Below are 144,179 nucleotides of genomic sequence, written 5' to 3'. Positions count from 1 at the left end.
TAAACATTTCAACTAGTGCAATGAGTTCACTAGCATGCTACCCCCAAGGTATAACAACCTAGTCACATATGCCATAAGCTCTATGAGTTTGCACTTCAACATAGAGCAAAAGTTCCACCAAAGAAATACCTATTTTTCCCGTGAAATAGGTAAATAAAAAATACTAGTCTATATACATGTATTCTTATCTAGGATGTTTGTTTTCTACACTCATAGGGAATTCTAGATACATATCTGAAGAATGATTTATACAGAGATAGAATGTATGTGAGTTACAAGCACAAAAAAAAAAAAAAAAGAAATAAATCACAAAGATAAAGATGGATAATGTAATATAAATTTTTGTAACAACAATATGAGTTAATGGGTTATAATGTTCCTGTGGGGAGTAAAAGGACCCCAGCGGGCATTTGGGCCTTTAGGCTCTAGCAAGGAAGGCCGATTTGTTCTTGAGCTAAGAATTTGTTAGTACTGCGAATCGGCCCATACGCCGAGGGTCCGAGGACACATCTGAGGGTCAGTTTCTCCTCGGACAGACCCAAGAGAACACGGAGATTCACTACGAAGGTCAAGGCAGAATTCCGGAAAGACTGTTGGTTAAGAGGGGGAAACCCTGAACCTTCTAGATACACCGGTGTTAGAAAAATATCATGAACAAAGGCTGCCACCTCCACATTAAAGACTCTGCACATACCTCCCTGGCCGCATTAATGGGGAAGTGACCCCTGAACAGTAGAACTGAAACTTCTGGTCACTATTCAAAGGCACTAAAAGAAGAAATATCTTTAGGGGAGGGAGTTTGAGCAACACGTGGATAAAGCATCAGGAAAAGAAGTATTTAAGGGGGGTGAAGGCCAAAGAAAAAGGGGGGGAATCAGTGAGTAACCAAGAAAGAAATTAAGAATTGTAATCTTTAAGAAAGAAAGAGAAATAATACAGAAGTAGTCCTCGGCTCACGTCCGAGGAAGTCCATCTGCAATTATCATTCATTATTTACAAGTGTTTGCACACCATAGCCTGTTATTAAGTTCTCAGTACTTCTAATCTAGATTTCAAGCCCACATTCTACAAATTTCATTATTTAAGGCTCATTGGGCCTGAGCCCATAATAGTCTTTGGGTCCAGGTGCAATTGTGCACTTACAATTGGTGCTGTCTGTGGGAATCTAGTCAAAAAGGAGCTGGGATACTATGGCAGGCCTAGGTTCTCACCATGTAGAATCACAAGGATCACAACCGGAGGATCTTTTCGAGCGTCTTGAGCGTCGAATGGATCGAGAGGGAAGTGTCCATACAGAATACCCTAGGGCTAGCCATACTCATGGCGGGGGCAGCACCACTCACGAGGATGGTGCTAGAGCCATGCAGAAGGAGATTAATCGTTTGAAAAGAAAAATGCGCCGCGCTAGACGTAAGCCTTCACTGTCCTCATCTAATCCTTCTTCAGTGGAGGTCTGGGGAGGTAGTTACAGCTCGAGGTCATGCTCACCCCCCAGCGCAATGTCCTCTTGTGAGGAGGATGACCCACCAGCTCGCAGACACAAGAAACTTCCTTCCAGGGGCTTGGGGAACAATGCTATGAGTCGGGCGTTGCACCAACTCTCCAAATCTCCATTCTCACGGAGGATTGAGAAGGGGAGGCTCCCCAGGAGGTTCACCCAGCCCACCTTTACCATCTACAATGGCCGGACTGATCCGGTGGAGCACGTGAGTCACTTTAACCAGAGGATGGCGGTGCACTCTCACAAAGAGACCCTGATGTGTAAAGTTTTCCCCTCTAGCTTGGGACCTGTTGCTATGAGGTGGTTCAACGGCCTTAAATCGGGGTCTGTAGGTTCATTTGGGGAGCTTACTAGAGCATTCGCTTCGCGGTTTATTACGTATAGCAGAGTGCCTTGGCCATTGGACTCGCTGTTATCCATGACCATGAGGGAAGGGGAGACGTTGAAAGCATACTCCGACCGGTACTGGGAGATGTTTAACGAGATAAATGGTGATTTTGATGAGGTGGAGCTCAATACCTTTAAGGTAGACCTTCCTACTGATCACGACTTGAGGAAGTCCTTGACCAAAAAGCCCGTCCGTAGCATACGTCGCCTCATGGATCGTATTGATGAATACAAAAGGGTAGAGGAAGACCAACAGCAAAGAAAGGGTAAGGAGAAGGTTATCCCGCAAGAGAAAAGGGATTTCAGGTCGGACAGATACCACAACAACAATCCAAGGAGGGATTACGTCGGTCAATCCGGCTCGGCAGCACCTCAGACCGTGAACACTGTGTTCCGAGAACTAGTACACCAATTACTAGAGAAAGTTCGTAAGGAGCCCTTCTTCAGGTGGCCTAGTAAGATGGCAGGACACCCCGCAAAGAGGAATCAGAACCTCTTTTGTCAGTACCATCAGGACGTGGGCCACACTACCGAGAATTGTCAGACCCTTTGGAACCATTTGGAGCAGCTTGTCAGTAAAGGAAAACTAAAGCAGCACCTGTGTCAACCTAATGGGCAGGGCAGTCAATCCGGCTCAAACAATTAGAAGAATAATCCATCTCGGCCGGCATTGGGAACAATTAACGTTATCTTTGCTGCACCTGGCAGGACCGGCTCAGGTCCCACTAGGGTGATGGTGGTTTCCCATTCTCAGGCCGAAGAGGCAGGCTGCAGGCCGAAGAGATTGAAGGTGAATTTTCTCGTCTTAGGATTTTCAGAGGAGGATAAGGTTGGTACCATTCAACCCCATGACGATGCTCTTGTGGTCACTCTCAGGATAGGGAATTATGACGTGAAGAGGGTGATGATTGATCAGGGCAGTGGTGCAGATATCATGTACCCTGATTTATTTAAGGGGCTAAGGTTGAAGCTGGAAGATCTTACTCCTTATGACTCACCACTCATAAGCTTTGAAGGAAAGGCCGTTGTGCCGAAGGGATAGATTCGTTTGCCCGTTCAATCCGGCTCAGAAACAGTTGAGGTGGATTTCATTGTGGTTGACGCGTACTCCCCATATACAGCCATCCTCGCCAGGCCATGGCTGCACGCTCTGAGAGCCGTCTCCTCTACCTTGCATGTTAAGGTTAAGTTCCCCTCTGGGAAATACGTTGAAGAGATCCTCGGCAGCCAATCGGTGGCCAGGCAATGCATATCGGCTGCAGTGCTTCATCAGACAGGAGCCAAGTCATCGGCTTTGCTTATCAAAGACTCATAGCAATTAACAGCTCCGGATGCACCTGGAGCGGTGACAGGAGAGGAGGCTCTTTGTGAAGAGTTAGAGAAGTTTTTGATAGCGGATGACCCAGAGAGGTTCTTCCAAGTCGGCATACGTTTGCCACATCAGGAGAAGATGGAGTTGTTGGAATTTTTGAAAGGCAATATTGATGTTTTTGCGTGGGATCCTTATGAGGCTCCAGGCGTAGATCCGAGCTTTATTTGTCATCATTTAAATGTCAACCCCGCCATTGTTCCGAGAAGGCAACCACATCGGCGTTCTTCCAAGGAACATTCCGAGGCTGTCAAGGAGGAGGTGCTCAAACTCAAGAGGGCTGGGGCTATTGAAGAAGTTTTCTACCCCGAATGGTTGGCACATACGGTGGTGGTCAAAAAGAAGAATGGAACATGGAGAGTATGTGTGGACTTCACAGATTTGAACAAGGCTTGCCCCAAGGATTCATTCCCAATGCCGCGTATTGATCAGCTTATGGACGCCACTGTTGGACATCCTCGTATGAGTTTTTTGGACGCCTTCCAGGGTTACCATCAAATCCCATTGGCATTGGAGGATCAAGAGAAGACTGCTTTCATTACTCCAACATGAAACTACCACTATAAGGTCATGCCGTTTGGATTGAAGAATGTTGGGGCTACCTATCAAAGAATGATGACCAGAATGTTCGAACAGCAACTTGAGAAGACCATTGAGGTATATGTGGATGATATGGTAGTGAAGAGTAAAACAATATCTTCACACGTTAAAGATTTGACCGACATCTTCCAAGTGCTAAGAAAGTACAGGTTGCTCCTTAACGCCTCAAAGTGCTCTTTTGGCGTGGGATCTGGAAAGTTCTTGGGATATATGATTACTCATAGAGGCATAGAGGTAAACCCGGTGCAGGTCAAGGCTATTCAGGATTTGCAGCCACCTCGGAACCCAAAAGAAATCCAGAAATTGACCGGAATGATTGCCGCACTAAGCAGATTTATCTCTCGGTCAGCTGACCGGTGCCGTCCTTTCTTCCAATTGTTGAATAAATGGAAGGGGTTTCAATGGACCGAGGATTGCGTTTTAGCCTTCCAACAGCTTAAACAATATCTTTCTCGACCACCCATTTTGTCTCAACCCGAGGCGGACGAGGTCTTGTTTGCTTATCTGGCAGTGGCCGTCCACGCGGTCAGCCTGGTCCTCATAAGGGATGAAAGCGGGGTGTAAAGACCTGTCTACTACGTTAGTAAGTCTTTGAATGAGGCCGAGGTGCGCTATCTACTCTTGGAGAAAGCACTTCTGGCCATAGTTCATGCCACGCGGAAGCTTCCTCATTATTTCCAGTCCCACACTGTGGTGGTTCTTACCCAATTGCCTCTCAAGGCGGTGTTGCGCAGCGCCGATTACTCTGGCAGGGTGGCAAATTAGGGAACCATTTTGGGAGCCTTTGACGTTAAATACAGGCCTCGCACCTCGGTGAAGGGCCAGGTCCTTGCTGACTTGGTGGCAGAGTTTACCGAACCATTGCTAGAAGAAACTCTGAAAGAAGCACACATGGATGAAAAATCAGTTGGTGTGATCACAGCCGTAGCACCTCTGACTTGGAAAGTGTATGTGGATGAGGCAGCTAATCAGAGACGGTCTGGTATAGGACTTGTCCTGATATCCCCTGAGGGAATTGTCTTCGAAAAATCTCTAAGGCTGTTGTTCTCGGCTACTAATAATGTGGCCGAGTACGAAGCAGTCTTGGTGGGCATGAACATGGTACATAGGATGGGTGGAAAGGAGGTCCATGCGTTCTTGGACTCCCAGTTAGTGGTCGGCCAGGTCATGGGAACCATGGAGGCTAGGGACCCATGAATGCAAAAATACTTGGCCTAGGTCAAATGTCAGCAAGCTAAATTTGATTCCTTTGTCTTGTCTCACATCTCTAGGAGTGGAAACACCCATGGAGATTCTTTGGCCACGTTAGCAACGTCTTCGGCTCAGGGTTTGCCCAGGATTATCCTCATGGAGGATTTGCTAGAGCCAACTCTTATCGCCGTCAACGCAGCTCGCATCCATCTGATAAGGCTTGGACCTAGTTGGATTGACCCGGTCATATCTTTTCTTGAGAACGACATCCTTCCTAAGGACAAGTCTGAAGCAGATAAGATACGTCGAAAGGCGCCACATTTCTGGTTGTCCGAGGACCAGAAACTGTATAAGCGATCCTTCTCAAGACCATACTTGTTATGTGTGCACCCTGAATCAACGGAAGCACTTCTAGAAGAACTGCATGAAGGGATTTGTGGGAGCCACACCGGGGGAAGATCCTTAGCCCACAGAGCTCTGACTCAGGGTTATTGGTGGCCCAATATGCAGAGAGAGGCTCAGGACTATGCCCGAAAATGTGATCAATGCCAGAGGTTTGCCCCTAATATTCATCAACCTGGAGGGGCTCTCAACCCTCTCTCCAGTCCTTGGCCTTTCGTACAATGGGGATTGGACATAGTGGGGCCATTTTCGAGGGCCGCAGGAAACAAAAGATGGCTTCTCGTGGGGACAGACTACTTCACTAAATGGGTTGAGGCCGAGCCCTTAGCAAATATCAGAGACGTTGATTCCAAGAAGTTTATCTGAAAAAACATCGTCACTAGATTCGGTATACCACACACACTTATCTCGGACAATGACGTTCAATTTGATAGCAAGGCTTTTAGAAAATATTGTGGTGATATGAGCATCATAAATAGATACTCCACCCTAGCTTATCCTCAGGAAAATGGGCAAGCCGAGGCCGTTAACAAGGTCATAGTCAGTGGGCTCAAGAAAAGGTTGGACGATGCGAAAGGTAGATGGGTAGAAGAACTCCCACATGTTTTGTGGACGTATCGGACTACACCGCGCAGGTCCACGGGGGAAACGCCATTCTCTATGACTTATGGAGCTGAGGCGGTGATACCTCTGGAATCTGGTTTTCCCACCCTAAAGACGAGTTCTTTTAGCCCGGAGAATAACGATGGCCTCCTGGAGAAAGGCCTAGATTTAGTTGAGGAACGGCGCGAGGCAGCTATGGTCCAAATGGCTTATTATCAACAGAAGCTTAAACGGGGATATGATACCCACGTGAAGCTAAGGCCACTCGCACCTAGGGATCTTGTACTAAGAAAAGTTGTGGGCGCTTCTAAGAACCCAGCTTGAGGTAAGCTAGGACCAAACTGGGAAGGCCCCTATCACATTGTTTCAGTAGCAGACATAGGGTCTTATCGGCTAGCTGACCTAGATGAAAGAATTATACCACGCCCATGGAATGTAAATAACCTTCGAAGGTATTATTATTAATAAAATATGCTTTTGTTAGTTAACAGTTCAAAGTTATAAATACATCTGGGGCTTACAGTTACTATTCTTAAGTGTCAAACAGAAACTTGGTTAAGTATGGTCCTCGGACCACAGACCTTGTGGAAATTGATATCTTATCATTTGTTAAACAGAACCTTAGTTATTCCGGGTCCTCGGATCTCCTACTTTGGGGAAATTAACATTTGAAGTTACTATTCTTAAGTGTCAAACAAAAACTTGGTTAAGTATGGTCCTCGGACCACAGACCTTTTGGAAATTGATATCTTATCATTTGTTAAACAGAACCTTAGTTATGCCGGGTCCTCAGACCTCCTACTTTGGGGAAATTAACATTTGAAGTTACTATTCTTAAGTGTCAAACAGAAACTTGGTTAAGTATGGTCCTTGGACCACAGACCTTGTGGAAATTGATATCTTATCATTTGTTAAACAGAACCTTAGTTATGCCGGGTCCTCGGACCTCCTACTTTGGAGAAATTAACATTTGAAGTTACTATTCTTAAGTGTCAAACAGAAACCTGGTTAAGTATGGTCCTCGGACCACAAACCTTGTGGAAATTGATATCTTATCACTTGTTAAAACAGAACCTTTATGTCTTATTATTCAGACATTGTTCTTATTCTTATCGCATACATTGTGGAAGTCAAATGCCTTACCATCTGTTAAATTGGATCTTAATGTAAGCAGCTGTAAATATCGAAACAAAGATTCTGTAAGGTATGATCTTCGAACCTTACACTCTACTAAAATTGATATCTCGGATTACAAAGTTTAACTATCATGTGGGCTTTCTAAGTAAGGCACTGCATACCATCCAAGCTAAGTTAGTTTTGGCCAGATTCTTGAATGATATACTTTGCAAAGCAAGTGTGCATATGGTTGTTTAGAAGTTATAATTTCTTGACTGTGGGAGTTAAGCTTATTTATTCTGTTCTTCCTATAACTATGTGTTAGTGAGAACTTTTATGACAAAGCACAAAAAGAGTAAAGTAAACTACAAACTGCAAACTTCATTAGTTATAAGCAGAGTACATCATTACGTGAAGAAAACTGCAAAGTACAGAAAAAATCCTATGCTAGGCCCTAAGCTTTGGGAGGGGGGTCTTGGAGGGAGCTGCTGCTAGCCTCTGTGCTCTTCAGCTCTAACTCAAAGGTAGACAAGACTTGTTTCCCTTTGTCTGTTAGAGGAAGGATGGGCTCCACATTCTGGCTTTGCTCCTGCTCGGCAGCTTCACACCCGTCCTTCTCTTTATGGGAACCTTCAGGTTCTGTAGGATCAGGGACGAGTTCTAGCGCTACAGGAGGAAGGGAGGAGAGGCAACTACAGGAGGGTCTTCTATCTCCCGTATGTCTAGGGGAAGCCAAACGTTCTCGGGCTTCCTCAGCTCGGAAGCTTCAGGAACCCCTGCCGCGTTTAAGGCCTCTCCCCAGACCTGTTGACAGTACTCTCGGCACAAGGCCGCGAAGGCTTCTGTCAACGTTTCCTGCGTTGCAGTCACTCCCTTCTGATAGCTGGCCTGTTTGGCGGCCTCTAGTGAGCGCTTGTGGGTGCGAGCCTCCTCCTTCATCCGCGTAAGCTCCTTCTCCAAGTCAGAGCGTGCCCGTTGGGCTTGGGAGATCTCGTCGTCCTTTTGGCGAAGAAGCTTACGTTGCCCCTCCACCTGATTCTCCATCGTCCTTAAACTGGCCTCGGCACCATCTTTCTCTCTTTTTAGATCGGCCAGCTGCGATGTGATCTTCCCATTTTCTGCTAGGGCCTGGTGTAGGGACCTTTCTGTCTCTTGCCGTAGCTCTTGCTCCATTCCAGCTCGCTTCCGAGAATCCTCCACGAACTTCTCGGCCGTGAAAACTTCTTGGATGGCCTGCAAAAAAAAAATGTTAGGGGGTTAAATGTGATAAAGTGTTTACAAATGAACCTAGAGTATAAGTGTGAGGTGGAACTTACCAGAGCTAAATCCCTTTTCAATGAAAGGAACAGCTGCGATTGGCTCATCTTCTCCAAGGTTTCCATGTCCTTGGGCAGTAGAAGAGGACGCTCCAACGCCTCGGCCAGGTGGAGGGCATGGCCTTGTTGGAACAGCCTGATGTTGGACTGAAGGGGAATTGGCACTCCATCCAGTCTTAGTTCGGGAGACCACATAGCTGGTGCTCGGCGCACCTCGGCCACGTCTCTGATCTCGCCGCTTTCAACCCAATGGGCGCGCCCTTTGCCCTTGTCCAGCTTCTGCAGCTGAGCCGGCGGTGGCTGTTGTTTCAGCTTCTTTGGCTTCTCGCCACCGGCCCCTCGGCCTCCACCTTCCTTTTCTTCTTCGGATCGTCGGCAGGAGGCTTGGGGTCGGCTGGAGGAGGGGGTGGTGGCAAAGCAGGGGGAGCTTGGGATGCCCTCGTCCCCTTTTTGGCAACTTTCTCCCCTCTCGCGGTCAGGAGGTCCTTAAGCACGTCCATGTCCTCTTCAATGGAGCTGTCGTCCGGACGTGCTACCACTAGACCGGCTATCCCAGAGGTCTCGGCAGCTTCCTCTTCCTCGTCGGAGAGGACGACAAACGAGCTTCCACGAGGCCTTTGGACGTTCTCAAGTTGAAAGTTATTTATCTCCTCGTCCAACGTGTTCGACGAAGACACTTGCTCCTTTGGGACAACTGTTTCCTGAGAGTGCGTGGCGAGGGGGAATGCTGCAATGGTCTATGTGTACAATATAGTGTGGGGGTCGTCAAGAATGTCGTGGTCGGCTAAGAAGTGCGGTCTGGCTACGTGAATCCTTCTTCGCCTTCGGTCACCCGCAACGATGGCGTTCTCAATCTCCTGGAAGTCCGAGGAGATAGGTTCGTACCCCAATATCAAATGAGCCGCTCTCAGTTGCAAATCTTCACTCACGAATACCTCGGAGCGTAGCACTCGGTTCAAATCGGCAACGTTGCAATGGCTCAGGCGCGGGCGGACGTATTGTTTATCTGCAAAGAAAGACACCAGGACAGATAAACCTGGTCATATTTGTAGGAAATGTAATAAACTAAAGTTAAAATGCTTAGTAAACATAAATGGATGTTTAAACATGTTTAGATGGAGCTATGGGTCGGGAAGTTAGATCCTAAGGAGTCACACCTGGATCTCCCCACTCGACTGGGTAGTGGGGGCCGTCGTGCCAGTTGCCTGAGGCGATGAGGTAGTCGTCCTTCATGCCTTTATTGGACTTAGGCAGACAAGAAATCAACCTAACTACGCTAGAGCGGGATTTGATGTAATAGCTTACCCCAGTAAGTTTATGGCACTCGTACATAAAGGCGACGTCATGCCAGGTAAGGTTCAGACCCATCTGCTCGTTTAGAGCGTCAACGCTTCTTAAGACTCTAAAGACATTGGGAGCACACTGGTCGGGGCACAACCGGTGGCTGTGGAGGTATTCCCTGGTCACGCTTCTCATAGGGAGGGTCATCCTACCTTCTATGAAGGCAATCATGGGAATGATAACCTCTCCCATTTTCCTAGACCCAGCTACGGCCCCCGCCGGATAGTATCTTAAACCTACGTCGCTGGGAATGTGGTATTTGGCTCTGAAACCTTCCATCCCAGCGGCGGTGTCGACTAAACACTTAAATCTACCCATCAGAAAGGAACGAAATACTAAGTTTTAAGGGAAAGAATGGTTAAGATGGGAGCCGAGGACAGGATCCGAGGAGAATGGGTTAAAGAAAAAGAATCGGAACTTACAAGTTTGAAGTTGTACGAGTTTCCACGGATTTCTGCAGAGAAAAGGTGATTACTGATGTTTTGATGGGATTAGCCTCTGAAGAAATAAATGAAGGCGCAGGTTCCCAAAGCGTCACGACGTGCGGGAAGCGGCCTCGAAATTGCATTCGTCCCGCCCAAATTTTCAGGGGGTAACAAGGGCCGTTAGATGCTCATCTCACCGTCAAACGTGGGGGACAAGGTGTAACTTACGGTAATAAATGCGCGCGTTTTTGAAATTAAAACCGCCAAGTGGCATCCTCTGGAACACGAAACGAACTCCACACGCGTAGTTATTTACAAAACCCGTGGGGTAAGTTCTCGTTGAATCAAAACCCTATTTTTCTCCTCGGATGCTGAAAAATAAAATTTTGAGGGGCTATTGTAGGGAGTAAAAGGACCCCAGCGGGCGTTTGGGCCTTTGGGCTTTATCAAGAAGGGCCGATCTATTCTTGAGCTAAGAATTTGTTAGTACTGCGAATCGGCCCATACGCCAAGGGTCCGAGGACACATCCGAGGGTCAGTTTCTCCTCGGACAGACCCAAGAGAACACGGAGATTCACTACGAAGGTCAAGGCAGAATTCCAGAAAGACTGTTGGTTAAGAGGGGGAAACCCTGAACCTTCTAGATACACCAGTGTTAGAAAAATATCATGAACAAAGGCTGCCACCTCCACATTAAAGACTCTGCACCTACCTCCCTGGCCGCATTAATGGGGAAGTGACCCCTGAACAGTAGAACTGAAACTTCTGGTCACTATTCAAAGGCACTAAGAGAAGAAATATCTTGAGGGGAGGGAGTTTGAGCAACACGTGAATAAAGCATCAGGAAAAGAAGTATTTAAGGGGGTGAAGGCCAAAGAAAAAGGGGGGGAATCAGTGAGTAACCAAGAAAGAAATTAAGAATTGTAATCTTTAAGAAAGAAAGAGAAATAATACAGAAGTAGTCCTCGGCTCACGTCCGAGGAAGTCCATCTGCAATTATCATTCATTATTTACAAGTGTTTGCACACCATAGCCTGTTATTAAGTTCTCAGTACTTCCAATCTAGATTTCAAGCCCACACTCTACAAATTTCATTGTTTAAGGCTCATTGGGCCTGAGCCCATAATAGTCTTTGGGTCCAGGTGCAATTGTGCACTTACAGTTCCATAATAATTTTTGTAACAACAAAATTATAAATAGAATTTTTATTTATTTATTAAAATATACCAACATTCCCTAAAACTATTGTAAATGTATTCATTATGTGAAATGCGTGAAAGTAAATAATCTAGGTAAAGTTTCTTGTAATCGAATAAGAGATTTAACCCTATAAAACCACAACTTCTAAGAACTTCTTAGAAAAACAATGAGATTAAACGAAAAGATTGACACTTTAAAAGGGTTTCAATAAATAAGAGTTTTTGAAAAATTGTGATAGGTTTGAAAAATGGTTTTATAAGCATAGGACTAAAGGAGATTAGGAAAAACCAAAGTTTTTGAAAGATAAAAGGAGAGTTTCAATTAAGTGAAAAGTTTTTATAACTTTCAAAAATAGAGAGTTATTTAAGATGAATTAGTCATGTACAAGAGATTGACTAATGAAAAATAGTGAGTTGGTTTTGAATAATAAACAAAAGAATACATGTGCCTAGTTATAAAAAGAGGCATTAAAGAGATCAATTGTCACGAGTTGCACTTAGATGAATGCAACCAATCCCATTTTCAAGGTATGTGAGAAATATTGAGTTTGTAGGTACCTACACTCTACTCAATTCATTTTAGTTTTAAGAAATTTCTTGATTTAAGCATAAAAGACTTTTGAATTGGTACACACTAATGCCCTCTGATAATTAATTATCATTTTTTTGTAGGCCTTTCAACTTTATGCGGTTGGATTTCCAAAAAAATAAAGAAAAAACTCTATGTGGTTGGACAAGTACCCTACTGAAAATTATTACATTATCGTATATAAAACTACAAATATTTGATTTTTTGTTGATCTCATAATATTTTATAACATGAACTTTTTTTTTTTTTTGATGGGAAATACTTGACTTTATTGAAAACAAATCAACGAGTTACATTCCTGTCTTGCACACAAGCATGCTCTATTAGACTAGGGCATTCCTCTAGCCATGCAACATAATATTCAACATTCCTATCGTGTTGAGCTAGTAAATGAGCAGGGACATTTCCCTGTCTTTAATGTGAGTAAACTTCCATTGCCTAAAGTATGAGACTTGGTTCATTATCCCAACAAGCACATTCACTACTGAAGAGGGTGGCGACACCAGTACTTGCAGGGCATTGCAAATCAGCAATGAGTCACTCTCAAACTCTGTTTCTCTAATTCCAACATCTCTTGCAAAATTGACCTTGGCTTCCAAGGCTTTTGCTTCAGCTTCTATTGCACCCAATGGACACTTCCACTTCTTGCTCAGGGCTGCGATCACTTCCCCCGCACCATCCCTAATGATCACTCCGGCTCCTGCCTGCTTTCTGTTCGTGAAGACCATGCCATCTATATTCACTTAATAGTACCCTTGACTTGGGGGTTGCCAAGAGACCAAAGGTACAAGTTCAGCTTGGTACTTTGTTTTTTCTTCATTTGCAAGCCAAAATTCCTCCACCAGGTGCATGGCATTCCGCAAAATTGTCCTTCCCGTCTTTCCTTTGCCTCCCATCCGAAGATCATTCCTATCTTCCCATATACCCCAGCAGACGGAAATAAATTTCTCCATTTGTCCAGGACGAGGTTGATCGCACTTTTGTAGTTTCACAACCACATCCAAGAAATTCCATTGCGTCGAAATTTGAAATGGCAATGCGAATTTACTATTCTTCCACACTTCTTTGGCATGATCAAAACTCCACAACAGGTGACAGACCGTTTCCTCATTATGTCCACATAGATTGCACATTCCATTTGGTATGATTCTCCACTTAGCCAAATTAGATTTTGTGGCTAAAATATCTCGACTTGCCTTCCATGCAAAGTGTTTTATTTTTTGTGGGATTTTCAGTTGCCATATGGTCTTCCATATTTTCCTCCTTATTGATTCGTCCGAGCAGTTTGCCCTAGTGTTGTGCGTCTTCTCTTCCAACGCTAGCGCATAAGCACTTTTGATAGTAAACTTCCCACTTCTATTCTCGGCCCAAATTAGTCTATCATGAGTGCTGCTTGAGCTCAGGGGGATACCCAGAATAGCATCCCTATCTTCGAGTAACAACCAACTATTTAGTTTGTCAATATTCCACTCACTTATTCCTCTGTTTATGAGCTCACAAACTAGATTATTAGTGGAGTTTGGCTTTTCCGTTGAAATCACCTTGTATGTGCATGGTCTGGGGATCCATTTGTCGTGCCACACCCTTATCTTGTTGTCATTCCCTTCTTGCCACCTCATATCCCTTTGGACTATGCTCTGTGCCGCCATTAAGCTTCTCCACGCATAGGACGGATTCCGGCCCATTGTCGCCTCTGCAAAGTTGCAATGTGGGAAGTATTTTGCTTTATAAACTCGGCTAAATAAAGAATTGGAGTTAGTTTGAAGCCGCCACCCCTATTTGGCTAAGAGAGCCAAATTGAAGCTTCTCAAGTCTTGGAAACCCAAACCTCCTCTGTCCTTCGGCATGCACATCGCCTCCCAGCTTAACCATGCGGTTTTCTTCTCATTCCTAGTCTATCCCCACCAAAATTGTCTGATCACAATAGTAAGCTCTTCGCATAAATTCTTGGGCAGTAGAAAACAACTCATGGTGTATGAGGGCACAACTTAGGCCATCGATTTAATCAAAATTTCCTTCCCAGCAGGCGTTAAAATCTTTTCCTTCCAACCCGAAACTTTATTAGGTACTTTCTGTTTGAGTTGAGCAAAAGTGTTCTTCTTGGATCTTCCTACAAGTGATGGTAAACCCAGATAGGCTTCATGAGGTTTAATAACTTGTGCACCAAACATCGTTTTCACCCTCTCTTTTACTCCAATGTCAATATTTGGTTTGAAAAACAGGGAGGTTCTGTGGCAATTTAATTGTTGACCAGAGGGGATTTCATAGACTTTGAGAATCCATTGAATTTTCGTGGTTTCATTCACTGTTGCTCTTCCAAACACCAAGTTGTCATCGGCGAAAAATAAATGAGATACTCTAGGACCATTAACTGAGGTAGCCACCCCTTCAATTGCTTTTCTTTGTGCCGCATGATGTAACAAGGCAGACAAGCCTTTGGTGCAAATAAGGAAGAGATAGGGCGACAATGGGTCACCCTGTCTTAGCCTTCGGGTTGGCTGGATTAAGCCATATGGTTGCCCATTAATCCGTACCGCATATTTCACCGAGGATACACATCACATCACAGTGCTAATCCACTTCTCATGAAATCCAAGCTTCTTTATAATCTACTTCAAACATTCACATTCAACCCGATCGTACGCTTTGCTCATGTCCAACTTTACAACCATCTCGCCTCATTTACCTTTCTTCTTCTTGCTAATATGGCTCATCATCTTATGTGCCACCAAGACATTGTCCGTGATGAGACGTTCCGCCACAAAAGCACTTTGATTCTCTCCTATGATTTCCTGCAACACCAATTTCATCCTGTTGGCCACAACTTTTGAAGCTATTTTGTAAGCCACATTACATAAGGAAATCGGTCTATAATCAGTCACTTTTTCCGAATTCTTTGTTTTAGGAATAAGCACAATGTGGGTGTCATGGAATTTTGGAGGGGGGGGGGGGGATACACCATGGTTTAGAAAATCAAGTGCAGTGAGAATGACAGTAGATTTAACAATAGGCCAAAAGTGATGATAAAATAAAGGTGGCATATCGTTTGGTCCAGGGCTGTTAAAGGGTGCATTTGTTTTAGTGCCTTCTCCACCTCCATAGCATGAAAGTCTTGGGTAAGAGTAGAGTTCATTATTTCGGTAACCTTGGGATGGACTGCATCAATCGTCTCTTGTTCCACCTTTGGACTTGAAGTAGTGAAGAGCTCCTTAAAAAAGCTCACAAACGCCTGCCCTATCTGATCTCCATCCTCTATCCACCCATTATTTGCATTCATAATTCTGCTAACAGTATTCCGCTGGTATTAGTTCAAGGCCTTTGTGTGGAAAAAAGTAGTGCTTCTATCCCTTGCCTTCAGCCAATTATTCCTACTTCTTTGACACCACATCTCCTTGTCAATGCTGAGCCACCTATTAAGTTCGACTTTCGTTGCATGGATGGCTTCCATATCCGTAGCATTACACTTCATGGCTTCAAGCACTTGGAGCTTTTTTTGTAAGTCAGCAACTTGCTTTCCCACGTGGCCAAAGGTATTTTTATTCCAAGCCCTTAATGATGTTTGACACTCCTCTAGACAAGCTTCTAATGGCCATTGTGAGTGGCTGGTGCATGCCCTTTCCCATGCCACCATTACCACATTTTTACATCTCTCATTTGCAAGCCACATAGATTCGAATTGGAACAACCTTGATTGCTGTCGTTGTTGTCTCGGAAAGCTAGTTTACTTAAGCACTAAAATGCTATGATAAAAAACCGAATTGGACAAGTGGTGTAGCTTCACAAATGGAAAAGCAACTGCCCAATCTGTGAACACCAAAGCTCTATCTAGTCTTTCTCGCACCCACCCTTGCCTTCCTAGTTGTCTACTCCAAGTGTAATCCGAGCCCACATATCCCAAGTCTCTTAATCTACATCTATTAATTGTCTCACGAAAGCACCTCATCTACCCTTTTGGCCGAACCCCACCCCCAACTTTTTCATTGGCATGCATTATTTCATTGAAGTCCCCTATGCATACCTACGACAAGTTACTTCGACGGCTAAGATTCTCCAACACTGTCCATGATTCACCTCTTTTCCTTGTCTTTGGGTGGCCATAAAAGCCGGTGAACCTCCATTTTTTCATTCCCTGCTCTTCAGACACAATTGCATCAATATGCCCTGGAGAGTATGCCAATTTATCAACCTGCAATGAGTTCTTCCACAAGAGAGCCAAACCTCCTGCCCTTTGTATACTCGGAACCACCGGTCCTTGCTACCTTTCTATTTTTCGTTTAATTCCAACCATCTCCGTAACATCAAACTTAGTCTCCAATAGAAAGACTAAGGTGGAATCTTTCTCCAGCACCACCTTTTGGAGAGCATTAACTGTTAGGGGGTTCCCAAGCCCCCTACAGTTCTAATTGATGGCACTCATTATGCTCGGCGGGGTTGCGCAGTAGCCATTGTCTATCCCAACTGTTGTACGAAGAGTTTACCGAGCTATTTTATCTCACCATCCACTTTAACCCACTTCTCATTGTTTATTTTCTAACTCAGCCAATGGTACCCTTGCTCTTCTTTTTAATCCTATGTCAGCCATCTCAATCTCCATGGTCTAGTCTACGTTGTTATTATCTTCTTGGGGTTGTGTTTCCTCCCTGTCTGATTCCTTCTTCGTTCCAAGTACCTCTCTGTCGATCCCAACTATTATGTGAAGAGTTTACTGAGCTCCTTTATCTCACCATCCACTTTAACCCACTTCTCATTGTTTATTTTCTAATTCAGCCAGTGGTACCCTTGCTCTTCTTTTTAATCCTATGTCAGCCATCTCAATCTCCATGGTCCAATCTACGTTGTTATTATCTTCTTGGGGTTGTGTTTCCTCCTTGTCTGATTCCTTCTCCGTTCCAAGTACCTCTCTATTTTCTTTGTTTTTCCTTTGGCTACCACCTCTAGTCTTCTTCATACCTTGAGCCTTTTTCTGTTTTGGAAAGGATGGCCCTAAACTAAAATTAATCCCAGGTTAAACCAAGCCCAAGTTCTCCTTTTGTTCTTGCATGGGCTTAAGAACAATGCCCTGAGGCCCAAACTTGGAGGATTAGACTTGGGTTGCTGCATTCGGCCTAATTGCATGAATCCTTTCGTTCTGCTCCAGTGTGGCTACATCCAAGACTTGCATATTATTCTCCCTTCCCAAAAATACTTCCTGACTTGTTGCTAAATCCATACTAGATACGTTTCCGTTGATGGCGGCATCTAATTCCCATATCTGCTGTTCAAAATTCGAAACATGCGTAGTATCCGGGTTTTGATGTAGACGTGACCTGGTGTATCGATTTCCTTCTCCACGTTAGCCCTAGAGGTCGCCACCCTCACCGTCTCGTCTGGGTGGTTATCGCAGCCACTTGCCTTTACCCGCGTTGAAACCACCACTCCATCCGCTCTTCACTCCATATCCTCCTTTACATCTACCCCAGACCTATTCTCTCCATGTTTCTTTGCCGTAACTAGCTGGAGCTTTTGGTTTTTGTCTTGCGATGCACGTAACCATGGATCGAATTGTTTCTCTTCTGGCCTTAGAGTGTCCTTGCTTCGTATCCATGGCAGGCAGTCCCTTTCATCATGGTTAATCTTCTCGCATAAATAGCAGAATATTGGAAGCCTCTTGTATCTGAAATCCACCCATTTTAGCCCGTATTCACCAAGTTGCACCGTACGGCCTCTACATAGTGGCAAGGAGACATCAAGAAGAACCCTTATGCATAGAAAATTCCCCAAGCAAAATCCTTTCCCGTTGGCATCCACCTTCTCCACCTCCCCCAAGGTTGCTCTGATACTCATTCCCACTTCCTTAGTTTATCAAAAGACCACAAATTGAGCAACAACATTCTCTCCATATCCTCCTTCGTTTGGAATAGGAACATTACCTTGTTCTCACCCATATCGCTAACCTCGAAATTGTGTTCCGCCCTCCAAACCGATCTCAACACTCTGACCACTGACTCCAGGTTGATTCTTCGCTTAGTACAAAACTTCTTGATGAGGACAGGACCATCCTCTGTCAATGGTGCATGGATTGCTACTTCAACATCTTCTCTCAACAACAGTTTCAACCTTGCACATCTATCCGTAATTTCCTCCATGTTATCCTTTGAAAGAAACTGTGTCTATTGTTTGCACGGAGAGAAATTTTGCCTATTGGCAACCCTTATGCTAATACTAGCCCCTTTTTTTCACCGCTAGGGTTTCCATAGAAAACCTAGAGAGAAAGCCGCTATTCTTAATGTATATAACATGAGCTTTTGAGACATCACAATTTAACAAGTCATTATATGTATATGTGTTTGTATATATAATTGTTTTTAAATTCTACTTATATATTCAAACCCCCTACTTATATTTAACAAGTCATTATAATTGTATTTTTTTTTTAAATGACGAAATAGATAATATTATGTACAAACATAATCATATAAAAGAGACAATTGAAATATATTCTTATATAAATTATAAAATTTTGTAATTTTTTTTGTGAGAATCAATCTTTTTTTTAATTAATATCTTAATTATGTATTATTATAGCTATTAATAATTTAATATGAAAATTTACATAATTTTTTGGATGATGGAATAAGTAATAACATTACAACTAAATTTTCAATAAAAAAAGAAAAATTTTGAAGTAGATTTTTTAACACTTGACGCCAATTACGGTACGAGACCTAGGTAGCTATACAAAAAAACTAAAGTACTTTAACCGAAACATTTCATTTTACTCTTCTTCCGTCTTTTCTCACAAACCCCAACAATTCAACATCCCCCAAAAAAACCAAACCCATAGCTATGGCTCAGTCAACCTTGATCTGGGCTGCGTTGGCTCTACTGCTCGTTTCGTCAACGCTGGGCAGCTCCGACGTGCCCTTCATCGTGGCCCACAAGAAGGCCTCCCTCACCAGACTCAAGTCCGGCGCCGAACGCGTCTCCGTCTCCATCCATATCTACAACCAAGGATCCTCGTACGTTTCCATTTCTTCTTATTGTTGTTGTTGTTGTTGTTTTTTTTTCTTTTCCGTTTTAGATCTATAGGTTTTGTTTTTGATGTGTCGTGTGGTAGATCTGATATGGGTTTGTTGTTTGCATCTGCGTGCGTTGTTTTATTTTTTGGTTAATTCTATGATTCGCAATTTGCGATCTGATTGTTTGTTCGGTTTTTGTGTCGGGTTGACTTACTTGGTCAATTTTCCAAATTGAATTGAGGTCCTATGCCATTTCTAGATAGCTCTGAGGAATATTTTGGTCCTTGAAAATTAACGATATTTGAAATAAATAAGTAAATAATTTGATTGTTTGGTTACTGAGAAAATTCGAAGAAGGATGTGAAAAACATGATTCTAGGCCTCTCATGGTTTTCTTAATGTGTTGATTTTCTCAATTTTCCAACATGCAGAGAGATTGAATCGATTTTAGGACTGAGGAATTTTTAATGTAGATTCTTAAGAATTTCAGCTGGAGAGAGATGTGCATGATATTTTGTGTTGATATATAAGGTGCATGTGCTCTAGTTTTCAACATTGAAACGGATTTCTTACAAGTTTGGGTTATCTCTCACTGTCCCGGGGGTTGGGGGTTGGATTACAATGGTATCCAAGTCGTATCATGTGTGTATCCTAGATGTATTGCCACTTAAAATAAATATGACTGGTATGTATCTTAGAGGTATCTGGTATGATACTGGTACGATATGTATCGGATGCGGGTACGTTAGCAAAAAAGGAGTATCTGTGCATCCTAGGTGCCATAGTGGCCTTTGTTAATAGATTAATGATCTATGAATATCCCAATTTTCCCTTATTATGTGATGGGATGTAGCAGTTAATGGAAATTAAAAATGGTGATTTTGTGGGGAACCAAACTAGAAAAAAGTGGCTTTGTGGACTGGGAAATAGGGGCTGATTTTTTGGTGTTTGAGCCAATATGATGTTAAATTTGTGCATTTTGTGTCAAATTGTGCGTGTTGAGTGGAGTACTCCACTTTTTACGGGTAGTGGATTCCGCCGGGAAGAAATGAGTAACAAAGTCAGCAGGTTTCCTCTTATTTTTGATGACTTTCATATTGTATTTGTATCTCTCCATCAATATGAATATTTTTTCTTGTCAGCTTCTATCTGTGAAGTGTGTACTAGCAGCCAATTGATAATGTGTTGTGTAGTTGTAGAATTGTCCTATGCTTTATATATTGTGTGCTAATATTACCTTATTCGGCCATAAATTGTTGTGTTTTTCTTCCACTTGTTTTCCAGGACTGCATATGATGTGAGTCTTACTGATGATTCATGGTCTCAAGACGTATTTGATATTGTCAGCGGTAACACGTCAAACTCATGGGAAAGGCTTGATGGGTAAGTAATGCCTCTGGTAATGATATTTGCTGGCTCAATAGACTGTTTATACCACACATTTTCCTATTTATTCATTTCCAATGATGTGGTTTGCAGTGGTGGTCTTCTAACCCACTCATTTGAATTGGAGGGCAAAACAAAAGGATTGTTCTATGGTGCTCCAGCTGTCATCACATTCCGTATCCCCACTAAGGCTGCCCTACAGGTTTGGCATTTGCAGCAATATTCATGCTTTTCCTATTTGCACGATTAGTTTTTAACCTTTGATTGCTGCTACTGCCTTTAGGAGGCATATTCAACGCCAATACTGCCTTTAGATGTCCTTGCAGATAGACCTCCTGAGAAGAAGTTTGAGGGGGTAAGTTCTAAAAAAAGTAGTTATATTTAGCTTTCTGATTTTGGAAACTTCCATGAGTGTTTTCTAACACATATATTGTTGTTTTGGGTTTTTACATGGATTACCTTCACTTGGGGCCACATTTTCACAGGCTAAGGTACAAATCATTCTTTTTGTCCTCTCAAGTGTGTAGATTTTGTTACTTGTATATTGGGTCTGCCTTGTGCTTCCATATCTTAGAGCACTGTGTCCTACTTGATTAATGGTTGATGCAAACACTTGTGAATATCTGGGAAATTATAGAATCTAATGTTTCAGTGTGTTGATCTCCCATGCGGGTGATCAATACAGTGTTTCCTTGACGAGCATGCTTCGGGTGCATGTTCAGTAGAAAAAGTACTGGCTTTACCTATGTCTTGTGAATTACTCTTATGGGGGGACCTGCAACACTTGCAAGATTCCTCTCTTTTTTCACTTTTGATATGGTTTTTGAACCCATAATCTTATTTTCTTCCTCTCTGTTTTAAGGGAAGAAGGTATCATTTGAGTTAGAGCTCATTGGCAAATCTATGTTCCTATTTTTGTCTCTTACAAATTTCGATATTGTCTACTTGCAGAGATTGCTGGCAAAATATGGCTCTCTAATTACTGTGATCTCCTTTATGGTCCTGTTTGTGTACCTGATCGTCACCCCATCAAAATCCAATGCCGGCAAAGGAAGCAAGAAGAAGCGCTAAACATCAAGAGATTAGATTTTAATGGATAGTTGTTGAGGCAAGTGCATGCCCATCAGTTGCCATTTTGTCTTTTGGTTTTGCCTCCCCACTTCTCTCTCTTTTCTTTTACTTCTTTTTGCCCCTCGTTTAGGACCTTTGTTGGGAATTTTAATTGAACTTTAGAATGTGCAACGAATAGCCATGCAGACGACAGGTTAATTTTTTTTTTTTTTTTGAGGGCTAACTTTATTAGAATCTGGCAACTATAGTCGGGCCTAGGATTGCGTTCAAAGTTTTAAACTTTATGTTGGTTATTGTCAGAATTGAATATTTTGATGTTAGTACATTTTGGCATCCCGTTTCAAGTTTCACACACTATTCTTTAAAAACCCAAATGTTAGAGAATAATTCTAAAATCGTTAAAAAAAAAATTACTTTTACATCTGCTAGTGTTCGTTTCAGCTGGATGTTTTGTTTGGAGTAGTCACAATTTGTATCACACGATATTTTAATTGGTACAAAAATCCTTGTTTGAGTTTGGAGAAATGCTATTTCCACTACACTTCCAAAGTGGGGGAAGTGCTAGTAATAATTCGTAACAAATTCTAATTGACAGATTTCTATTGGCAGTTATTGGTAGACAAATAATTTTAGTTATGAGTTTAAATTATAACTAGTAACAATTTGTCACTTAGATTTGTTCTAAAAATGTTGTGGATGAAACATTCTTATGGAGTTGGCAAACTAAAATGGGTTGGGTTTGCAGTTTATGTTTGTCAACATTCGGGTTAGAAACTTATTGAGTTAAAATGGTTTGTCCATATGACCTTTTTCGGTCTTTGACGGACTGAGTCACCTTGAAATGGGTTGTAATTTTTCTTTACGCATTATTTTAGGTATTTCTGTTAATTTAAATAAAACAAATTTAAAAAAAAAAAAGATTGAATAATATGTATATTCTTAAGTTTATAATTTGATAATTTGATAATTGATTTTAATATTTTATTAGAATAATAATTCTACAAAAGAAAAAAAAGAATAGTGTATACATTACTTGAAATAAAGTGAAATCTCTTATAACTTAATGCGCATTTGGATTAGTTTTTTTGGTTTTTTTTCAAAGCTTATTTGTTTATTTGCTACTAAGTAAAATTATCATTGTACCAAAAAAAAAAAAAAAATTAAGACATTTAAAAAGTTGTATATAAGCAAATAAGCTAACAAGTTAGGGAAAAAAAACAAGACCCTATGAAGCCATACTGTTTCCTGCGATTAGCTGATTAGCTTTGGACCTTTGTCGTGGATATCTTAACAGGACAAACCACCCCTATCAGCACTCATATAATATAAACAACTTTTTTTATAAAAAAAAAAACTTAGAAAGTACATAATTATCATGTTTTCAAAAAAAGGAAGTTTTGAAAACTCTTCTAACAAGAATATGATGTTACTTGCCATTGAAGCTTTATTTTAGTCATCATTGATACTTATTTGCTCCAAAGGTCATTCTTTTTAGGCTAGAAGGTCCTAGATATTACAGGGAAGACATATAAGTTAAAGGGTAAATACTATTTTAGTTCTTAAACTTTAAAAAGTTCTTTTTTCATCCCTAAACTTTGTAAATAATTTTTTGAATAGTATAGAGACAAAAATAAGGATAAAAAAAGAACTTTTTCAATAGTTTAGGGATGAAAAACAAACTTTTAGTAAAATTTAAAGATATAAATAAAACATTTTTAATAGTTTAGGGACGACATATGAACTTTTCAATAGTTTAGGAACGAAAAAAAATTTTCTTAAAATTTAGGGATGAAAAACAAACTTTGGTAAAATTTAGGGACCAAAATAGAATTTTACCCTAAATTAAAATAGGGTAAGGATTTGCTATAACATAGTTGCAACAATTGCATACATGATTAAGTGGTAGCTAGTGGGAGTGACAAGTGTCCCTAAGTCATGTGCAAGCACATGAGCAATTAAGATAACGAACAATGTTAGTGTTTGCTTAAAATAGTTTGCTCTCTCTCTCTCTCTCTCTCTCTCTCTCTCTCAAATGTTCTCTCTCTTTGTCCAGGATTTTTTTTCCAAAATAACATCATTTTTCTAACAATTTTGTTAGTTAGCATCGTTTGGAAACTATTTAAGGAACTAACATCTCGAGTTTGTAAGAGTCGAATTCATTGTAGCAATTTGAGTGTAAGAATCTCGAGGTCAATAGAACTCGAGTTCCTTGCTCTTTTTCCTTGGTTCCTTTTCCTTCGTTCTTCATTCTCCAGAGGCCAAACCCTTTCTCCAACCCAAATCAAGAACAAACCCACAAAGATCAAATCAAGAACAGCCTTAAGAACCCAGAAATAAACCCAAAAACACTCACCCACGGCAAAAACCACATCCACTTTAGAAACAAACCCACAAATCCCAGAAATGGTTTTGGTTTGGGTTGAGAGAGATGAGTTGGAGATTGGATCACTGTCGATGGTGGCGATTGTGGTTAGAGGAAGAGCCAAGGAGCTCAACCACGGAAGTTCAGAGAGCAAAAGAGTGGATTCGTTGTTTTGATTGATCTGGGTTTGTTGTTTCTTTCTTCTTTGTTGATTTGCCTTCTTCTTTGTGATCTTTGCCTCCTTCTTCTTAGTGAATTTGTGGAACTCGAGTCTTAGAGACTTGATTTCCACATTGATTTTCATAGAAATCGAGTCTTTGATACTTGAGTTGCTATAGTGAACTCGAGTCTAAGACACTCAAGATGTTAGTTTCCTAAATAGTTTGAAAACTATGCTAACTAACGAAATTGTTTGAAAATGAGTGTTATTTTGAAAAGAAAAAAAAAATCCCTTTGTCCAAGGCCTTTCCGACTCATCCTTCATGCCCAACCCCGCCACATCCCTCCCACTGACTTCACTCCACAACGTTTCAACCTTTACTCACCTTTTTCCGCTAAGAACCACCACTCCCAAGCTAAACCCATTTCAAGTGGTGGTGATTTTATTGAGGCTGCTGGTGGCTAGGTAATAATGTGTGCAAGTATCTTAGACTAAAATGGATTTTGCTAGAGTGGTGCTTTTTGGTTGCAAAAAGGTAGGTGAAGGTGGAAAGGCAACTAAGTGAGGCCGGGGTGGGCATAAAGCAGTGGCAATTCCAGGAATTATTTTTTGGATGGTCATTAGCAAACTTAAATTATACAAAATTTAATAAAAAAGAAAACTTCATATATGGACCCAAAAAAAAAAAAACACGCAAATACATAAAGTTTTGCAATTTCTTTTTATGAATTTTCTTATTTTAAAATTGTTGCATGATCGTCTCATTATCAAACAACTACAAGCTACATATCTTTCACAATTTTAGTTGTATAAAATTTTTCTTGGATATTTTCTTTTTGTTTATGAGGATCTAATATATTGTTAAGAGGCCAAAATTTAAGGACAGAGTTAGGCTACAAACTTAGTTGTAGCCTATGGCAATAACTCTCACTAAACAAATTAACATGACCTCATATTTTGAAAATCTAATTGTTGAATTGTATGTTTTTTATATTCTTAAAGCATAGAAATTAGATATTATTTACTATTTAATCCATAAGCTTATTTTTTATGTATAATTTTAGACTACAAAAACTCGAAATTTAAAATTTTGATTGATAACATCGTTATTGATCTTTCATTTTTTTTTTTAAATTTTTTTTGCAAATATAGATGATATAAAAAGAAAATGTAATTCAGTGGTATATTTGTCAAAATTGACATTTAATAAAAAAAAATAGACTGAAGTTGTAGCCTTAGTCTACAATCATGTTTATTGTCAAACTTTGTCCAAAGTGTAATTATGTTAGGACTAAAAGAACTTAGGATGGTCGCAATTTTTTTTTTAAAGATAAAAAATCATAATTTTTTAAAAGTTTATATATAATTGTTATTATTTTTTCTAGGTTGGGGTGGTCTTGTGACCACCCTAAAACCAATGTGGAGCCGCCCCTGGCATAAAGGATGAGAGAAAGGGCTTGGACGAAGAGAGACAGAATGTCTAATTTAGAGAAAGCAAAAGATTCTTAAGCAAACACTAATACCGTTAGTCATCTTAACTGGTCATGTGCATTGCACATGACCTAGGGACACTTGTTACTCTCACTAGTTGCTACTTAATCTGTATGCAGTAATTGCTGCAAGTTGCAACCATGTTTGCAGCAAATCTTTACCCATTTAAATATAAACCATTTAGAAGCATTCTATACTTATCATTTTTGAGTGAGGATATATGATATATCTTGAACCAAATAATTTTTTTTTAATAACAAATCTCTAGTATAAATCGAATTGAACAATTTTATGAACCCCATCTTATTGAACCGGCCATAACAACTCATTCAAATCTGAAAAATTTTCACTTGACATGTTTTTGAGATATTTTAAGTTTTAAAAATTGTTCCCTTAGAGCTTCTTTATTAGACCAAAAAAAAAAAAAATTTTAAGAAAAGTCTACAACACATTTATTTATTCTTTGAAAATAAATAAGAACTTTATGGTCTTTTTAAGTCAATTTGTTATCTCCTAGTCTCTCAAAGAGGAGATTAGAGGTCCAAGGTTTGATCCCCCTTCCCCAATATAATATAACAAACAAATAAAAACTTTGAAAAAAAATGCAAAGGTTAAGGCTTTAAGAGTTTGAATGTTTGTATATTTTATTTTATTTTATTTTTGAAGATGCACATACACATGTAGTGTGTGTAATAACAATAGTCATTTATTATTGAGAGATGCACAATATCTAGCATCCACTCAAAATTCTTGGTGCATATTTGGTGATTGTTTTATTGACCCGCTCATTTTTTAAAAAACAGACAAACTTACAGAACCCTAACAACTCATCATATGTTGGAAACAAGATTGGTAATTTTATTTTCCAAAGAAATTCTTTACCATCACTTATATAATTTCATACATATCCTTGAAAAATCATTGAATTAAGTTTTACAGATGCTTTATTTCAAAAAGAACAAAAAAGTTTTACCTATGCTAATTTGGACTAAGTAGTTTTAAAGGAAACATGTAGTTGTTTTTTGGCCACTCATCCGAATCTACAATCCTACTACTTAAGCTAAGACTTACATGAATGTTTTACTAGTTTTCGGAGAGTAAAAGCCTGTTTGGTAATATTGTTCTAGTAATGTTGTTTATATTTTTTAGAAATACACGTGGGTAAAAAAATTTGTAAAAATACATGTAATTTTTATTTAAAATATACTACCAAACAGCCCCTAATTCTCTTATAAAAATTAGATGTTATGTTACTTATTTTACTATACCAAAATTTCAAAAATCATTCGTAATAAATATTTGTTTACTGAAACAGGAATACTCATTATATTGATTTAACAAAACTTTCAAATTCAATACATTAAAATAACAAGGACAATAAAGTGAATTCCAAACATGGCAAGGGTTGTTTTTCACTAGAAAAATACATTACTTGCCAAACATTTTGTGTTGAGGCTGGTCAGGTTGACATGAGATAACTATCACATAATAAGACTGTAACCTCAGGTTTTATTCGCAGTAGGAAGCTCCCTGAGTTCACTCACTCACAAATAGACCAGCCAACTCGACTTGGTGCTAAATTTCATTCTATAAATACGGTTTCTTCTTATAGGTTTTGCGTGTAGTACTCAGCTCTAATATCTCTCTCTCTCTCTATCTCTCTCTCTCTCTCTCTCTCTCTCTCTCTCAGTTTCAGCCTTCTTTCTCAAACTTTTTTGAAATCACTAACACCATGGTTTATGCACTTTTGGCCTTCCTTCTCGGCTGCCCTGAACATTCCGTTCCCTACCCTTGGGAACGTTGTTATAATGTTATGGTTTGTCTCTCTCTCTCTCTCTCTCACACACACACACACCCACACATAAACAAACAAGCACAAATGTATCGAGAAATGAAAAAGCTTTTTGAGCTATTCTTGCTTGTGCTTGATTTAAGATATCCTAATTGATAGATTAGTATATAACCGATAATAAAGTTTTGGAATTAAATTTTATTGTTTATGTAATTCATAGACTATTACTTATACAATTTTCTCATTTTGTTTGGCTGATAAATGCAGACTAAGGTACTTTACTACAAGAACATAGATGATGGGACCATGGTGATCGATCTAAGGCCATGGGTTAACCTAGGAGGTGATCTCCACCATGAGAACTCGATGTGGAACCAACTCACTGGACAATCCTCGGGTCGTCAACCTCCCTTCTGCGACCATCAATATGATCATAACTCTCCGGTTATTTTTTATACCAACTGCTTGGGTTGCCTAATTTATATTATTATGCCCGATCTGGTGCAATTCTGCCCACTTTGTGGACAGTTTGTTAGCTAAATTTTGAGTGGATCATTAGACCATGGCCTCCTCTTCAATAATAATTATCTTATGTATCTGGTGGATGAATTATCTCTCATAATATGTGGATCTCACATAATTGAGGAATTCATATGTTGTATGAGAAATGATACTTGTGTTCGATACATAAGATATCTCTTCGTAGTTTCGAGGGGTTTTTTTTTTCTTTCTCTCTCTCTCTCTCTTTACTTTGATGAGTTGTTTGGATCATTGAGGAGGCCTACAGAGAAAAACAAATGGAAGGACTTACAATATTCGAAGTTGTCTTAGTATATTGTAATGCGATTTCTTGGTTCCATTCTTATTTCCATATGTTTTCCATGCAAATTTCATAATTTCATGATATTTAGTATAGAGTTTTACATAAGGTGTTTTCAACAAGAGACTAACAAGTGATGATTATTACTATGGTTTTAAAGACTAGACTGGACCGGCCGGTCGAGTCACCAATCAGGTCCGATAAACCCCTAAAACAAGCTTAAACCGACCAGAATCAAGAGCAAAAATGGTTCATTGACTGTATGGATTTTTAAAACCATGATTATTACTTATTAGTATGAACATTGTTTCCCTTTGATTATTATTTAATTAAAATTTTGTGTATTAGGTATCATTTATTAATAGACAATTTAAACTCACAAGAGTGTTTGAAAAATAATCAAATCCATACTTCACTTTTAGAGATAAGTGATGATTTGTCATCTGCAATGAGTGTTATTTTAAGGATAAATATATGACCATTAACTGCGCCATTATATTGAATGAGAGGATCTATTTAATGGTTCTAATTTAATTTTTCATAAATTTAAGAGTTCATATTGTGGCATGACTTAAAAATTATTTTTGTAAGTATTTTTTTATTTTTTTTTTAGAAATAATTACTCTCTAATCCCGTAAACACTGTGCATGAGGACGTGTCAATTTAACCATTTCTCTCTTGACCCTTGACAGTATTTTCAATTGAGCATAGATAATTTCACAAGATGAAAATAAATGGCAATGATGTAAGATTATAATCATAATTAAAATTGTTTGGATATTTTAATAATGTAATTTCTTAGCTCAATTCTAATTTTAATTTTTTTTTTGCAATTTTTTTTATCATTATTTTTGTACAGTTTTACATAATGGCTCCTTTACGACGGATAATTTTTATTATTATTTAGTTTATATATAAGATAGGATTTAAAATCTATAACATTCACTTCATGATAATTATTTTTTACCCCATCATGTCAAGTCAAGAGTCAAGACATTAATGAGTTTTTATGTGTTGTAGGCAAGATTTGAATTCATGAAATCACTTAGTTGAATTTAATACCTTGTGAAGTTGGTTTTATTGGTTTGACTGAATCTTACATATTAGATTTTTTTTTGGGTGCCGCGGGGGGGCGGTGTGTTGCAAGGGTTGTTTAAACTTTAAAATTAATAGCCGTGAATCCCATCTTGGTTAAGGATTTTGAATCTTCCCCTACAGTTGGACTTTGGAAGTATTGTGTAAATATGTAGTTAGACCTTTTATTGTCAATTTGTCATCCTAAACTACCCTTTGTTAAGAGTTTTTTTTTTTTTTTTTTTTTATATGTATATCTATATATATATATATATTACATTTATTTTATGATAACTCTTCCTTTCCCCTTCATTTATCTCTACATCTGTTACATTTTCTCCATTCTCATCTGTCATTATATTTCCTCTTTTCTAGAACTATTGTGGTTGTAAGTTTCTTTTATCACTCCTGTTTAAAAACTTTCTGTCATTAGTTTATGTTAACCAGTAATCTCCTAGTTATCTGCTTCTTCTAGTTTGTGTGTTTAGCCCCATAGTTTGTTTTAGGGAAGTATGAGCTTGACTTGTAAGTCTTGGAATTCTAAGCGAGTGGCCATTTAGCCGGAAATAGGCGTTTGAGGCTTAAAGTTAGGAATGGCAATTAGTCATGGAATGCATCCCCTGTAATAAATTGAAGGCCAGGTACAGTAATGTGAAGATAAAGGTGATTAGGTTTTAATTATTTAACCTAGATTCTTGATCTAGAACTATGAACAGGTTGTTTAGAAGTAGCTCTTCCACCAGCTCTAGATCATCCGTCCTTGAGATTCCAGAAGACATTGGAATCCTCAATTCAGAATCTCATGAGGTACTAGACTTGGATTTAAACTTATGAGATTGGAATATCCCTAAAGTCCCCACCAATCAGATTTATAAGTCTTCCTGGTCTGGCACACCATGCTACACAGCCAAACAAGAGTCAGTTGTTGATGAGGATGAAAATCATAGTCAATCCTCTCCAACTCAGCTTTGAGCAAATTGAACCCCCAGAAGGTCACCAGCTCAATGCCATAAAAAAGGACTTCACCCCAGATCATAAGTCTTTAGGTGATGATTTTGACTCCGAAACAAACAAATCCTAAAGAGAAACCTATAAGGCAAATCATACCAAGGAACAAAAGATAGAAGTGTACACCAAATGGCAAGAGTTCATAAAAGAGATATCAGTAAATGTCCCTTTCTTTGAATATTTTGAGAACCATTTTGAATGGCACAGAAATCTTGTGTTATCACCAATGCTAATTGGACCAAAGAGAACAAGGAAGTAGTCCGATCTAGTCACCCTCCCCTAGAAAATATAACCATCAAATACCAAGGTTTTGAAGTAGTGGCAACTCCTTTTAGGAGACCTTCTAGTGAAGATAAACCAATAAAAAGGGTCATGAAGAAAAACAACTACACCAACCAGTGTTTAGATGTCATAGGAAAACAACTAGACAGAATAGAAGATAAGATAGAAGCCAAGGTCATTCCCCAGTCAGAAAACCTTGTTAGACCTATCCCATCCTTAGAAAAACCTTTAGTCAAGCTGCCGGTAACCCGACAAACTAGTCTCAGGTCTAAAGACAAAATGACATTAGAAATAGTCAACTAGAAGTTAGAAGAACTAGTAACCAATTACCTCTTCGACCAGTAGAGACCCCAGATTAGCCACCCTAGACATCCATACAGCCTCTAGCAGTTCCAGTAAAACCTCTTCAAAATCTGAAAAGGAATTAGAACAATTAGAAATAGAAAACCAATTTCAAGGTTTATAGGTAAATAAACTTCACCATCCTAGAATAACACCAACCAGTCTTACCAAAAATTGGTATCCCAAACCAACACCCCCTGACCTCCAGTTTAAGAAAAAGAATATTAGCAACCAGTTCTCAGTATCTTCTGATAGACTCTATGAATGGAATATAGATGGATTATTAGAGCAAGAAATCATAAATAAGATTCAGCACATGATTAGGGTAGCCAAGAACTACCTTAATGAACATCGCCCTCATACCAAAGTAGTCGAACTTCTAGTCTTAGGTTTCACAAGAAAACTTCTATCATGGTGGAACCAATACTTAACAGAAGAATCAAAGGAACATATCAAAAGTGCAGTCCAGAAAGATGAGAAGGGACATCTAATCTTTGATGAAACCATAGGCCAAGGTGTCCCAGATGGAGTAAACACCCTAATTTATACCATTACGAGGCACTTCATAGGAACCCCAAGCAACATCATAACTAGGATACACGACCAATTAAGCAACCTTAGGTGTCCTACCCTTAGTGACTACATGTGGTACGAAGATGTCTTTAGCACCAGAGTCATGCATAGAAGCGATTGTAACTCTCCATTTTCGAAGGAGAAGTTTATCAATGACTTACCTAGTCTTTTTGCCCATAAGATTAGGGAAACCCTCAGTAACTCCTCAGGTGTTATAGATTATGATGACCTAATCTATGGAGACATATCTAGTGTCATTTGCAAAGAAGGCCTGAAGATGTGCATAGATATGAAAACCCAAAATCAGGCCAATAAGGACAAAAGAAAAGCTAAGTACGAAGTAGGAAGCTTCTGTACTTAATATGGCCTACCTTCCATAGCTCCATCCAAGAGGAAACCTAGGGAAAAAGAATACCCTGGGAAAAGAACGGCCTCTAAATATTATAGAAGTCATAAGAAACCCAGCAACTTCGGCAGAAATGATTTCTATAAGAAAAGCAAGAAATCCAGAGATTACCATAAGGTCAAAGGTAAAAGAAAAGATTCAGCACAAAAAACATTCAATAAAAAGCGTAGCGAATGTTACAAGTGTGATAAAAAATGTCACTTTAGGTCAGAGTGTAGATCCAAAACTAAAGCTTTAATCAACACCCTCCAAGGTGACCAAACTAGTAAAGATAAGATTTTCAAGCTTCTAGAACTTAACCACACAAACAGTGAGTCCTCCAGTAGTTCTAGTGACCATGAGATCTTCCAGATAAACCAATCATCATCCTCTAGAGAGTCATCCAGCATCTCTAGTAGTCCAAACATCAGGATAGGATGTAAAGACAGTCGTTGTAGGAACAAATCTGTCAACGTTCTTAGCCAACAAGTAGAGCTTCTCCTCGACCTAATAGAAAAGGTAGAAGACCCAGTTGTTAAGGCCCAATACCTTAGCAAGCTTCAAAAAACTTTAGTCATAGAAACCAAGGAAACCAAACCTAAGCCCTTTGAATCTCCAATTAACCTAGAAAAAATCCTCAATAGGTTTGCCAAGGCAAAGAAGGAAATCACAGTTAATGACTTCCAACATGAAATCAAGGAAACCAAATCTGAGATTAGAACCCTTGGAGAAGAAGTTAGGAAGCTTGACCAAACCCTAACCATTCTTAGGATTGATCACAATTTCCTTAATCAGAAAATTAAGCATCAAGATGATACCTCTCATCAAGGTAATGATGAGGTAGGCCCTTCATACCAAAACCCTTCAAATGATGAAATAGAAAACGTTGATTATGCGCTAGTCGATCCTACTGCAAACATGGCCTTAGAAGAACCGACCTAGAAATACATAGATACAATCAGTAGGATTGATTTCCAAAAATGGCATTCTAAAGTCAAAATTGTCAATAGCAAAGATTTTGAATTTGAGGTTATAGCCCTTATAGATTCAGGCGCAGATCTTAACTGTATACAAGAAGGAATCATTCCCTCCAAGTATTTTCAGCAGACCGGGGAACGATTATTCTCAGCATATGGTAGCAAGATGCAGATTAAATACAAAATCCCAAAAGCCCATGTGTAGAGACAGACCCAGAATTTCAAGTGGGGGGGAGGGGGCCCAAAGATAAGCGATTTTTTTTTTTCAAATACGCATCAATATAGTATTAATAAATTATCAACCAAGACAAATACCCAAAAATCATTGTTTTTTAATATATTAAGATACAATCATCTACCAACAAAAACAAAATACACGAAACATTGTTGTTTCTTAATACAATCATCTATGAAAATGGAACTTGACGCTCTTTCAAATCTTCAAAATCATCTACGATTGAATCCAAACTAAATGTCGAAGCTATATCCTTTTCAAGCTATATCCTATTCCCTCCAAGTATTTTCAGCAGACCGGGGAACGATTATTCTCAGCATATGGTAGCAAGATGCAGATTAAATACAAAATCCCAAAAGCCCATGTGTAGAGACAGACCCAGGATTTCAAGTGGGGGGGAGGGGGCCCAAAGATAAGCGAATTTTTTTTTTCAAATACGCATCAATATAGTATTAATAAATTATCAACCAAGACAAATACCCAAAAATCATTGTTTTTTAATATATTAAGATACAATCATCTACCAACAAAAACAAAATACACGAAACATTGTTGTTTCTTAATACAATCATCTATGAAAATGGAACTTGACGCTCTTTCAAATCTTCAAAATCATCTACGATTGAATCCAAACTAAATGTCGAAGCTATATCCTTTTCAATGTATAACATCAAAAAGTTTGTCAAAAAATCATTTTCCATTTTGCTTCGAAGGTTAGTTTTGACAACTTTCATAGCTGAAAATGCTCGCTCTGTAGTAGTAGTAGAAACTGGAAGAGTAAGCACAAGTGTCACCAATCTATAAAAAAGTTTGTAGTGTTCTGAATTTCTAGTTCTCACTAACCATTGACACAACTCAGATAAACTTTTCAATTTTTTGAACTCTGGATCTTGGACTACATTATGCTCAAAATGATAAAGCTCCTTCTCCAACGCTTGTTTGTCATAATCTGTAAAATCTTGTGGATAGAAATTCTTTACCAACAAACAAAGATCACTACTTCTGAAAGATTTTAATGCCTCTCGAGGTTCTAAAGCTGAGCTAAGCCTAAGTAACTCCATTGCATCTTCATTAAACCAATAATTTAGTTCCTGTAGTTGAGAATCTATTGCAGCATAAAAATAATTTACTCGATAATGATGCTCAATTGTAATGTTATCTTGCTGATTACGAGCTCGACCTCGCCTCACAACATAACGAGCATTCATATCTGGAACATCAATGGAATGCTTCTCACAAAATGATATCAAAGTGGTGAGTAAGTCATCCCATCCATCATCTCTAAATTTTTGGATAAGTGCTTTAGTAGATGAAACTAAATGCATGGCATTTAAAATGTCTTGAGATTGACTTTGCAAAGCTTGACAAAGTTTATTAGTAATCTCCATAGTTTCTTTCTCAAGATTCCAGATGAAGACAAATTCAAATGAAGTTAAACTATCATAAGCTGACTCTGCTTCTGCCTGATGTTCTCCATCAATTGCATCGTCAATTATATTTTGTACGACTTCAAGAGTTGGAGTAAACATCCTTAATAAGCTAGAAACTGATCTAAAATGTGAACTTCAACGTGTTTCTACAGGTCGTTGTAAAGTGCCAATTTGATTAAGTCCACTTCCAGTCTCAAGCTCTTCAAGATCAATCAAACATGCTATTTCATTAGCATTGGCAACTTTCAATTTCTCATTACGCTTGCATGAAGCATTAACAATTTTGATCAGAAAAAGCAAAGTAAGAAAAAACCCACTAATGGGGTTAACTTGTTTTGATACTGTTACTAATGCCAATTCTAAGCGATGTGCAAAACAATGAATGAAGTAAGCATATGGGCAATCATTCAAAATCAATGCTTGTAATCCATTCCACATACCTCGCATGTTGCTTGCTCCATCATATCCTTGCCCTCGAATATTTTGTATATTTAAGCAATGTTGAGATAACAAAGAATATATCACCTTCTTTAAAGTCAAAGCCACAGTGTCAACAACATGAATAAGCCCAAAAAAACGTTCTTTCACAAAGCCTTCTGCATCAACATATCTTTTGCTCTTTCACAGACTCATCACGAGCTTCATCAACCATTAGGCAAAACTTTGCATCACCAATTTCTTCCTGAATGGCCTTCTTCACTTTGGCTGAGAATACATGTAGAATTTCCTTTTGAATCCTAGGTGATGTGTAGGTTGCATTTTTGGGAGCTTTTTCTATTATTTCAGCAACCTCCATATTCCAAAAAGTCACAATGCCCAATGATTCAAAAAAGTTCCCACGATTTAATGAACTAAAACTTTCATCTCGACCTCTAAAAGCTATAGCTTGAAAGGCAAGATATCGGACAATAAAAATTGAGGCCTTTAGTTACAACCGATTATTTGCAATTTGTTCAGTAGTGAAATGATTAACCACCCTTTGTAAATGCTGCAATTGGTTCATCAAATCCTTACACATTTGCTCAGCAACTCTATGAGTTGAATTAGGATCTTTTCCTATATGACCTTGAAAATAACAATCTTTGCCCCCAACTTTTTACCAATTTCTAAATCCACCAACAGTGAATGTATTTTGTCCCACAACCCCATTTGGACTATGAAAAACAAACCAAGGTAGACAATAAGCTGCATCTATCGTAGGAGAATATTCAAGCCATGATTTATTATATTCAAACCAAGAAACTTGAAAGCTACGATTGTGTTTTCCACTTTTTTGTTTTTTTTAGAGGAGGTTGGTGCAGATCTTTTGTAATGTAAGCCCGTCGAATTTCATCACGTTGATTAACATGATATTCCCATATTTGTTTGCGTGTTCCAGGATCATAATCCAAAGAATCAAGATCAACTCTTTGAAATTGTGTTTGAGAGATTGGAATATTGACATTTTTCGGAATTGAAGAATGCACATTTTCTAGAATTGAAACATCCACATTTTCTAGAATTGGAATAGCAACATTAGTTGTTGGCAATCCCATGTTGACTTCAGAAGAACGTGAATCTTTTCTTTTGAAAAAATCAAGCATTGTAGTTGATTTTTTCATGATCTACAAATAAAATAAGAATTATATATGTAATACCCCAATTTGATTTTATGATCATCACTGTCATCGTCATTATTAATATAGAGTTGAGGTACTTTATGTGTGTGCATAGTAAGATGGAAGTAGACAATTTTGTGGTGTTACAAAATAAGTGAGAAGATTAAAGTTTTAATGCATACAATTTAGTGCGGTAGTTCAAATAAATAAATAAATAAATAAAAGAGGAAGATGTTTTATGGGCCTCTTGGAGACTAAAGAGATAAGTTTAAGTGGGTTTTAAACTACAGCCCACGACCCCACTAAGCCCATGGCTCTGATGTGTTAAATATAAGGTGGAGGAAAAGTTAAATTAGGGTTTTAATAAGAAGGTTTCATCACCAAAGAGGCTAATAGGTTTTTCCTTGGAGTTAGAGCACGTACAATTGAAAAGGCAATCAGATTGTTTAAGGTATGATTTCTCACAATTAGAAACAAAGAATTAAAAGTTTATAAGGTTATTTAGAAGTTTGATTTAGATCCTAAAATTCTACTTATATTTTACGATTAGAATTGCCGTTGTGTATCCATGTTAGATGTTAGATTGTTCATTAGGATATATATATATATATATATATAAAAGTCTAGAATGAGCCACGATATTTCAAAAAAAAAGAAAAAAAAAGAAGAAATCCGTGATGTTGGCTGAAGCCTTCCTTCGGATTTGTACCTATAATATATATATATATATATATATATATATATATATATATATATATATATATATATATATATATATATATATAATCCTAGATTGAGCCACAGATTACGAAATTCATTTCATTTATATAGATTTACGTCTTCATTGGTTTATATCTCCATGTTAACTACCTTAATATTTGCTAACAACTACTAGCTAGTTATTACAGTAGATGTATATCAATGAGTATTGTATCTCTAAATGCAGAAGCACTTAATTGATGCAGCCTTAATGCAGCAGTAGCTCTTGAACAATGCAGTTGAGTATGACCAGCTTGTTACCAGATATTTTTCCTTCTTGGCCTCCTGCTTGACATTATGTTCAGCCTCCTCTTCCACAAGCTTCTCCCCAATGAGCTTTTTGTGTGCCAACAACACCAAAACCTACAAAGCAAGAAAACATTTTTATACAAATCCCAGATATCAAAACCTTTAAAAAAAAATTACAAATTCAACATCTATAAAAATTCCACGAGAAAAATATTGACACGTCTTTTTGGATCTGAAATAATAAAAATTTAAAATACGACCCTATGTACTCGTCCATTCATTTACAACAAAAGTACCAAAAGTTACAAAGAACAATATGTCAAGCACAAATTATTCTCATATTGAGTCATCTACAGAAACCTTAAGCTAAGAAATCACTCTGCACATACCCATCTTTTGTAAGCCCATACACAACCTCCTTCACTCTTCAGAGCATAAGGAACCATATCATTGAACTACATAAACTAATAAGGACAATAGTCTGATATCCACCATAACAATGTGCAACTTAAGGCTGCACTACTTTCTCTACCACTTCTACACCTTCTAAAACACCAAAAATACCCTACTTATTAAGATGAAGTTGTTTAATGATATATCTTTTAAATTAAATCATTAAAAAAAAATAAAAAAAATGATTGAAAAAGATAATGACTATGTGATAATAAAAAAATAAAAAAAGTCAAACATTTAAAAAACTCGAACTTTTGTACTCACCAGGGGCTATCAAATCGTTATGTTTCGACTTAGCGTGTAACATCTTCACCGAGCATTGTCTTTGTGAAAAAGCTCAAATCAGGAGTCCAAGGTAGAGGTCAATATGATAATAGCCTAAATAAACCGCCTTGTGAACCTAAAAACACCAAACAAAGAAACAAACTCAACCATTATCAGGACAATTAAACAACCAAAAAGAGGCAACAATTTCATTCAAATGAATAAACAATCTTTTGAAATTATAGTAGATGAAGAGGAATAGTTCTAAATCAAAACCTTAATAAAAACAAAATCTAACCCAATCACCTAAATCAAAACCAACTGATCAAAATAACAAAAACTAAATCCTATTAGACCCCCAATTTCAAAATAAAATTTTACTTTTTAAGCCTCTATATGTTTTGATGAAGATTCAGTCTTTCAAAGATGGAAAACTCATAGCTTGTGTATAATTATCTTATGGGTAACATCTAATATAACAAAACAGTAACTAATTGACATTGACACCCAAAAATCTTTTTTGTATTTAGAACCTTATTCAAAAGTTTTTAATTAAAAGAACACAATTTAAAAATATTAGTAAACCAAAGTGCCAAATTGGTGACTCTATTCAAATATTATGTGGTACTGTGCTAATTATTTAAAGGTTGGTGACTCTATACCTGAAAGTTACTGTGATGAAATTTGAGACCCTAATGTCAAATAGCAGAAGGAACATTCAATTGTGTTCAGGTTGTTTGGTGAGAGAACTGCGAGGAAAAAAAAACTAAATTAAACATTCCCAAGAAACAAACAAAGGCTTACAAAAAAACATAGCCGGCTTACGAAGAAATCAAAAATTAATGGCTCATAAAGAGCAGGGTCCAATTTTTCCAAGCTTTCTCATTCTGCGAATTAATGAGAAAACACAAATTAAGAGAAATCTTATCTAAAAATAAAATTGAGTTAAAACATAGTAAAAACAAAATTTAAGAACAAATTGTTCAAACTCAAAACTAACTATGATTTCTTTAAAATGCAACATAGAAAGTAACTACGGCTCTTCTGAATGCCATTTTTTCACAAATGATTTGCCACAATGTCGTACATTATTTTGTGCCTTTTAAGATTCCTAACTCTTATGAGTAGTTTGTCTCCATTTGATACATTTTATTTCGTAATGCTGAAAATTTCTTCCACTTATAGTTCTCACCACTTTAAATATTTGTATTACTTGGCTAGAGGTTCATTTTGGTAAACAGAATGTGTCAAAATATTGTAGATCATTCCATGTTTTCAGATTATACTTGTTTCATTGGCCACTCCAAGATCTATAACAACTATTTAATAACAAATTTCAAAATTTAGCAGAGAAAACAAAGTAATTGGGATTTTCTTCCTAGATAAATTGAAGTAGATCATGAATGCAACCCTAAAAATCAATATCATGGTTGCAACTCTGGGGCGAAGCAAAATTTTGACTTTAATATTTAAATGTATGCTTAATAAATTAATGATTTGCTATAAAAACACTATTTTTGGCAATAAATCACAGCAAAAAAATTTACAAACTCGTTAAGAAGAAAAAATTACAAAAAAAAAAAAAAAAAAAACTGAAAATTTTGACCAAAAATAAAATTCCTAACCTGGTATTGCTAAGAATGGGAGGAAATCCCCTCTGCCACAGTATACAGTATGCATGTGTCTCATGATAGTTCTTGTAATTAAGTTCATATGGATGCTTTAAAGTACTGTTATGCATATAGGAAAAAGAGTTGCAATTTGAAAAGCAAAAAAAAAAAAAAAAATCATTACAAACTTGTTTTGTTATTGAAACAACTACACTAAGATAAAAAATAATAATAATAAATAAATTATAAAAATAAAAAAAAACGTTTGCAAACAGCTTAGGTTTCATAGGGTGGCTGAAAAGTCCAAGAATCAACAGACCAGATCTGAAGATTTTTTTTCCTCAATAATATTGGTGTTATGAAGCATCTGCCTAAGTGAAGAACAATTTTGTCCCCTTCCCAGTTCCCAGATATCAATATAATGAGATAAAACTAAATAAAAATTTGTAGTTACATTGTAGAGAACAACATGATTTTTATTACTCATTTTTTGATTCGTATGATTACAGAAACTAAAGCCACAAACTGAGAATCATGGTCAACCTATTTTAATAAAGAAATAAATATAATGAATTTAAAAAATTACCTATGTAGGTTTGAAAATTTTCAATAACTTCACTAAAAGAGCGTCAAATATCCAAGGAATTAGCTGCGCGCATAATGAAGCCATTCTTGAAAGATGCACAATAGTCATTTATTATTGAGAGATGCACAATATCTAGAATTCACTCAAAATCCTTGGTGCAAATTTAGTGACTACTTTATTGACTCACCTATTTTTTGAGAAACTGACGAATATTATAGAACCTTAATAATTCATCGTACGTTACAAATAATATTGATAATTATATTTTCCAAAAAAAAAATTTATTATCACTAATATAATTTCATAAATCTTCTTGAAAAATATTGTATAAAGTTTTACCTATGCTTTATTTCAACCAAAAAAAAAAGTTTTACCTTTGCTATTTTGGACTAAGTAGTTTTAAAGGAAGTGTGCACATGTTTTTTGCCATTCATGATTCAACCAAATCTACAATCCTATTGTTTAAGCTTCACTCATATGAATGTTTTACTAGTTTTTATAGACATTAGATGTTATGTTAAGTTTAGATTACTGTACCAAAATTTTCAAAACCATTCCTAATAAATATTTGTTTACTGAACCGAGAATACATATTATATTTCTTTAATAAAACTTTCAAATTCAATATATTAAAAGAAAAGGATAATAAAGTCTCTTCCAAACATGGCAAGGGTTGGTTTTCATAAGAAAATTACATCACTTGCCAAATATTTTGTGTTGAGGAAGGTTAGGATGTGACATAACTATTACGCAACAAGACTGTAACCTCAGGGTTTATTCGTAGTAGGAAGCCCGTTGAGTTGACGTACTAGAACTCACTCACTCACAGATAGACTAGCCACCAGCTCGACTTTGTGCTAAATTTCATTCTATAAATACATCCTCTTCTTATATGTTTTGTGTGCAGTACTTAGCTCCAATATCCCTCTCAGTTTCAGTCTTCTTTCTTATACTTTATTGACTACACCATGGTTTATACACTTTTGACCTTCCTTCTTTGCTGCCCTGAACATTCTGTTTCCTACCCTTGGGAAGGTTGCTATAATCTCGCGGCCTCTCTCTCTCTCTCTCATACACTCAAACAAACACAGAAGTATTGAGAAATGAATAAGCTTTTTGAACTATTCTTAATTGTGCTTGATTTAAGATATCTTAATTGATAATTAGTACTCAACCGACAATAAAGTTTTGGAATTAAGTTTTGTTGTTGTTGTTGTAATTCATACACTATTATTTGTACAATTCTCTCATTTTGTTTGGCTGATAAATGCAGACTAAGGTACTTTACTACAAGAACTTAGATGATGGGACCATGGTGATCGATCTAAGGCCATGGGTTAACCTAGGAGGTGGTCTATACCTTGAGAACTCGATGTGGTATCAACTCACTGGCCAATCCTTGGACTGTCAACATGATCCAAACCCTCTAGTTATTCTTTATACTAATTGCTTGGGTTGTCTAATTTATATTATTATGCCCGAACTGGTGCAACTGTGCCCACTTTGTGCACAGTTTGTTGACTAATTTTTGAGTCGATCATTTGATCATGGCCTCCTATAATAATAATAGTCATCTTATGTTTCCGGTATAAGAACTATCTTTTTCATAATATGCGGATCCCATACAAATGAGAAATTCGAATGTGGTAAGAGAAATTATATATATGTTGGATACACAAGATACCTTCTTGTTCGAGGGTCTTTTTTTTTTTTTCTTATGCTTTTTCTATTTCCCTTTTTCTTTGATGTGTTGTTTGGGTAATTGAGGAACCTCTGAAGACAAACAAATAGCAACGCTTTACAATTATAAACCTTGATCGAAGTTTTCTTATTTTTTTGTAATGTAATTTTCTGGTTAATTCTTTTTTCCATTCGTTTTCCATGCAAATTTTTTACTTATACATGATATTTGGTATAGAGTTTTACATAACGAGTTTCCGCTGATAAACTACCAACCAACGGCCATGAGTATGAGCTTTGTTTCCATTTTATTATTTAATTAAAATTTTGTATTTTGGCTATCACTTAGTAACAAACAATTTGAACTCACATTTGAGTAAGAGTGCTGAAAAATTAATTAGATAATTAAATTCACCCTTCAATTTTAGAAATAAGTAACGAATAATCATATGCAACAAGTGTTATTTTAAGGATAAATACGCGTCCGTTAAGTTGAACGCTTAATTGAAGATGAAGTCTCCAGGGGAAACCATAAATATTATAATTATTTTGACTAGGATATATATATGCGATTTCACCAATCACCACTTCCACCACTTTCAATTGGGTCTCAAACATATTTAAACTCAAATCCTAAGAAAATCTCTTTATATTTCACCACTTTCACACTTGAATTTCACATCTAAATCAATTCAATAACTTTTCACACAAAATCAAAAATTACTCCAAACTTTAAGAATGATTTGTAGTTTAGTTTTTTTTTTTTGGTGGGGGTAAACTAACCATACTATAATTTTTTAATGTATATAATATATCAAATATAAAAAATATATATTTAATATCAAATTGATTGACTATTGCGGTTTTGGTCGGTTTTTATAACTCCAAACTACAAGCTAAGTTGACCTTGTCAAAATTTTCAATAATTTATTTCAACTGTAATGTCTGTTGAGGGCCAAAATGTGACAAGGAAGTCCATTCTATGAAAAATAAAGAAAGACCATGGGCCTTGACCAAATAATGCCTAGTTCATGAAGTTAAGATGGACTATGAGGGCCTAATGGCCCAAAAAATGGAAAGTGAAAGAAAAAAGTAAAAAGAAGAGGACTCAAACTTCGGTCACGAACGGGATCTCCATCCTCCAAGAAGCAGATCCTTTGAGAGAAAAGCTTGAAGATCCTGAGAAGGACGTGGACAGCCTAGAAGATCCTGAGAAGGACGTGGGTGACCTAGAAGATAGAACAAGTCACTCACATGTATCCTTGAAAGAAGGAAAAGAAGAAAAGATTTGTTAGATGCCCTGTCAAAATCAAGAGGTAGAGAGAAGCGAAAGGGACAAGTGATCTCCTCAAATTCAGTACCTGACGAAGGAACCGAAGGATCTCGATCAGGCATAACACATGTAGCAGAGGGGAGAATGGTCAAAGGCTTGCCAAGCTTACCCATTTCAAGGGGAATCTATGCCATTTATAGGAAAACGCCAAACAAACAAGAGTCAACATCAAGGCCGTAGGACCTTGATGTGTCCTTGAAAGAAAGAAAATAAGAAAATAGTCGTTAGATGTCCTGTCGAAATCAAGAGGTAGAGAGAAGCGAAAGGGACAAGTGATGTCCTCAAATTCAGTACTTGACAAAGGAACCAAGGGATCTCGGTCAGGTAGAACACATGCAGCAGAGGGGGGGGGGGTCAGAGGCTTGCCAAGCTTACCTATTGCAAGGGAGAATCTATGCCATTTATAGGAAAAGGCCAAACCAAGAAGAGTCAACATCAAGGCCCTAGGACCTTGATGTGTCCTTTTAAAGCCTTGAGAAGAGCACCTTGGCTAACATATGGGAAAACCAAGGTATATGTTCAAATTCCCAGCAAAAGTCATTAAATATCCAGACTAGGTATCATCTTTGTAACCCATGTTCCAAGCCCACGGGATCTCGAATTGGTAGTAAGGGAGAAGTAGTTTGGCTGGTAGGGGAGTGATTTCTGGTGAAAGGAGAATCTTGAAGTTTTTCCTTGGTTAATGTATTTGTTTGGAATGCATGAACCAAAGGCCTAACTCAATTCCTCCATGTGAATGGCATCTCCCAACAACTTCCTCTTAATTGTCCTTATCAATCAAAGGTGTCACCCATTACATTTAATATCCTACCTATTCCTTTGACTTTTCTAGGAAGACATCTTCTATTTATAATTAAAGCCAAATACCCTTTTGAGTTATAATTTCCAAACTAAGGTAAAACTTTGCTCAAGGAACTCCTTCAGATTCTGTCAGAGAACATGGTTTTACCCAGCAAAACAAGGAGATCCTTACCTAGGGTATCAGACCATGTCCACTATAAAAGGAACACCAAAGCATAGCAGAGAAGGGGGGGGGGGGGAAGGAAAGAGTTCCAAGGGGGCAAAGGTTCAAAAGGATAATTCTTAGAGTTTTAAGAGTTTAGCAAGGGAGAGAAGAGAAAAAAAGAACAAAACAAGAGAGCCAAGGAGGAGGACTTCGTCCCATATTCTTAAGATCATTCAAAATATCACTTAGACTCCAAAGAAACATATAAAAAAAAACATGCACACATCAGATATCACTCTTTCTCACAAAATCCTCCTCACCTGACTATCTTGGAAGGAAATGTCCAAGCAAAGCTACTTGGACTTAAGTTCTAAATCCCACAAGTCTTGTGCCAAAGCACTAAGTTTGTGAGAATTAGGGCCAAGATCCTCGTAGCTGACTCATTTATATGAAGTTCATTTACATATATGTATATGCTTTAGATTGTATATCCTAACCTAAGGAACAAAGAATTATTTGAGGATATTTGTATTGTATAGTTCTTATGTAAAACCTACAAAGGTAAAAGGAGAGAACAAAATTCAGTCAACATGGAGGAAAATCTTGTGGCTAGGGAAATAGCATTTCAAGTTCCCAAATTAAAGGTCCCATGGTTCAAGGAACCAACGTTTTGGGTTCCATGGATTAAATACCTAGTATCCCTGGGAACCACAACATCATGCTAGGGGAACCACGAACCCATGTCTTGGGAACCACTGGTGGAGGAACCACTGCAACATCTTTCCCAAGGAACCATCATGGGAGAACTAAGTGAAGGAACTCTTTTAAATGTTCACAAAATGAAAGATAAATCTTAAATATTCTATTTTAATCTTCATCTCATTGTGAATATTATAAATGATTATTTTACTTATTTTGTAAGAATAAAAGATCATTTTACAACATAAAAACACTTACAATGATATTTTATTACTTAGGAGAAAATCGCATTTTTGCCTTATGGAGCTCTATGTGACTTACACACAAACTGGTTCATATAACGACCCCAATAGGCCGCGGAGAATTGGACCCAGTCCAACCAACAATCAATCATCCATCTTTGGAGGCACAGGATCCTTTGTCATCATTGGGCCTGGGTACCATCCAAAACAAAAACCCACAATGTCCAATGTTGTTTGCAACCGCATTTGATGATTAATTCCAAACCAATTTGATTGGTTTTTTGGTTTGACGAAACCTCCTAACTGAGGAGGTTAATAACAAGCTTGTGATTGTTAGTGGTGGTGTTGGTAGTGAAAACAATGGTATATGGTGATGGTGACAAATGGTGGATTTGGAGGTGGAACTAAAGGCCAAACGATGTAAATGACAAAAAATTGGTGTGGCTGGTAAAACATGAATAATAGAGTAAATGCTTCATTGTGGACCATTCATGGTTTTCAATTGGCTCAACTATTAAAATATTGTGCATTCTAGAAAAAGTCGCAAACTAGATGGAAGTCATAATTTTCTATTAAGACAATTGTCAGATATTGCAGAATTGCAAGGGATATACCCTGAAGATTTTTGTGGTCTTTTTTTGAGAAATTATTCCTTAAACATAATGTATTGTACCTTTCTCTCATAAAAAATGCAGTCCCCTATATAAGACCCACATGTAGGGTCTAGCTTTATATGAGAAGATAGCTTAGTACATCAAAATGCATTGAATAATTTCACAAGTTTTTTAGGTAAATATATTATATTGTAAATTAAGTTTTTCCATGTCACTGACATTTAAACAAATATTAATAATCATTTTTTGGTATGTAATTTTTAATTATTATCCTACCATAACTTTCAACTACTCGTATAATAATGAATATTGATAGATCAAAAACGTATTGACCCCTTTGGTAAATTAATCAATTAATTAGCCAAGTTAATTAATTAGATTCAATTACATGCAATAAGCGTGGTAGCATAAACAAATCACTAACTAAGTTAAATGCAGCAAAAAATAAATTTGACACATGTGATTTATTTACAAATAGAGAAAACCACCGAGGTAGAACCCTACCGAGTGAATTTAAGGACACCATTCTTGAGAATCCATTATTATCAAAACAAGCGGTTATAAGTAAAGGAATCCAAATACCTTATACCAACCTACAATTGAACCCTTACCCTAATACCCAATTGGACTTGTAATGTAGTGACAATCTCTCCTTTCAATGCGTAACTCACAATACGTGACTAACCAATGGATGCACGAATCCAAGTACGTGACTGACACACCAACTTGAGAAAGATGTTGGCTGCAAAGTTCTTCAGTTCATCCAAACAATGAAGATCAAGAAGCTCCTTGGATACAAAACCCTCGACACAAAGACGCAGTAGCTTCTTCAAAGAATATGATGCATTAGGTCAACTTTTGTCTCCGGTCACACAATGCATGAAGGGATGCTCTGATTCCTTGTGTGACGGCCTTTAAAATAATCTTTATATATATCTAGGGTTGTGAGAAAAGAAACCCTACACAAATACACTTGGACATGCGTGAAAACAGATCTAGAAATCTGAATTTCGTAATTCTTGATAGATATTGTTTCTGTCAAGCAGCTGTCGAGATTCGTCATTAAATCTCGATAGATATCTATCTATTGAGTTTTAATGAACAACACTTCTTCATTTGTTTCTTGGATAGTTTTGCATGGTTTCAATACTAGATTTGAATTCTTGTTCCTTGAAGTACTAAACACATCCTAGATCTACCCAATTTACATAACATATATTCTAACAAGTTCCACATATGTCCTAACAATCTCCCCCTTTAGAAATCCGTGACAAAACCACAACAAACAAATGAAGCACGAAAGAAGCCATAAATCACTAAACTCATAATCACTTGTTGAATACAATAAAATCTAATCCTAACACAAACCCTTGAAAAACTTTGTAAGAAAAGAGTTCATGGCATGATAGATTTTAACAACCTGTCTTTTTGAAACACTTTAAACAAAACTCATCAAAGCATCTTAGTGTGAAACAAAAATAAAAGATTGCATACATAAAGAAACATGTGTATAAAGATAGAAAATAAACAACACATGGAGAGATGGGTAAAAAAGAAACATACATCATATATATATATCAATAAGAGTACAATGTATGTAACTGAAAGGTCACAAGACCAGTATACATGAGGTAAAAGTAAAAGAAAGAAAAGAATATACTTAATAACCTCACTACATCCCTCATAAATGTAAACACTCCCCCTAACAAGAAAAACTTATGCTAACACTCCCCCTAAATACATGACTACTCTCATCCCAAAACTACTCCCCCATTTTTGTCATGAGTGACAAAGGGTAAGTCATCACTGAGAAGTCGTCTCATCATCACTGAAAGAACTAGCATCCTCATCCTCATCATCATCACCAGTACCATCATCAGCATCCTCATCTGCCAAAGCCTCGGGTGAAGGAGAGAGAGAAGCAACGAAACCACCCACTTGATCCTATCATCGAGCGATACGGCCAACACAAGTGTTCACCTAGCACAACTCATCATTGAGAGTGTCAAGGCAACCATTCACGTGCTCAAGCTCAGCCATGATGGCCTCAAGAGTCACACCAACAGCAAAAGAAGAAAGAGTGGAGGTGGATGGAGTGGTAGAAGCTGGAGCATCCGTCATCTCGGTCCGTGGCTGCGGTCGAAGCTGGGCCTCACTCTGTCGAACAGACGTTACACTGATGGCTCCCATGATAGGATAGAAGGGAGAGTCAGGAAAAGGGATAGAAAGATGGCGAAGAATCCGTGAGATAGCCAAAGGAAAAATAAGCTTATCACGGGTCACCATATCTCTATAGACATCGATGCGAGAAAGCATAAAGTGAGAAGAAAAGTCTATAGAGAGGTCCTCAAGGAGGGATAACAAAAACCAAGCACGAGGCTCTGTAATGGAGTTATAGTGAGACAATGGATAAAGAAAAAAATGTCATCACTATGTTTAGGAATCTCAGACCTTTTGCAAAGTCTGAGCATGGGGTGTTTTGACAACCACCTCATATGGAAGGTCTCTCACAAAAGTGAGATATGAGCTCGTCTTTGGACATAGTCCTCAGTGCTGATGAGCGGGGTAGTTAGGATGCGCTACCCGTGGAACGCGTAGTATCACAGATACAAGATCCAAAGTGACTACGATACGTGTACCTCTGATATGCGTAGCAAATCAAGGCATAGAGGTATCGATACTGTGTATATTGGAGTAAAACTCTTGTATGATCACGATAGGACAACTCACGGGTATCTCACAGAGAGATTCCCATTCCCGACTGTGAATGACAATGGGTAGAGCAAGATCAGAAAAATTCGATAGAACCATGTGGCGTTCAGGATGAATGCCACATTTAGAAAAGTTCTCCAAGAAGTCCTTATGGGCCTTCTCATCACAAAAGCAAATGTAAGAGGGGGCAGAATCAGAAGAAGATGTCCTGGAACAAAGAAGGTTCCGAGACGGAGTAGATTTGCTCTTGGGTGCCATGTGCAGTCCATCCGAAAGAGAGGGAGAAACAAAAAAAACACAAAGAGATGAATGCAAACAAGCAAGCTACTCAACCAAAGATCCAATTAACATGTTAAGCTTTCAAAAACATCTCTCAACAAGAAAATGAAAAGCATTCATAGATCCAAAACACACACACACACACACACACTAAATAAGTCTAACCAATTTTATATTTCAAAAATAAGTCAAGACGTGAGCATACATTAACACGTCTATCCCTTGTGATGGTCAAATCACATTGTATCTGCACACGTATCAAAAGTAGCAAAGAATTTGCGTGTTGTGTGTGAAAACATCACAAAAGTGCATAAGTGTCTCATATTATGACGATTTGAGATATGCGAAAATCAATTTAACTCACACACAATCATAACTGCTTGATGAAGACTATCACCTTTGAGGTACATCCTATAACTCTCATATCTCCTAAAAACACTCTTGCAACCATATTTAAAAGCATTTTTATTCTTTTTTCTTTTGATTTACTTTGCATATTTTTTCTTTTGAGTATATCATGCATGTGCATATAAGAGAGAGAAAATAAATACCCAATTATGTTAAGCCAAAACATCACAATTTTGCTATACTGAAGCATACAGATGTTATATATGATTGTCGGGCTTTAGTGGTGAGATGGTTATTTATATCTTTCTCTTAGGATTTTCTAGTTCTTCCCATAAAAAGAGTGATATGAGTGTTAAATATAAGAGATTACTTAATCGTACTCATCACAAACACGAGCCACAAAACTCACTTGCTTAGTTGTGCATTAAAATGCTCATCTAAGCTACAGAAGATACAAAGTTTAGAAAACTTTGTTTTAATGGCCATCCAAGGTGCACAAGTACCAATGTACACAAAACACGCACTATTTTTGTATTTTTCTGATTTTTTCAATTATTTTTATTTTTATTTTTATTTTTATGAAAACCAAAATAAAGTAAAAACTGAAAACAAACAAACAAAAACATGTTAAACAAAATACAACATAAAACTAGACTGACTCAAACACAGGAAAGCAGAACACACAAGTAATGCATAACCATAAGAAGGGGGGGAGAGAGAAAGTGATTGAATCACTTAGAATATTTTTCCTTCCAAACCTTAGTTTTGGAGGAAGAACCTTTCCTCTATGCGAACCCTTAAACCGGAGGTGAGGGAGAAGAATTGAAACCGTTCAAATTTGAAAGGAATGAGAGCCTTTAGAAGATCTCCAAGAGGGGCAAAAGAGGATGGAAACTGATTCTGGTTTCCAAATGAGATCATACTGTTGCTTTGTTGAGTGGCTAACCACTTGCAGCAATTTGGACGAGTATGCCCTAAAGCTCCACAATAATGACAGAGATGCAGATTCTTTGGTTGAGACTTTTTGTTGTTAACCTTCTTAGTCCTAGGGTTTCTAGTCTCTTTCTTCTCTATCTTAGAGGGTGCTCCTAGAATATATTTTCCATTGTCTAAGTTCTCATTAGTTAGTTCAGTTTTACATTCAATGTTCTCAGAATTAACATTATTAGCAAGTGAGACAAAAATAGTTCTACTGGAAGAAGCAACATTAGGAAAAGAGAAATTATACCCCAAACCAGTTCTATCAGAAGCATATTTTTGGGAACTCAACATCTCATCGAGTTTTGCACTGGAAGTCCTCTCCAATTGAGCTCTAACCTGGAACAGTTCCTCTTCAAGCTTCTTTATCTTTTTAGCCAAGAAATTGTTCTCAAACCGCAGTGCTCCAATGGTTTGGTTTGCTTCATCAATCTTTGTAGAAAGCTTTTCTCGATCCAGTTCCACATCGCTGAGTTTCTTGGTGGTCAGCCTGTATAATTTCTCATGCTTTTCGGAGATCTTGTACAACTTTACATAGGCTGTATGGATGTCATCCTGCTCATCCATCTTCTCAAATTTAGATTCCACCAAGTCCTTTTCTTCTATCACCTCTTCAAAAATCCCCTTAGTAGGATTTACTGTGGCAGTGAAGGCATTTAAGATTCCCTCGTCATCATTGTCTTCTGACTCACCATCAGGCTCGGTGTCACTTAAGGTAGCAGCAAGGGCCTTGCTTTTCCCAATAGTCTTGAGATAAGTTGGACATTCTTGTTTCATATGTCTAAAACCTTGACATCTGAAGCACTTTGGTTCGGAGGGAACAATGTATTGACCGCCATGCTTAGCATCCTTCTTTCCTCTATCTTGACTCTTGAATTGAAAGGAACTAGATTGCCTATGGTCCTTGTCGAAGCCTTTCACATTGGCATTCTTCATTAACTTCTTGAACTTCCTTGTGATGTAGGACTTCATCATGGAATCTTCATTATCAGAGGACTCATCTGTGTCACTACTTTTGGCCTTCAATGTCATACTCTTGCTCGATTTCCTAATCCTGGTAAACCCAATTCATAGGTTTGCAAGTTGCCAACTAACTCTGTTAAAGGAATTTTGTCAATGTCCTTTGATTTCTCAATAGCGGTGATCTTGGCATGAAATTTCTCAGGCAAAGATCTGAGCACCTTTCTTATAACCTTGGGTTCGGGAATAGTTTCCCCAAAATTAAAGGTAGAGTTAACTATGTCCTTCAGCTTGGCATAGAACTCATTAAGCGACTCATCCTCCTCCATCTTAGTTTCTTCAAAACTCGTAGTAAGCCTTTGAAACTTTGAATCCTTGACAGCGTTCGTTCCTTCATAGGTTGTCTAGAGGATGGTCCATGCTTCCTTAGCAGTTTTAGTAGAGGATATCTTCTTGAACTCCTTATTGGTGACTGCACTAAACAAGGCATTCAATGCTCTGCTGTTGAAGTTTGCCTCTTTGATCTTGGCATCATCCCAATCATTCAGCGCTTCTTTTGGCTTAGTCCAGCCAATCTCCACAGCTTCCTTTAAGAGCACCACTCTCGAGATTCCACTATTATCAAAACAAGCAGTTACAAGTAAAAGAATCTCAATACCTTATACCAACCTACAATTGAACCCTTACCCTAATACCCAATTGGACTTGTAATGTAGTGACAATCTCTCCTTTCAATGCACGGCTCCCAGTACGTGACTAACCAATCGATGCACGGATCCAAGTACGTGACTGACACACCAACTTGAGAAAGATGTTGGCTGCAAAGTTTTTCAGTTCATCCAAACGACGAAGATTAAGAAGATCCTTAGTTACAAAACCCTTAGTGCAAAGACACAATAGCTTCTTTGAAGAATATTATGAACTAGGTAAACTTTTGTCTTCGATCACACAATGCATGAAAGGATGCTTTGATTCCTTGTGACACGGCCTTTAAAATGATCCTTATATATGTCTAGGGTTGTGAGAAAAGAAACTTTACACAAATACACTTGGACATGAGTGAAAACAAATCTGAAAATCTGAATTTTGAATTCTCGATAAATACTGTTTCTGTCGAGCAGCTGTTGAGATTCGTCATTAAATCTCGGTAGATATCTATCTGTTGAGATATTTGTCGAGTTTTAATGAATAATACTTCTTCACTTGCTTCTAGGACAATTTTGCATGGTTTCAATACTAGACTTAAACTCTTGTTCCTTGAAGTACTAAACTCATCCTAAATCTACCCAATTACAAGTAAAGTGTGTTTTGTCAAAGGTTTAGCCAATTTACATAACATATGTTTTAACAAATTCCACATATGTCCTAATAAATATTAGGACTTTAGTAATTTTATAGTGTCTTCTCCAAAAAAAAAAAAAGAGTAATTTTATAGTGGAGTTATGCAAAGAATATAAACGCATCAAATGCATTCTTGATATACTACTAAAATAATCTTATAAAATTTTAAACAAATTTTCAATATTTTTTTTTTTTTGCATATTAGACCTTTTTTTAATACACACACACACATATATATATATATATATACATATACATATACATATATATAATTTGAAATTAAGACATCAATTGATTTTTTATATAGGTAGGATTTGAACTTAAGTCGCTTGCTAAAATTTTTAGTAATTCTAATGCGACATCATATTGTTTATTCCTTTTCTTAATGAAATATTTAGATATGTCATAAATTAAAAAATTTACACAATGTTTAAAGTTCTTACCAATGGCAAATGGAGGGGTGGGGGTTGGCCCTAGGCTCTTGAAAAATACCGTATCTATGTATGTACTTCTCTCTCTCTCTCTCTCTCTCTCTCTCTCTCTCTCTATATATATATATATATATAATATTATATGAATTTTTAATGCATCATTTTTCTTCTTATGACTTTTATACCATATTATATGTAAATCTCTTTAATAGGAGTCTATATATTTTCCAAAAAAAAATTTTATTTTTTTGCATTTATAAGGTAACCGATATGGACACTACATTTTTATTTTTATTTTTTGAAGAAATGACTATTTATGGATTTCATTGTTAGGAGTTATTTATCCTTATTGTATTTGTCATCTTTAAAAAAAAAAAAAGTTTTTCTTAAGTTTTTATTATTTTATATTTTTCTTATATTGACTTGTATATGTTTAGACATGTAAAGAGTCATATATTGACATCTCTTTGAGAGATTTTAAGTTTAAAAATTGGTCTGCTAGAGCTTCTTTATTAGACAAATCAAAATTATAAGAAAAATTCTAGAGCACAATTATTTATTCTTTGAAAAGAAATTAAGAACTTAATGACCATTAGGTCAATTGGTATCTTTTGGTCTCTCCAATGAGGAGGTCGGAGGCCCGGGGTTCAATTCCCTTCCCCAACATAATATAGCAAAAAACAAAAACAACACAAAACCAAAAAAATAATGAACTTCTATAAATGTAAAGGCTTACAGTTTTAAGAATTTCAACATTTATATATTTTGTTGAGTTATAGATTGACCCCAGTAACCAATTACCCAAACTAAGTTAAGTGCAGCAATAAATAAGTTTGACATAACAATTTAATCACAATATGGAAACCTCTTGCAGACAAAACCCTATCAAGTGAATTTCAGGTCATCATTTTTGAAGAAGTCACTAACAAGAATAGAGATTACAAGGACAAAGAATTTTACCATATCCCAAAGTACCTACCTACAGTAGAATCTATTGATCTATAAGGAAGTTTAGCTCCGATCTCCAATTGGACTACTTCTTGCAGAATACATCTCTTTTGCACAAATCTCTTATCCGTGACTAACACCACATGACAACAACTTGATTGATATAGCTTTTGCAATGTTCTCCAATAGTAGCTTGGTATAGAACCCTAGGCACATAGAACGTTGTAGCAACTCTTAGTTTGCGTGTGTTTCTCTATCTGTATGATGATGATCATAAAATAACCCTTTTATATGTTTTGGAATGCTAGTGCACAAATTCCAAGATAGGACTAGTTATTGTGGGCTGAAACAGAAATTATTATTCAATTTTCCCCAAGCTCAAAATCGAGAGATATTGAGTATCGAAATTTATTTATTCTCAATAGACCAACAAGTATTGAGAGGTATCAAAGTTGCTTTTCAACTTTTCTTAAGCAATCTTTTGTCTTCAATTAATACCACTTGTTAATATTCTTGAATACAGACTTAAGATACATGAAAAGTGCATTTTGACTCGGATATGCCAATACATAAAAATATAATCCTTACATACTTTATTTTAAAAAATTCATGAATACAAGCATTTGCGTGTATCGCGTGTAATGAGACTAGTCATTTATGGTAGTGAGATGCAAAATATCTAGCACTCACTATAAATCCCTAGTACAGATTTAGTGACTGTTTTATTGACTTTTGTGTTTCAAAAACTGACAATTCTTACCTAACCCTAACAACTCATCATGTGTTAAGAATACTATTCATAATTCTATTTTCTAAATAAAGTGTTCCTCATGACTTATATAATTTCATAAATCTCCTTGGCAAATATTTGAATTAAGTTTTACCTATATTATTTTGGACTAACTAGTTTAAAAGGAAGTATGCAATTGTTTTAGGCATTCAACCAAATCTATAATCTTGTTGTTCAAGCTAGACTTTTATGAATGTTTTAATAGTTTCAAAAGAGTAATCTCTTTTAGAAATTAGATGTTGTGCTATTGTTTAATTAATTATACCAAATTTTGCGACCAATCGTTCCCTTCTTCTTCTTCTTCTTCTTCTTTTTTTTTTTTTTTTTTTTCTAGTAATAGAATAGATTTTAATCCCACAAATCTTACATCAATGATGCGTTGAACTCTAGAGTCCAGCCCTCCACCATTTACTTTAGAAAGAAAAAAAGTACATTAGATAATTAAAAAACTATTACTTATTATATTGCTTTGATAAAACTTTTAAATTCATTTTATTAAAATAAAAGGATAATAAAGTAAATTTCGAACATGGCAAGGGTTCGTTTCACAAAGAGACCATTCAACCCGACCGAGTGCTAAATCTCATGTTATAAATGCATCCTCTTCTTAAAGGTTTTGCGTGCAATACTCAACCAACCCGACTGAGTGCTAAATCTCATGTTATAAATGCATCCTCTTCTTAAAGGTTTTGCGTGCAATACTCAGCTCTCTCTCTCTCTCTCTCATACTTGGTTGATATCACTAACACCATAATTTATACTCTTGTGGCCCTCCTTCTTGTCTACCCTGAACATCCGGTTCCTTACCCCTGGCAACGATGCTATATATGATACTGTGGTTTGTCTCTCTCTCTCTCTCTCTCTCTCTCTCTCTCTCTCTCACACACACATACACACACACAAATGTATTAAGAAATGAATAGACTTTTTAAGATATTCTAGCTTTTTATCATAAAAAAAAAGAAGATATTCTAGCTTTTGCTTGATTTAAGATATCCTAATTGAAAGATTATTATATAAACCAATTAAAAAATTTTAAGATTAATTTGTTGCAATCGATCGGTACTAGTTGATACTTGTATACCGTTAAATTACATATTATATATGTTCTTAACATTCATACCAATTTTCATGTCAATTGGATGTTATTTACCATTCGATCCATAAACTCATCTTTTATGCATTGTTTTAAACTACAAAAACTTGAAATTTAACAATTAATTAATGACATGGCTATTAATCCTTGATCATCTTGAAATTTTGCAAGCATGGAGAATATACGAAAATAATGTAATCTGACAATAAATTTGTCAAAATTCGCATCCAATAAAAAAATATTGAGTGATGTAACATTGTATGCGCTTTTTTTTTTTTAATGTAAAACTGCACGTCAATATCACACCTTACCGATGGGGATGAAATAAAGGAATACACTCACACGCCAACACCAAAACTGCATACGGCAATTAGTGTTGCGAAGCAAGTGATAAACCCTTCTCAATATCACACCTTACTGATGTGAGATGACTTGACAACATTGAGTATCTTTTCTTATTTGATAAACACACACATGCACATAATTTAAAATTGACATATTTTATAGACCTAAATATTAGTCTAAGTACATTAACTCAACATATTAGCTTAAATAATATGTCTTGTTTAAAATATTTTTTATTGTAACAGCTGAGACACTAAAAAAAAATCCGGATAAACCTGGCATTTTTATCCAGTACATTTTAGAGGAGATACATTTTGATACTGTATATACTGCTGGTACCAGTTTGATTTTGAATTCCTGTAATTAATAGACTATTATTTTATGATTTTCTCAGTTTGTTTGGCTAATAAATGTTGCAGACTGAGGTACTATTTTACAAGAACTTAGATGATGGGACCATAGTGATCGATCTAAGGCCAGGAGGTGGTCTACAACTCACTGGCCAATCCTCGGACCGTCACCCTCTCTTTGGAGACAATCAAGATGATCAAAACTCTCTATTTCTTTTTTTTACCAACTGCTTGGGCTCTCTGATTTATGTCATTGTGCCCGAACGGGTGCAACTGTGCCCATTTTGTGGACGGTTCATTAGCTAATCTCTGAGTCAATCATTTAAACATGGCCTCCTACATAATAAATACATAAGATACCTTCTTGTATTTTTTAGGGGTTTTTAATTCTCTCTCTTTTTTCCCCTTTGTCTTTGATAAGTAGTTTTGGTAATGGAAGAGGCCTTACAATTATGAACCATGATCGAAGTTGTCTAAAGTATTTTGTTATGCAATTTCTTGGTTATATTCTCATTTTCATATGTTTTCCATGCAAATTTCGTACTCTTATGATATTTAGTATTTAATTTTAAATGGCAAGGATGTAAGATTAGAAATGATGACTAAACTTATTTGGATATTTTGGTAATGTAATTCGATAGATCAATTCTAATTTTCATATGTTTTCGACCCAAATATCATAATTTTTTTAATAATTTCTTGTGATGATCTCCTCTACTATTGTTTTTATTTTTTTAATTTTATTTTTACATACTATAGGATTCAAAATCTACAGCGTTCGCTACAAGATGAAGTTGGAAAAATTTGGGATTAATCAATGGAATGAACAAATAAATGATGGATAAACAAAGGCTTATAGGCATGAATCTCCATTGTCGTCAGACAAGATATGCCTTCGTTGAAAAAAAGAGATTACTGGCACGTCAAAATGGAGTTGGACCAAATTTGCACTGCAATAAATAATTTATGACTAATAATGACCCATTTGTGTTCCTCTCTTTGTCGTGGTTCGAATTCAAAGCATTGCTTTGTGACACCAAAAGGTGTGTAATGGGATTAGCATGGTAGTGAATGGTTTGTGTGTTTTGGTCTTTGCAGCCTCTTCTGATGACTTTACCAATTATCTGAATTTAGATTTACCAGCATTACCAGCAGTCCAAACATAAGATTTTGAATGAAAAAGAAAAATAAGCATGACAATAGAGGCAAATCCTTATTCGAAAAAGTTTACAATCTATGAACCAATGCTTATTATTAAAATGAAAATTTAAAAAAAAAATTACTGAAATGAGTATCGGTACTCTTTCACGCTAGAGAAGACACAAAGGTACACAAGTGAGAAATTCCTCATGGAAAGTGAAGAATTCAGCAATGAGTCACTGTTCTGTCATTCATCCACTGGTTTTACTGCTATCCCAGATACTACAAAATTGGAGATACCTTCTGAGAGATTCTTAATTGCTTTATCATAATTAACGAAACCCATAAACCAAAAATCATGCCCATCAACTGTAACAATCTGGATGTACTTTTCGGATGGATTATCCTTCATGGTTACGGGGTTGACGGTGCCAATCTTGCCCAAAGGTACCATAACCTGCTCCAGACAACATCATCAATATAATTGCAAGGAAATTACATGTTTTGTTTATGTTAACAAAATCAATTTTTTACCTTGTAGTAGCTCCATGTTTCCTGGCCAGATGGTGCAGTGAATGACAAGGGTCGGTCACTGCAGAAAGCAACATGAATATTGGAAAGATACAGAGTTCCAGCAACTGGTCCAGTTGAGGTTGAAAGATAAGAGGCAAACGACTTCTTCAGCTTCTCATTTGGATAGGTAGTGAATATCTGCTTGTAGATGGCTTCAAACCCACCTCCTGTGATTGCTTTAGCAGTAAGGTTCATCTTTCCCCACGCAGCCTCATGTACAGATGAGTTGGTTCTAACTGTTAAACATCAACATCAATGTTAATAGAAATAGATGATATATTAGGCATACAGCCTACTGTTATGCAAAATCAAGAGGTGTCAAAACTTATTCAAGCATAAACGAATGTGTTATGTTCACAACGTTAGCCTTATCACGTAATAATTATTTTCGATAAGTCTATAGCAGAGATCTATTTTTTTTTATATAGCTAAAAATAATAATATAAAAAAAAAAAAAACAAGCATAAAATTTGATCATACGGTTGTGCCAGATGTTGTGGGCCATGGTTTCAGCCTTGTGGCTCCAAGAGTTGAACTTATGGAGAATGGATTCCATTGGACTGTTGCTTGACTTCTCAATGGGATCGAACTTGAGGTAAGGGTGATGGAGGTTGTGAGCTTCATCACCAGCACCCCATAAAGCTGCTTTCTTGTTGTCTGGATGACATGTGGGAATAGCAGGTTGCCCCATGACATGAGTACCCCATTTCTCTGCATTTTCATGATCACGCGGTTGTGGAGATGAGGATGATGGAGCTAATTCATGAGGCTGTGCATCTTGTTTTTTTGGAGATGAGAATGATGATGGATCTAATTCATGAGGCTGTGTCGTATCTTGCTTTTTTGGAGATGGGGCTGATGATTCTTCTTCGTAAAAAGGATTTGTTTCAGGTACTGTGGATAAGGTGGGGTATAGAGGTCGTGATTCGGTGGTGGTGTTGTTGTTGTTGTTCATTTTTATCAAAGCTAAAGAATAGTAATACAAGCTAATCCAATTTGTGGGGATTTCTGGTGTGAGTATTTGGAAGTGATATATTGCTGATTGCTATACATAGCATTTGGATCTGACCGCCATTTATAGCAGACGAAAAAGGATTCCAGGGGTGTGTTGTGTCATGACTCATGACACATGGGGTTCCACCTTTTCTAGAAGAAGTACAATTAACTTAACAACGGGATTGGGATACCAAGAATGACTTTGGGGCGTTTGAATGCGAGAAGTTTGACTTAATAATGGAACTACACGGTTGCTTAACCGTGTCTTTCCATGATTATTTAATTCTATTTATTTCTTTTCTTTTCTTTACTCTTGTTAGATCAGATGCGAGACTTGCCTAAAATTCTTGATTTCCCTTCTATGGGAATTCAATTTCAGCCAGCGAGGCTTATGGCGCTCTCTGTTTCTCTTTAACTTAACATTCTCTTATTTTATCCCACCAAAAACAAAACAAAAAAAACATTCTTAAGAAAAATGGGTCTTTTTTATAAATATTTTTGAACAAATTATCTTATTTTTCTATATTTGATATAAACCTTAGAAATTAGTTGGGAAACTATCTTTTTGACTTTCTTTATATAGTTTGATGTGAGATAAAGTTGTTTTTCAAGAAATTTTAGCGAAAAACTCTTTCTAAAAAATAAATCATTCTTTTAATAGGGTTTTTCATTGGCCATAAATTTTTTTTTACCCATTTTTTCTGATATTACTAAATATAGAAATATGAGAAGGATATATTTACATCAAAGTTTTCATTAAAACAAACGGGGAGTGATCCTCCTAAGTCCGTGGTGCCTTTTACAACCATAAGGGGCAGCCAGCAGGCTTGACTAAATAGTCAATGGGCCACTAACTTTGGGTTCTTCAAGCCTAGAAGAAGGCCCAAGGCCTTAATCGCCTATCTAGTGGTCAATACTCAATAGGCCACTAGTTTTGGATTAGTTTTTTTTTTTTTTTTTTCCTCTCTTACAAGTTAGAAGGTTTGCTTTTTCTTTTTCAAATATAAGGACAATACTTTTATTTTTAGAAGTTTATATCCTTATTTATTGAAAATTGACAAAATTATAATTACAATTTACAAATATAATAAAAATTAAGGTTTTGAATAACTATACTTACACAGATAATATTAAGAGACCAAATTTAAAAAGGGTAATTCAAAATTCAAATACAAGCTCACACACCCAAAAAAAAAAAAATCACATCGAATAAATTTGTGAAGAACGGAGATAAATTAGGGTTATGGTTGTTAACCCATAAAATAAAAGGCACTTAAGGGAATGACACTTGGCTTTGTGACATACATGTGGACAAGCATATGTATATCACACATGCTCATAAATTATTGGTTTGAAAGGATTTTTATATAATGATGTATTTTGGGGAATGTGAATATTCTCAAATGATTTTTCACAATAGTTAAGTTGGTAAATTTTTTTTTTATTTTTATCTTAACTCACTACTGACATCATTTTTTTATTTACTATCAACAATTTGCCACATCAATGGATTTGAAATTTTTTATCTATAAACTCTCTTCCCGAATAGTCCTTGGACACAACTTTTGATTGATGGATATTTTTTCCAACTTCTTCTTGCCTTTCAGTTTTCTCTCGCCAAATCGTATCTAGAAAGCTATTTTGATGGGAATAAATTTTCTTGAGGAATAGGTGACATAATTCATTTCTGAATGGATAATTGGCTGCCTAGAGGACCATTAAGAAATAACTTTATAAGCACATTGACCAAACGAGAGCTCAACTTAAAATTATCAGGTATTTCTAATGGGACAAATTGGGATTTTTCTTCTATATCGTTCTCCAATCCTCCTGCAATATCAAAGAATTGATTTGGGCCCTTCCTACATCTACTAGTAACCACAAATGTGATGCTCAAATTTGGCCATGATGGAAAGTGCTCTGTCGAAGATGCTAATAGTTTCCTTTATCAATTAATTGATCCCCCTAATCATAATGTCCTTGGGTGGAACTGGATTTGGAAACTCAACATTCTTAATAAGTACTAATAACACCAAACTTGTCTTTTGGAAATGCTATCAAAATCTACTTCTAACCCAATTTGCATCATTTGCCAATTCGAATGTCCCATGAATCATTATCAGCTGTGCCCCAGAGGTCAACAACCGAACACCACTCTTCATTCATATCACCTTTGGAAAATGCTACCTATCCCACTTCTACTTTGTTTCTTTCACCACTTCAATTCAAGATTGGTTAGCCTCGTCCCACATTAGCTAAGTAAAATGTCATTATAGCCTTTACGATCGATATGGCATATGTGGCTTTCTAGGAACGCGTTTATTTTTCAACAAGAAATCATTGTCCAAGGACTGTACCCATAAGATAATCCGACGATCAATCAAATGAATTTTCTTCTTTATAGAAAATGATGATATGGAAGCAATCCCTCATGTGAACCGATATGACAATCTGTCTTGGCTACATGAATACTGATGGGACCGACGAACTTTCTTGCCCAAACGACCTCATCAAGAACATTCGTCCACATTGCCACGACATGGACGAAGGCAAGCGAATCATAAATAAGAGATTTCAATGCCTTGGTTAGTTACCAATTAGTTATCAAACCATTGGAAGCTCATCAATACTTGCAGTAATAAGCCCTAAAGCGTTACAAAATGAGCACTAAAGCCACAATTAAAACCCCCAACGTTTAGAAACCGTGGAGCTATATATACTAGTCCATCAGAACCAAACCAGGTACATACACACAACTGAAATACCACTCTAGCACACGTAATTCTGATATTCTGAGCTCTCTTACTTCCTAAAAAGCTTCAATTTACTAACTTTATTATTGGAGGCTCTGTGGCAGGTATCACACCGGTGACCATCTGAGGAGAGCTTTACATCCTGTTTGCAGGTACAGTGACGAGGATTCAACTCTGTCTAGACGAACCTACATTATTGACGATTTTCGCATCATCAGTTTGGCGCCGTCTGTGGGAACGACATTTTCGCATTAAGGTTCGAAAGCATTGTCCCAATCAATTTCCAAGTTCCGATGGAGTCCAACCAAGATCCTGCGGCATTGACCCTGCAAATCCAGACACTTACAGGTAGTGTGGAGGAGCTTTCCAGACAAAACCAAGAAATGAGGCTGCAACTCCAGTAAGAAGACAATCGTTCCAGGACCAACCGGGATGACAAGGGAGACAGCCAAAGAAGAAGTGACCGCCGGCGAGCAATTACTCCAGAAGGACCAAGCTCGGATCTTCTCCAGGAAATGAGAAAGGAGATTGACGAGCTAAGGAATGCTATAAAGGGGAAGACAGATTAGAGTTTGGATAGAATGGTCAGGACAATGGATTCACCCTTCACAGAGGCAGTCCTAGAATGCCTAGTGTCGTCGAAATTCCACCTACCTCAACTTGAGCCATTTGACGAACTGAAAGACCCCCCAGACCACCTCAACACTTTCAATACAACCCTAGGCCTTCAACAGCCTCCTGACGAGATACTGTGCCGTTCCTTCCCCACCATTCTCAAGGGAGGTGCAAGGGAGTGGTTCACGAAGTTACCAGCATCGTCCATCGATAGCTTTAAGTAGTTGGGCAATTCCATCCTATGTCACTTCGTCGGGGGACAGCGCCCGAGGAGGCCAGCAGATCACTTACTTACCATCAGACAAGGAGAAAATGAGACCCTGAGGTCGTATATGAAACATTTCACTCGAGAAACTTTAGAGGTCGACGAGGCTAATGACAAGGTGCAGCTAATAACCTTTAAAACTGGGTTAAAATCCAGGGAGTTCATGGTCTTACTCGCGAAGAATCCCCCAAAGACGATGGCAGAGATGCTCCTGAAGGCGCAGAAGTACATGAACGCCGAAGATGCCTTAACGGTGATAAAAGACGTGGAGAAGTCCAACGACAAGGGGAGAAAGGAAGACGATCAGAGAGGACAAAAAAGGGAGCATTCAAATCATCAGAATAACGACGGGGGTAAAAGGAAAGACGATAAAGCTCCTCGGACGGTAAAATTCACTCCTTTAATTATGCCAGTTGACAAAATTTTGGCACAGATTAAAGATGTGCACTACCTCAAGTGGCCAAGGCTGTTACATTCATTTCTTAACGTACGTGGCAAGAAAAAATATTGTCATTTCCACAAGGATCACGGCCATTACACAGAAGATTGCAATGACTTGAAGGAACAGATAAAGGAACTCATACAAAAAGGGAAGTTACAGAGGTTTGTAAAGAAGGGAGAACCAAGTAGGTCTAGGGACGAAGATAAGCATAAACGTGAAGCCTCTCCAAGAGACGAAGATCACGCGTCTCAATAAACACCAAGTGTGATCGAGGAGATAAAGACGATCACAGGAGAACCGTCAACAGGAAGATCGATCAGGTCTCTCAAGAAATCATATCAGAGGCAGGTGAACAGCATCCATAGGACACCACCCTTGAAACAAAGACAGACAGACAGGGATATGTTCTTCTCGAAAGAAGACGCCAGAGAAGTGAAGCAGCCACACAATGACCCCCTAATCATAATGCTTACCATAGAATGGTTCAATACTAGGAGAGTCCTCATAGATAATGGCAGCTCCATAGACATCATCTATCTCTCCGCTTTTCAACAATTAAAATTATATCCAGGAAGGTTGCACCCTTTTAAGTCCCCTCTCGTCAGCTTCAGTAGGGACAGGGTGTATCTCATAGGCATAGTGACGTTGACGATCACAGTGGGGTCTTATCCGCGACAATTGACTTGTCAGTTGGATTTTTTAATGGTAGATTGCCCCTCCTTATACAATGTGATCATTGGGAGGCCTACATTCAATTGCTAGAAGGCGACCACGTCTACCTATTACCTGAAGGTAAAGTTTCCGACAGAAAATGGTGTAGGTGAAGTAAAAGGAGATCAAGTATTGGCTAGGGAGTGCTACCAAGCAGTTTTGGCTGTAAAGGAAAACCATACGTGGATGATCGAGGAGAAAGTGGAAGCCCTAGAGACCGTGGAGCTAGTAGACGGAGAACCAATGAAGACCATGAGAGTAGGGATGACCATGAGTATGGACATGAAGAAGAAACTAGTCCAATTCCTTAAGGAGAACCTGGATATCTTCACTTGCAATCACGAGGACATGTCAAGCATATCCACAGAGGTCATCAAGCACAAGTTAAATGTTGACCTCGAGAAAAAACCCATGCAGCAGAGACGACAAGTGTTCATTCCAAAACAGAACCAGGCTATCATGGACGAGGTAAATAAACTACTAACAGCAGGCTTCATCTGCTAGGTCTACTACCTAGACTAGCTAGCCAATGTCGTCCTTATAATGAAAGCAAATGGGAAATGGAGGATGTGCGTGGACTTCACGGACCTGAACAAGGCCTGCCCAAAAGACAGCTTCCCCCTGCCAAGAATAGACCAACTGGTGGATTCTACAGCAGGACATAAGCTCCTAACCTTTATGGACGCATTCTCAGGGTATAATCAGATAAAAATGGCGAAAGAAGATGAAGAAAAAACTGTGTTCATCACAAGCCAGAGGCTCTACTACTATAAGGTGATGCCCTTCGAGCTGAAAAATACAAGAGCAACCTACCAAAGGTTAGTGAACAAAATGTTCAGTCAGCAGATCGAGAGAAACATGGAAGTGTACGTGGACGACATGCTCATCAAGAGCAAAGAAGAGTCTGCTCACTAGATGATCTCCAAGAGACATTCACAACACTCAGGCAGTATCAGATGAAGTTAAACCCCAGCAAGTGCACCTTTAGGGTGGCATCAAGGAAGTTCTTAGGGTTCATGGTATCCTAGAGTGGAATAGAGGTGAACCCAGAGAAGGTGCGAGCCATACTAGAGATGACGTCCCCCAAGACCGTAAAGGAATTCCAAAAGCTCTCAGGAAGGATATCAACACTCAAAAAATTCGTCTCAAAAGCAACGGAAAAATGCCTGCCCTTCTTCAAAACTCTAAAGCAAGCCTTCACTTGGACGGACGAGTGTAAGGCAGCTTTCCAAGAACTCAAGCGCTACCTGAGCAATCCACCCTTCTTGAGCCCATCCAAAGAGGGAGAAATCCTATATTTGTACTTATCAGTGTCAGCTACTACTGTGAGCGCTGCCTTGATTCGAGAAGAAGACGGAAGACAGCTCCCAGTTTACTATGTCAACCAGGCTTTCCAAGGGGCAAAAGCCAAGTACCCACGCATAGAGAAGATTGCATTCGCTTTTATTGTAGCCTCACGCAAGTTGCACCCCTACTTCCAGGCGAATCCTATCTTGGTGATGACGGACCAACCTATAAAGAAGTCGATGAACAAGCCCGAGACTACAAGAAGGATGATCTAGTGGGCTATCGAGCCCAGCCGATTCGACATTGAATACCACCCCATGACAGCTATTAAGGTGTAAGCATTGGCGAATTTCATTGCTGAATTTACAATCCTAGACGAGGAGGGAGCTACGGACGAAGTGGAAAGATGAACAATCCAAACCAACGGTTTCTTCAGTCTGAAAGAAGGGCGGAGTAGGAGTCACTATCATCACCCCAGAGGGAAATATGCTTTAGCTAAAATTCCTGGCCACCAACAATGAAGCTGAATACGAAGGAGTACTGACGGGACTAAGGGTTGGGAAGGCACTAGGAGTCAAAAACTTGCTCCTCCAAAGCGATTCAAAGCTCATTGTAGGACAGATAAATGAGGAGTTTGAAGCAAAGGAGAATAGGATGCAAAAATACCTAAGGTTGACAAAACTTCTAACACCGGAGTTGATCAAGTGGAGTTCACACAGATCCCCAAAAGCCAGAATATGGGGGCAGATGAGCTAGCGAAACAGCCGTCGTCAGAAGCAAGACCAACCGATATAGACCGAAAGATTGAAGTCCAGAAACGTCCCAACATCAAAGAAGTCCCCACCCTCGCAATCCAGAGTGAAAGCAGCGAGATGACCTCGATCATGTCCTTCTTTCAAGACGAACGGCTTCCACAGGACAACGAAGAGGCTAGGAAGGTTAGGAAGAGGATGGCAAGGTTCACGATCCTAAATGACACCTTGTATAAAAGAGGCTTCTCCATGCCTTACCTGAAGTGCGTCAACGAGAAGGAAGCTAAGTATTTCCTAACAGAGATCCACAAAGAAATTTGCAAAAACCATGCAGGCTTGAGGTCCCTAATCAGCAAAGTTATCTAAATGGGCTAGTTCTGGCCTACCTTGCAAAAGGACGCAAAAGAGTTTGTCAAGAAATGCGACAAATCCAAGAGGTTTGGGAGCATCCAACGCATCCCATCTGAGAAACTGATGACAATAACCTCCCCATGGCCATTCGCTTAGTGGGGACTTGACATCATCGGCCTATTGCCCCAAGGTAAAAGGAAAGTAAAATTTTTACTAGTTGCCATTGATTATTTCATGAAATGGGTTGAAGCAGAAGCACTAGCAACCATAACGGAGGCAAAGGTCCAAAACTTCGTATGGAAGAATATAATTTGTCGGTTCGGAATACCACAGACGATCATATCAGACAACGGGCGGTAGTTTGACAGTTAAGGTTTCAAGGACTTCTGCTTAGGGTTAGGAATCAAGAACCAATTCTCATTGCTTGGTCACCCCCAAGCTAACGGCCAGACGGAAGTGACGAACCGGACCCTACTCAAGATTATCAAGGCTAGGCTGGACGAGGCAAAGGGCGCATGGCCAGAAGAATTGCATAACATTTTGTAGGCATACAGGACGACAACGAGAACCCCGACAGGAGAGACCCCCTTCAGTCTCACCTATGGCACCGAAGCAGTAATCACAGTCAAAATGGGAATCACAAGCTTGAGACTAGAAATCTTCCATGAAGGTAGCAATGACAATCAACTAAGAGTAAACTTTGATTTCTTGGACGAATCCAAAGACGAAACATCCCGCAAGATGGTAGAGTACCAGCAGAAGATGTCCGAGTACTACAACAAGAGAGTAAAGCTCAGACTACTTAACATAGGAGATCTTGTCCAGCGCAAGGTTACACCTGCTACCAAGGACCCAACCCAAGGGAAGCTTGGCCCAACCTGGGAAGGGCCCTACAAAGTCACGCATTATTCTAGGCAAGGCAGCTATCACCTGGAAATGTTGGACGGGAGGAGACTACCGCGACCATGGAATATCGAGCATTTGAAACAATACCATCAGTAAATGTAATAGACGATTGTATTCGTGTTCGAAATAAAGTAATAAAAGAATTATTGAACCAATATGATGTGTGTAAAGCTGAGGAAAAAAAAAATTGGCTAAGTAACAAGATTCCGCCTAGACGAATGTAAGTTACTGACGAAGCCAAAAATGATAAAATCCCTTCAATGGGTGTAAGTCACCTAAAACTGGCTAAGTAACAAGATTTCGCCTAGACGGATGTAAGTTAGTGACGAAGCCAAATAACAAGATCCCTTCAATGGGTGTAAGTCACAAAAATTGGCTAAGTAACAAGATTCTGCCTAGACGGATGTATGTTACTGACGAAGCCAAAAATGAAAAGATCACTTCAATGGGTGCAAGTCACCTAAAATTGGCTAAGTAACAAGATTCCGCTTAGACGGATGTAAGTTACTAACGCATAAGAGATAAGTCATAAAAGAGATTGACCAGCGAAGCAGACAGAGGCCACATACAATCAGGAAGTATCATACACAACAATGCAGGAAAGTAAACAGGTAAACGCCGAATAGTTAAATAGAATCAAAAGCCCAAAATCAATGGGCAAGAGACATTATTCTTAAATAAGAATGAGAATGTTGTTCTAAAAGTATAATCAAAAAGCCCAAAAAATACACTGGGCACCCCGAAGAAAAAAAAAAAAAACATAAACAGGTTCAAGCAGCAGCTGCATCGTCTTCGGGAGCATCACCATTAGGAGCGGTAGATTGAGAGGCCTCGTCTGCCGCCATCTCCCTGTCTACCACTTCCAAATCCAAGTTCTCCAGATCCACTCCAAACGGATGCTTGACTAGGTACCGACGAAGGAGTTCAAAGCCCTTGTAGTACCAACCGAAGAGCACAGTGTTGTACTCCTTAGTTTGCTGGAAAGCTTCAATGGCCTTGGCAGCAACGATCTTTATCTTCCCCTTCGTGGCCTGGAGTTACTCATCTTTCTCCAAAGTCAGCTGCTTCTCGACTCTGAGGTCGTCCCCCAAGACCTTAACCTTCTCCTTGACGGTGTTGGCCTCGTCCATAGTAAAAATGAGATCCTTCTTCAATTTAGAGTTTTCTACCTCCAAAGCTTCCACCCTAGACATAGCCGACGCAACCTTTGCCTCATCGGTAAGGAACTTCGAAGTGATATGAAGACTCTCCCTTAACACCTAAAAAGAAGATCCAACCTTCAAAACAATGCAAAAGAATAAAAAAAGAAAGGGGAAATTGCACAAGTACACTACCTGGACGAGTTTATGGATATGTTGACCCAAAACCTCATTAGAGGACGTACCAGAGAAGACCTTTAGCTCCTCGGCAATAAAAGCCTCTTGTGCCCTCGCCAATGCTAGGCCAACGTCATCCCAAACGTTGGACGAATGGGAATCAGCCTTCTCTTTCCCCTTATCGGCCACGCATGGCTTCTTCCGGATGGGAATAATCTCTTCAACTGAGGTAGCCGGAGAAGCTATCATCGTCGTCTCAGTGCCGGGAGTAGCTGGAGTGACGGAGACCCCTTTCTCCACAACACGCACTGTCCTCTTCTCAAGATTAAAGAGGGGCTCGTTCTTCTTTGGCCTCATTTTTGCGTACATCTCTTGATTAAATTTGGTCGTCATCTCTACAAAGGGAAAACACTTGTTAAAAATAAAAATAAAAAGAGAGGGAAAAGCAGAAACCATGACCTGGAGTGCAAAAACCATGCTCTTAAGTTTTGGCCATCTTTTAACTGCACGAAAACAAATAGGAAAGTTAGCTACGAAAAGGACTAGTAGAAAAGACGACGCAACTAGACTCGGGGTTCTCCACCGACGGAGCAACCTAGTGAGATCACCCCAAACCTCGTTAGAGGGAGTCTCCTACTCATCCCCAAACACAAAAAAGAATCGGGATTTCCAATATTTGAATGACGAGGGCAAGTTTCTGACGATCCTAGCCTTCCTCACCCAAGGCACCAGTTCGTAGTACCCATGTTCCTTAGACTCCTTTAGATGATACAAGTAAATAAATTCGTCCACCTTGATCATATCTCCTTCAGTGGCAATCAGCCATATCTCCATGCAATTGATCACTATCCTCCACGAGTTTGGCATAAATTGCTCGGGAGCGATGTTGAAGTGACCTAGAAGCTCCATAATAAAAGGGAGGACAAGAAATCTAATCCCGCACAAGAAAGCAGCCTAGTAGAAGCACACCTCCCTGGGTGAAAAGTGACATGCTCGTTCCTCCCCGTGAGGAAGACAAACCCTAACCCTCTCGGGAAATTGAAACCTATCCCTAAACCTGGAGAGCGTTTCGGCGTCCAGGCCACACACCTCCCCAAGGGGGTGGGAAGCCTTAATTTCCCGTGAGCCAAAATTCGTGATGTCCTCCTCCACCTCCACAGGATTGTCACTAAAAGACAACCCCATCTCGAGCTCGCTACATCTTACCTCTGACATCACCCTTTGCTCACCTACCAAATTCTCGAACCAATTAACTGACTAGCACAGTAAGGGGAACAACTTAGCCAACACTGACTTAGGCTATTACCCTCAAAAGCAAAACCTTCAATTTAAGGGGAAAAAGAACAGTAAACACCTAAAGAAGCCCCCAAACGCGCAAAAAGAAATGAAATAGAAGGGCAAACTATCCTAACTTCAGAGCCACTAATCATGGAACACCAGAAAATAAGGGAAGAGGGACAAAATCCTAAAAACCCAAAACAACCAAAAACCCATACAATCCATCAAAGCTTAAAATAGATAAGAAAATCAGAGATCCATACAATTTATCTACTCTACAAAAAGCAAAAGAGGAAGGAAAAAAAAGACATACCTCAAAGAAAGCAACCACAGAAAGGAAAAGCTCGAGAAAATCACAGGGCCAAACAACTTGGAAAAGAAGAGGCACAGAGCAATAATGGTGAAAGAGTGGGAAAAGTGAAAGGAAATGAGAAAAGAAAGGAAGTTTAAAAACTAGGCACAAAAAATTAAAAAACTAGCGGGAAACCCGAGTGTCACACAAGTGGGGCATTAACTCCACCAGTCAGAGCATGCCACGTGGCCACTACGCATTAAATGCAGAGCGAGATCCCAAGAGCCGTGTCTAGGCAGAAAACCTTTCACCTTCTGGTAGTCGTCATAACATACAATGACGACCACAGAACCTAGAAGGGCAACTGATGGGACCGACAAACTATCTTGCCTAGACGACCTCATCAAGAACATTCGTCCACCTTGCTACAACATGGACGAAGGCAGGCGAATCATTAATAAGAGATTTCAATGCCTTGGTCAGTTACCAATTAGTTGTCAAGTTGTTGGAAACTCATCAACACTTGCATTAATAAGCTCTGAAGCGTTCCAAAAAGAGTACTAAAGCCACAATTAAAACCCCAACGGCTAGAAACTGTGGAGCTATATATACCAGTCCATCAAAACTAGACCAAGTACTTATACACAACTGGAATACCACTCTAGCACACGTAATTCTCATATTCTGAGCTCTCTCACTTCCTAAAAAGCTTCAATTTACTGACTTTATCATCGTAAGCTTTGTGGCAGGCACCACACCATTGACCATCTGAGGAGAGCTTTTCATCCTGTTTGTAAGTAAAGTAACGAGGATTCAACTATGTCTGGACGAACCTACATTACTGACGATTTTTGCATCATCAAATTCTATTTTAGAATCTGATTCTGCATTGGTCATTTCATTACTAACTACCTCAGATTTCACATCTATAATTCCTTATATTCTTCTATTTTAGTATTTTATCATGTTTGTTTCATTGTAAAATTTGGTTAATTTGAAAATGTTTTCAATTGACCGATGTAAAATATTGTAAAATATTTTACCTTTCAAGACTTGGTAAAATATTTTACAAAAACACATAATAGCTAGGTTCTTGAGGCTAATGACTGTTTGGTTCACGAGATCATTCTATTCACCTCCATTAATCCAACTATTTCATTTGATCTCATCCTAAGTGTGCAAAAATCAGTTTTTCCCTAGGTCTCATTTGGATTAAGGATCATCCATAACTCATAACTCATAACTTGAATCTCATTACTCAAACCCAATTCTCATAACTCAATTCTCTAACTCTATTTTTTCATTCACTCAAATTAAAACATGTTTGGTTTCATTTCTTGTTCTATGTAACTCAAAATTTTGCAATAATGGTAGGACCCATTTATTGTACTGGGTCAGACAAATAGTTACCTACCCGCATAAGTTCTCTCTCCTCTTCTTTTTCTTTTTTCCTCTCTTCACTTCTCTGCCTTTATACTCCCCTAAGACCTAAAAATTTCACACCTCTTCTTCGCCCCTCTCCTCTCTTTCACTCACTGAATCCACCACTTCTCTCTCGGACATTCCTCAAATCAGAAGGAACAAAGAAATGAGAAAAAAGCTTATTTTATCCTTAAGTTCTCATCACCACAGCAATCAAACCCATAGGATACAAATAGCAAACAAACCTGCAGCAACCCACAAGAACTAAAGATCTGTTTTTCGTCTTTCTCTCTCCCTAGATCGGCGGCCTCGCGCTTTCTCTCGTTTAAGGGTTTGGAAGATTTCTTACTTATGCGTTTTATTTGTGTTGGGGAAAATTTTTGTAGACTTATGCGTCTGTGTTTGTGTTTAATTTGTGGGTTTATATTTATGGGTCTATGTTTCTGTGTTTGATTGGTACCGATGTGTTTCTGGGTAGATTTATGATGAACATGGTTGCGGGTTTGTGTTTCTGGGTAGATTTATAATGAACATGGTTATGGTTCTATGTTTCCATGCTTGATCGGTACCCATGTGTTTATGGGTTTGTATTTCTAGGTTTGAGACATCGGTACCCATGTAAATTTTGTGTACTATATGTGCAATTGGCTTTAGATTTGAGTTAAGTGTGTGTTATGTTCAGGTTCTCAAAAAGAGAAAGAAGCACCAGTTCAGAGAAAGAAATGTCAAGAAAGAAAGAAAGAAGAAGAAGAAGAAAAAAAAAAAAAGTCGTTGGTGGAGTGGGTCTGACTTGATAGAGACAACTCAGGAGAATGGGTCCCACTAGATTGATTTTTTTACAACTTTGCCCCTGTAACTCATATTCCATAATTTGAAAACACCACAAACCTGTATTCAGTTTCCATCACTCTCACTCAAAATTTTTGAGTTTTGAGTAATGGAAACAACATTTGAAAATCAAGCCAAACACATTTTTTTGTGGGTCCCACGAAACTTGGATGATGGATGATGGAAACTGAGTAATATCACTCAGTTTCCATGTAATCCAAACAAGCTATGTCGAGATCCCAAATGATCCGCTCTTTAATTCATCTATTATCTTGTGATTCTTTAGTTTGGTTACTTTTAAGTACTCAAAGATCAAATAATGGATCTAATGGTCGATTTGTCTCCATTAATCTATTATCTTGTGAAGTTGAAGCAGGTAATTCTTTGGGTTCTTATGAGCTACTTCTTTTTTGGTCACTTTCCACCATTTTCAACTGCATTCTAGGTCGTCCAACATTTCTTCCAACACCAGGCGATTCATACAAAAGCGACATAGCCAAATGTTAAAGGATTGTCAATTTTCCTAGTCGTAGAAGAAGCGGTATTATACTATTAATATTTAATGAAATTTTATTTTCTAAGATAAGGTTTTGTTGAGAATGGATCGGGTGTGATACTCTTTATACATTAATTGTTAAAAAATTGATGTGGCATTCGGGTATTGGTGGGTGTAAATGAAGAGAGATTTACACAGCTCCTTATTGAATTGAAACTCAATTATAAAATGCCCTGCCCGTATAGACGTAGAGTATACACTATACAGAATGAATGGGCCACCATGAACTAGTTTTGGGGCTATTATATATATATATATATATAGAGAGAGAGAGAGAGAGAGAGAGAGAGAGAGAGAGATGGGTTCAAGTTACATCTAGTGTAACTTCACAAGAGTTACACCTTTTGTGAATCATTGATTACTATTAAATCTAAGGGTCAAAAATCACTCATTTTACTCCCTAAAAATTAGTGATTTAGGCTTTAACTCTTTTTATTAAAGGAAAAAAAAAACCACAGCATTTATTTATTTGTTAGGAAAAAATGGAAATACCATTTATTTATTCAAAAAAGTGGGATACATTGACAATATTTTTGGCTCCATTCTTCACTTCAGTACAATATCGCCTGTTGATTCTTTTTTCCTTCCTCGACAGGCATCTCTTTTATTCAACTTTATTGAGTTCATACTACATAGTTCACTATTCTGGGAGCACTACAATTTGAATAATAAAAGATTCAACTTTTCCTCTCACCAATAGAAATCTTGACTTCTTGACAACTCTGCTAATTTACCTTTGTGTGTGTGAGAGAAGAAGAAGATGAGTGCAGAGCCAAAGGCAAAGCAGGTTCTCCCAAATCCAGAAGAGGAAAGGAATGTTTGTCTGAGCATTACAGAACTACCAGCGGACATGGTATTTTGTTGAGACTAATTATTTCTAAAACCCTCATGACAAATTTTATTCAAGGTATTATCAAAACTCAAATGGATGAAAAAAAAAATTATCCTTTGTGATTAAGTAATGGCAAGAGGAAGAAGATGATGATATGGACTCTAACGAGTCTGACCAGTAAAATATTTAAATTTTTGGCCTCAATTGGTTTTACATTGATATCTAAAACTAAATTATACTTCTAGATTTAACAACCTAAATTCTTCATATAGCTCCAGTGAGTTGTGTGGGTAAGTGGAGGAGAAGGACGTGACTGGTCTAGAGAGAGAAGTAGAAGAAGAAGATGGGAAAGGTGGAAGGAGTTAATGATTTTTTTAACAAGAGAAATAATGACTTTTAATGCATTAGATTACTTATTTCTAGAAGTTGATGACATGGCAGCTTGGGTGTTATTAACCATTAGATCTAATTAAAATCAATAGTTAAAAAAATGTGTAAGGTGTAACTTGAACCTATCTCATATATATATTATATATATATTTATGTTGGGTTTGTAAACTTTAGGCCCAAGTTGTTGGTTCCTATTGTATCAATCAAATAAACTTGATCTTTAGTTTGAATTCTCTATTTGTTTATTTTTACGAGATTTTAAGTTCTCTCAAGTGAGGCAATTTCGAACTCATTGAAGATAAAATAAAATTTATAAATTTTTATAAAATTTAAAAATTTTTAAAAAATTTAAAAATCTAGTTAACAATACCAAAATTTGCTTAAATTATCAAAATATTACAGTATAATTATGTGTAGTGAATTAAATCAAATCAATTTGACAACTCAAGCTTTTCAAACCCATGGAGAGGTTCCCTAATTGATCCATGAAGGGGGACATCTCATGTCTTTAAATATGTGAATATGTTACTTTCGGATTTCAGCTTTTTAGAATCCCAAACAGGTGAATAATGATGGTTTAATATAGGTATTTATACCATCCACATGAAGCTAATAATATCTTATATATTAAAATTATATACTACATAACAAAAATTAGGTCTTACATGCTGCAATTAGAACAAGTGACACAAGTTGAAATCTTATGTGATATATCATACACTCTATATTTGTTTTATGCGTTGTGAATTGTGATTATGACAAGAAACTCAATGTAAATGTTATATTTTGTACAATATAATGTTCACAAATTATCGAGGTAATATAGTCTAAAGTGAATCTCAATTGTTTATGTTTCGAGAAATTTAAAATATTACTTCAATTGAAATTACTTTATTATTAAATTTGAATCCTACACGTTATGGTTCTACCAATTTTTAATAAATTTAAAGATCCATGAAAAAAAAAATTAAGTTTCACGATTTTTTTTTAACCATCCACCATAAGTTTTTATTTAATAAAATTTTGAATTTATAGGATGAGCTTCTATGGTACAACTTACCATAAGCTTATCATTTTTTCTCGCCCTAGTTTCTCTCTAGAGAGACTAGAACGTAGAACGCCGTTATCTTCCCTGGAATGATAAATCTCCCCCTCTGCTAATCCTTTCTAGCAGTAGGGTTTTCTTTTGACCTCCGTTCCTCTTACGCATGGTCTAATCCTTTTCTTATACCCTATCAACATTGCTTTGCCTACATGGAAGAGATACTCTACGACTTGAAGAAACTTTCACTGACAAATGAGGAAGACGTGAAGCTTAGTCTGTCAAAGTCCAAAAACTTACGAAGCAAGAAGTATGTTTTGGCTGCCAAGTTCCTTACTAAGAGAGCCCTTAATGTGGAAGCAATAGGCCGCACGTTTAAACCTCTGTGGAGAGCCAAAAAGGACTTCAAGGTGCGTGAAGCGGGCGACCATATACTCTTGTTCGTATTTGAACTCGAATCTGACGCAGAACGGGTCCTTGCGAATGAGCCATGGACGTTTGATAAACATGCTATCTTATTACAGAGATTTGATGGGTCTACACCATCAAGATACTTGAGGTTCACCAAACTGAAATTTTGGGTGCAATTACATGGATTACCGACGCGTTTGCTTGACTCCGAGACGGCAATTGAGTTGGGAGAAACACTCGGCCAGGTATCTCCGTGTGAGAATCCCAGCGAGTTGGTGGGAGGGGAGTTTTTACGTGTCCATGTGGAAATTGATATCTCAAAACCTCTCTGCCAAGGTCGACGGATAACACTGGACGATGAAGACGAGATCTGGGTTTCTTTTAAATATGAGAAACTACCTAATTTCTGTTATTGGTGTGGTATGATTTCTCATGATGGAAAAGATTGCGAGACCTGGTTAGCAAGGAAGGATTCAGCAAACATAGAACCTCATGAATATGGACCATATTTAAGAGCTGCGCCATATAACCCGGGAAGAACTCCATTCATCATGGTTGCTGGTATGGGCGATGGTTTGGGAGGCGATGCTACAAAACAATCTCAACCTACAACAGCCGAGAAGCCACATGCGACGGCGGCTAAGAAATCTAGAGAAAATCGTGAACGATCTGAATCCGGCGAGGTGGCTGGAGCAGACCTAGAGCGTGCGTCAATTATGGGAATTAATGATTCGGGGGAGCACATCACGCAAATAGACCGAGATACTAGCAGCCCGACATTAAAGGTAATTGATTCCATCCTGGTTTTAAATGCTTTCCATACTAATCAAGTTGATTTTGAAAAGCAGCTTCAGGAATTAGACTTGGCTATTGGAAAGTATGACAAAAGAAGGGAGCACATGGATCCTAGGACTGCTAACACCTCACAAGTCTTAGCAACAAATGGAAAGCAATTAACTCCCTCACCGCCAACTCAACATGCAGCAAATTTAGAGCAAGCAACCCACGTGTTAGAGAATTCAATGTCTCCCATTCCAACAAACGGAACTCTACGCACGTGAAAAAGGCTGGCACGAGAAATTAATATGGAGTCTGACACATCACAGGGTCCCACGGTTACAAAAAGAAGCAGAGAAGAAGTATTAGAGTATTTTCCTGAGTTACCTACCAAAAAACTACAGGTTTCAAAGGAAGACAGTCAACAAAATTTAATGGTGAAGGCTACTCAGCAGCTCCGCCAAGCACAATGAGTCTCATAGTATGGAATTGTCGCGGGTTTGGAAACCTACGTACAGGAAATGAGCTTGAAGCATTGATTCGAGCTAAAGATCCCTCCGTCGTGTTCTTAGTCGAGACATAGGCGGATGAAGCTAGGCTAAAAGAAGTCCAAAGAAATATTAAGTTTGATAATCTGTTTTTTGTGGAAAGAAATCCTAGAGGTGGTGGGGGTTTAGCACTCTATTGGAAAAATTCCAGTGACATACATGTAGACTCTTTATCCAAATACCATATTGATTCAATAATTAATAAAGGTGGTGATAATGAATGGAGATTCACAGGTTTTTATGGGGAACCGGCAACACACATGAGAAGTGAAGCATGGAATAAACTTCGGTTACTCAATACTAGACATAATCTTCCTTGGCTTTGTGCTGGGGATTTCAATGAAATCACAAGAAGTTCAAAAAAATTGGGAGGCAGCAATAGAAGTCAAGCTCAAATGCAACTTTTTAGAGATGTCATTAATGAATGTGGATTTCTTGACTTAGGCTATGTGGGAGAACAATTTACATGGAGAAAACATTTTGCTGATGGTCATTCACTATAGGAGAGATTAGACCGTGGACTAGCCAACCATGATTGGTTCATGAAATTTCAAGGGTCAAAGATTCACCACTTGCATTCGGACACTTCGGATCACTCTCCTCTATGGATCTCCTTGGATGGGTTGGATACTCCACCTTATGCCAAACCATTCAGGTTTGAAGAAATGTGGTTCTCTGATCGTGGGTGTTCAGATATTGTAGAGGTGGTATGGCTGTCAAGGGCAGAAGAGGATGATCACGATCATGTCATTCGCAAAATAGACAAATGTGGTAAAGAGCTTCAGAAATGGGACCGGGAATGTTTTGGAAATGTCCGAAAGATATTGAACCGAAAGAGAAAGGATTTAAAAGAGGCTGAAAAGGTAGCCATGAGATCGGGAAACAATCAGCAAGTCCATGTTTTGAAAAAAGAGATAGCCGAATTGGTTGATAAAGAAAATAGACTTTGGTTCCAGAGATCTAAAATCACGTGGGCAAAATTCGGTGATAGAAATTCAAAATTCTTTCACAACCATGCTTCTCAAAGGAAGAGGAAAAATCTGATCCGAAGATTGAAAGACCATAATGGCCGTGTGATTAATGAGGATATTGCTGAATGTCTTGTGCAATACTACCAGGACCTTCTCCAAACAACCAACCAGCAACTTTGTACCTCGGTGACTAATTCCATTCAGAAAGTCATTACTGAGGAGATGAATTTCATGCTCTCATCCGAGTTCACTCATATGGAGGTCAAGCAAGCCATCAACCAAATGGCCCCGCTTAAGGCCCCCAGGCCTGACAGTATGCCTCCTCTTTTCTATCAATATTTCTGGAATTTAATTGGTGATGATATTTTTGATATTGTATTGCATTATCTTAATTCTACTACTTTACTTGAACACCTCAATCACACTTTCATTACTCTCATTCCAAAAAAGAAAAATCCTGAATTTGCTTCTAAATTTAGACCTATCAGTTTGTGTAACGTTTTGTATAAAATTTTCTCCAAAGTCATAGCAAATAGACTTAAAAAAATTCTGCCTGATATAATTACTGAGAATCAGAGTGCTTTCACAAAAAGTCGACTTATATCTGACAATATATTGGTAGCTTTTAAGTCTTTACACAGTATGTAGAGACATAAAGGAAAGGAAGACTATATGGCCATCAAGCCTGACATGAGCAAAGCGTATGACAGAGTGGAGTGGTCTTACCTGTCCTCAATCATGGAAAAAATGGGGTTCACAGAGCACTGGATCAATCTCATGATGCTATGTGTCAAAACTGTGACATATTCCATACTGGTAAATGGGGAACCCAAAGGCAGGATCACACCAACAAGAGGCATTCGCCAAGGAGACCCACTCTCTCCTTTCTTGTTCTTACTTTGCACTGAAGGCCTTAATGGACTACTTAATCAAGCCTCTCATTAAGGACACATTAAGGGCTACTCTGTTTGTAGAAATAGCCCACGACTAACCCATCTTTTGTTTGCAGATGATAGTTTGTTGTTTTGCAAGGCCACCATAGAAAAGTGCCAAAGGGTTCTAAATATTTTGGAAGTGTATGGGAAATGCTCAGGTCAACAGATGAATCGAAGCAAGACAACAATTTTCTTCAGTAAATCTACCAATGATGATATCAGAAATCAAATAAAGTTAGCACTTAGGGTACTAGAAATTATTTAGTATGAAAAATACTTGGGGTTACCATCCTTGGTGGGAAGAAACAAGAAAGCAAGCTTCAATTATGTTAAGGAACGAGTGTGGAAAAAATTGCAGGGCTAGAAGGAGAAACTCCTATCACAAGCTGGAAGGGAGATCTTAATAAAAGCAGTCGTCCAATCTATTCCAACCTACTCTATGAGTTGTTTCAAACTTCCCTTGGGGCTTTGCTCAGAAATCGAGAGCTTGATAAGAAGATTTTGGTGGGGTCAAAAAGGTGATAGGAGAAAAATTCATTGGGTGAAGTGAGATACACTCTGCCTCCCAAAGAAGGAAGGTGGTATGGGTTTCAAGGATCTAGCCAACTTTAATGATGCTCTCTTGGCCAAGCAAGCATGGAGATTACTTCATAATAAGGACTCCCTCTTTTATAGAGTCTTTAAAATGAAGTTTTTTCCAAATTGTAGTATTTGGGAGGCTCAAGAATCTAGTTCTGGCTCATACACTTGGCATAGCATTCTAAAAGGAAGAGATGTGCTACTAAAGCGAGCAAGATGGAGGGTTGGGTGTGGAGAGGCAATTAGTATTTGGAATGATGTGTGGCTGCCATCACAGGATCATCCACGAGTCCTTTCTGACATGGTACCAGGGTTTGAAGATGGAAGAGTTTCTGACCTCATCAACCCGATCACAAGAACATGGGACCCCGATTTAGTGCATGGATTGTTGTCACTTGATGAAGCTGCCTTGGTCCTTAGCATCCCTTTAAGCCGTACCCTAGTGGAGGACAAGACCATTTGGCCCTTCACCCCATCAGGTATTTACACTGTAAATTCAGGCTCAAAATTTCTTACAAAACTAACTTCCATGCAGGTCCCTTCAGTCAACACGCAGCAGCACAATGAAGTGTGGAATCAGATTTGGGGGCTCAATGTCCCCAACAAGGTACAGAACTTTATGTGGCGAGCATGCAAAGAAGCCATACTAGCGAAGCAAAACTTAATGAAGAGGAGGGTACTATTGGAAGACAAGTGTGAGCAATGTGGGGTTGAGGCCGAAACGGTATTCCATGCTTTGTGGGAGTGCGCCATGTTAGATGATATTTGGGATGGTGTTCTAGGTTTTGAAAACTGAAAACAGCTTGGCATCTCAAATATTAGAGACTTGATCATATTGGTCCGTGAGAAAAGAAAGAACATAGATCTCATGGCCATGGTGATGTGGACGATATGGCATAGGCGTAACCAAATTCGAGTGAGCACAAATGACTTTCCCAAAGCTCAGGTTCTCCAACAAGCATCTCAGACCCTTACCACTTTCCAACAGAGCCAATACTCCCTTGGTCAACCTTCAGCAGTCATTCGACCCCAGCCCTGTGCTCAATGGAGTCCACCTTTGGCGAATTGTCTCAAACTGAACTTTGATAGGGCAGTTTTTTCGGGGCTGGGCAAGGTGGGTTTGGGAGTGGTAGTTCACGATTGTCAAGGTAAGGCTATAGCTTCGCTCCCCTTTGCCTTTTTCGCCGGTCATAGTGGAAGCCATGGCAGCAACAAGGGCGATGTCCTTCGCACAAGAACTTGGTATTTCAGAGTTCATGCTTGAAGGTGATTCGAAAGTGGCAATAAACTCTCTTCGAAGTAAGGAAGCCTCCCTATCATCTTTTGGCCATCTTCTGGAGTCTGCTAAATCCTTATTAGTTACCAGTAAATGTATTGATTTCTCTCGTGTCCATAGAACTGGTAATAAAGTAGCCCACAATCTAGCTAAACATGCAAGACATGTTAGAGGTTTATTGGTGTGGATGGAGGATGTTCCACCGCACCTCTATGATGTACTATTTGCTGATCCTGGCTGATTTTCAATATAAGTAGCAATCTTCATTCTCAAAAAAAAAAAATAATATATATATATATATACATAGACATAGAGTTATATCATATCAAATTGGTGAATTACTTATTCAAAATCAAATACTTAATATCATTACCATAAATAATATATATAAAAAAATTAATATCATTACATAATATGTCATATCTGAGTCAAGTAAATGGGAAAAAAGAAACATATTCTAAGTGGAAAAATAAAAATAAAAGGACATCATATGTGAGTAAAGTAAATGAAGAAAAAAAAATATTTTAATTAAAAATACACACACATACACACAAATAGAAAAATAATAGTAGAAGGACATAATGTATATATGCTGCTATATGTGAGTAAAGTAACCAAAATAAATATAAATTATATTAACCTCCCTTGAAGTTTCAAAAAATGACATTCTCCTCAAACGTCTCAAAAAAATATACTTAGATCCTTGAGGATTCATAAATGTAACATACAAGTCCATCACCTTTTAGGCAGTCACTTTCCTAACGCAAAATTTCATTTGATGAGAGTATTGATATTAGAAGGGATGGAGTCACCTATTGCATTTATAAGAGTATTCACATCCGGGTTTTTATAAAAGAATCTATTTTACAACCCAAAAGTCTATGTTATCTATTTTACCAACTCATTTAATAATACACCCTCTATCACATTCTCTATATTTCTATGCAATTCATTGAAATAGAGTTTAAATTTTATAAAGATGTGATGTAAAACCTAAGTTTTACACTCTTCAATCCTAACATGCCACATTATCTTATCAAATATTAAAGAATAAGCACAACTACATTCAATCTATTCTAATACCCATTTGAAAATCCAATCAAATTAAGAATTTATTGAGATGTTATTAGATGTGGTAAAGTTTATAAAGTTTTAAGTAAAAAGTCGATGTAACAATCTCTTATTAGATTGTATAAAATATGGGATTTACATCCCATCTTTAGAGCATTTATATTAAAGAAGTTAAAACTTTTAGCATTTATCAACTCAAAAAGTTACTTTATTTATTTTAATAATACACCTTACAATTCACCCAACATCAAAGCTTATATTTTTCACATTACCTAAAAATTATACATTCTTTTAGTCATTTCTCTCTCTCTCTCTCTCTCTCTCTCTCTCTCTCTCAAGCAAACCCACACACCCTTAAGGTCACCTCCACAACCCCACACTTACCACCTCCACAAACCCACAACCAACCACCACCACACTACGCCCATCCTCCAAAAACCCACAACCCCACACTCACCACCTCCAAAAACCCACAACCCCACGCTCTGCCCATCCTCTCTTGTTTGCCTTTGCTCCAGCCATCCTCTCTATCTCACTCCTTTCTTTTGATTTTGCTTAGACCCATACCCAAAATCTCAAGTTTTCCTATTGGGGTGAAAGAATTAAGTGAAAGAAAGGCCGGTGAAAGAAGAAAAGAGAGAAGCAAGTGAGATTAGTTAGAGAAGAAGAGAGAAGAAAAGAGATAGAATAGTGAAAGAGAAGTAATAAAAAAAAATTTAAGTGTTGAGCTACAATAGACTGTCATTTATGGCAGTCTACTGTAGCTCAGTTGCCAAAAATTTTGAGTATATCAACCTTGTTGTAATGTGTTTTTTGTGAAATGAGTTACTAAAATGAGTTTTTAGCAGTTTTCACACCTTTGATGTGAATGCCCTCGGAGCATTAGCATTGGGGGTTTTAAACCCCCCCCCCCCCCCCCAAGTTGCTATTTTTCCAACCAACACCCCCAAAATCAAGTTTATCTAGGTAGTATTGCTATTTTTTTTAACAACCATAAATAGTGAGTTCTCAAATATACAACCTATTATTCATGGAAGAGAAGAGAGAGAAACAAATTTTTTATATTATTTTATTGGGTTGTATGTAAAAATAAGAACCGAGATGTTAGGTGTATTGTTAAATTGGTAAAGTAGATAAAGTATGTAAAAAAAAATTTATTATTATTATTTTATTTTATTGGGTTATATGTAAAAAATAAAATAAAATAGTGTTTGAGGATGTAAAATATATCTTTTTTATATTCTCGAATATGAATGCTCCTACCAAATTTGGACCCATTAAAATAATATGCACTACCAATAAAAGTGAGAGAGAAAAAGTGAGAGAAAGAAAAAGGAATAAAATATAATGTTTTAAGTTTACAACTCATGAACAGTAGTGTCTAGTGTCCATAAATATAAGAAATTATTGTTCACAATTGCTCCTAAAAATATAAGTACTTACTATTTATAATTGCTAAAGAAATTTAGATTTACACACCCGAATAAAGCTCATCTTTAGTTAGTCTGTTGCTAAAAGCCTAAAATAGCAATTCGAGAGTAAAAAAAAAGGGCCAATTTTACAAACCTACTTTGAGATTTGTAATAATACCAATTAAGTCTAAAACATTCTAAAACTCACCAATTTGGCCCTCAAAAAACAATTTTGTCCCTAACTTTTATTCTCTCTTCTTTCTCTTTTTCTCCTGACTCCATTCCTCTCCTCTCTCTCTTTTCTGAGTTCTCTCAGATCTCTCTCTAAACATTAAAAAAAAATACCCATTCCAAAAACCCATCTTCTTTGTCTTCTTCTTGCTCGCCTAGGGAGAATCCACCTCCTCTTCAGGAGCTAGACTGGCGTTGGAGTCTTGAGCCTCAAATATCTCATTTGGCAAGAAAACCTTCTCTCTGCTTTCTCTCAACTTTCTCCCTCTCACGCCCTAACTCTTCAACTCTCTTTGTCTCATGATTTTGGGTGAAGGACGAGCAGCAATTGAGTAGTAGATCAATGGGTTGTGTTTTGGGTGGAAGTGGATTATGATTTTGGGTAAGTTAGTGGATTAAAATAAACTTTGTTGGTTTTTGGGTGGCATCATGGCAATGGCAGTGACTCAATTCTGATGGTTGTGGGTGTGGGACTTATGGGTGGTATGGTTTTGTTGGGAGGTGGTTTTCCTAGCCGGTTGTGGGTGTGGGTGATATGGGTTTGCTATGCAATGGGTTTTCTAGGTGGTAGTGGGTGTGGGTGATATGAGTGTGCTGGTCGATGGCTTTTCTAGCGGCTATAAGTGATATGGGTTTGTTGGGGGGTAGGTTTTGCTTGTTAAAGAGAGAGAGAGAGAGAGAGAGAGAGAGAGAGAGAGAGAGAGAGAGAGAGAGAGAGGAGAGAAGGGAGGAGGAAGAGAGACAAATTAAAGAAAGAGAAAGAAAGTTAGGGACAAAATTGTCTTTTGAAACCCAAATTGTTAGGATTTAGAATATTTTAGACCTAATTGGTATTATCATAAATCTCACGGTAGGTTTATGAAATTTACTATAAAAATAAAAATAAAAATAAAAATAAAAACAATAACGGAATGGACTAAAAAGAGCTTTTATGTGTTGTTTTGGAAGAGCTGATGCTACTACTTTAACAAGGTGGTGACATGGCACGCCATGATTGCACACAGGCTGGCTGCAACAACCACTTACTTTATTTTTTATTTTTACCCGGTTAATTTATTCAATCAAAACTGATCAAATACGAAATACCTATGCATGTTTCTCCACCAAAAAATCTCCTCTTGAAAGCCCGAAAATGAGTTACCAGAGAGCTCCACAAGAACCGTATCCTCCCCCAGGTAAAAAAATCCTTCGATCAAATACTCCCTTTTTCAAGTTTAATTTTCGAATTTCAATTTCTTACTTAGAACTCTATTACTTTAGTGTTCAATTTTAATTTTGGTGAAAATTTTAAATAAATTGTAGGGTACGGATATCCATATCCTCCACCACCGCCACAGGGATACCCATCAGCGCCACCGTACGAAGGGTACCCACCACCACCAACACCACCAGCGAACCCACCGCCAGGATATCCAGGGTACCCACCTCCGCAGCCTCCGACGTACGAGGGGTACCAAGGGTATTTCGCCCAAGGGTACCAGCATCCACCGCCGCCGCCACAGCAATATCAACAGTACCACTGTGAGCATCACCACTACGATGATCAGCCCGGCTGTTTCTCTTTTTTACGTGGCTGGTAATGACATTTATATATAATTTATGCCATTTTGCTATGTTGTTTGGTTTATGTGTTATTAGTTAAAATTCATGTTCAAAATATGTAGGAGATATTTATGTTGTGAGTAGACGAAGGCTTTAGTTAACGAGTGCCCTTGGGCACACGTTTAAGGTGCCAAGAAGAAAGAATCCTAGTGTGTTAAGTAATGGATAAATTATTAAATTCACAATTTCCTTAAACTTTTAAGTTTAAGGTTTTGGGACAATTGATCTTGAACCATGTATGTCTCCCACGGTCCTGTAAATGAACCAAACCAAGCTACTTATGAACACCTTGAGCTCAACTCGGGAAAGGCTTGTTTATGTTCGTTTGTTTAGTAAACAACTCAAGTTCATGTCCAAGTTTAAACTCAACTTTTAAAGAAGTCAAGCCCAAACAGAATAATGTGTTCGTGAACATGTTCATGAACATGAGGTTCAATTTAACTACATATAATATTATATATATTTCAGTGTATACTTGTCTAAAATTAGACTTATACAAACTTGAGATTGGATTTTGTAAGTATGTAAATATTTTCATATTCTATCCAATTATTATTTGTTGTTTATTGATAATATTAATAGTCCATTTGTAGTAAAAATTCATAGATTTGTGAAGGGCTGACTAATTTTGTCTTGCTTTTACTATATATGGGAAAAGAGTAAGTTAATCAAGTAGTTTGTGAACAAACTCAAGCTTGTTTGAGAAGAAATGAACCAAGTTTGAACATGTAATCTTATTTGGTGATAAGCTCAAGCTCAGCTCATGTTCAAAATAAAATTTAATAAACAAACCTAAACCTTTAATAGCTCGACTCGTTTACAACACTCTACCTCCCATTTAAAAACTTTAAAACCCAATGTTTTAGGCTCAACTTATTAAAGAGTTTGGCTCATAGGTGAGGGGGAGTGTTAGAATAATAGTTAAATAATTAGATTCACATTTCCCAACAACATCCAAGTCATAGTGGTATGGAGTAAATTAGAGTGGTTATAGCATTTTCATTTCTCACATATGAGTCATGAACCTAACGAATATTTGACTTTTGTAATTGAGAAATGAATGATGGTAGACTGTAGACACTCAAAATGTATGAGCAATAATTTTATCCTTCAATGGGACAAAATAATTTTAAACAGTTTTTTTCTTCTTGAAAACTCTTATCATGTTGGCAAATTTTTGCCAGTTACAATTCGGCAAAGTTATAATTATTCTTATTACTCTACTTGAATATACAGTGATTTGTTAGTGAGCCTGTACTTGTGCAAATAGATCTCCCAAGTCCCAAGGCAAACATGCTTGCTATCTGTTAAATGCTTTTATTCTGCTTGTGAATTGCTATATTTTGGCTCAAATGGTACCTTTGGCACTCCCCTTTGTGGATGGTCAGGCTTGAACTTTGGGGGTGCATGTCCCTCTACTTACTGTAGCAAAAAAAAAATCATTTGAAAAGGTTTTAAAGCTTAATACTCTTAGAACTCATCGTTGTGTTCATTTTTATGATGGTGGATTGACAAATGAATGTTTTGTTTTGCATGTGCAGTTTGGCTGCGCTTTGCTGCTGTTGTCTATTGGAGGAGTGCTGCTTTTTTCTTTGATGACACAGTGAATGGTTTGTTTCTTAAGTTGGGCTGCACTTTGTTGTTGCTTGTTAGATTCTACATAATCTGTGTGGGAGTTCTGGAAAAAAAAAATTCTCCTCTTATCTGGGTTTCAAGAGGTTCTATGATGTGCTTTATGGGGTTCTATGTCCATGTAATGTAATCGCATTTCCTGGAATTTGAGAACAGGTTCTATGATAAGTGATACAGTTCTGATTCCATTGTGATTATATATATTCTTCTTACCTTTTATATGACATTTGGTGGTCTTCCAGACTAGTCTTTTGCGGCGATACTATTTGTGTAAATTTAATAACTTCAAGCAAATTCACCATTGAGATTATTTAATTTTCAGTAGCACATTTGAGTGGAAGAAGAGTAGTACTGATACATCCTTACCAATTGCAACTCATTTTGGCACAAAGTTGTGCCAAAGTTGGTGTCCTCACCATTACTCTATTTCAAATGGTCACAGCTTCAGGGACAAAGTACTCTTCTGACTTCTCGCCAGATTATATTAACTGATTAGGCATTTCTGACGTTGAAAGAGTACCACCCACTAGAAATACTCACAATTTTAGGCATGATACCTTTCATTCCCTTGTCAGCTCCCAGCTGCTGCTAAAACTGCTCTCTAATCTATTAGAAACTTGGGGCCTTTATTAAGGATGAGGATGGCCATTTTGTTGAGTAGCCTATGGGCTCTAAGTTCTAAAATGGCAATGAAGAAAAGAGAAAAGAAAAATAATGGAAAAAGTAATTTATATTTAAGAATAGATAAGAAATGCTTGAATCTCCTTGGAAACCGTTTTTCTATCAAGTTCCAAGTCAAGGGTTTTGGAGCCTAAGCCCAAATGAAAAGAAAACGAGAAAAGTAATGAAAAGAAAACAGATGAGAAAAGGGCCTAACTTTTGAAACTAAATAGGCCGAATGACACTAGCTAAAAGCCTAAAACCAATTGGCATCATCAATTGAATTTTTCAATGTACTTTTTTTTTTTTTTTTTAAGAGAGTTTCGATCAATGCCGTCAAGTTTTGATGATACCTTCTTATTATCAAATTAAGACACTAATAAATTTTTTATGTAATCAAAAAATGAATTTTAGATCTCTTAATCAACCATAAAAAACTACCAAGTAAGCTAACTTGAACTCACTTTCTAATAAATTAAGAGCACTAATAAATAAATAAAAATGGCCACATTTTAGTCAATTAAACCGAAAATTTACTCATACCAAGCTGTGTAGCAACATATAATTGCTATAGTGACTATGTAAACACTATTCATTTTGAATTTAACGAAAATAAAGAGTAAATAGCAGTTGTGTACTGAGTGAAGAAGGAAAAACAATAAATTAAAAAAACTTGATATTATAATTAAATATAGTTTAAAATAGGTAATATAATTTAGAGTTTGTTGAAAGATGAGTATATAAAATAGAAAAAATAAGTTCTTATACTAAAATAAGAAACAAAGTTTTGCAGGGAATGCTCTAACACAATCTATTTATAATAACAAAAATTACAAATGCGAAATCTCTTGTAAATAAAACAATAACAGAACACTAACTCAACTAACTCATCGTCGAGCTAAAATCCATTAATCAGATTGCCTAAATAAAGTACAACTACATGATAACAAGAAAATAAATAGCCCAATGCACCTACACCAAAGTCCACACAAATTCTGGTGCATCTTTCCTTGGCCCGACCAATGTTCGATACAGGTACATCTTCTCTACTTTTTCACTGTCCTCATGGCCAAATTCCATCTGGTCATTTTCATTTATTATCTCCACATTAAGCCTTGGCATCTTCTCCGCAAGTGTCTTGCAGGCTCCAAGAGTTACTTCACAGGACGACATCCAAAGGGATCGCATTGTCTCATACTTTCCCACGTCCCTTAGAAGTGCCATGTCCCCGAAGGGGCTGTCCCTGATCTCAAGCTTGCGAAGTTTCTTGCACCCATTCAACACATACACCATTCCCTTGTCACTTTCGCCAGCAAATGCAATAGAAAGCATTTCAAGTTGCTCCGCATACATTCCAATGTAAAGGAAAACCCGGTCAGTTAGAAGGCCAGAGAGTGACAATCGCCGAAGCCGCTTGCTTGACTGAACAATTGCTCCAAAACCTTCATCTAGTGGCTGCATGGTTACAGGGTCGGGTTTTGTAGGGTCAAGGATGCACAACCTGAAGCGGATAAAATTTGGACAGTTCTTAGCTACAGCTATGAGAGCAGCATTTGTCATTTGCTGACAGAAGTACAGCAATGAATTAAGCTTTGGGCAACCAGTGGATATAGCAACCAGGCCAGTTTCTGTTACAGCAGCATGCCCAGCCCCAAAGAAATCAGAGGGGAAAACCCTCAATTCCTGCAAGTCTTTACAAGTTGAAGCTACAACTTCCAGTCCCTTGTCTCCAATATAATCCAAAATCTGAAGTAATTATGGAAACTATGTCATTGATTAATATAAAAGAAGAAAGTAAGCTTCAGTTAGACCAGGTTTAAGAGATCATACCCACAAGCGCTGAAGTTTCCCACAGAAGCGAATTAGCTTGATTAGCTCAGAACCATGAATCCCTGCAGCATAGCTCAGGTTCAAATATGTTAGGTTGAAGCAAATAGGATATATGGCTGGCAGGCAGCGAGGAGTAACCTCTAAAAACCCTGACAAATTCCTAATTGATCTACACTTCAGAATGGTTGCCTTCAGTTTTCTGTAGGTCTCAGAATCATCAGAATCATGATCAAGGACAAAAGATCCTGTTCCTAAATCCACTAGTTGAGGTGCTCGCATCAAAATCCTTTGAAGCGCCTCAAGAGGCACTGCACGATTCAACTTCAAACTCTTAAGATTAGGATTTCTTGCTACAAGTTTCTCAAGAGCTACTAAGTTAATTTCTTTTAAGCATGCAAAATTCAGGGAGACTAGTGATGTGCAACTGTCAGGGAAGCAGCCAAGCCAGTGGTTTTTCTTTTCCTCAATTTCATTTTCTTGCAGGTCCAACTCCCTAAGAAACCTGCAAGAAACAAACAAGTAGAAATAGGATTTTAAAAGGACTAATCTCCCAACCAACTCTCAGCATAACAAAATCTATCACATACTATATCCTATTATCGTTAAGTTCCTTAAACCTCCCTGCCAGTCAATTTTAACCAGAAACCCCCAACGAGAAAATATTACAATCGAAATATCAAGACCAAAAAGCTATTATCCTACTGTTAAGAAACACTGCTCATAAACTCAATCACAATCCAAAACCAATGAATCCTAGACTAACCATATTCAAGACAGCACACGCTAATAGACAACTTAAAAATATATTAGCTTAACTATTTACATTGAGAAGTCAGGGCATAGTTGCACATGAAGATTTCACCCAAACCACAGTTCACCCCACAAGGACTATAACCATACCTGCTGGGTAGACTTCAAAGATTTCAAAGAAAATCACAAAACATTTCAACAGATGTATAATTTAACTTTCTTTAGTTAGCTACTAGCCACATAACTGTCTAATAAGAAGCATAACCCAACATCAACTAAAGAAAAACAATATAATAAAAATGCTTTAAAAAGAAACTCTCTAAAACAAGACATAACCCTTCTCTTAGCAGAATGATTAAGAAAGCAACAAAAACAAACTATCATACTCAAAACATACCAAAAATCAACAATCAACGAGTCTAAGACCCAGTCAAAGAAACCCATTTATAACAATTGGAATCTCATAGTAAAAAATTAGCAAATATAGCAAAATTATGCCAGAAAACCAAAACAAGAAAGAATATTTCTTACCTACAATTAGCAGCTATAGCTGAAAGGCCATCGGTGGTGAACCCTTCACAGCTAACAAGCACCAAAGACTTGAAATTTGTAAAAGAACGCGAAAGAACATCGAGGCTTTCATCTGAAACCACCATCCTCTTCAACCTAAGCTCCTCCAAACCAATACGACTTCTAGCCAAAGCTTCGATCCATGGCTGCACATAGCCTCCCCAATCTTGAGGAACCAAATTGAAGTCTGCGAAATGAGGCTTCCCTTTTAAAGTCAGAGCTTTTACCCCAGGAAACCTGGTGACCAATCTCTCTGGACTGATTGCATAGCAGTTTCCTATGAACACTCTCTGCCTGCTGAATCTCTCTACTCTGAACCATAATTTACACACCAAAGACACTGCGTTTCGGTCTCTGTGCGATGTTACGAAATCGAACACGTGCTCTAAAACCTCGTCCGGAAAATAATTCATCATCGTTTAACATCCAATCCAACACCCACAATTTTCCCAGAAAAAAAATATATATTAACTTTCCGGGAAAGTGAAAAAAAAAAGGAGAATTTTGAGAGATCTTGTTGGAAATGAGCTGAGATCTACATGAGATAGAGTAGATCTGATGTGGGTTTAATCGGAAATTCTCTCACATAGCTTAGATCTGCGAAGAAAGAGAGACAGAAAGACAGAGAGATGGAAAGAAAAAAAAAAATCAAAGTTTCTCGAGGAAAAACGTGGGAGAGAAATGAAAAGAAAATGTTTTCTCCTCAGTGATCATCTTTAAATCAAGTAAGTGATGATTGCAGCGATGAAAAACAAAAAAATAAAAATAGTAACCCAAACAAAACAAAAAAACAAACAACGTAGTAAAACAGATCAAAATTCGTAGATCTCAGAATCTCATAAAATCTTGACTAAATCAAAACCTTATGATTCTAAAATCTGAGAGAGAGCACAAAAAAAATTTAAAAAACAAAACAAATCCCTAATCTCTCTCTCTAAAAAAAAAAAAACTCACACTCTCTCTCTCTCTCTTTCTATGCGAGTTTCTCTGTATCTCAAACACACACACATACTAAACAGAGAGCCTCGTGTTAAAGCTTAACTCAGAGTCAGAGAGAGGAATCCAGAGCTTTGAGCTAACTAACCATGGTTAGTGTTTTAACCCCATAGTGTTCAACCATGGTTGGTTAAGATTTTCGATCCAACGGTCATCATGGACTCGATAATAAAATAACGGAATCTTGACCGTTGAATGGGTGAACATGCATGTGTCCTTATCACTTGTTTCGAAGAGCAACCCCCCTCTCTCTGCCAAAGTCTTACTAAAGGGATCAGTAAATGGTCTGTCAGGTAAATGACACTCGTTTTGAATCAAATTTACCAAAATACCATACAATACATTTACATATATTTATTTCTACTACGTCGAGTGTGGTAAACTCGCCGCCTTTGACAGAGACACTTCCATGTGAAGCATCTTTTTGCCCTACTCTATGCGCTGTCGTTTAATAAAGGCGAGTACTTATTTTTTCTACTCTCTCATAGTTAAAACTATTTTGTGTCAGAGGTTTTTGTTTTTATTTTTTCACTTTTACTTTATGGGTTTTTTTTTTTTTATATAGTAATTTCTTAAATTCATTTTTTTAGATGTGGATAACTCGAATCATGGCTCTTTTTAATGATTAGGAAATTTCAGTTTCAGTATAGAAAGTAAAAAAAAGAAAAGAAAAGAAAAAAAAAAAAGAAAAGATTTTGACGAAATCTAAGAGAGCTATAAATGCGGTTTGTAAATATGAAATAATGTTGAGTTACGGAACCATAATAAAGATGTCTGTTTGTAGTACAGAGTAAAATGATGAATTCAGTGTGTTATGGAGCAAGCATTGTTCATTGTTGTACTATGTACCTATAAGTCCACACGTAATTTGGTTGCATTGCATCACATCACTTGCTTGCTCATGTTATACTAATCAACCATTTGACCGTACATATAATACAGTTGGCTTTGGATATGGGAACGGTTGCTTCTCTGATTGGCCAGAGCCTCTCAGGGGCGGTTTATGGGGTTTGGAATAATGCACCAATGATGCTTGACAGTTTGAGTTGGTATTACAGTGTAGCAGACACTGGTAGAAGTAGGAGCAGTAGTATGTTTCTTAATCAAGCGTATTGATAATTTGAAACTATCAATATTCCCTTCTTCTTCTTCTTCTTCTTCTTCTTCTCCTTTATTGCTTATTTGAATTTCTTTGTTTTTCTAATTTAAATAGCAGTCCTAATGTCAGATCTTGATCTTGCATCAACTCTTTTTTCTTTTTCTTTTTTTGAGAAATGATCTTGCATCAACTCTAACAGTACGATTGGAAACAAAATTAGATAAATCTAAAGCTAATAGCAAGGCTATAAACATTTCACAAAAATTAATTGAGTTTGTATTGGCCATAAATGAGGAATACCAGGTGTATAGAACAGTCATGAAGTGATCAATAATTTGTTTGGGTTTTTTTTTTTTTTTTTTTAATTATACTTTATCCTCCTAAATTATACAATTATTTATATTTACCTTCTTAAACTATGAAAATACACATTTACTCCATCTAACTATTACCTGCGTAAAATTTGTCTTCTAAACTATGAGAATGCGCATTTACCTTCTTATAAATAATAGTTTAAAGAAGTAAGTATGTATTTTTATAGTTTAGGGGGTAAAATAATTTGTTTGGTTCAAAGTTCTGATTGATCAATGATTGATAACTAAGGCTACGTTTGTTTCGCCTTCAAATGATTTCTAGAAATCATTTTACATCAACCCTTGTGTTTGGTAGCAATAGAAAATTGGGTCAAACGGAATTCATTTTCCGCATTGACTGTAAAATACCCTGCCTTACCCGTAAAATCATTTCAGGTTTTATTTTACCTTCAAATAATTTCCACCCCAGGAAAATAGAAGAGAGAGAGAGAGAGAGAGAGAGAGGAGATCGCACCAGAAGCGCCGGTCTCGTCGAACCCAGTCGCCCCCAATCGCGGGATCTCGCCTCCACCTGAGATCGCGGGGCTGTGCCTTCGCCTGAGATCACGCGATCTCGCCTTCGCCTGAGATCGCGCAATCTCGCCGTCGCCTGAAAATTGCACGATCTCACCTCTCTCTCTTCCTTCTTCTCTCAACTTGACTGGATTTGATGATTTTTTTTTTTTTTTTAGGTTTTGTTTCTTTTATGTAACTCTACTGAGAAATGATGATATATATTTGTTTGGATGCTGAGAAAATGTGAGCAACAAGTAGAAAATGTATTTTCTATGATATTTTCAAGAACACAACCAAACACTAAAAAATATTTTCCAAAGTATTTTTTAAAATACCACCAAACACCTAAAAATATTTTATTTTCCGAAAAATATTTTCACCTGAAAATATTTTACACTTGAAAAACATTTTACATCCAACCAAATACAGCCTAAGGTGCAATTAGCGTTAAAGTCATGAAATCTTTTGCATGGATTTTATTCAAATTAAGTGAAGAAATTAAAATTTTAAAACAATTAAGTTCTGTCCAAATCCTTTGCCCAAAAAAAAAAAAGAAGTGATACAGTACCTTGTTTTGTAACTAAAAAAATATTTATATTCACATACAAAATAACAATAAATACCATAAGAAAATACGAAGCTTTCCCTTTCAATAAGAACATTTAGGTTATATTTAGTAACAGCTTTTGTTTTCTGTTTTCAAAAACTTGTTTTTGAGAATATAAAGAATTTTTTTTTTAAATCAAAAACATGTTTGGTTAGTTGAAATTAAAAAAATAGTTTTTTGAAGAAAAAAATAGAAAACACTAAAATATGTTGTTACTAGGATTTGAACTCTACTACTAACTTATTAAATGAGACAGGCTTGTTAAATTAGATGCATATTTTCATTGACTTTTGAAAATTAGAAACTAAAAACAACATTTTGTATGTTTTCAGTTTCCTTCACAAATTAAGTTTTGGAAATAATTTTTGTTTTCTGTCCATTTTGGATTGTCAAACAAGTTTTTTAGTTTCAAGAATATAATTTTTTTTTTAAAAAAAAACAGCAAATAAGAAAAAAAGGCAATTACCAAACACACCCTTAGAGTTCTCTATTTTGTCAATATTGTGAATAGAGATAGAGTCAGGAATTTTTCTTTTTCTTTTGGGAGTTAAGAGTATGAAAATAAAATCTCATAGTTTAATAATAAGAGCTATACAAATATAAAACTTATTTCTATTAAATCTTAACAAAATATAAATAAAATAATTATTATTATTATTTCTTAATACACTGGTAGTTAATCATCTATCAAGTTGTAAAATTTATAACTTCCCTTACTCTAAAGTCAGATATTACAATACATTCTCTTATATAAATAAAATCATGTTGTTCATATCCTATTTGGCATCTCAATTCAAACACACATAATAATTGTGGGAGGACGAGAATCTGAGAGCAGGGGCAAGTTAGAGAAGTCCAATTTCAGAAGAACGGATCTCAAAAGGCACTTGTAGCAAGCTTTCGAGAAAGTTATAAGCAATTCATCACAGGCACAAGGAGTCTGCAACGCCCGAGGACCCCAAGGATATTAACATGTCCTCAGAAGGGCCGAAGATCAGTTTTGAAGACCATTGGGTATAAATCGAGGAAGAGAAGGAAGATTTGTCGGTGAGCATGGAAGGGAAGAATACAGATAAAGCATCTATAACCTCTGCATTCAATACTCTGAACCCACTTAGCTGGCTGCATTAATGAGAAAATGGCCCCTGAGCATTGTCATCACAACTCATAACCTGGTGCAGAAACCTTCTAGTGAAGTCCTGATGGTACAAGTATTAAGGGAAATGAACTTAAACCCTCCAAGTAGAAGGCTAAGATACAAGAACAAGTGTAATTGACATTTCAGACCAAACCTGAGGAACATAATATAAGCTAGCAGAGGTGCTTTTTAACCAATTCTCATGTCATACAGTTAAGCTAAACATTAATCCTTCCTTTTCTAGCTAATCTGTATACCTAAACGGGGGTATTAAAGGGTTATTCACATCACATCTCTATAAATTAATTGTGTGGGAAAAAAGCAAACTTGACCAACAACAATTATTATTATTATTATTATTATTATTGAGAACCAAAAAATCAACTTTGAGAATCATAAAATGATAAATTAACGATGATAAAAGAAAAATATAACTTTGAGAAGACATAAAAACCAAACAATTGATACAAAAATAGCACATTCAAATTGACGCTACTCACCAAAACTACATACAACGTAAAGAAAATGGAAATAATTTTCAAAACATAATTGTTTTTCTTTATTATCTTAATTATATACATACGAACAAAGTTAAACTACATTTTCTATATATATAGAAAAATTGGATAAATCATTCTTATAACTAAATTTAGTAAATAATATAACTAATAAAAATAAAAGGACAAAAAGAATATAATTCCCAATCCTAATGTTTAAGCGGTTATGGTCAAGAAAACAAAGTCATTATAAAATTTATCCAATTTTTTAAAAAAATAAAATTAATTCCAACATTTCGTGAGGCATGCAACACCTCAATATGGTATAAAACCACTTAAATTTAGGTACTTATTAACTAAGTAGTCCTTTTTATTTTTGTTTTAGGTGGGGCATAGACGAAAGCTACTTCCTTCTCAAAAAAAAAAAAAAAAGGTGAAAGCTAGTTGGTTTTTTATATTTTTAGGGTATTTTTGATCTATTAAATTCTTGCTTTGAGAAACTTAATTATTGAGAGAGAATTAAATGTAATTTTTAATTTTTTAATTTTGCATATATTTTAAAGGTAAATTTGTGGGGCCTCCCTTGGTCCCTGAAGTGTTTAATATGAAAGAGGTAACAACATCACAGTTGGTTCTACCTTCTACCACTGTCAAATGTAATTTCCATATTTCTTTTTCTATACTGTAAGTTAACGGATAAGTTTACCAGAGTTAGCAGCAATCATGGCTATTAATACTCTGAGTGAGAAGATTGAACAACTGCCATGTTTTATCAGTTTGCTTTCAAGTTTCAACTGCCTTTTGAAAGACTTTTTTCCACGTTTTCAATTTCAACAGGAAAACTTTTTCTCCGTACTACAGAAAATAACAAGCATGGAAAAGTTATACTCACTGCCCCTAAAAAGAAAAAAGAAAAAAAAGAATACTATTAGTAACAAATTAACAAAAAACAATAATGCTTCTCAATTGTGTTCTTGCTTAGTTGCTTGTAAAAGCAAAATTACATTATGGGTAACCAAATAAACGATGTGGGGTCTTAACTTTTTAGTGCAAAACTTTTGCCGCTGATGTGACCAGTTATTCATCTCAATTTTCCAAGGCTAATTAAAAGAGAGAAAAAGGAACAAAAATATTCTCTAACTACAAAAATCTCTCTTTTATTAGAATCTACTTGATTAAATCTTTTTGCCAAAATTTATAATAGAAATTGGTGCTAGCTCCCTTTTTTTGATGAACGGTGCTAGCTCCTATACATTTCCTGAGTATCACCCTAGCCCACAAGTCAAAAAGATTTTCACTTGAAGATCAAAGGTACTTTTGAGATTCCACTGCCAGAAAATTAAGCAAACGCCAAAGTACTTCACTGTTCACTTTGTTCTAACCCAAAAATTAAAAATTAAAAAATTGATTTCATATATATATATATATATATATTTTTTTTTTATTAAAGTGAACTATTCATATGTAAAATTGTAGAGTTTAGAGTTATTTTAATTTTTGCCATTTACGTTTCAAAATTTTCATATTAATCCTTCATATTTGATTTCGTTTTTATTATAAAATTGTTTGTTTATCTTTGTTAGTAATCTAACCATTAAGTGTCCTTTATATTTAACTAATTCAAGACATACTAGCTTTAAAAAGTTGTAAAATGCAGGAATTTTGTTGTAAGCAAAAAATCATATTATGCACTTTTAGGTTCTAACGAAAATGGATGACATTGTTGATGGGTACTGACTTTGCCTATCTCCAAGTCGTCCATAAAGGTCGTCCGTGGCCGGTTGGGAATTGTAAACACCCTTCGAAACCTACTTGCAACTACCTCGTCCAGGTAAGAAGAGCTCTGGACGAGGTAGGCACCACCAGAAAATAGACATTCGTCCAAAGCGCGGATAACCTCGTCCTGAAGGTGTGACTGTTAGACGAGGTAGCCTCTGCGCCTGTGCCGAAACATACTCGACTAAGGAATCCTAGGACGAGAGTATCATACTTAGAAAAATCTTCGAGTATAACGCGGTAATTCCTTATCCCACGCATAACTGCCAGGTATCCGTTGTGGAGACAAAAGCATAACTTCTAAACGGTTATGCAAGTTACGTTTGATTTCTACCTCTCCTTGAATCCAGGAGAAGTTCCAATTTTGGTAACCGCCTATAAGAACACTATATAAAGGCTGTTTCAGACAAGGCCAAGGTATGTTCATTTTTACTCCAAAAAAGTTGGAACTCAGATAACATAGAGAGAAAAACTAACTTTGCCATCGGAGGGTTTTTGGCTGGCAGCCCCGGTCGCCTTTGATTCGCTTTTTTTTTCTTTTTTCAGGCCCCAGAGAGAACCAGTAGTCCTTTCAAGTCCGAAGCATCCAGCCTACTGATCTTCTTTGCATCATCAGTTGGCGCCGTCTGTGGGAATACACTACTCAGTCCTTTTCGGTTCAATCGTGTTCTGTTGTAAAAAGTTGTTCTATCCCAAACAAAAGGCTGAATGGTTCGAACAAGATCAAGGGCTACCAGCCCAGGCCACCAGGAGAGTAGGGATGCATCCAACAATCCCCTTCGTGATCGCAGATCAGCACCTGTAATGCAACCGCCTTCTATTCAGCACATACAATCCATGGCTGCCGCTATGGCAGAACTGACACGTCAGAACCAGGAGTTGAATAGGGAGATCAACCTCAGGAGGCAGCGTCAAGAAGGGCACATGGAAGGAAGGGCCCCAAGTCAGGAAGGATGAGGGGAAAATGTAGAGTCCGAAGATCAAACAAGGGGTACCGCTTCAAGAAGGGTGCCGCACTTGGAGAAAGAGATGGACCAGATGAGAAAGGCCATGGATGAAATGAGGGAAAACATGAGGCGAGCGAACCCAGTGGATGATATGGTTCACCGAACGGATTCCCCCTTCACAGCCTCCATCAACAGTCACCATTTACCCCCGAAATTCAAAATGCCTTCTTTAGACTCATATGATGGAAATCGCGACCCTTGCGATCACATTGCAACTTTCAAGACGACAATGCATCTGCAGGGGGTCCCAGACGAGATCATGTGCAGAGCTTTTCCCACCACACTCAAGGGACCAGCGTGAGTGTGGTTCAGTAAGATTCCCCCAAACTCAGTGGGATCATTTGAAGAACTGAGTAACCTGTTTGTCAACAACTTCATTGGAGGACAGCGTCACAAACGTTCCTCCTCTAGCCTGCTGACTATAGAGCAAGGGGACAATGAGAGTTTGCGATCTTTTATCACCCGGTTTAATAGAAAAGCCTTAACGGTGGATGAGATGGATAACAAGCTATTGCTGGCCGCTTTCCACAATGGGGTCAATTCTGACTTGTTCATTCATAAGCTCTACGAGCAGGAACCACAGACTATGGCCGAGCTTGTCCATTCGGCCCAGAATTTTATGAATGCTGAAGACGCTATCATAGCCAAGAAAAGAAAAAGGGCAGAGCGCTCGGAAGTGGGCCACCATCGCTATCCGGACCAGGGACCTTGTCCAAAGAAAGTTCGGGTAGACGAGAGAAAAGATAAGGATGGTAAGAAGGCTAGTTCCTCCGCGAAGAATCAGCAATACACGCCCCTGACTATGCCATTAGAACAGGTTCTTATGCAGATCAAGGATGATCCGTCCTTGAAGTGGCCGGACAAAATGAAGGGAGACCCTAACAAGCGTAATAGGAGCAAGTACTACCGTTTTCACAGGGACCATGGGCATGATACGGACGAGTGCTTTGACTTGAAGCAGCAGATAGAAAATCTCATTAGATAGGGAAAATTGAGGAACTTCCTTGGACGAGACCAGAGAGATGAGAAAATGAAGGCCAAGGTAGAAGAATCATCACGCCCCCCACTAGGAGAGATAAGGGCAATTGTAGGAGGAAACTCGACGGCGCAGTCGTCCAAGTCAAGGAAGACATACCTGAAGGTGGTGCAGAACATCCAACTGTCTGGACGACCTCCTAGGACGAGGGAGGTAGACCAACAGGCTGTTACGTTCACGGACGAGGAGGCAGGACGAGTTCACCACCCACATGATGACGCGATAGTCATCACCCTACTCATCTCTAACTATACGACCAGGAGGGTATTGATAGACAATGGCAGCTCTGCAGATATTCTCTACTACCCAACATTCCAACAAATGAGGCTAGGACGAGATCAACTTCGACCAGTGAACTCACTGTTGGTAGGATTCGGAGGAATGAAGGTGTAACCTGTGGGCACCATCACGTTGCCAATGGTCGTCGGAACGTATCCGCAGCAGATAACCAAGGAGGTAAATTTCCTCGTTGTTGATTGTGCATCGTCATATAATGCAATTATTGGAAGGCCAACTCTGAATAACTGGAAAGCGGTAACCTCTACCTACCACCTGTCCATCAAATTCCCAACCGAGCACGGAGTAGGCCAGGTACAAGGAGACCAGTTGGCCGCCAGAGAATGCTACTTAGCTATGCTGGCCATGGACGAGCACATGCAGGCGATGAGTATAGACGGAAGAAGGATCGTGGCCGAGCCCACTGAAGCATTAGAGGACGTCCCTCTGGACGATAATCATCCCGAGAAGTCTACCAGAGTTGGGGCGAGCATGGAAGAGGGGGCAAAGCACGCTTTGATTCGGTTTCTGAAGAAAAACCTCGATGTCTTTGCATGGAGTCATGAGGACATGCCTGGCGTTGATCCGAGCGTCATTACCCATAGCCTGAACGTGTGTCCCTATTCTAAACCAGTGCGTCAGAAGAGAAAAGTTTTTGCTCCCGAGCGAGACAATGCCACTAAGGAAGAGGTGCAGAAGTTGGTTGCCGCGAAGTTCATCCGAGAAGTTCACTACCCAGACTGGTTGGCGAACGTAGTCATGGTCAAGAAAGCCAATGGCAAGTGACGGATGTGCGTGGACTTCACTGATCTAAACAAAGCTTGCCCCAAGGATAGCTACCCATTGCCGCACATTGACCAGTTAGTGGACTCGACGGCAGGTCACAGGATACTTAGCTTCATGGACGCTTTCTCAGGGTATAATCAGATTCAGATGAATGAAGCAGATCAGGAGAAGACCTCATTCGTCACGAGCCAAGGGTTGTATTGCTACAAGGTAATGCCCTTCGGTTTGAAGAACGCAGGAGCGACCTACCAAAGGCTGGTTAACCATATATTCCGTCCTCAAATCGAGCGAAATGTAGAGGTTTATGTGGACGACATGCTGGTGAAGAGCCAGGACGAGGATAAACATCTGGACGACCTTCAAGAGACTTTTGATACGTTGCGACGGTACCACATGAAATTAAATCCGAGCAAGTGTGCTTTCGGGGTTTCATCGGGTAAGTTCTTGGGATTTATGGTATCGCACAGGGGAATTGAGGCGAATCCGGATAAGATCCAGGCGATACTGAACATGGAACCACCGAAAAATATCAAGGAGGTCCAGTCTCTTACTGGACGAGTCGCCGCCCTCAACAGGTTTGTATCAAAAGCTACTGACAAATGTTTACCATTCTTTAAAGTCCTTAGGAAGGCTTTTGAATGGACGGACGAGTGTCAGAAGGCCTTCCAGGACTTGAAGACGTATCTAATGACGACACCACTGTTGAGTCCGTCTGTACCTGGGGAAGAGTTGTACTTGTACTTGGCAGTATCCCCACACGCAGTAAGCTCAGCGTTAGTCAGAGAGGAGGGGAAAGTCCAAAAGCCGGTCTATTACACAAGCCACGCGATGAGGGGGGCAGAAGGACGATATCCGATGATGGAGAAACTAGCCTACGCATTAATCACGGCTTCCAGGAAGCTGAGACATTATTTTCAGGCACACGTCATCAACGTCCTAACAGACCATCCCATAAAAAAGGCGATGAGCAAGTTGGAAGCTGCGGGACGGCTAGTACAGTGGGCCGTTGAGCTCAGCGAGTTTGATGTCAGGTACCTCCCAAGGAGCACGATAAAGGCGCAGGCGTTGGTAGATTTCATTGCAGAATTCACCCCCAGTCCGGACGACCTGAACAAGGACGGAGGAAATGAAATGTGGGTGGTTAATGTAAACGGATCGTCCACAATGTATGCAGGAGGGATTGGAATTGTACTGAAGTCCCCTGAGGGTGACAAGCTGGAGTATTCGGCCCGTCTGCAGTATCCAACTACCAACAACGAGGCTGAGTACGAGGCTTTACTCAAGGAATTGGAATTGGCCAAGTCCTTAGGGGCGGAGTCGTTAACAATCAGAGGAGACTCTCAACTGGTCATTAACCAAGTAAATGGGATGTGTGATGTCAAGGAAGATCGAATGAAGAAGTACCTCAACAAAGTGAAACGCCTTGCCCGGAAATTTTCAGCCATAAGTTTTATTCAACTTCCCAGGGAGGAGAATGCAGAAGCAGACGCCTTGGCGAAAGCCGCCTCGGCAGGAGTCATAGATGAGTTTGGCGACATCCAGTACATGCCGAGCATAGACATCCCTGACATACAGCAGATAGGAGGAGGAGAGAATTGGACGAGTCCGATAATAATTTACCTCAAAGATGGGAGGCTTCTAGAAGACAAGGATGAAGCGAGAAAGTTAAGGGTCAGGTCGGCCAAGTATGTCCTCATAAATGAGGTGTTGTACAAGCGAGGCTTTTCCCAACCCTACTTAAGATGCCTGGCTCCTGACGAGTCAAACTATGTTCTGAGGGAAGTTCATGAAGGATCGTGTGGAAATCATTCAGGGGCAAGGTCCCTTGTCTATAAGATCGTCCGTGCTGGCTACTATTGGCCAACAATGCAGGCAGATGCTAAAGCCTATGTCAAGGTGTGTGACCAATGCTAGCGTTATAGCAATGTGCCTAGACAGCTATCAGAATATCAGACCCCAATGACATCCCCATGGCCCTTCGCACAGTGGGGACTGGATATCCTGGGTCCTTTTCCCATAGGAATCCGGCAAATGAAGTTTTTGGTGGTAGGAATAGATTACTTTACCAAGTGGGTAGAAGCCGAGCCTCTTACAGCAATCACTCAGCAGAACGTGAAAAATTTTGTAAGGAAGAATATCCTATGTAGGTTCGGAGTACCCAGGGTGTTAGTATCTGACAACAGACGTCAATTTGACAACGCACCCTTCAGGGATTTTTGCAATCATTTTGGGATCAAGAATCACTATTCTTCACCCTCCCATCCACAGGCAAATGGGCAAGCAGAAGTAGCAAACCGATCCCTGCTGAAAATCATCAAGACTTGGCTTGAGGGGGCAAAAGGGATATGGCCAGACGAGCTGCCAGGTGTTCTTTGGGCCTATAGGACGACTACACAAACTCCGACAGGAGAGACCCCTTTTAAACTAGCCTATGGGAGTGAAGCTGTTATACCAGCGGAGGTCCACATGGCAAGTCACCGAGTGATGGAGTACCAGGAGGAAGACAACGGGGAACAACTTCGCCTTAACCTCGATCTTATTGATGAGGTAAGAATGGATGCGGAGCAAAGGACGACAAGGTACAAAAATCTCATGGCCAGATAGCATGATGCCATGGTAAAACCCAAACGGTTCGGTGTCGGGGACCTTGTCCTCAAAAGGGTCTCCTTGGCGACCAGGAACCCAGCTCATGGAAAACTGGGACCCAATTGGGAAGGACCCTACAGGGTAATCAACTGCAAAAGGCAGGGGTCCTACTACCTGGAAACCCTGGACGGGCGGAAGTTAGAGCATCCTTGGAACGTGGAACATCTGCGAAGGTACTATCAGTGATGAGCAGGGATGAGGGAAGTCAGTGGCAAAATTACAGTTGTGATTTGCGTGTTTGCTTATATTTACTTTTGCTTTTACTACTGTTATGGTGTGTTATGAATAAAAGTGCACTAGTTCTTAAACTTTTGCACTACTTACAGACTAGCTTATGAAAGACGATGCTATGTACTTAAGTATCTAAATAAGGCACTAGCTTGTAAGCATATGCCAAGTTTGTGAACAATGTTCATGTAATAATATGGTTTGGATTTCTTATGTATTTGAATTCCAGTTTCCCTGATAATACCCACGGACGAGGCAAAAGCCTTGGACAAGTAAAATCTCTGGACGAAGACAAACTCGTCTAAGCTTTCCTTAAAAAAGAATAAGGATAAAGCAAAGAAAGAATGCTAAGGCATGCTCGTCCAAGCTTTCCTTAAAAAAGAATGAGGATAAAGCAAAGAAAGAATGCTAAGGCATGCTCGTCCAAGCTTTCCTTAAAAAAGAATGAGGATAAAGCAAAGAAAAAATGCTAAGGCATGCTCGTCCAAGCTTTCCTTAGCCAGGGCCTACTCATCTAAGAAGGAAAGTAGGCATTAACACATGCATTCCAACGACGAGCATATGGTCGAGACGATTGTGAACTCACGAAAATACTAGTAATCGCCTAAAGAGCAAGCAAAATGATCATCATCGTCCTAAGCTAGTCGTCCATAAGGGCATCATGTAAACAATCACCCAACACTTGGGAACATTGCTTAAAAGGCAATTGAATAAGAAAATAATACACAAACTCATCCATGGAACAACAATAATGATAAGCGAAGATAAACATTCATTAGACAATAAAGGGTGAACGACCACCGTCCAAAAACCCTTGAGAAATAAGCCTTGAAAGGCAATTGTTTATAAACTCATCAAAAGTATTTCAGACGAGATAAGTGTACCCTTATAGATTTAAAAAAAAAAAAAAACACTTGAACAAAGAGAATCTTCAAATAACAAAGGCATCAGGCATCAGGGTCGTCTTGAGCAGGCTTGGTCGAGGCATCGTCTTCAACGTTGACATCCTCAGAGCTGGTCTGAAGAAAAGAACTAGCAGCACCTCCAAGTTGAAGGACGATAGGACTGAAATCAACTTCTGGAAACTTTTCTTTCGCCTCCATACGAAAGTCTTCAAATCCAGCCGCATAGTTGGCGTCCAGAAGGTCGGTAAATTGCTTCGAAGCCCTAAATTCCTCCACGGCTTCGTCCTTAGCTCTCACAAGGGAATTGCTTAGCTCGTCGATCTTCTTCTGAAAGTGGTCAAGACGAGAGTCTTTTTCCACTATATCAGCCTTTAGTTCCTCGACAAGGTTCAGCAAGCCCTTGGCCTCGTCCTTAGCCTTGGCAGCCGTCTCAGCCCAGCCCTTGCAATCATCTTTGACCTCCTTGATCCTCCTCTCCAACAGCAGCCTTGTCCTGTCCAACTCAGTAGCCTGCCTGGACGTAGCTATAAACTTAGACATGGCCTGCACAAACAAATAAGAATTTTCGTATCAAGCAAAGTAAACAAGCATAAAAAACTAATGACGAGAACATATTCGTATCAGTTACCTTGAAAAGATCGTGGACACCCGAGTGCTCAAAATCTTTCAGGGACATGTTATAGCATGCAGCCACGTCCTCGTCAGACACTGCTTGTTGGAACCTCTCCCAAGCCAAGCCCTCACTCTTAAGAAGGTTAGGCACAACGTTGACGGGAGGTTGGGACGAGGCAGGAATGCCGGTCTTGGACGGTGGAGTGGGAATAGGATCAGACGACTCCACGTCGAGGATCTGGACGGACGGTGGTTGAGGAGGAGGAACGGGGACAACGGGAGAGACGACCCCAGGCTTGGACGACTTTCTGTGCTTTGCTCTCCGGCTGGGGAGGTTTTCAAGATTGATGGCCTTTGACAGGCTCCTCTTATCGCCAACAGCAGGACGAGCCCTAGTCTCAGTGTCTTGCTTACCACGCTCGTCCGCGACCCCTTTGCCTTTGTTTTCCTTCATGGTAGCCATCCCTAAAATAAACAACAATAATAATGAATGTAGGTGAATAAGTCAGCAAATGCGTCTAAGACGGCACAAAAAAAAAGGAAAAGAAGAAGAAGGGGGAAATGCAAGACGAGAACTCACGACGACGAACTGTGATCTCGTGGGCTAAGGCTTCCGGAGAGGGCTCTGGGCCAAGTCCCCAAGTCGCAAGACGCTGGAGGGTGACCAAGGAATGGAAGTCCCTCTCTGGGTGAAGACCAGCCTTCTGAACGCGTCCTAGATAAAATTTGTTCAATGACGGCCTTCTAACACCTGCAATAAAGACGAGAAGTTTAGCATAGAAGGATATGTAATGAAGGCGATGTTACGGTAGTGGTAAGCATACCTTCAGGACGAAGGTTCCCTATGTCTCCTGTATAGGGGGGAAACGAATCCCTGCTCAACTCAGTAGGGCGTCCTGCCCAAAAACCGGAGACGAAGAAGAACTCCGTCTTCCAGCTCCTATCTGAAGTAACCAAAGATTTAATAATCCTACAATCTTTTCTCCTGGCTGTGAATTGATAGAAGCCACGAGATTGACTAATTTCAGAGGGTTTATAGCAAAAAAGGAATTCGTCCACGGTAAGAGGACAATCCCCTTCAAAAACCTCTCTCCACAAAACTTGCATAGAAACAACTAGTCTCCATGCATTAGGATTTAGCTGACACAAACCTATACCTAACCTAGTAAGCAACTCCCTAGCGAAAGCGTTGAGAGGAAGCCTAAGACCCCCTAGGAGATAGGCTTCATAAACCCCAATGCCAAAATGAGGTTGGCAACACCACTCATCACGGACGGCCAATCTAGGATTTAGCTCATCTGGAATTTGGTACCAGCTTCGAAGAGACACTAATTTTCTCTCGTCTGTCCTGGCCGGAACTCCCACAGCACAGCTGTAAACAATCTCGACCTCGTCCTTCTGAGTGGACGAGGGCGCACTAGAGGGGCCAGCCTTAGACCCTGACATCACTCTCGTCCTGAACTCCTCTTGGAAAACTTCTAAGGGAACCCCAGAAACATACTCGTCCGTAGTATTGCCACCGCTACTACTGCTATTACTACTAGAACCACTATAGCTAGTTGTGTTGCGATACTCGTCTATCTCCCTATTAACGCTATTGCTAGACGAAGAAAAAACCTCGGACATTGTGGAAATGTAAGGGAAGCCTAAAGACGAGCGCAGAGAAAATACCTGGTTCTAGATGACGGAAACTAGGGACGCTGGAATACTCCTAGACGAGGCGACGGACGAGAGATGTCAAACAAGGAAATTTGAAAAATGGAGAGGGTATGGGAGGAAATCCACTATTTATAGGCGTTGAAAAGTGAGGCCTGAAACGAAATATCCAATCAGGGAGAACCACGTGGCAACTTCCTCAAGAACTCAAATCGACATGACGGTTAACCAAGTAAGTGATGACACGTGGCGCAATTTGATGGCCGTCGGAGCCCCCACCCTCTACCTTAAGGCACGTGGGATGATATGTTGAAGCGTGTCCAAAAATCGAAGAGCTTTGGACGACCCTTAAACAGGGGGCAACTGATGGGTACTGACTTTGCCTATCTCCAAGTCGTCCATAAAGGTCGTCCGTGGCCGGTCGGGAATTGTAAACACCCTTCGAAACCTGCTTGCAGCTACCTCGTCCAGGTAAGAAGAGCTCTAGACGAGGTAGGCACCACCAGAAAATAGACACTCGTCCAAAGCGCGGATAACCTCGTCCTGAAGGTGTGACTGTTAGACGAGGTAGCCTCTGCGCCTGTGCCAAAACATACTCGACTAAGGAATCCTAGGACGAGAGTATCATACTTAGAAAAATCTCCGAGTATAACGCGGTAATTCCTTATCCCACGCATAACTGCTAGGTATCCATTGTGGAGACAAAAGCATAACTTCTAAACGGTTATGCAAGTTACGTTTGATTTCTACCTCTCCTTGAATCCAGGAGAAGTTCCAATTTTGGTAACTGCCTATAAGAACACTATATAAAGGCTGTTTCAGACAAGGCCAAGGTATGTTCATTTTTACTCCAAAAAAGTTGGAACTCAGATAACATAGAGAGAAAAACTAACTTTGCCATCGGAGGGTTTTTGGCCGGCAGCCCCGGTCGCCTTTGATTCGCTTTTCTTTCTTTTTTCAGGCCCTAGAGAGAACCAGTAGTCCTTTCAAGTCCGAAGCATCCAGCCTACTGATCTTCTTTGCATCATCAATTGTTAATATAAAAACAGAGTCAAACATGAAACAAAATGAAAACAATCTCGAACTTTAAAGGTCAAAAGTGCTGTCTCTCTCTCTGGAATTTTATCGTTGTAGGCAAAAAATTATGTTATGCACTTTCAATATAAAAATAGAATCAAACATTGGTCAAAATGAAAACAACCCCAAACTTTAAGGGTCAAAAGTGTAGTGTCTCTCTCTCTCATTACAAGTATTACATCACATAGAGAAAATAAATCAATAAAAGTCAAAAATTGAAAAGTTGGTCAAGTTAATTATCTATAATATTGGAGAAGATTGCATCCAACAATCCCACGATTTGAGTTAGGCTTATCATACCCAAGACTTAGCTCCAAAGGGCTCCTAAGTTGTACCATAGTTCTGACTCGTGAACCTCTAGGCTAAGATCTAACGGGATGTAATGTCCAAGAGTACACTAGAGTCTAGACCAAACACGTGTAATATATTTGGAATGACCTTTGCGATGCTTGACTTTGATTACAATCGACTAGCTTTGTCATCACACAAACTATATGCCTTGAAAAGCTTAACTATGTGCCCAAGGGAATCTCCCCTTTTTTTGGTTCTCAAATATATGAAAAGCTCAATGAACACTACATACTTTTTTTTACATCGATATTTATTGTGTCTCATCAACTTTCAGTCACATTAAATGCGATTGAACATGCCTCTCATATGTAGCTAATGTATGCCTTTTTTCTTTTATTTATTTGATTCATCCTTGTTAGCTCGAGAGTTTCATTCTACAAGACATTATAACACTAACTTCACCATTGAAGTATCTTTGGCAAAAAGCCCAACTTGGGTCAGCCCTAGTTACATTGATGGATTTTCTGTTCCTTGCAAAAAAGAAGGTGATAGCAGCTTACCTTGTTAGGTCGATCGAAATGATTTCCTTGCGATTTCATCCCTTTCTTTTTAATCCACATCCACTCACAAATAATATTTTTTGTATGATAATTGACTTGATAAGTTAGACTTTTTTCATATATACATTGCAGCATATCTTTTTTCCATATATATGCTTATGACCCTTAAATTTTAGAGTTATTTCATTGCAATGAAAGAGTCAATTCTCATCAAAGACCTAAGTGTATATGATCGAACCAAAAAGAAAAACAAATACCTCCCTCTCCCTTGTGTGTGTGATTCTTTCTAAAAAAAAAAATCAAATGAGCCTTGACAAGTCTTGCTACAAAATTGCTCGGGGTAGATGATTCAGCAAAAACCAATTAGTTTTAAAGAGTATTATCTGCATAATTAGTATTATGTGTAATTCCTAATCAGGTATCACATTGACTGAATGCCATCATTTAACCCACTTTTTTTTTCTCCCAAAATATTAATATCGAAAACTCTTACCCTTGGGAATTTCATGTATCCATAGGGTCTATACCTTCCCTCCAACTAAAAAAATGTCAAAACATGAATAGTAGTAGTAACTTGGGAAAGTTTTTCCTAGTTGAAATTCCATTAGTAGTAGGTGTCTCAAGTAGTTGCATTTGCATGACTTTTGATCATTGCAACATAATGCTATTTGTTTTCCCATGCTTTTTTGAACTTACCCATCAAGCTGCTGAGACGAAATTACGCCGTAAATTTAAATAGTTCACTAATTATGAGTTAGTGCACCTTTCATAGAACTAGCAAATAGCAATTATAGGTTGGATGTACAAATTAATGCGTGCCCCCACCTTATCTCGCACCCCATGAGTAATTATGCTTGTCTCCATTCCTATCTTGAAGTTTGATTTTATTTTCTGTTTTTTGCTTTAGAATATGAGATCATTTCATTTACGCTAAAGTGGAAGCTCAAGTTAATTTATATTAATTTTGTGTTATATGTCTCAAATTAAATTTTGAGAAACAATATACCAACTTCCCTTGATATATAAAGCAAAGATAGTAACTTTTAGTGGGTTCTAATTAGCTCAACTGGTAAAGTCTTTAATGATTGTATAAGAAATTTGGGGTTCAATCTCCGCCTACACCAAAAATTGATTGGTGTCTCGGTCTGATGATAAACTGATTAGTGTCTTGGTCTGATGATAAAGAGTTATCATCAAGAGCGCCATAAATTGAAACTCTCTCAAAAAAAAAAAAAAAACCAATTCATATTTTGTCCTTGAGTTACCCATTACACATTAAAAAAGTGTAAGTATCCATCTTACTTATATCTATCCAATCAATTTAAAAATTAAAACTACTTTCAAAATATTTAAAACTTATGCTTATTTTTTAAAATTCTAAAGAGTAACTCAAGTACAAACTTTATTATAAATTTCGAAGAGTAACTTATGCTTATTTTGTAACTGTACTCTAATTATGTAATGTATTATAAACTCGGTTTAAAATACTAATATTACTATTTTCGTATGTATTCTAATAAGTATTATTGTTTACTAAATAAAAAGTACAAATTTTATAAATAAAAAGTTATTAACAATACCATGTTATAAAAAGTTAGTTTCTTTAATATATTTTTATAGCGATTGAATATATATAATTTTTTATTTGAATCAGTGCTAATGCGTATATAAGGGACACCAAAGTTGTTTAACTGTCGTGTGGTGTGGTGTTGAGTTCCATTCCCCCCTCCCCTCCCCTCTGTTGTCTTGGTCTGATGATAAAGTGATTGGTGTCTTGGTCTGATGATAAAGAGTTACCATCAACAGCATCATAGGTTGAAATTCTCTCAAAAAAAAAAATTCATACCTATCAAATCAAGTGTAAGTATCCATCTTACTTATACCTATCAAATCAATTTAAAAATTAAGACTACTTTCAAAATATTTAAAACTTATGCTTATTTTTTAAAATTCTATAGAGTAACTCAAGTACAAACTTTATTATAAATTTCAAAGAGTAACTTATGCTTATTTTGTAACTGTACTATGGTTATATAATGTATTATAAACTATATTTAAAATACTAATTTTACTATTTTCGTATGTATTCTAATAAGTATTATTTTTTACTAAATAAAAAGTACAAATTTTATAAATAAAAAGTTATTAACATTACCATGTTATAAAAAGTTAGTTTCTTTAATATATTTTTATAACGATTGAATATATATATATATATATATATATATATATAATTTTTTTTTGAATAAGTGCTAATGTGTATATAAGGGACACCAAAGTTGTTTAACTGTCGTGTGGTGTGGTGTGGTGTTGAGTTCCATTCCCCCCTCCCCTCCCCTCTGTTGTTGTGAGTATAAAAATTAAAAAAAAAAATTGTTTAACTATTCCATAATAAATAAATAAATAAGTTGTTTCACTGAAACTGATATTTACTATTAAAAAAAAAACTGATATTTACATTTCTCATTTTTATTTGACATGTTAATTAAACTTATCTCTAAAATCTAAATCCTAAGATGTGACCCCCAATAAGAGTTGTCCCCAAAAGAAAGAATTGGCTGATTGGCCCCATGACACCCCCCCCCCCTCCCCCAATTTTTTTTTCCTCAATAGCCATCAAACAGTGTTTTCTTTTTTTTTTTTTTCTTTTTTTTTTTAAATTTTAAAAACTGCTTTTTGCCTTTTTCATCTCTTATCTAATTGAAAAAATATCTTATGTTACATGTGTATATAGGCAGCGAGCCTCTCACAGTCTATAAGTGTCACACTAATGAAAAAAACTCACATACATGCAAATGTTAATTGGTTTTGAATTGTGTGCATTATGACTAAAGCAAACCTAAGTTCTATCTTTCTGTTACACACACACTTTTATAATTTTCTTATTTTCTTAATGGATCTCTCTCTTCGATATTGCTTGTGAATAGGCCAAATTATGTAAATTTTTGTTTCTATATTTTGCATAAACCCATTATTCTTGATAACTACATAAATAACAAAGAGGTATCAAAACCTCCACTATCTCAACAAATAAGCCATCTCTAGATTTGCTATCTTCTCGTTACCAGGGATCACAACGTTTGAATTCTGACGGTTCTTTGATATCTAACGAAGTAACACCTCCTCTATTTCCCTCTTTTCTAGGTTAACGCTTGCATACTTCAAACAACACATACTTTGCGATGTCACAGTCACAATGGAGCATCAATTCTCTCTCCTCTGGCCTATAATCAGATTAATCTGATAAGCCAAAAGAAACAACAAGAACCACACTGCAATGTTACATTATTCTGAAAGTTGTAGCATGTTGGAAGGATGAGAAATGCCTAGTTGTTTTGGACTTTTTTTTTCACCTGCAAGGAATGAGATAAGAAAGGGTTTTTCTCACCTAGGTTAGGCTTTCTTTCTGTGGGATTCCCTTTCTTGACTGACAATATTAGGCTTCAATGAAATACCTTTTGTCATTTTTCTATAAAATTCTAAACCACTGTCACGATTCCAACTATTCCTAAACCTAATTGTTCATCACGGGCATGGTCAATTTTGTCAGCCGCAAGCAACAACTATAATTGATTAATTTCTTTCCTTTTTCTTTCTCAATTTGGTGAAGAAAACTGATTGCAAAGGAAAAAAGAAGAAGAAGAAAGGGATAGGATAACTTTCAGATTATTTAGATATTATATTCTTTGGCGTATTGCATATAGGTTTTTTTATAAAAGGTGTGCTGTATATTAAGTGTCAACAATTTGTAAATAATAGATTTATTTTATTTTTATTTTTATGTAAAAAAGTTACTGGAAATAAAGAGTTTAGAATTTGGGTGAGCTACTTTGAGTGGAAAATTGGGTACTAATGATTGAGCCCTTCGGGGAAATTGGTCAGCCTGAAATGCCATCTGCAAAGTTAGGCACCAGTCAATCCTTGTGACCATATTTTGTGGCATATTGGCTTCTACGGGATAAGGAGAAGGCACATATCATCATATTCCAAATTTCTTTTAAAAGAACGTTCAAAGAAATGAAAATTTTGGATTTTTTTTTTGGTCATAATTTGTCATTGTTTGGATCTGGACCATAGATAAATGTCAATAAATATTTGTGACCAATGCTGAGATGATAACCCATATCCTGCATTTTTTTTATATATGGGAATATCCGGAAATATGCTTTTGAGGCATGCTTGCGTTCAATTCAGAACCCATCTGGCTAAGGTTTGCCATGGTTACGAGATACCTCTAAAAGTTGAAGTTTTACCCTTTTTTATTTATTTTTTCTTTTTTTAATAAAAAAAAACATACGAGAGAGAGATAATGTGATTCTAATACAAAAATACATCACAAATTTTACTCAAAAGTCATGATAACTCTAACGGGAGTTATTTCAATTAATTATTCGATATGTTGGGAAGATGACACGAACTCTATTTGAGTAGTTAATATAATATAGAGATATCATTCCACTCAATCCAAAGTTTAAATTTATGGGTTTGGATCCAAAATGTTATATCAACCCCTTATTCTTTATTTTCAAAAGAAAAAAAAAGCCACTTATTCTTGTTATTTTTTCTTTAAAAAAATCATTTATTTTTGTCATTAGTTTCCCATGTTAGATGCTTCAACATTAAATTAACTACATCACTCACACATGAATATTTTAAATTGAGTTCCAATTAACTTAATTGATAATTTTTTTTCTTAAAAAAAATAAATCATATGAATTTCATATGTGAGTGTAAAATTATTGTCCAAGGCATTGCAGAAACAAAAACCTTGGGTTAGGCAAATCATTTACAGCATTGCATTTATTATTTGGAGTCGCAATGCTTGGCCAAGGCCACCTGTCTTAGACCTTCACTAAATTCTCTTTGTGGTGGCTGATATTTTGTTTTATATGGCATGACATGCTAAAAAATTCTGGCATATAATGTATACAAGATTTTCCTCGAACTTTTAATGCTTGTTTTCCAAAAATTTTCAAACCTTATCTTCTTCTTTGCTTTTTTCCCCTTTTTCTTTTTCGATAAAATTTTTCATGTTTTCAAAAAGTCCATAGTCCTGTGGACCGTTCAAGAGGAGCATCGGTAGCCATGTGATGGTGGGGTAACCCCTTGTGACTTGTATTGCTTTGCTATGGCATAGCATTATTCAATGCCATAACATGGTTCACAACTCATGGGGAGCTGTATATATGAGCCAAGCCGAGCCGTTTTGTTTTGGCACCTTTTAACCAGAATGAGCTTTGGCATATATATAGCTGGGTCTCAACATTATTGCATTTCAATTCCAAATGCCAACCCCTTTATAAAGTGTAAAATTTGTGTTTGTGAGCAAGAAAAGTGGACGTGAAACATTTGGAATGTCAACGTTGATGTCTTATGGGCCAATTGGAAATTGACTAATACCCTTTTCATCAAAACAAACAAGCTTAATTTTAAGATCTAGACACAACTTTAAGGCTAAGACTCAGCTTAGAGAAAGCTAAGCTGGAAGCTGGGTTTTTTTTGGCTGCCTTACAGTTATAAAGTTCCACAAGTTATTAGCAAGAATATAGTTCTCAATTAGTTTAAATATGAATTTCATGTGCAATAAGAATGCTTTTGGATTAAATTAATGAAGTGGGAAAGTGATTCTAGCCTGTCAAATTTTGTTGGTATTAGGCTACTATCCCCACAAATCAACAACAAATACGTAACAAGAGATGACGTTAATACAAAGAACGACAAATTGATCCAATAAGAGGACCCTAATTTTGCATTCAAAGAGGGAGTGGTTAGGCCTAAAAAAGAGTGGAAATCAAATATAATTATGGCTCCACTTGCATATAATTACAAGGGGAAGAACATAATTGAAAGTGAAAGGCAGGGAAAAATATTCTTTAACAGAGGTCATGATCATCTCCATCTTCATATGCCCCTTCAATGATTAACAAGAATCGCGACCATGTGAAGTATATGAAGGTTTGAAAAATATGAAAGGTTATCTAACTACTACTACTACTACTATATTGAGATTCAAAGTCCAAAAAAATTAAAAAATGACTCCCCCAATTATCAACAAGAAATTTCGATTTTCCATGACATGGACTTGTGGATGATTAATACATTATTAATTTATGGGGACACAATTTCATTCATGTTACGCAACAAACCTTTGGCACCAAAAATTGAATTGGGGAACTCAAAATTTTAGGACGGCATGCTTCATCATAACGCATGAAGATGCACCGTGGTCCTATGTTTTATATGACTTATGAGGCGTGTGATAAGACATGGTTGATAAAAACAATTTGGTGTGAGAGAGGAAGACGAAAATTTTATCACTTTCCTCAGCCAAAAATGCGGTCCCAAATGAAATAAGTGTCACATTTCCATAGCTTACTAGAGTAATCCCAAGTCACCAAAGACAATTGGTCGTGGTCTCCAAAGAAGGGCAAGGAAAATGAAAGGTGGGGTGAAGAAGATTAAAAGGACCACATAAGTGGTCGGTTTGATGTCAGCTTCCCTTGTTTGATGAAGATGAGGAAAAAGGTAAATCCCACAATATGCAAAATCTATGGTGCTCATGTCAGCTGGTCCAGGGTTTTGAGAAAATTGGGACTGTACATGATTAGAAATCAACACAACCCACATGTACCTCATTTGTTTTTAATGAAGTTTCTAAGTGTTTATATATATATATATATATATTAAAAAAAAAAAAAGCAATTTCGACCATGATAGTGCACTAGCACTGAAATGTGAAATGTTTGAGATAAGGTACTTCCTCAAAGGGATTATATTTTTTGTACTAATGAGGCCACAAGTTGAGTTGAAACACCAAAGTGAAATAGAAATCAAGTGGGGAACATTAGGGGCCCTTTTTATTTTCTTTGTTCCATATCTTTGTCGACGTTAGAGTTGTGGTGGCAAATCTTTAGTCGAATGGATGAGACATTTATTGGGCTTTAATTATCACAGGGGACACTTTTGATTTCATTACCAACTAGGACCAGGCCCAATTGAACTGCGTGTGATTGTGTGAGAGAAAAATATTAACTCCTGGCCCAACTTCAATCGAAGACAATCCCTCCCACGTTATTAATATATGACGAGTTCCAGCATTAATTTTATTTCTCTGTTTTAATATTTGTACTTCCTTTGCCTCCTATTATTTCCTTTCTCTTTTTGGTCAATATTATATCTATGTTGAAAAATCCCAACACATGGTTGCGTCCATGGAAGTGATGTGGAAAAGGTTTGCCTCTGAAGAAAAATGTGTGATGTTGGTCAAGTCAAATGAAGTAAATCTTACACAACAATAGGCTCAGAATAGCATTTTGCTCAAACTACAGACTATAATGGATTTCAACGAGGCTTTCAAGTCTACTCTTTGCCAATTATGGCGAGGCTCACAAGGTGTAATAATCAGAGAAGTATCCCAGAAGTAGGAAGCTACTTATTCTTGGCCATTTCTGCTAGTGAAGACAATTTGACAATTTGAAAGAGATTGTCTACAAAAGCCTTGGGTCTTTTGATAAGATATTGATTCTCCTCAAGTGGTTTCAAAGGCAATGTTAGACAGTATTATTAAGTTACAATATTTCCATTTTTCGATTTGGGCTTTTAATGTCCCGATTAATAGCATAAACAATGATGTGGGATGATGTAATGATGTATTGCTAATGAAATTGTTGACAACATCCCTTGGATAGAAGAATAGCCCTTCTTTCTATTTCCAATGTACAAAGTGATTCTGAATAGACGAAGTCCACTATCGTCTGTCTCTTCCCAAATTAATAATAATAGTAATAACTTATTTTTTATAATTAAATCTAAATAAATTTTTAAAGTCAAATACGACATTAATTAATTCAAAGCCAAGGTATTTAGCTTTTCAAAGCTTGAATTTTTTCTGAAGTACAATTATATTTTTATCTAACTAATTTTCTGTGGTAAAAATAAATAAATAAATTTAATCTACTTCAATTATTCCATTCCATTCTTTTCCCCCCCTCCCAAATTGACCAAATTGTGAATAGAAATTTGACACAAAAATAAATTTGAGCAAATGAGGTTTAACTCAAATGGTATATATTCTCTCCATGCAAGAACAAGAGGCAAGGTTGTAGTTCAAGACCTACTTAATAGGTATTTAACATACAACAACAAAAACAAAGTTGAACAAGAAAAATCATGTGTAGGTTGTCAACAGTGAATCTTCAAATGCTAGCATTAGAATTACCTATTCCATGCATACATAGCACTGGCTCGGAGCTAGGCTAGCAAATCCAGACAAGACCTGAGCAAGCAGGTCCTAAAGAAAAATTGGATGTGTGACTAATAAGTCACCTAATAGTATTGAGCTCATATGAATCACTTACATTTTTGTTAGTGTTATATACACATTCACTTAAGGTTTCATCAAGTTTATGTGATGATATTCAAGATTCATTGATAAATAAGAAGCTAAAACACTCGGCTGTTTGAGTCCTGGTTGTGGTAGATGGCAGGACATTTGCTACTCATACTAATAATTGCATTACTAAAAATAATCACTACCGATAATCCCATTCACAACACAGAAGACCTGAATGGTTCACTGTAAATAGTAGAGTGATATTAAACAAATAGAGAATAGCAAATGCTTTACGGTCTTACTACTAATAAGGGATTCCCAGTGACATTAAGAAGAGAATTATTCCTTATATCCACAACCTATTTAAAGCTGGAGCATTCTCATAAAAGAAAATAACATCTAATTAATAATATTAATATATTGAGCTTGCACCTGAACAACATTTTTCGTATTTCCAAATGGTTGTAATAGGTTACATGCAACACAGAAATAACCAGCAAAATAGGCTGGCATGTTGGAAGTGTATTTCTTCTCAATGGTATACAAAACTCACAAACCCACAAAGGATTGAACCATGATGCGCCATTCTTGGCTTACTTATGGGAGGAGGAGAGGATATTTGTTCTAAACACCATTGGCATGCTGGGGAGTGTCGAGAAAAGCATAGAAGATTTATAATAAAGAACTTTCTGATTAGATGCTTCATCCCCACAAGCTATTTCCAAACGTACATTAAGCATGTGGAATTCTGACCTAGCATACAAACACTCTTCTATTAAAAAAATTTCCAAAGAATTGTCATGGTCTTGAGTTTTCTGACATATGACAAAGCAACAATCCATAACAGGGGTTGATATGATTGGTCAGTAACAAGGAAATCAATGGCCAAGTTGTGCAAATATTGAAGCGTTCAATATCATTCAAGCCAAGACATAGCTATTGTCTAGTTTATCTATTGAGATACAAATTAAGAACATATACACTTTTAGACCACAAATTTTCTTCCGGAGGTACATTGCATAAATCTCCTGTACTGATAAATCAGCCAGAGTGCCCACGTAATTTAAATCTACCACCACCAGAGTGGATGTCAATGCTAATATTAGTTTGGCTCTATCTTTTTCTTCTTTTCCCTCTTCCCTCCCCCCACACCCCCCCCCCCCCTCCTCTCCCCCTTTTTTCATTCCCCTTGGGCAGTTGGGCTCTATCAAGCATATACAACCCCTTTCTCTTTTGGCCCACATAAGCATGTTATATTTCAAAAATAGTTTCTTATTTTCTACTTTTGTACTAGATCCTATATTTCAATTTGATCCAAAGTTACAGAATCACAGATATGTCATAAAGTAACATTACCAACACCAACATCCAACAAAACTTGCACCCTGTAACATTGTTTCCACACTAGGTGTTCAATTCTAAAAAAGTTACAAAAGTAGTTAGTTTTCAATTTTACAGAAACCATGGGAAAGTAGACATCCTAACTAACTAGTAGCTGTCGGTCTCTCTTGTAACTCAAATACAGCCTAAACAATTTTCTTAACATCAACCCATTTTCCTTTGGTGCTAAGTCAGTTTCTGAACAACACCCTCGCATCCCATAACAATCCAGCAATTGCACTGCCAACAAACATTGGATATCATGATGAATTGAAGAAGAAAAATCAGGAATTAGTTGTTATACCATGTAGCGATAGAAAGCACAATCAGAGCTGTAGGTCTCTCTTGCAACTTGAATACAACCTAAAATTTTTTGTTAACATCAACCCATTTTCACTTTGTGCTAAGTCAGTTTCTGAACAACACCCTTACATCCCATCACAAACCAGTAATTGCACTGCCAACAAACATTGGATTTCATGATGAGTTGAAGAAGAAGAAGAATCAGAGTTAGTTGGTATGCCATGTAGCGATAGAAAGCCCGCTAAAGTTGAATGTCAAAATCCTTTGAAGTTAGATAAGAAAGATGTATTCGTTGACAATGGGAAAAAAACTAAACACAATGGATATGCAAATAGATACAACTCCCTGTGAAGAAATTGGAGTAAATAAGGATTCAAGGTATCATGCCAAGGTAACGACTGCCACTCAGGCAATATAAAGATTTTTTTTTTTTTAATCTCATCAAGGTGGGCATAATTAAATGAAAAGATGAAATCAACTCTATGTATCCCTCTCTTTAAATGGCCTTCATTAAGAAATTAGGAAATTTGTGTACATGCATGCTCACTGTCCAAACGATCAGGGACTCCTCCCTTCAACAACAATAGCAAAGCCTTAGCCCCAAAACTTTGGGGGCTGACTAAGATCTTCAACACAATGTTTTGTTTGAGATGTTAGAATGCTCTCGGCCTCATTGTTTGGATTTGTAGATGTGCTTCAGTTGGAAAAAAAAAATACCTTTGGTATCACCGTATCACATAATTAAGGAAATTTTTCTCTATAAACTCTATGTTTTTACCATTGGGGTTTCTATTTGCTCTGCCATTGGTGAACAACAAATCCAATGGCGCAATTATTGATTTATTGTATACTACCAAAATCAGTTCTGCCTGCACATTTTTCAGATATAAATTCAAACACAATATGCATAAAAATAATTCAAAAAGTGGTAAATTCATGGCTCAATGGAAGAAATGAAAAATCATGACATTTTTTAACTTGGGTGGCAAGTTACAACAAGGCTCAATAATCCAACACTCACCACATTGTTCCCAAAACAAAACTTTCGCATAAATCAGCACCAAAAGCACTAAACTAAGAGCCTTTTTTTTTAAGCTAAAAATTTCACTAACCTTCATCGAAATTAAGCACCACTATCACCATCATCAAGGTTTTTGTTGTGATTGCGATGATCGTTAGCAATGTGAATCCCAGGCTGAACTGTCCGCCTCCGAGTCCTCGACGGTAAAATGTTATCCAAATCCACCTCCGCTAGTGGATCATCCGACAAATCGCTTTCACCATCCGATACATCGCTACCGATATCGCTATCACTGTCATCGTCGTCCTCATCATCATCATCATCATCATTCTCTTCTTCTATCAATTTCCCTTTGCCCTTGTCATCCCTCATAATCCCCTTTCCCTTTCTGTCCACCACAGCTTTCTCATCACCATTCTCACTATCTCCATCGTCGTCATCTTCATCTTCGTCTTCGTATTCCTATTCCTCCTCCTCCTCCTCGTCATCTTCGTCGTCGTCTTCAACTTCGGCGAGCAAATTGGACTCGAATTTGGCGTCGTTTTGTTCGGGTATTGAGGAATCGAGTGGAGAAGGTTCTAGATGGTGGTTTTTGTGTAGAGGAAGTGAGGAATCGTTGTTGCCATCAGGAGGAGGAGGAGGAGACTCGAGTTTCTGAGCTTTGTGCGGGTTGTCTTCGTTGTCTTCGCGGCTGAGATCAGGCTTGCGCTTCGGGTGCAATGTAGGTTCTTCTTCTTGGTGCTTGGTTTCAGCCATGGCTTTCACTATTCGCCTCGAAATTTCGTTGTGGGTTTGAGAATTGGGGCTCTCAAAATTTTTTCAGATTAGGGTTTTGGCGGTGTGTTGTGTAGACGAAAAGTTAGAGAATATCCGTTAGGGCTTTGTGCCTGTGACCTAAACGCACAGATCGTCTCCGCACTATTCTTGTTTTTTTTTTTTTTTTTTTTCTCTCTTTTTTTATGGTCAATTTTAAGAAAAATTTGATGCCATTTTTATTGGAGATATAAATATTTATCATATAAAATAAATTGATAAATTGCTTTTTTTTTTTTTTATACTGTAAAAAAATTTTAAAACTATTTTAGGGGTAATTACACTCTCCTACCTTAAGATTTGAGAAAATGATACTCTACCTTAAACTTAAAGAAAATAACACTTTCTACTATTCACATTCAATTGACCAAACTTTTTTAAATTAAAAATTAATATTAAAAGTGTTGTGTACTAATCTGCTTTTACCTTTTGCTTAAGTGTATGTTTCTAAAATGATCTTATTTCATAATTAAAATTTATTGTGTTAAAATTTTAATTTAAGTGTATTTTAAAATATTAATGGTGAATTTTGCTTATTATTATTTTTTCTTTTTCAACAGTAATGTAGAGATTTGTCATTGCAAGTGTTTTGGTACTTGATAAATTTTGCATTTTTATTCTAAATTCATTAGTTATTTTTTTACTAATAATAGTTAAGCTTTTGTAAAAAGATTATTATAAAAGTTTAGAATATTTCATTACTGATATAAATAAAGGTGAATGTTAATTTCTTCAAACATTAAGGCAGGATAGTGTTTTTTCGCTTCAAATTTGGGGTGAAGTGTCATTCCTCCAAATATCAAGAAAGGAAAGTGTAAATACCCCAATATTTTATAAACTAATATTCTTAAAGCATACATCAACTTTTCTCATAAATAAATTATATCTATGCTTATTCTATTATTTTGTAGCCCAATAGTTTGACCCATTTTTATTTGGCTCATAGGCAATGTGAGTTGAGCATGAATGGGTTTTGACTCGTCAAGAATCATATACATGTTAAACCGCAAGTAGTAAAAATACCATATACCCCTTGTTACCATGGTTTTAAAAATCAAATCATTAAAGAATCAGAAAAGGTTTCGGTCTAGAGAAGATTATGGTCTAGTTCTTGATTGAACCGACCTAGACCAGTTTAATCCAGTTTTTAAAACCATGCTCATTGTAAATACCCCATCATGATGAAAACTTGTAATGGCTCCCCCTCCCCACCCCCAAAAAAAATCCAACAAAAAACCCTTCGTTTCGTGGGTTTCGCCGCCTAGGTTTGTGGGTTCGCTGCCTGAGTTCGTGGATTTTGTTGCTTGGGTTCATTGGTCGCCAATTGGGTTTGTCATTCGTGCTTGAGAGCTTCATGTGATTTATGCTTTGATCCTTGTTTGTGTTTGTGTTTTTGTTGTCTCTTTGGTTGTCGGGGATTTTTTTTTCTTCAGAGCGGTTGTCGTGGATTTTTTTTAAAGGGGGAGAAGAGGAAGAAGAAGAAGGATATCTCAGCCTTTTGGTTTTCTTTTGTGAAACTCGAGTATTTAAAACTCGAGCTCTAGGAAAATTTTCATTGAAATCGAGTCTATGATACTCGATTTGATACAGTGATCTCAAGTCTCTAACTCTTGAAATGTTAGTTTGCTAAATAGTTTAGAAATGATGCTAACTAACAAAATTGTTTTTATATTGGTGTTATTTTGAAAAAAAAAAAAAAATCCAATTTGAAGCTTAAAGTACATTTTTGGCTCTTAAAAATTGTAACGGTTCATTTTGACTCTTCATGTTTAGTTTTTGTTTTCATATTGGCTAATGGCTAGGTCTTATATTTCTATTGGTAATACGATTGTTAACTGTTAGATATGGTGTTCATTAAACCATATCACCTATATAATGCCAAGACTCATCAAATTACTAATAGGAGAAGGAAAAAAAAAACATGAATCACTTAAATGAAAATTATGTAATGTAAAAGGTCGAAATAAAAGTAATCACAACTTTAATGCTATGCTTGGTTGGAGTGAAAAAGAGAGATAATGGAAAATAGGAGAAGGAAAAGAGAGAGAACAATAAATTTCCATTATTTGATTGGAGGAAAACAATGGAAAGACAATGAGATGAGTAGAGTTTTCCACTCAAACCAACAATTTTTTTCCCTTCCAAATGTCAATAAGAAGACGTAATTGCCTTCACTTTTCATCTTTCTATTTTTAATAATAAGGAAATAATAGTTATTTAGTATGCGTTTGAATTGGGATGAAAAATTAAAATTATTTTACTATTCAGTTTATTTTTGCTACTATTTGTGGGTCATACTGCATTTTTTGGTACTATTTATGAGTCATACTGTATTATTTTAATTAACTTTTACTTTTATTTACAATACTTTCAGCGATAAGTTTTTAATTTCAACAAAATAAACGGCATTCAAACACACCCTTAACCATTATTCTTTCACTTCCACTTCCACTCCCACTCCACTTCTTCCACTCCTTTAGGACTATAACAAAATACTAAATGCACATGGTAAAAAACACAAATATTTTCTAAAAAATAATTAATAATTTAATATAGAAAATATTTTTAAAAACATTTTATAAAAGAATAAAAAAATTATATTTTCTATTTAAATAATATTAAAATTTTCTTAGAATAGTCAATGGTATTAGTTAACTGACATAACATGCCCTCTATTTTCTATTGTCCCAACATTTCCCATTCACTGACTCGGTCCAAAGTGTAATTTTATTTAATTTGAAATGTCCAAGGTTGTCTAAAATTCCAAAAGGCGGCGCGCCCGCCATTGGGTCCCAAAATACAGAGAGACACCAACGTCCAACTTAGAAACAGAGGATTGCCTTATTCTCTCTCTTATCTGCAGTAACTGCAACGGCAACTTCAAGCTCAAAGTTCCTGATTCCTTAAACCCTGTGTTAGCAGAAGTTGGTCGAAAATGATAACTATTCCATATGTTACTGCGTTGACCACATACTTCAGCTACGGTTTGCTTCTCGTTTTCGGTCAAATTAGAGACCTCTTCCGAAAAATCACCGACTGTTTCAGCTCTAACAACCTTCAGGCTCGACTTCGCTTAATACTATTTCACCTATTACTATTTTTGTTTTCTTTTCTTTTATATTTGAGTGTGTGTGTGTGTGTGTGTTAATGGGCCATTCTTTGAGTCAATGAAATGCTTTTTGTGAATCAGGGTTACGTTCCAATTTGCTTAGCACACGAGGATTTCTATCAACGCAGGTTATATCAACGAATTCGGGTATTTCGGTTTCTTATTTAACTAGCTATATGCCTTCGTTTGCCTACTTTTTCAGATTGCTTTACATTCGCCTAGCTTGGATATTCGTAGTTCTTTTTCGTCTAGCTGGGAATGGAGCTTTCGTAACTTTTGTTTTATTTATTTTTTTCTTTTCTATGCAATTTCAAAGACAAAAGTCCTAAGCTCCACTGATTTAGGCAAGCTCAGACCAATGGGTTTTGAACACACAATCTTACCTTCACTGTAGGGGAGGAGGCGTATGTCTGATTTCTGCATACTGTTATTGGTGTAAATTTTCATATTGACTTGTGTACTTGACCGGGACTTTTTTTTTAATAATTGTTTATATATATATATATATATATATATATATATATATATATTGATGTGATGCATGTATTTCTTTGGGCAGGACTGTTTTGAGCGTCCAATAGTAAGTGCTCCTGATGCTTCGTTTGATGTGGTTGAACGCTACTCCAATGACAATAACAAGACCCTAAAGTAAGACTCCACTTTTGTATTAAATGATCGAAGCCTTATTATATCAGGAGCACAGAATGTCTAATGTAGCTCAGTAGCATAACCCAATTCTCCTATTAAGGTTAACATGGATTCGAATTCCCCTCCCCCGCTCCTTGTAAAAAAACGAGTATAGATTTTTGGTCATTGTCTTTCTGTAAGCTGTTGTATTGATGTTGTCTAGTTCTCTTGACGCAGACCAACCACAAGGATACGTAGATGCCTTAATTTGGGGTCATACAGCTACCTTGGCTTTGCCGCACCAGATGAATACTGCACACCCCGGGTTATTGATTCATTGAACAAGTATTCACCAAGCACCTGTAGTAGCCGGGTAGATGGAGGTGGGTTATTGTGTTGCAAGAATTTTATTTTGATTTTTTGTTTTTTTGGTCTTTCCTTCTTATGAGAAGTTTCACTATTACGGTTTTGCCAACAGGCACTACTGTATTGCATAAAGAATTGGAGAAGCATGTTGCAAACTTTCTTGGGAAACAAGATGCGATAGTTTTTGGCATGGGATATGTAACAAACTCTGCTATCATTCCAGTCTTGATTGGGAAGGTACGTATGTGCAGTTAAATAATTAGAGCACCTGGTAAAAGAGTGTTTTTAATTTTTCTTGCAAGTGATTTTGAGTTGTTTACAATGTTAATATGCAGGGAGGTTTGATTATCAGTGATTCTCTGAACCATTGCTCCATTGTCAATGGTGCAAGAGGATCTGGAGCTACAATTCGTGTTTTTCAGCACAACAGTAAGTATATATAGCGTTTGTCTGTATAAAAAATAGTGATTTTAAAATGTGCATTTGAAAATAAGAGATAGTATTTGTAATAATCAATTACTTAAACAGGACTTTGTCATTCAAATACATAGCCAAGTAGAGTGTGTCATGAAATAAACTCAAATTTTTACTTCCAAACAACTAAAAATGTTAAGCCAAAATTAAATTATACCAAAATTGTAAGTGAGAGAGAGAACATGTGATGAAGAATCAAAATACCAAAACATATCAACTAAAAGTAGACCTGAAAGAAAGAATCCGAAATTCACTGCAAAAAGAAGAAAATTGAAGAAAGAAAGATAGTAATCACCTTTGTTGTTGTGGGTAGAATATGAAATCAATGGAAGAAAGGTGCAGCGAGAGTAATAAAAAATTAATAGAAACAAAGACGGAGCAAAAATATGTTAACAAAGGGAGAAGAAGGATTGGTGGAAGTGTAACGGTAAGGTGAGTGATGGTGGAGAGAAGAAGAATCAAGAAAGGTTACTGACATGGCATAACAAGAGGATAGAAAAATTAATTGCAAATCCTCCATTATTATATATAGTAAGATTTTCAGTATGAGGCTTCTTTTGGATGCAAATTGTACGTCCAAGAATGTACTTTTGAGTGTATTACTTATGTTTTTCCTTCTCCAATTGTGTACAGCACCCTCTCACTTGGAGGAAGTTTTGAGAGAGCAAATTTCTGAGGGACAACCACGGACTCATAGACCTTGGAAGAAGATAATTGTTCTTGTTGAGGGAATCTATAGCATGGACGGGGATTTCTGCAAACTTCCTGAGATTGTTGCAATCTGCAAAAAATATAAGGTTGTGCAAGATGGTAGCTTTAATAGATGAACTCAAATTTCATGATTTTTAAGTAACCATAATGAGGTTCAGATTTTTAACTTTTCTTGTCATTCTTATAATCTTTCTGCTGCTTCATAGGCATATACATATTTGGATGAGGCCCACAGCATTGGAGCCGTAGGAAAAACAGGAAGAGGTGTTTGTGAGCTCTTAGGTGTGGATCCTGCTGATGTAGATATAATGATGGGAACTTTTACCAAGTCATTTGGATCATGTGGCGGCTACATTGCAGGATCCAAGGTTGCTTTTCACCATTTTAAGTATACTTTAAATCTGCTGAACAGCATTGATCACAATCTGGCCAAAATAAATAGAAAGCACAATATATACCATCATTTGCAGTTATTTCAATTTTTAACTTCCTGAATTGATATAAATCAAGGTCAGTGATAAATAATTTGAGAGACTTGTCATTCATTTATACCCTCCTTCATATAAATTGTATTTTACTTATATTTCTTGTTTATTGTCCAACTCTAAGTCTAGAGCTCAAAGCTGATTCATTGGAACCCCTGTTATGTTGTTAACATACCTATGACTGACTACAGATTCAGAGAGCATAATAAAATTTAGTTGAGGCTGAGTGGTGTATACCTTGTCGACTTTTAGTGGTTCTCTTGGGTTAGCCAAATTACACATTGAAGGAATTTCAAACTTTGAGATCATGTTTTTTTATCATTCATAAACCTTACATGAATCGTGAGATTGCCCTCTAAGTACTCTACTGGATCCAGTATTGAGAAAAATGTAGTAGTGATAGGGAAGCCACTGTATCTATTACAATACACAATTGTCATGTTCCTATATTACATGTAGAACAGGCGTCAAGGACTAAGCACAAGTCTGTTATGTTTTCAATAAAATTCAAATCTTTGGTATTCAAATGTCAACTTTATGTAAAGTCATTTTCTCTTAGAATTGTCAATATATAGTTGAGTAAAAAACATTGGAAGTCTGAGTTGCATTTAATGCAGTTGAAACTTGATTTTTTCTTCAGGAGCTTATTCAATACTTGAAATACACTTGCCCTGCTCATCTGTATGCAACCTCAATGTCACCACCAGCTGCAGAGCAAATAATATCTGCCATAAAGGTTATTCTTGGAGAAGATGGGACCAGTAGAGGTTTGAACTTTTTCCTTTGGTATACTTCATTTAACTTTTACTGCTTTGACTTCATTATTATCCAAAGCTTACTCCTGCTTTATATGAATACAATTTAATGAGCTGCCGTTTCCTTTTAGGTGCCCAAAAACTTGCTCGAGTACGGGAGAATAGCAACTTTTTCAGGTCTGAACTGCAGAAATTGGGTTTCGAGGTTATTGGTGATAATGATTCGCCAGTAATGCCAATTATGCTTTACAATCCAGCAAAAATCCCTGCTTTTTCACGAGAGTGCCTCAAGCAGAATGTGAGTTCATCCATCCCAGATATGTTCCCTGATATTATATATATTATTATTTTTTTTAACTGTATGTTAATTTAAATGATGCTGTTGCAGGTGGCTGTCGTGGTAGTGTCATTTCCAGCAACCCCGCTGCTGTTGGCAAGAGCTCGTATATGCTTATCTGCTTCTCATACCAAGGAAGAGCTGCTCAAAGCCTTGGAGGTAAATTCTAATATATACCTTTTCCTCATTTCTGGCTGTAATTTTGGTCATTTTGTTGGGCTTTGTAGAGCCTAGTTTATGTTTGATCCGGTCGGCTCAAGCCTCCGCTCCATGGACTAAGCCTCCTGGGGGTCCGGGAGTAACGCCCTTGGGAAAATTTTTTGGCGCGTTTTGTAGCCCATTGTGAATCTTGTGTGCAGGATGTATAAAATGCACTTTTTGTGATTAGGGTTTTGTGTAATCGGTTTTGAGAGAGAAATAAAAGAACTGTAGCTGCACTTTGTATTTTTGTTTGATAACAGTGAAATCTCTGCAACTCTGTGGACATAGGCAAATTGCCAAACCACGTAAATACTGTCTTGTGCGTGTAATTATTATTTTTCTTTAACATGTGTTTTTTCTATTTTTTGTTTCTCACAGGTTTAGGAATTCGTGGAAATTCCCTACATATTTCAGTGCTTATCCTCTTTGATTCTTATTTCCTACGTGTTTATAGTTGCAAATGCATTCTTTTCCAGTATAGGCTTAGGCTTTTAGTACATTCTTCTTGTATTTATCCAAGGAAGTAAAGGTTGTGCAGGAACGATTATATATGTTATATTAGACTATTAGTACATTCTTGATTTTGAAATTTGTTTTCTTTTCCAGGTAATCAGTCAGGTTGGTGATCTGTTGGGTATAAAATACTTTGGTGCTGAACCAAAGAAGCATCAACAAGAGGAGAAGATGATGAAGTTGGAATGAAGGAAAACTTTTTGCCTCAATTGTCAGTTATGAGCACTAAGCATCCAGCAAGGGTTAAGGTTGGTGAAGCTGGAGTGTGAGTACAACCTTTTGCCTTGCTTGGTATTTTCCTTTAAGCTGACTTCTGGCATCACCTGCAGTGACCTGCCCTATTGTGTAATTTGTTGTATTTGCTGTAATATGGGCTTATACCTTGCTCTAAGTGGATCTAACTCTAAGAGATCCTCATTGTTCATATGTATAAGTGTAAATTGCGTCTCATATCCTGGTAGGACTATATCTCTTTGTTTGAATTAGACATTACTAATTTTCCCATAAAAATCTTATAAACTGAAGTGAGCAATTAAAAAAAATAGTTGAAGTGACACAAATCGCATTGATTGCTACGCATGTTCCTTAAGTTATCTACTTCTATCTTGTCTTTCAATGATTGATGCAGCTGTGAATGGCTTTGATTTGTGGGAACTTACATCATCTACTTGGTACCTCTTTTGAGAGCTCACCAGTTCCTTAAGTTATCTACTTCTGCCTTTCTTCCAAGTAGATAACACAAATCAGAAGAGTGTACTTGGTACCTCTTTTGGTTTTAATTTGTGTGGAATTACCACTTATTTTTTATTTACAAAAAAATAAGAAAAAACTATAAAAATACAAAAGTATATGGCTGAATTGCATCAAATTCTCATTAATTGAAATGTGTAAAATTGGTAGAAATTACATGGATTTGGTCTTGTTGATGCCCATTTTGGCAAAAAGGCCCAATGACAAGAAAAAACCCAACAATATAAAAGGGGTGACGAAAGGAGAATTAGCAAAGTAAGAAAAACCATTAACCCCGAATAGCAGGAATGATGGTACGCAAGCCCACAAAATAGTAAAAGGGCTCCAAAGAAAGTAAATGGGTCCAAGGGAGCCCTAATGAGAGAAGTAGCAAGCCCATGAGAATCATAAAAAGTAGAAAGTAAGCAAAAACGGGCTGAAAGAGCCTAAAGAGAGGGATTAGTAAATGGGATTGGTTCAAATACAAATAAACTCAAAAGCAAAGGATATGGTAATTGGGCCTGGGAAGCCCAAAAGATTTAGTAAAAGCCCATGGGAAATGAAAGAAAGAAAGAGATGGGCCAAGGATGCCCAAGGAATGCAACGGGCTGAGGATGCCCTAAGGAATGAATCGAGCTGAGGACACCTAAAGGAATAAAATCGGCTGAGGAAGCCCAAGATGGTATGAGAAATAACCTAGCAGAGATGCTGTGTAATGTGAACTAAGAGAAGGAATAATACATGGCAGGCCCAATGGAAGTGACATGATTTGGGGGAAGAGGTGAATATACCACAGGCCATATCCAGTTGTGGTTGAAAGTGAAACCAATAGCTTCCTTTGCCTGCTTCCACGTAGTGAAAATGGAAGTGTCATACCACATATTATTGGGAAGGCTGTAGTTGCATAAACATTGATTGATCCCATTTACCTACCATCAATGCATGAAGGGAAGGCTGAACGGCAGAATGATACGAATAGCGGCAAATCCTTTAAGCAAGCAGATGCTCATCTAGTGGAAACCATGTTTTATGATGAGTGGGCGCCATCCGGTGAAAGCTCAGTGTCTAAACCACAAGGCACCTTCGTCCCTAGGTGGGAGGATATTCAAGATGACCCAAAGCAAGATCTGAGGGGATTGTTAATGCAAAGGAAGAAGAGGAAAGAAGTACCCGCTTCAGAGTCAAGTGATGCACCACGATGCGTCAAGGTTCGAACCCTTGATGGTAGAATAGTCTACAAGTTATGAAGATGCGCGGGGTACACTTGCAATGCGCAAGGGGGTCCTAGACAAGGGCCATAACATAAAAGTTTGCTATGTTGTGTAGCCTAGGAAAATTCAAAAGAAGAAAGCAATACAGAAAAAGAAAAAGAAGTTGCAACAAAAAAGGATACACAGGTAACAGCAGAAGAGAAATCGGAAGGAGTTGATTTGGGCTCCAACCCACAAAAGCCTAAGCCTATTTCGATAAGTTCAAAACTGTCCAAGGAAGAAAAGTTAAAGCTGATACTATTGTTGAAGGAATTCAAGGATGTTTTCATGTGAGACTACAGCGAGATGCCTAGGCTAGACCCAAGATTGGTAGTGCACACGCTTAATATAGACCCCGAGGCAAAGCCGGTGGCTCAACCTGCCAGAGTGTTTCATACCAAAATAGAAGAACAGATAGTAAAGGAGGTGCAAAAGCTATTGGCTGCTGGTTTCATTAAACCTATCCAGCACCCGTGATGACTGTCCAATATTGTGCCAATAAGGAAAAAGAATGGGCTGATAAGATGCTGCATAGACTTCAGAAATCTCAACCAAGTCTGCTTGAAGGATGAGTTCCCACTACCAAACATGGACTTGCTGATAGACTCTACAATAGGGAATGCCATGTTCTTCTTTATGGATGGATTCAACAGATACAACCAAATTCGAATGGTCCCAAGGGTTGTAGAGAAAACTGCTTTTAAAACACTCATAGGTAATTTCTATTACACTGTGATGCCCTTTGGGTTAAAATATGCAGGCGCAACTTACCAACGCATGATGACCGCCATATTCCATGACATGATACATTGCAAGCTGGAAGACTATGTGGATGACATAGTTGTGAAGTCAAAGAGGGGAGAGGACCATGTCAAAGTATTGAGAAAAGTATTTGAAAGATGCAGAGTTTTTAAGCTGAGAATGAATCCACTCAAGTGTGCTTTCGGAGTATTTTTCGAGAAATTCTTAGGATTCTTCGGATTCTTGGTCCACAGCAGAGGAAAAGATGTGGACTTGGCCAAAGCCACAACTATAGCAACCATGAAGCCGCTTGCCATAGTGAAGGAATTGAAGAGTTTTTTGGGGTTCATCTCAGGCTTAGCGTCAATCACTTCAGTCTCTGCCAATTACTCAAGAAGGGACAAAGTTTCGAGTGGGGAGAGCCACAGTAGACAGCCTTTCGAAGGCTATAACAGATTATGACAAATCTCTCTATGGTGCAAGTCCCAATCCGTAAAAAGCCACTATTGCTCTACTTGGCCTCAAGCCCGTATGCCATAGGTGCTTTAATCACCCAAGAAGATGGAGGTGGCATCAAATAGCCAGTCTATTACATGAGTCGCACTTTGAAGGATGTGGAAACCCGCTACCCAGAGTAGAAAGAGCATGCCTGGTAATAGTATACGCACCACAAAGGTTATGCGATTACTTTCTAGCCTATGAGATATGTTTGATGACGAAGTCCCACGCAATCAAGGCTCTTCTTCGGTAGCCAATCCTCTCTGGGAGGATATCCCAATGGTTGTTACAATTATCACAATATGACTTGAAAGTGGGAACACCTAAGACAGTAAAGAGTTAGGCTATAGTAGATTTGTTAGCGCAATTCCCAAGAGAAGAGGAATCCCCTCTGGGTGATGAAGTTCTAGGGGAAATGGCCACAGCAGAAGTAATTAAAGAGCAGTGGGTGATGAAGTTTGTTGGTTCTTCCACAACCTACTTAGGAGGTGCAAGAATAGTCCTCTTTAATGAAGGAGAAAAGGCCGTGGTGCTCTTATTCAAGTTGGATTTTCCTTACTCAAATAATGTTGCAGAGTACAAGGCCTATCTCACCGGGTTGGCCACAGCTCTCGAAATAGGGATCAAGCATTTGGTGATAGGTGACCCAATCTGGTGGTTTGCCAAGCCAAAGGAAGCTTCTTTTTGAAGGAACCAAGTTTGGCTCTATATAGGACGTTGGCCTAGAAAATGGAGGAAAGATTTTCAACATTTAAGATAGAGCACACTCAGAGGAGCAAGAATCAGTATGTAGACACGCTGGCCGCGTAGGAATCACAGATAGCCTTTGAAGGAAGTAGCACCAAAGTTGAAGTCAGTAAGCGAAGGGAATCTATTGTTAAGATACTACAGGAAATGTTCTAGGAAGAACAAGGGTGTAAGGGGGACTGGAAAGTCCTTATAAAGGAATCCTTGATGGAAGAAGGAGATATGATAGATTTGAAGACAATGAAGGATTACACCCTGATGAAAGGGGAATTATACCATAGAATGCCAGGAGGAATTCCGTCAAGATGTGTAGGGCAAGAAGAGGCCTAACGAAAGTTGAAGGAAGTGCATGGCATAACCTGTGGGTTCTGCGGCGAGATCTGCCTTTGCCGCAGACTTTAGAGAGTGGTTTTTCATTGGCCAAGCATGGGTAAGGATGTGGACCTAGTCTAAACCCAGTGCAAAGCCTGCCATTTGGCTCCAGATAGGGAGAAGATTTATGCTATTTTCACTAGTGAAGACTAGAGAAGCCCGTTTGTGCAATACCTGACAGAAGGTATTCTGCCACAGAAGCATAGTGAAAGATATATGCCTAAAAGGCTGGCAGTGCCCCGCTTTTTGCATGAGGGAATCCTTTTTAGGAAAGGGTATGATGAAGACCCATTAAGATGTTTGGGTCCTAAAGAAGCAATGGAGATGATAAAGGAGGTACATGCAGGGGAATGCGGGGAGCACCAAGGGAAGAAAAAGCTATATTGGTGTTTGCTGCAGATAAGTTATCGTTAGCCCATTATGAAGAAAAATACAGTAGAATTCATGAAGAAATGCCACAGTTGCCAAGTGCAGGCTAACCTAATTCACACTCACCCATAAAATTTGCATAGCATGGTCACCTCGTGGCCTTTCCATACCTGGGGGCTTAACTTAATGGGACTATTCAATCGACCCTTATGTGGGTACAGATGGATTCTTATGGTTACGGAGTACTTTACCAAATGGGCAGGAAGATCCGTGGCAAATTTTATCAAGGAGGACATAATTATCAGGTTTGGAGTACCTCATAGGATCATCAGTGACAATGACACACCATTTGTCAACAGTGAGGTAAGAAAGATGCTAGATTTCTATAAAATCAAACACTACCAATCATCACCCTATTACCCCCCAAGGGAATGGGCAGGCAGAAGCAACAAACAAGACTCTCATCAGGATCATTACCAAGATGAATCAAGAATAAACTGGGGGATGGGCAATGCATCTGCTAGACACCCTTTAGGCCTACTGAAGCTCACCCAAGTTTGCCATGGGATTTTCACATTTCTCCTTAGTCTATGGAATGGAGGTAATGAGCCTAGTTGAAGTGATGACACCCTCCTTAAGGGTCATGTAGGAATGAAAGAAAGAGAAGGAGAAAGAAGTCTTCATGGCAGAAAGATGCGAAGACCTAGAGGGATTAGATGAAAAAAAGGAGGAGGCCCAAGAGCGTAGCCACAGATATTGACAAAAAAATTACTGAAGCTTATTGTAGGACAACCAAGGAAAGGGTGTTTGCAGAAGAACAACTTGTGCTGAAAATAGAGGCTCACGTTAGGCAAGGTATGGTAGGGCCATCTAAACTTTCACCTAAATGGGAAGGACCTTTTGTGGTAAGGGAAGCACATGCAAGTGAGTATTATCATTTGGCCCAGATGGATGGAAAAGGCCCGATGGACCCCATTAATGGCAAATGGTTAAAGCAATATTATGCCTAAGAAACATTGTGTAGTTATTCCTTCCTCTTGTTTAGTTTTTTTTCCTCCAAGTGATTGCCCTTGTAAGGGGTGATGTCACAAGAAAGTATTGTAGTGCGTTTCTATTTGTTAAAAAAAAGAGTAATGAAGATTATGGAGTATTAGCAAAACCATATTGTATCATAATCATAATAACCATAGCAGATGTCGTAGCAGATGTATGAGCAAATTTAGCTCCTTCGATGTACATGGCAATGGTAGAGGGGTCTCGTACTCCCTCCCGTCCGACTTCTTCTTCCTTCCGCCAGTGGATATCGCCATGGCTTGTGGAGTGGTTCTCCGTTTTTTGGGTCTGTTAGAACTTGGCCCTGGCTTTCTGCAACAGCTATGCGAACTGGGAGATTTCTAGATTCTCTAAAACAACTCTATATTCTATAATCATATTACCCATACACATTTCCACTAATGTCTTTTCCTCACAATGATCATAGCAGTCAAGAGCTATGTCTCTGAATCTCTTGATGTATTCCATTAAATTTTTGCCGCTTCTTTGCTTGGTTGCTTGCAAAGTTGCAAGCATTACTGTCTTTTTTCCATGAAAGTATTTAGTGCAAAACACGTCTACTATGTCATCCTAAGTTGGGATTGACCCTGGTTTCAAACCAGTGTACCAAGTGTATGCGCGGTTACATAGGGATTTGAAAAATTCCCGAAGACACAAGTCCTTGTATGCCTCGTTGGGACCAAAAGTGTCAATAAACTTACTCACATGTTCGATAGCACTTCCCTTTCTACCATTGTATTGTGCAAAAGTTCGCGGTTCATACCTCTCAAGATATGGCTTGCTAAGTATTCTCAGTGAATAATGAGGCCTTTGTGGGTAAAACCTTTCCTTAGGCGCTTTGGCCCTTTCTTGCTCTAGATGCGCTGCGACTTCGGCTATGGTGATGAAACGCTACTCCGCGTTGTGTGGACCACCTTCTGTAAGGGTTTCTTCCTTGTCTGTCACATGCTCTAAGTCATGCTGGCTTCCTTTTTCTTTTGTCTTATCCACCTTCATTTGGCAAATTTATTTCATTATCTACTGCTGGGAATGCTGCATTGATTGCAACACCTCAATGAAAAAGTTGGCATTATCAGTGGGAACTCTTTGTTGTTGTTAAGTTCCAACCCCCACTTCATTGACACCTTTCGCCTAGTTAGGCTGGTGTTGGTGGGGTGTTGCTGGTCTTGACTCCACCTGCGAGAGCATTGCACTTATGTTCTGAGTCTCCTTTGATCTCAGGGGCATAACTTGCGAGGACTTTATCTACCTTCCTTGTCTTTTTCCCAACTCCCTAGTTGAGTCGCCAATTTAAATGTGGTGGGCCTTTTTGTATTTCTGGGCTGGATTGCTTCTTGTCGTGTTGTGGCCCAATAGTTCTAGGATAGGAGAGTCGAGACTTTCTCGATTGAAACTCACCTCAAGCCAGCTTGTGCGCAAGCTAGGACCCCTTCACCAAGATCTTGGTCACGTGCCCAAGGTAGAGAATGCTATTACAAAAATTTTATAGCAGGAGACACATAATATAATAGGATAATAAAGATAGGTTTACTGCCAACAAAAGATAATATTTAAACTACTTTCTCAACAAGAAAACATGGTTATGTGAATATAGCATAAATAAGTTAGCAATAATAAAAGAATAATATTAATGCTTAATCAATCACAATAAAAGAGGGGAAGAGGAATTAGTCTACTGTGCTTAGTTCCTTAGTAGCTTTAAGTCCAAGAAAGGAACCAATCTCTAATGTGGGCAATCTCACAGGGAAATCTTGCCGTGAAAATTGCCTACTTTGAAAGAATGGACCTAAATGGCTTAATCTCAAGTCCTTCAACTTGTTAGAGAGTAGACTATTGAGAGGGAGAGAAGGGACCTACTCTCTAACTTGTTTTACCCCTCAACTACTTTTGGCATGGTGTGGGTGTCCTTCCTGGGCCACCCATTAGTTTGCTGGCTGCTCAACCAACACCACTATTATACACTGGCTGCGCCATGTTCCATTCCCAAAAAAAAAGAGTTTTTGTTTTATTTTCTTGCCTTCCGTGGTGTTCCCATTTGGATAAGGATTGGGTATTCTCTCTTACTAATTCCTATGGCGTGCACCTAGTGATTCCAACTCATCTTTCCCTCTTTTGAGTGGTATGTCATCCTAGTAGGACATTTCCTAGCTTCAGCGCAAATCCTAAAATAGACTTTCCTCTTCTCCCTACTGCCAGACCGTACTCTCTTTACCTCTGACCCATAGCCCATCGCACTTGTATTGGCTGGGTACAAGTAGGTGACGCCTGAGCTTTATGCATGCTCCACTTCTATGTGAGTCCATAGCTTGTCTGCCATTCATGCATTTGCCATTGCCTGTGGATTTGTCTAGTCCTACTGCGCAATCTACTGCTCATTTTTTTTAACCTTTTGTGGCATGAATGAGTCACTAGGTCTTCATTCTCTGCATCTCATTTCTTCCTTGGGCTGGGTTTTGCTTGGGTATGAGCCCTTCCTTCTTAAATTCAACCCTTGCCTTCTCTTACTTTTAGTTTATGGGTTAGCTGACACTTCTGCCACGCCACTTCATTGCTTTTGCCATGTTATCACTTAACTTATGCTTATTGGGTCTCCTTTGGGCCTGCCATATACTTTTCATTTACTCAGTTCACGTTGCCTAGTACTTCTGCTGGGTTAATTCTCATACCATCTTGGGCTTCCTTGGCCCATATTATTCCTTTGGGCATCCTCGGTCCATTTTATTCCTACATTCCCATGGACTTTTGCTAAATCTTTTGGGTTACCTAAGCTTAATTACCATATCCTTTCCTTTTGGGGTTTGTGGGCCTTTGCGCCAACCCCATTTACTAGTTCCTTTCTTTGGACTCCTCTGGCCTATCTTTGCTTGCTTTCTACTTCTTATGATTTTCATGGATTTACTACTTTCTTCTCTGGGTTCCCTTGGGCCTATCTGCTTTCTTTAGGACATTTTTTATTATTTTATAGGCCCGTGGACCATTGTTCTTGCATTCGGGCTTAATGGTTTTTCTTACTTTGCTAACTCTTCTTCCTTCACCCCTTTTATATTGTTGGGCTTCTTTTTGTTATTGGGTCTTTTTGTTGAAGTGGGCATTAACAGGGAGATAACTAAGTATGCATATGGAGTTGGCTGTAGGAGGGCCCCATGAATAAGAACTAATGAAGAAGAAGCAAGGTTAGAGATAACATACTCTCCTCTCAGTGGTGGCAGACAAAGATGGTGGAGATGTCTTCCTCTTGCTGCATTGGGTCCTGCTAGAAGGAGGAGTATCCGTGGATGGCCATGGAGTAGAAGACTTGGGCTTGCATGCAATAGGGCGCCTACTGGAATGGGTACAAACAGAAGGGGGAGAGAACCCTTAAGAACTATATTACCAATGGGAGGAAGATCACCCTCATAGGGAACAATGTCAAAGCAAGTCTTAGAAGAATCATCACCTTTCTTGGCAAACTTGGGCTTGGCGGACCGGGACACCGAGCCCTTCTTCACAAGGGCAGGAAGGTTCACCACCTTCACCTTCTTCTCCCAACCTGTGTGGTACTCACCAGCATATAATTACCATCCGTTCTCCTTTGCCTGCCACTTAAATATAGCAGACTGACTCTGTTTCCTAGCATACACCACCTCAAACTTAGTGGGAAGTAGTAACTGAGGGTTGATAGAAATGATTGCGTGAAGACCATTAGAAGGAATGAGAGAAAACCCACGACTGCCCAACAACTCCTGCTCAAATAAAGTCATCACAGCCTGCCAATACCCATGCATCGCAGCAGTGCAAAGACCCTATCTGTGTGAACTTGGAATAGTGATTGTTGTGAAATGCCTACTCCAAAACTTGAAAGCACTAGGTTGCAAGAATGGTCAAATGTAAGTGGCAGACTTTAGAATGACAGTGAGATCGTGAAGTATGTCCTAATCCAACCTAAACTACCTCCTCACTCTATTGGCAAAATAGTGCACAAACCGGATGCCCTCATTAGCAAGATAAGGCAACCACCTAGCATTAGTGGCTACTAAATATGTAATCCCCCTCTCATCAAAGGCAGTCAACGAGGTGGTGGTCCCAGCAATGTTAGCAAAAGGGCCCATGATTGAATCAACACATGTGTAACCAATGCCCAGATTCCTGTATGCTCTCCAACAAAAACCAACTCCTTTATCGAAGAACTCTATGGCAGGATGCCCAAACGGTTTCAATCCAACCCGACAGTAAGCCAACAGAAAATCAGATACATAGTGGTCACAAAAATTAGTAATAACTTTCGGACAGGAATGCTACTTCTCCTTGGCAAAACGGATAGACTTGCACCTAGCCAAGTGCCCAACACAATGTTCCTATAGCAGATGGTGCAAAATGGTACTATGGGCGGAAGTAGTAACTATGTGGCAGGAACTTGCCTGCTTCCCATCACTCTACAAAATATCTAACTGTACATATAGATGAACCAGAAACATAAGGGTCAATGGCAAACTTAACCCCGCCATAAATCTTTATGGCTAAGTGGAAATAAAGAGGATTTACAGCATAATGAGGGTGAGAGCTGAAGATGAACTTACAAAGCCAGAATCCAACGAAGGCCACATGGTGGACTATGTCAGAAACCTTAGAGAAAGCCCCAACCCAATGCAACAACTTCACGTTCCCGCTCATCCATTTATTCAACTCGACCTCCACGACCTCCACCTCGAGAGAAAGTTCAATATTACTCGAGTCCACATCGCCGAGAATCGGCAACAACAGTTGATTTGCCACACATCCTCCAAGGTCATGCTGATCTCACAGTAAGAAAAGAAGAAGGTATGGGTAAAGGTGCACCATCGGCGGACCCAATGGCAAAGATTTAACAAGTCCCTATTGTTGGACTAGCAATGCAACGAGACAATGGCCTTCAACACGCCGGCCTATTGCAACGTCGCCATGAAACCCACATTGGACAACTCTTCATCTATCCATTCCTTCCAACCCATCGAAGAGAATAGGCAGGGGAAGCGAATTTCCTTGGCGTATATCAAGATTAGGGATCGAGGAAGCCAAAGGGGCCCAAGACACCTCCGTGTCACAACGACAAATGGAGAGCCACACACGACCCAGTGGTGGAGGCAAGTAATCACCAGGCACCGTTGGGAAATGCATGTGGGTATCATACCACGGATCGATGAGGGGAGCGCACTCACTATCTGGGTCGTGACTCCTTTCCTCCTCCTTGGAGTGTTCTGATTCGGATAAGGGAGCATCTTCGCCTGTGGTTTTGGTGGCGGGATCGTCGATGGCAATCTCTTTCCCCTTATGGCGGGAAGAACCCTCGCCTTTCGCTGGTGTCATGGTGGGATATTTGATCATAATAGAGTGGTGAGAATGTTTTTAGGAAGAAGACACGGTGAATGAGAAGGAAATGAAAGGGTGTTCTGTGCGAATGATGGGAAGGGAATGAGTCATCGTATTAATGAAACAAAAGTTGTGTATCAAAATAACTGCTAAACTAGGAAATTTGAAGAGACAACAATGTTCAAGGCAAGAAAGAAAATAAGGCGGGGCCCACTGTTCAAAAAAACCCACAAAAAAAGGAAAGAGATAGAGACTTTTTATTCGCATATGAAACACATGAGCAATTCATATGCTCAAGGGGCTAAACGTTGATGCCCATTTTGGCAAAAAGGCTCAATGACAAGAAAAAGTCCAACAATATAAAAGGGGTGAAGATATGAGAATTGACAAAGTAAAAAAAAAAAAAAAACATTAAGCCCAAATGGCAAGAGTGATGGTACACAGGCCCACAAAATAGTAAAAGTGCCCCAAGAAAAGCAAACGGGCCCAAGGGAGCCCCAAAGAAGGAAGTAGCAAGCCTATGAGAATCATAAAAAAGTAGAAAGTAAGTAAAAATGGGCTGGAGGAGCCCAAAGAGAGGGATTAGTAAGAGATTGGTTTAAAGACCAATAAACCTAAAAGTAAAGGAATGGTAATTGGGCCGGGGAAGCCTAAAAGATTTAGCAAAAACTCATGGGAATGAAAGAAAGAGATGGGCCAAGAATGCCTTAAGGAATGCAACAGGCTGAGGATGCCCAAAGGAATGAAGTGGGCCAAGGACCCCCAAAGGGATAAAATGGGTCAAGGAAGCCCAAGATGGTCAGAGAAATAACCCAATAGAGATGTTAGGCAATGTGAACTAAGAGAAGGAATAATACATGGCAAGCCCAAAGGAGGCCCAGTAGACATAAGTTAAGTGATATCATGGTAGAAGCAATGTAGTGGCCTAGCAGGAATACCAATTGTCCCACGAACAGGAAGTAAAAGGAGATAGGGGTTGAATTACAAAGGAAAAGGCCCATACCCAAGTAATACCCAGCCCAAGGAAGAAAGAGATGCAAAGAATGAAGACTCAATGACTCATCCACGCCACAAAGAGTTAAAACGAGTAGCAAAACGTGCAGCAAGACCAAAAAAAATCTGCAGGCAATGGCAAATGCTTGAACACCAGATAAGCCATGGACTCATATGGGAGTGGAGTACGCACAAGGATTAGGCACCACGTACTTGTACCCAGCCAATATAGGGGCGGTGGGCCATGGGTCGAGGTAAAAGAGGGTATGGTCTAACAGTGGTGAGTGGTGAGAAGTGAGAAGTCTATTATGGGATTCTTGCTCAGACTCTTTTGGGGTAAATGTCCTGTTGGGATGACATACCACCTAAAAATCAGAAAGATAAGCTGGAATCACTAGATGCATGTCATAGGAGATAGTAAGAGAGAATACCCAACCTTTATCCAAATGGAAATGCCACCAAAAGCAAGAAAATAAAACAAAACTACCTTTACCTAGGAATGGAACATGGCGTAGCCAACATAAGGTAGTGGTGGAGGCTAGGTAGCCAGCAGACCAATGGGTGGCCCAAGAAGGACACCTACAACAGGCCAAAAATAGTTAAGGAGTAAAACGGTAAATCTTATCACGATAGGCTGTGTAAGAAAGCCTTAGCTGTGTGTAGTAAACAATAGCAGGAGAGCAAGGAAGAACAACAGGAAACATAGAAAGGAGAGAAATAGAAAGCAGAGAAAAATATAGAGGATAAACAAAAAGAAAGAAAATAAGAGAGTAGGAAGTGAAGTGAGAAAACAAAAGTGTGATAGGGCATGCACCAATAGGCTATTCCATTCTCTCCCTCTCAATAGCCTACTCTCTAGCAAGTTAAAGGATTTGAGATTAAGCCACTTAGGTCCATTCTTTTAAAGCGGACAATTTCTATGGCAATATTTTCTTGTGAGATTGTCCACATTAGAGATTGGTTCCCTTCTTAGACTAAAATCTGATAAGAAGCCAAGTTTAGCAGACTAATCCCCTTCCTCTCTTTTATCGTGATTGTTTAAGCATTAACATCATTTTTTATATTGTTGCTAACTTATTTCTGCCATACTCATATTATCGTGTTTTCCTGTTGCAAAGTTGTTTAAATATTATCTTTCGTTGGCAACAAGCACTTTAGTTAGAATATCTCTCTTTCTTTTATTATCTTGTTATATTATGTTCCTCCTGCCATAATGTTTTATGATAGCACCCTCTGTCGTGGGCACATGACCAAGATCTCCGTAAAGGAGTCCTGACTTGTGCACAAGCTGGCTTGAGGTGGGTTTCAATTGAGCCAATCCTAACTCTCCTACCCCAGAACTATTGGGCCTTAGTACAGTAGGAACAGTCCAGCCCAGAATACAGAAAGGCCCACCATAGGTCCTAATTACAATCTAAGTAAAAAATTACAAAGCTTCTGTTTTAGTTACAATCTATCAATGAAAAAGACAAAACATTACTCTACGAACCGAAGATCTAGATTTGTGGGCTAGGTTACAGAGTAGGAAGATGTTAGGCACCCACTTTGCCCGAACAAAGTTTAGTCTTCTAGACTATGAATGACCATTTGTGTCCCATTCAATATGCAATGTGATAATTATAACATGCAACATGTGTTTGGTTAATTCTAGATCTAAGATTAGGTCAAGGTTTAGATTTCATAGATCTGTTCTTTTTAGAATAAAAAGGTTTTGGAAATTAATTTCAGATCTAGTTTTTTTTTTTTAATATAGAAAAACAATGATTTTGGAAAATATTTTAGATCTATTTTTTATTTAACTTAGAAAAGAAATGATTTTGAGAAAAGATTTCAAATATGTTTTTATTTAGGCAAAAGTGTATTACTGACCCTCTAACTTTCACTATTTTTCATTTCAGTCCTCTAACTTTCAATTTTGTCAATTCAATCCTCTATATTTCAATTTTTGTCAATGTGGGATTCCGTTAAATCCCAATTATGGGCTGCTGTTAATGTCACTGAAATGAAGCCGTTTTGACTTTTTTTAAAATTTTTTTTTTGAAATTAAAAGAAAAATCTATAAAAAAAAAAGAAGAAAAAAAGAAGAAGAAAACATTTAAGGGGAACGACGTCGTTGTTCCCCTTCCATAAAATCAATTTTTGCTCTCACTTGTCTATTTTCCTTTTCCAGTGACCTATAGCCTCCATTTTCCTCGTAATAGAAAAAAAAAAAAATTGGTTTCTACTTTGGTTTTGCCTGAAGCTGATCTGATGCTTTTTGTTTTCAGCTAAGCTTTTGATTTCAACTTTTAGAAATGAATCGTTGATAATATTTTTTCCGATCATTTCTTGAAAACAAAGACTTGGGTAAGATTCCCATTTAACCAACCCATGAAGATATATTCAAGCCTCTAGAATGCAGACAATTAGGCCACAAGGGGTGGCTTGGAGAAGACATATTGGTCCAAGGCTCCCTTTGTAGCCTCTTACAAGAGCTTCCGCATTGATGTAGGTGAGGCATCAATGAATGCAAGGTACTGCCAGACTCAGGGGAAGAGATGGTGGAACCAGAAGGAGTTTCAGGATCTTGATGCCTTCCAATATAGAAGGCTCAGTTGGGTTTGCCATAAGTTTTGCCAGCCCCTTAAATGTTTTTTTTTACAAAATTTTCTTTTTTTCTTTTAATTTTGAAATTAAAAAAAAGACAAAACGGGGTCGTTTTAGTGACATTAATGGCAACTTATAACTGGGATTTAACGGAATCCCACATTGACAAAAATTGAAAGCTACAAGACTGAATTGACAAAACTGAAAGTTAGAGGACTGAAATGAAAAAGAGTGAAAGTTAAAGGGTCAGTTTTGCTTTTTTGCTTTTTATTTAACATAGAAAAACAATGATTTTGGAAAAGATTTTAGATCTAGTTTTCTAACATAGATAAACAATGATTTTGAGAAAGATTTCAGATTTTTTTTCTTTAACATAGAAAAACAATGATTTTAGAAAAGATTTTAGATTTGGTTTTTTAACATAGATATATAAAATTTAGCCAAAGACCTATCTTAGATCTACAATAAATTTCATATTAATGCATGAAAAATGTTTGATTTATGTCATACAATGATCACGTGAGAAAATTAATCATGGCAATATCAGCATGTGAAGAAATCATGTGAACAATCTTAATAAGCATACAAAGAAATCATATGAATAATCAAAGCATGTGAAGAAAATTGAAACCTACTAACCTGAATGAATGAATGAAAACAAAGGGGATTTCTTTAGAAATCATAGAGAAGAGATATCTCTAAGGTCTAAAGAAGGCTCACTAACATAAAAGAAAATCTTGAAGAGAATGATCTTTTGAAGTTTCTGGTCTAGTGAAGATCAGAAGTTCTAAAGGACTTCAAGAGGTTCTTTTATGTTAGGGGAAAGGGGGTGTTGAATTTTGGGTATTTTTTCCTATTTATAGAAGTGTTAGTTGCTTAAAAATAAGTTAAGCCTAAATTCAAAGTCAGTTGATATGAAATTGGGTCGGGTTTATCCCCAAAAAATGGATCTGGATGAGTTTTCAACTTAAAAAAAAAAACATACAAGGAATATTCTGAGGATTGTGCCAATTGGCATTGTTGAAGTTCCAATCGACAATATTGAAGTTCTGATCGGCACTTCCCAAATGCTGATTGGCACTCTAGAAGTTCCGATTGGCACTTTTAGCATATTTATCCAATTTTCATTTTTTTTTACACATTTTGGACTCTATTCAACATTTTTCTTAGTTGGAAAATGTATTTGGGTGTGTTTTAGAGTTATGTTCATGATAAAACTAATTGCAAATTGATATTAGGCTTTTAAAATAATTATTTTTAAGATAATTATCCCAAAAATCTAATTATCAGTCCAAATTTAATAATATCTGTAGACACTTGATTTTGCACCCATCATTTTATCAAAGAGGATGACTGAATTGACCATCCATGTACCCCAAAAATCATTCTTGCATCACATGCATCATTTTGTTCTCGCATTACAAGCATCATGCCATTCATTACATATCATGAAAGTGATCTTAAGATTCTAACGGTCGCAACAGTGTTTCTGGTTTCTAAATTGGACCATCAGATTGAAAGGTATTGCATGATTAAGTTGGCACGGTCCATATGCATTGTGTCTAGGAAGAGTCGACCACACATGATTAATTTAAATTAATTCTGATTGGTCAAAAAATTAAAATTAATTAAATAATTTTGTAATTGGTTGATAATTAGTTTTTAAAATAGAGATGCATGCATATGAATTAAAGGGATGATTGGATAATAATAAAATTATGGATAATGTGAACTTTATCAACATCTAGTTTAAGAGATTTATTCACAAGATAATTGTTCAAGATAATGGTTTAAGATAATTGTTCTGAAAAAGCTTGAATTATCCCAAAAAGAGATTAAAAAAAAATCATATACGGAGGATGAAAATGAGTCTAGGTACAAGGACCGACCCAATTGGCACCCGAACACGAAAGTGCGTTCGGCATCCAAGGGCCAATTTGGCACTTTTGGAGTGCTGAACGGCACTTTGAAAGTGCTGAATTGCACTTG

General features: G+C 37.9%; 9 protein-coding genes across 10 annotated transcripts; 4 read left to right on the top strand and 5 right to left on the bottom strand.

Moving 5' to 3' along the window:
• Nucleotides 1-8,793: 8,793 nt before the first annotated feature.
• Nucleotides 8,794-13,724, bottom strand: LOC142631608 (uncharacterized). Its single transcript, XM_075805817.1, has 3 exons — nt 12,793-13,724; nt 12,549-12,750; nt 8,794-9,222 (listed from the first exon to the last, which is right to left on the bottom strand). Exons 1-3 carry the CDS (start codon nt 13,722-13,724, stop codon nt 8,794-8,796), a joined length of 1,563 nt encoding a protein of 520 aa, XP_075661932.1.
• A 5,012-nt stretch (nt 13,725-18,736) lies between these two features.
• On the top strand, nt 18,737-21,844 carry LOC142611260 (uncharacterized). 2 transcript variants are annotated; one of them, XM_075783341.1, is made up of 6 exons: nt 18,786-19,037; nt 20,322-20,420; nt 20,517-20,625; nt 20,707-20,778; nt 20,909-20,914; nt 21,375-21,844. In XM_075783341.1, exons 1-6 carry the CDS (start codon nt 18,865-18,867, stop codon nt 21,492-21,494), a joined length of 579 nt encoding a protein of 192 aa, XP_075639456.1. In that variant the 5' UTR covers nt 18,786-18,864; the 3' UTR covers nt 21,495-21,844. The 2 variants fall into 2 exon arrangements, with proteins under 2 accessions (XP_075639451.1, XP_075639456.1); XM_075783336.1 differs by lacking the exon at nt 20,909-20,914 and having other exon boundaries at nt 18,737-19,037; nt 20,707-20,782.
• An 11,723-nt stretch (nt 21,845-33,567) lies between these two features.
• Nucleotides 33,568-34,524, bottom strand: LOC142631598 (uncharacterized). The gene has a single exon (XM_075805806.1). The coding sequence runs from the start codon at nt 34,522-34,524 to the stop codon at nt 33,568-33,570; it is 957 nt and encodes a 318-aa protein (XP_075661921.1).
• Nucleotides 34,525-57,224: 22,700 nt separating this feature from the next.
• Nucleotides 57,225-58,818, bottom strand: LOC142641596 (GEM-like protein 5). The gene is made up of 3 exons (XM_075816051.1): nt 58,230-58,818; nt 57,711-57,985; nt 57,225-57,633 (listed from the first exon to the last, which is right to left on the bottom strand). Exons 1-3 carry the CDS (start codon nt 58,702-58,704, stop codon nt 57,424-57,426), a joined length of 960 nt encoding a protein of 319 aa, XP_075672166.1. The 5' UTR covers nt 58,705-58,818; the 3' UTR covers nt 57,225-57,423.
• Nucleotides 58,819-65,555: 6,737 nt separating this feature from the next.
• On the top strand, nt 65,556-65,936 carry LOC142631583 (uncharacterized). The gene has a single exon (XM_075805784.1). The coding sequence runs from the start codon at nt 65,556-65,558 to the stop codon at nt 65,934-65,936; it is 381 nt and encodes a 126-aa protein (XP_075661899.1).
• An 18,077-nt stretch (nt 65,937-84,013) lies between these two features.
• On the top strand, nt 84,014-86,454 carry LOC142618639 (uncharacterized). Its single transcript, XM_075791601.1, has 3 exons — nt 84,014-84,169; nt 84,297-84,570; nt 86,138-86,454. The coding sequence occupies exons 1-3, from the start codon at nt 84,127-84,129 to the stop codon at nt 86,190-86,192; spliced, it is 372 nt and encodes a 123-aa protein (XP_075647716.1). The 5' UTR covers nt 84,014-84,126; the 3' UTR covers nt 86,193-86,454.
• A 1,219-nt stretch (nt 86,455-87,673) lies between these two features.
• On the bottom strand, nt 87,674-91,082 carry LOC142605653 (protein AUXIN SIGNALING F-BOX 2-like). The gene is made up of 3 exons (XM_075777089.1): nt 90,000-91,082; nt 88,719-89,220; nt 87,674-88,634 (listed from the first exon to the last, which is right to left on the bottom strand). Exons 1-3 carry the CDS (start codon nt 90,452-90,454, stop codon nt 87,861-87,863), a joined length of 1,731 nt encoding a protein of 576 aa, XP_075633204.1. The 5' UTR covers nt 90,455-91,082; the 3' UTR covers nt 87,674-87,860.
• Nucleotides 91,083-116,815: 25,733 nt separating this feature from the next.
• On the bottom strand, nt 116,816-120,026 carry LOC142641067 (uncharacterized). Its single transcript, XM_075815440.1, is given in 2 exon segments — nt 116,816-117,185; nt 119,228-120,026. A coding segment is annotated over 1 exon segment (654 nt). The 5' UTR covers nt 119,893-120,026; the 3' UTR covers nt 116,816-117,185; nt 119,228-119,238.
• Nucleotides 120,027-122,761: 2,735 nt separating this feature from the next.
• On the top strand, nt 122,762-128,087 carry LOC142641038 (long chain base biosynthesis protein 2a-like). The gene is made up of 12 exons (XM_075815397.1): nt 122,762-123,010; nt 123,140-123,205; nt 123,618-123,706; nt 123,923-124,068; nt 124,164-124,288; nt 124,387-124,480; nt 125,159-125,322; nt 125,443-125,604; nt 126,362-126,488; nt 126,608-126,774; nt 126,865-126,972; nt 127,621-128,087. Exons 1-12 carry the CDS (start codon nt 122,885-122,887, stop codon nt 127,714-127,716), a joined length of 1,470 nt encoding a protein of 489 aa, XP_075671512.1. The 5' UTR covers nt 122,762-122,884; the 3' UTR covers nt 127,717-128,087.
• The last annotated feature ends 16,092 nt before the right edge of the window (nt 128,088-144,179 follow it).

This window comes from Castanea sativa, chromosome 1 (assembly GCF_040712315.1).
Source record: "Castanea sativa cultivar Marrone di Chiusa Pesio chromosome 1, ASM4071231v1".
NCBI lineage: Eukaryota > Viridiplantae > Streptophyta > Magnoliopsida > Fagales > Fagaceae > Castanea > Castanea sativa.
The sequence above is the reverse complement of the archived record's forward strand: the minus strand, read 5'-3'. Positions and strand labels throughout refer to the sequence as shown.

Excerpts from the sequence above, each read along its gene's own strand:
- LOC142631583 (XM_075805784.1), top strand. The coding sequence starts at position 65,556 with ATGGGGGCAGATGAGCTAGCGAAACAGCCGTCGTCAGAAGCAAGACCA.
- LOC142618639 (XM_075791601.1), top strand. The coding sequence starts at position 84,127 with ATGAGTTACCAGAGAGCTCCACAAGAACCGTATCCTCCCCCAG. Across the intron at positions 84,170-84,296 it reads AGAACCGTATCCTCCCCCAG|GGTACGGATATCCATATCCT; the intron begins GTAAAAAAATCC and ends AATAAATTGTAG. Across the intron at positions 84,571-86,137 it reads TTCTCTTTTTTACGTGGCTG|TTTGGCTGCGCTTTGCTGCT; the intron begins GTAATGACATTT and ends TTGCATGTGCAG.
- LOC142641038 (XM_075815397.1), top strand. The coding sequence starts at position 122,885 with ATGATAACTATTCCATATGTTACTGCGTTGACCACATACTTCAGCTAC. Across the intron at positions 124,289-124,386 it reads TTCCAGTCTTGATTGGGAAG|GGAGGTTTGATTATCAGTGA; the intron begins GTACGTATGTGC and ends GTTAATATGCAG. Across the intron at positions 126,489-126,607 it reads AGAAGATGGGACCAGTAGAG|GTGCCCAAAAACTTGCTCGA; the intron begins GTTTGAACTTTT and ends GTTTCCTTTTAG.
- LOC142641596 (XM_075816051.1), bottom strand. The coding sequence starts at position 58,704 with ATGAACAACAACAACAACACCACCACCGAATCACGACCTCTATACCCC. Across the intron at positions 57,986-58,229 it reads CCACAACATCTGGCACAACC|TTAGAACCAACTCATCTGTA; the intron begins GTATGATCAAAT and ends GATGTTTAACAG. Across the intron at positions 57,634-57,710 it reads AAACATGGAGCTACTACAAG|GTTATGGTACCTTTGGGCAA; the intron begins GTAAAAAATTGA and ends TGTCTGGAGCAG.
- LOC142631608 (XM_075805817.1), bottom strand. The coding sequence starts at position 13,724 with ATGGGCCGGAATCCGTCCTATGCGTGGAGAAGCTTAATGGCGGCACAG. Across the intron at positions 12,751-12,792 it reads TGGCAACCCCCAAGTCAAGG|AAAGCAGGCAGGAGCCGGAG; the intron begins GTACTATTAAGT and ends CTTCACGAACAG. Across the intron at positions 9,223-12,548 it reads TGATTTGCAATGCCCTGCAA|ACCATTGCAGCATTCCCCCT; the intron begins GTACTGGTGTCG and ends TTGTACACATAG.
- LOC142611260 (XM_075783336.1), top strand. The coding sequence starts at position 18,865 with ATGGCTCAGTCAACCTTGATCTGGGCTGCGTTGGCTCTACTGCTCGTT. Across the intron at positions 20,626-20,706 it reads CCACTAAGGCTGCCCTACAG|GAGGCATATTCAACGCCAAT; the intron begins GTTTGGCATTTG and ends TACTGCCTTTAG. Across the intron at positions 20,783-21,374 it reads GAAGAAGTTTGAGGGGGTAA|AGATTGCTGGCAAAATATGG; the intron begins GTTCTAAAAAAA and ends GTCTACTTGCAG.
- LOC142605653 (XM_075777089.1), bottom strand. The coding sequence starts at position 90,454 with ATGATGAATTATTTTCCGGACGAGGTTTTAGAGCACGTGTTCGATTTC. Across the intron at positions 89,221-89,999 it reads GCTATAGCTGCTAATTGTAG|GTTTCTTAGGGAGTTGGACC; the intron begins GTAAGAAATATT and ends TGTTTCTTGCAG. Across the intron at positions 88,635-88,718 it reads GGAAACTTCAGCGCTTGTGG|ATTTTGGATTATATTGGAGA; the intron begins GTATGATCTCTT and ends TAATTACTTCAG.
- LOC142631598 (XM_075805806.1), bottom strand. The coding sequence starts at position 34,524 with ATGTTTACTCCAACTCTTGAAGTCGTACAAAATATAATTGACGATGCA.